At 37.1% G+C, this 144,179-nt stretch overlaps 2 protein-coding genes across 5 annotated transcripts; both read right to left on the reverse strand.

Annotated features, from left to right (window-relative positions):
* Nucleotides 1–310: 310 nt before the first annotated feature.
* On the reverse strand, nt 311–81,479 carry PPP2R5C (protein phosphatase 2 regulatory subunit B'gamma). Of its 4 annotated transcripts, none has more exons than XM_082761834.1 (16): nt 81,349–81,479; nt 80,023–80,088; nt 64,550–64,709; nt 31,799–31,998; nt 24,193–24,303; nt 23,453–23,545; nt 23,210–23,340; nt 21,207–21,266; nt 19,058–19,166; nt 16,658–16,711; nt 13,553–13,723; nt 12,340–12,467; nt 10,702–10,803; nt 8,566–8,638; nt 6,108–6,224; nt 311–3,237 (listed from the first exon to the last, which is right to left on the reverse strand). In XM_082761834.1, exons 1-16 carry the CDS (start codon nt 81,373–81,375, stop codon nt 3,106–3,108), a joined length of 1,734 nt encoding a protein of 577 aa, XP_082617960.1. In that variant the 5' UTR covers nt 81,376–81,479; the 3' UTR covers nt 311–3,105. The 4 variants fall into 4 exon arrangements, with proteins under 4 accessions (XP_082617960.1, XP_082617959.1, XP_082617962.1 ...); XM_082761833.1 differs by lacking the exon at nt 81,349–81,479 and adding an exon at nt 80,322–80,530; XM_082761835.1 differs by lacking the exons at nt 311–3,237; nt 6,108–6,224; nt 81,349–81,479 and adding exons at nt 6,247–8,320; nt 80,322–80,529.
* Nucleotides 81,480–141,996: 60,517 nt separating this feature from the next.
* On the reverse strand, nt 141,997–143,884 carry DIO3 (iodothyronine deiodinase 3). Its single transcript, XM_082762248.1, has one exon. It carries the CDS (start codon nt 143,369–143,371, stop codon nt 142,547–142,549), a length of 825 nt encoding a protein of 274 aa, XP_082618374.1. The 5' UTR covers nt 143,372–143,884; the 3' UTR covers nt 141,997–142,546.
* Nucleotides 143,885–144,179: the final 295 nt, after the last annotated feature.

Here is a 144,179-nt window from a genome sequence, read left to right on the forward strand (position 1 = left end):
AAATGTTTTTGTATGTGTGGACTGGAAATTTATCAAATTCTTTTCAGTACCGATACCTATTCTAGAAGCTAAGTTTGCTTTTTCTGTTGAACATATATTAGCCCCTATACCTTTATTAATAATATTCCCACAAAATTCCTGTTTTTTTTTTTTTTTTTTTTTTTTTTTTTTTTTTTTTTAGGATTAGGGTGTTTTGTGAAACTTATGAAATTATTTTGTTCTTTAATTCACACAGCTAATTCTGCAAACTATGATAATCTGAACACACCCCCAAAGGCCCTGAGCTAAATTTAGTTTCATGATGAGCAAGTAAAATTCACATGTTCTTTATTTGTCCATATAATACACCATTTTTTTGTTGTTTTGTTTTAAAATTAGATAAAAGCATATTAAATGGCAGGTGTATGAAGTTCTTCAGAAACAATGCCAGAACAAAAAATTGAATTACAAAATGTTAAAAAATATGTAGGTACATTTGAACTTAACATTCCACTAACAGTGTTACAGAAATTGTCTAATGAAAAATAATTGTTCCACTTACCTATTTTTGCTGTTTCTAGGAACTTTTTATTCTGTACATAGGACGATTCTGTACAAAATATGAAGTCTACATTTTTATTACTTATTACCATAAAACAAGGTACAATGTATGTACAATATTAAAATGAAGCCATACTAAAGCCACACTAAAAAGACACTTGTAATATTACTTTTGACATTCCTGATGTACAGGTGTAATTTTGGAGAACAGGAAAAGGTGTCAAACATAGAACTTTATGAAGAACAACAGTCACCAAAATTCTACTTTTTTTTTTTAATTTTTATTTTGGATATATTAGTTTTAGAATGGTTTAATAAAGGGTTATAAGTATATAAATATTGATAATAAACATCCTAAACCATTAGTGGTAATAGATTTGGAATGTGCCTAAACAAATGTCCAGTGGCCCAAACTTCAAATACGAATTTATGGTGAAATTTAAGTCTCTAAACATTTCCCTTTTTGGTGAGTGTTTATCTTCAATAAAGAACAGAAATTAAATCTAGACAGTGAAAGATGTTCTTATACGTTGAGCATCACACAATCAATCAAACATTGATATACATTTTTTTTTCCCTTGGGTAACATAAGAATAATTCCTTTCAGCAACCTCTTGCACAAACATACTGAACACCCAAAATCAAAGGTAACTGATAATCTACCAGCTAAAGATGGAAGTTCAAACAATGGTATATCAAAATACATAGACATTGCTTTACACAATTAAAAAAGCACCCTTTTTCCCTCAAAAGGAGAAGGCATCTTTAAACTTCTTTTAATATAGTTTATCCTAATGGTAAAGCATATTCTTTTTCAAGTTTTACAGGAAATGTTTTCAGACGCAGTGGACGTTCCACTTAAAGGTTGGGTTGGTCTTTAAATTTAGTTGTTGTAAGCCAATGTTTACCACCAACAATTTTCTTCCAATAGACAATGTAACAAATATTGGAAATTGTATGTTAAATGCAACCAACAAACAGCAGGCACTACATCTGCACAAGGTTACTATGAATGTCTGCTTTGCGCAATATTTTCATGGATGCAGGAGACGTTATACTTCCTTAAAAAATAAAACAAAACTATTTTTAAAGAAGCCACGTTTTTATCTCTTTATGCATCAAGACATTAAACATAGTTATATCATGTTACTGCCAGAGACAAAAGAAACTAACCACCCACTTAGAATAGCAGAACACATTTCAAACAGCTTGTAAGCAGGATAAGTAAGTCAAAATACTGGCCACCCTGAGAGAAATCAAATATTGAAGACAAAGCACTATATTTTAAAAGAGATTTTCCTCCCGTGCTTTTCCATCTACAACAAAAAGCTCATTACATGCAAGTAATCTTGTGGAATATATAGCAGCATTTGAAGATCATCAGCAATTCAGATGCATTTTCAGTTCACTTGTGAGGTGTATTTGCAGCAAATATGCTCTTTACAACTACAACAAAAAATATTTTCACGGTAAAATTATGGTCACTATCCCCTCAGCTCTTAGACTCTTAAAAAAGAAGCAGAATGGAATTCAAGGGTCTGTTCTTTTTCTCATTTTACTTAATTACACAAGCTTGTAATGTTTTGTTTCCTGAAAGGCTACGTTCATCTTTCAGATAAAAACTGATGCAGCTGAAATGACACACAATATCTGCCATGGAATACTGAACTCCTAGAGCCCAAGAAAAATGCTGAGTATTAAAAGCTCAGATAAGGGAGAAAACAGTGAAAGAGTATTTTATTGACTTGGAAAAAAAAATTAAAATGAAATTTTATATTCAATCTATTCCCAGTCATCGTAAACAAATTTTCATTTTAGGAAAAATTCTTCTACCAGTTCATATCTCAAATACTGGTGCCGTATTATATACTAGAGACTGGAAAATATGGCTTTAAATATACATAAAGTATTAGGACATGGAATATATAGATCTATATCTTTATCCTAAGTAAAGGAGAAAAAAATTTACATAATTCTTAGAAAGAAATCATGATTGAGGATTGTCGTGAAAGTTATCAGTTTGTAAGCCATGTTTTTATAGTATGAAAGAACAATTGTGTATTTTCAAAACTGCTGGTATATTACAAGACAGCAATAACGTGGAAACAACTATAAAGTTGAGAAATCCTACAAAAAGTTTATTAATTAAATCTGAAATAATTTTGCTTTTGAAAATACACGTTTATCATCAGTACCAACGATTGGTCATTCATTTCTTTAGGTGGAAATAGTTCATAGAATGCTCTTCTCAAATATGAAGATAAAAAACTATGTTATCAGCTAGCTGGTACTATGATAACACCTCCAGGAAATTGTGTCCACTTGATTATAGTCAACCCGACATTCTGCATTTGGAATTGGGTCATTTACCATTGTTTGAACTACTAATCTTGAGCTGCATACTCTATTAAGTTATTGCCTACAGAACTGGGTTGAAGAAAGCTTTGACTTTGTGTGTAACTGATTGGTATGGCACAAAAAAGTAAGTTCTACTGTAGAACTGAGTCCAGAAAAAAAAAAACAAAAACAACTTTTCCTTCAAAATAATATTTCACTGTAAATAGTTTAATGCCCATCATGTGATATTAATTCATCAGCTCTGCAATGTGATTCCAAGGCTTTCATGGTATAGATATCCTGAGGCAGTTCTGACTTGCGTCGCACGAGAGGACGATCTTTTTTCTGGTCTTTCTGTGCCTGAAATCAAAATGGAACAAAGTTAACCAAAAATATTAATTATTGAACAATTATTTTAAAGTATTTCTTTCATATCAGTATGTTCACTTTCCTTTCAGGGACTGAAACAAAAAAGGATAAGGAAAAAGTTTTTTTTACTGTTTCCTGTTTATTCCACCAGCTATCCAGTCTCAAGTCTTGAAACAATTTCTTTTTACTAAGAAGAAAATACAATTAAAAAAAAAAAAAAAAGAAACAAGAGCTGCTAGCATTTATGTTACTACCATGATTGTCCCTTGATTATAACCATCCTTAAAATAAAAAAAGTCCTCTCCTTGTATCATTTTTCCATTTTTAATTTTGTGTTTCTCTACATCCTAGATAAATGATCTTAGTTTCTTCCATGCTTGTTTACTCGCACCATTCACGTATCTGAAAATTTAAGGTTCTCCTGTGTTAGAGTACTGATGCTCTGTCAAAACCAAACAATATTCCTGTCAAAGTATCATAAAACTAACTAATGATGCCTTCATACAGTCCTCATGTCCTTCTCATCTACCCTAATTCAGCTGTTAGATCACTGATGTTAATTCATGTTCTTTAACAAATTATCCTCGAAGTCTGAGTTGTCTGCATGAACACAGACCTAACAAGATGACTGAGAAAGGCGACTGATTTTCTGCAGATATTCTCATCCCCCCCCACGCCCCTCCCTTCCCCATCTGTTATGCTGCCCCATACATCTGAGCTCAGTTAGGTCTGCACTTTCTCACCCCATACAATTTCATTTAACCCGTACAACTGCAATCTGCAAGTGGTGTCACCTCACATTTCTCACCCTCTTTTTCAGGTACAGTGAACATTACATGATAAATCTGGCATGCTGCCGTTTGGTTCTTCTCACACAGGAAAGCAACCATTTATTCTCTCTTTTTTCTTCCTTTGTTCCCCAACAGCCCTATAAAAGGACTCAAAAACCAAAAAGGCCCATATAAAAACTGAGCAGCTTTTACTTTGCCTTTGTTTCACTAGCATGTTCACAAAGTTAGTAGTACGTGGTGGTCAAATTCAGCTTTACCAGAGTCCAGTATAGAAGCTGTAGTCCAGTACAGAAGAAAAGCTGTTCTACTTTCCTCAGCCATTCTAGCAGCACCTCTTCAATACTGACACTCTGCTACATTCCAAACCTCCGACAAAGCCTTATTTTCCCTGAAACTGGGTAAATCTTGACATAGTTCTCACTTCTCAAGTTTGATTTTAAAAACACTAGATTTTGCTTTTGACTTTAAACTGGTAACTCTTGTGAATCGTTTTAACATCAATTTTTGATAGTACTTAGCAAGGTATATGTAGTTCTCTACAGTGTCTGCTCATAAATTTAAGAATCCTACCTGCATTTAGCCTGCTATCTACAGTGCCCTAAACCTTAATCATTCTTTTTTCCTCTCTAGCGAGCCACTTACCAATCCTCTTGCTTTATACTTCTCAGAGTTATCTCTAAGTTTCTGTTAATAATAACTCCTGCTTCAAAACATCCCATTAGCTCTGCTAAGACAGGATCTTTGAAAAATCTCATTTACCTCTTGCACACTTTCTGAACACAGAAAAGCAGGAAAGCATGCACTTGGAGTGATGGTTAAAGAACGCTTCAACAGCTCTAAACTAAGTTTTGGAATTTTATTTATTTTTATAGTTTGTTTCTTTTCCATTAGCTTCACTGCAATCCACTCCAGAAGTGGTTGTTTAAAAGTCAGCTGTCACAGAGCATAACTTTGAGGCATATATATGTGTGTGTATATATATAGATATATATGTATAATACACATATACATATATATGTATTTTTCAACTTCAACCTACTGGATGCAAAATGCCATATTTATTATAATACATAAAATACGATAATGCATAAATATAATTTTAATTGTTTAATTAATGAATTCTACAAAATTAATGTGGAATGTTACGCTCACCATATGCTTATTTGTATTAAATTCCTTGTCTGATACTTTTGTTAAACAGAATTTATCTCCTATCTCAGCCACTCATTGAGATCACTTCTCTGGTCTCAAAAATTGCTGGATATAGATTTATTCATACTACTGACGTTCTACCAGACATCTTAGCGATACTGTAGTACTCCCTGTTACTTTACCATCTTCCATTAGCTCCTAGTTCAAATAGCTCTCCAAATGTCTAGTTTTGATGTCAGGACTCTTGTTCCACTTAATTGAATATAAAAAAATCCTGAAGATCACTAACCATAAGCTAATGACAATTGGAATGGCCTTCAGACTCTGCCTTTTACTAGGTAATGGAACATGACAGATGGTGGATTGAGGAAAACAGCCTACGTGTAGGCAAGGCAAGTTTTATGGTGGACACTTCATAAATTTTGTCAGAACATAGTAGCTTTAGCCAAAAAGAAGGCTCTGAATAACAGACAAAAGAAGTGTCATTGTTAGAATCTGACTATTTTAAACTTTTTTTTTTTTTAAATAAACAAAACTGGTATATAGAGAACACTGGATTTTAGCCATATTTTTAATTATCCTTAAAGCATAGCCTTTGTTTCTGCCATGACTCAGACAGCTATTTCTAAGTTGAAAGGAATCAAAATATTTGCAGAACTATCTAAAGAGACCCATACAGCAGATCCACAGGCATAACTGTATATAATAACAATCTATTCCTTGCTGCTACAGTATCACTTTAAAGTAGCAGCTCTAATGAAGTTTATTACTTTAGGAGACAACAGTAAGAGATGAAAATGTAACTCAAATTCATTTATAGGATTAACCAAGTAAATAAAATTAAGAATAAATTATAAATCTGGCAGAGTTGCTAATTCAATTTGTAACGAGTGCTTTATTATTTTCACATAGCTTTACCTGACAAGCCTCTTCTTTCACTGTCTTTTTCAGCATCTGCAAATCTTCAATTAAAGGCCCATCTGTTTCCATTGCAACAGGACTGTTCATCAAACTCGTGTCACTATATGTTGGGTACTAATAAAATGCAAAGTGTTAAAATAATCATTTTTAGTAGTAATACCTAAAAACTAAGAGTGATTTAGAGCACTTGAATGTTATAATTGAGATTAACTTCAATATCTTATGCTTCTAGTTACCAAGTAATAAATTTCCTCCCAAGTGCACATGAAAGATGGAGAAAAATGGAACTCCAATACTTTCATTTTGGCAGAAATGTCCTGTTGAAAAACAGTCAGAGTATGAAAAATATGTTTTATCTGAGACTGAATTTGAAAATATATTCAGGTTTTGCCAGTATCGATGTTCTATTCTGGTAACTGAAACCCTATTAATACATTCTCTAGTGATTTATGAACAGTGTAGCAACCTAAACACAATGATTTAACTTGCTGGTGCAATTTTGTATTTGTAAAGAAAATATACTGTTAAAAACACAATTTGGCTAATACAGATGTAAAATAATTTCAAAATCAAATACTTGCTTAAGACAAAAAAGTTTAATAAAGCAGCCATTCAAGTATTTTGTGGATTAAAAAAAGCTATGAAAACAGCTGTATAGTATCTAAAGTTTGCTGTAAACTAAATCAAAATACTGCAATCTCAATGGTTTATCAATAGCTTAAGTTCTATTTTAATTCAGATGAGATGTGGTCTTTAAACCAAAACTCATTTATGAACACACACGCACTTTCTCAACCATTTTTCTTCAAAAATATTTTAGTATCTAAGTGTACCCATAACATAATGCATGTGAGATGACACTGACAGCAATGTTTTAACAAATTAATTATCAAGATCTAAAAACCTTAAAATGTATTCTTGTGCCATGTAGAGTAAGGAATAGCTCTGAACGAGAATTGTCAGTAAACAGACAAAGTAAACATTAATAGAAATTCAGGGTGGGAAGTGGAACTGCTAAAATCCATTACAGAGTATGCTAGAAGCACCTATACACTTATGTCAATTCTTTATGCAGTGGAGTACTCAGTGTTCAAATTAATCATATTTTAATTGCTTGCAATTATCAGCTCTCTTCAAAACTACTATTCGGAATATACTGTATACAGGTTGTGCTTACCAGTTTTCAGAAAATGTACTGAGTTACCAAGTTAATTGGGAAGAAAAGCAATTTTACTCTGCAGTACTGTACATTTTACTACCACAAGCCTACCCACTTCTTTAGTCAGACATGCCACCGTTTGTGCTAGCAAGTGACCGTGTATATCAAACACTCTTCAACCAGGGCTTTCGTATGGACTATCTGATTAGAGAATGTTCTGTCACTGAAAAACAAGTGCTACTTTCATTACACATAGTTCTTTTTAAATTCATTTAACTGATCTGTTGTCAATAGTGGTACCAAATGATTGGAACATTTTTTTTTATTTGAGCACACTAATAGTAGTTCCCTGAGAAATGCCACAAGAGGAAATAAACATTTTTGAAATTCCTTCTCCTTTGAAAAAAAGATGACCCCATAATTTGTTTTAAAATAGCACTGAGATGATAAAGTGTCCTGCTGCCATTCATAGAGTACCATTACTCAATCTTCCACCACTTAAACTCTGAGTTGCAAAGACACAGTACAGTAAGTTTCTTGCTGCGAAGTAATTGAAACATTTTTTTCCTCATAGCAACAAATCAGCATGGTTAAAGAAAAATGATCCTTCAGAAAAAAATAAATATAGCAGCATTCCCCAAGCAATGGGAGGGTGGGTAAGTGGGGGGAAAACCAGGTTGAACCATCCCATGATCTCAAAATAAGTAGTCTAAAGGAACCTTTCTTTATCAAAATTTCAATAATGTTAAGTTACTTCGACAAATGCCTGACAGGATGCTTTCCCTTTTAGCAAGAACCTGACGTGCAGGTCCATCAGAAGACCAGCCCATTGCAAACATGAAAACAAATGCAGCAGACAAGAATGTACAATATTACTTTAATCCATTTGACACAGAGGAAAACTGATCAGTCATAACTCACAGTTTGCAGAAAGATCTCTTTTGTAATATATTGTTTGCAAAACAGCTTTTCAAGAGAAACCACTTATGGCATCTCTATATTTTCCATAATTTTGCACAATAACTTTTCAAACCGCAATACAGTATATTTCCTATTGTAAGAAAAGGAAAAAGTACTTCACATCATATTTTTCAGAAACTTTTTTTTCTTTTTAAATAATTACTTGCACAAGAGAAAGGTTACAAATTTTAAAAGTACTTTTATTGTATATCTTTCATAATACAATTAGTGAAATTGCTTTATTTCCATGATCAGTCAGACCTGTTTCCCCCACTGATATTTAACAAAACTAAAGTGTTTAAACATGAACATGTTATGTTAATCTTTTCTAAATACCTGGGGATTTGATTTGGCTAGATTTTCTATTTTAACCCATGCTTCTTCCCGTTCCTTCAATTTTAGCTTCTCTCTGAAAAAAAAAGTTTAAAAGCAAAAATAGCAAAAGAAGCTTGGTGAATCTTGTATCACAACTTGCATACATTTTCTTAAATATGAAAAATTTCACCAGAACAAATTATTTGTCTATGCTTGTTTCAGCTTACCACTCAAAACACCACTTACTGTTGACAGGACAATTTGCATTATAGCAATACCCCATGATCTAAAAACAACATTAAAAGGAAACAAAAACAAGAACACCAATGCTCTCATGAAAGCAACAAACTGACTGACACCAGTTAGTCTTTAACTGTGTTAAAATGGTTACAACTCAAAAGTTTTGGTCTACATGGAAGCATTTTAACTTTTTAATATATAAAAAGCAGAGATTCTTATTGTCAGCCCAACTGCTTTAGATGATAATTTGAAAAAAAACACCCAGGGATATTTTGTATTGAACACTAAAAAGAAGATAAAACGTTTGATTCTTTATTCAGGAGTTGGACTTGATGATCCAAAGGGGTCCCTTCCAACTCGGGATATTCTCTGGGTCTCTGATTTATGCCCGATGTAATTTAAATACTAAAAATTGTTTTTCCCCATTCTAATAGATAATCAACTTCATGCAGAGCTGAGAACAAACATGTTTGCAAGGTGGCAGAGTTTAAAAGGGCTTTTAGCTAAAGAATGCTTGAAAAAGGCTTTCAGACTTCAAAATACTGAGCAGATGATCCATACTTAAAAACAAGTCTACACACAATTTGTCTCCAACTTTTCATTAAGCTAAGTTTGGAGTGGGGTAGAAAAATGCCCATCCCATCTAAACTGTGGTGCAGTGAGGGATTTTATTTTGCTTTGATGTAACCCTTAATACTCTGCTTGCCTTTGCTCACATTCAAATGAAATGCCACAAAAACCAACAACAACAAAAACAAACAAACAAAAAACAAAACAAAACAAAAAAACACAACACAAGCAATCAACCACCAACCAAACAGCAACAACAAAAAAAACACCCCCCAAAACAACCAAAAAAAGCCAACAGGCCTAAAACAAAGAAGAAAGGAGAAAAGACTGCCTTCTGATTTAAAATTGATTCTACTTATTTGCTATAATGGAAGAGAGAAATGTATAGTCTTTGTTCTTTTAAAAACAAAAAAGTAGTGTTCACATTTTGATATGTATTTTAAAAAAAATTATACTATACTACAAGCTTATTTCTACTGAAATCGTAATAAACACCCTCAAAATCTGGGCAAGTTCATCCACATTAGAAATGTATATTACTTCCAGTATATTGTTTTAATATAGGTTTATAATTGGAAACGTTACTTAAGGGAATCCTTGCTCACTTTGAAATTAAAAATGCAATTCAAATTTTCAATACTGTCTTTCTAACTATGCTCCCCAATTTCTAAAATAAGCACCAAGTGATTAATACATTTGACTTCTGGGTCTCAAAATTATGTCCAGTGGGAAAAAGAGGAACAGAAGATAAGTGACATTATGATCATAAGATTTAGCCACGTTTTTGGGCATAAACCAGAAAAGTTCTAGCTTCCAATTCCCTGCCGTTTCACTGGCCTATGCAGGAATGCACTAAACTCATCAGGATTCTTCTGGCAAATAATGTATTACAAAAAAAGTGACAACTTTCTCTTGGAGAATTTCTAGGAAAACATGCACATGTGCACACAATGCAATGCTGAAAATACACAAAAAGTGTTTTGGGAAGAACCGAGTGGTAACATGAGAGAAAACAACACTGGGTAAATAAAGCATGCTAAAGTAAACATAGGATGTAAACTAAGCTGTTCAAGAGATCTTTTACACTGGGCTCCAGGATTAGCAGCATCTTTCTCCAAAAAATTACTTTTCATCAGGAAGATGGTGATCTGCAGCAAAGACTACACGAAGCACCCTATTCTGAAGATTTTAAAGAGTTCATATATGAGAAATTTCACGAAGTGAATTTTGAGACTTATACTGTAATCAAATGGGCACAACTTCCCAGTAGAGAGACAGTTTTTCAGAGCTAAAGCACTCTGAACAAATTATTCAAGAACAGACAGACACACTGACATGAAAACTTACTTCAGTTTTTCTGCTTTAAATTGCTGTGTGCAGTCATCGAACAGTTTTTGGTTCATCTCCATGAAGAGTTTCAGAGCATTGTATATCAAGCCATGTATTGTCCTATAAGTAAAACTTCTGGTTGAAACTCAGAGTACTTTAAACTTTGAAATCTATTTTTTTTTTTTCTGGTCAACAGAAGCCAATAGCCTACATAACTGGAAGATTACATCATTTCAGGAAAAAAAAATGGAAACAACACCAGTTAATGGAAGTTTCAGTTCACTCTCAGAAGGGCTAACATGAATGCTAAAATTACCAGTTTACTTACTCTATAGTACTAGTCACATATACTTTTGAAGCTTGAACTTCATTTTTAATACTATGTGTTATCAGAACAGAGGACTAGGTTTGAAATTTAGTAGCTGACACTAACCAAGCTAGAGTTATTAGAGAAAAATGCAAAATTGTATTAAAGTTATTGATACAAGTAACATACTGGCAACTGACAAATCAAAGGGACTACAAGGAGCCTAGAAAAGACACCATTCATTTTGAAAACTGCCACACAGCAACAGCACTTCAACATTTATGCCAGGGCTCTTTGGAAAAGCATTAGAAACGTGATATGGAAAACAACAGAAAAAAATAATCAAAAAACCCCATGTGCCTTATGAAGCACTTAATTCTACAGAGTAATTTGCAATTCTAGTCTAATCTCTTACTGATTATTACAACCAAAGAAAGAAGCAATCAGTTAAGTGATTACTTTGTATCATGCATGTGAGTTGCAAGCGAGAGTGCAGCTGTACTGGGTAGCATGACTTTGCTCAGAACAAAATGACTGCACGGCCTTGAAAGCCAGAAAAATAACTGAAAATCTATATTGACTATGTATAATTGCATCACTGAATCACAGTTATTAATAAGTACATTATTTGTTACTGCTTACAATCAGTGATAGTAATCAATCACTTTAACATCACTTTATCTTCCATTTCTTTTCCTATGTTTAGTGGCAGATTTATTAGGTATTTTTGGCCGAACCCCCATTAGTCCTCAGTTCATGGCCAGCACTAGACTGTGATACTTTTACCATCCCAGCAGTTGCACAACAGCTCAAACAAAGAGGCCCTTCACAATGGAACAGCTGCAGAAAGGAGCTGACCAGGACTGTTTTCATGCGTAAGTACTATGTTATTGTGGGAAAAAAAGTTAAAATAGTCAATGGAGAAAGAAAACAGAAAAAGGGGAAGAAAAACAAGAACAGTAAAAGAAAATAAAAGGCCTGATCTACAACATATTCCACTAGAATTTAGAAGAAATGCAAATGAGCAAAGAGGTTAGATATCAGAAATCATAGCTTGTCTTTAGAAATATCTAAACTATGGATTAGTGCCAAGTTTATATTAATACAGTGTCATGGATTTGACGTACTAAAACAGTTTTTGTTTAATGAAAAGAGGAAAAAACTATCCTCTTCTTCATTTCTTAATATTTAATATTTTGACTACAGCGATCTCCTTATCCAGTAACTTTATCATCATAGAATAAACAGCTCAGCACATTTAAAACTATCAATTCAAAGGTAAGGTCTGAACCACTTTCAAGCCTAAACTAGACATAAAAGAAGGCAGAATCTGTACAAATGTTTCTTACTTGTTCCAATGTGTCTTTGAATTCCGGTACAAGGATGGAAACATGATGGGTAAAATCTTTGCTGCATTATCACTAATTAAACTCATAATATACTCATTATTCCAGTAGTATAATGCTCGCTCTGCCACCTAAGACAACATGGAAAAAAGGGATACTTCTTTAGACAACCCCTTAAAGAGCATGTAATAGAAACATTTGGCAAAAATAATTGAAAGGTAAGAAGAATTTCAACTGAGATTTGGATTTTTATATCATTGTCCTGGTTTTAGTTAGGACAGAGTTAGTTTTCCTCCTAGTAGCTGGTGGGGTGCTATGTTTTGGATTAGGATGAGAAGAGTGCTGATACCATGCTGATGTTTTAATTGGTGTGGAGCAGTGTTTATACCAAGCCAAGGACATTGCAGCTTCTCACTCTGTCCTGCCAGCGGGCAGGCTGGGGGTGCAGCAAGAGCTGGGAGGGGACAGACCCAGGACAGCTGACCCAAACTGGCCAAAGGGGTATTCCATACCATCTGGAGTCATGCTAAACAATATATAGGGGTGGCTGGCCGGGGTGGGGGGGTCGACTGCTTGGGGTTAGGCTGGGTGGTGAGCAGTTGCATTGTGCATCACTTGTTTCGTACACATTATTATTAGTAATACTATTATCATCATTATTGTTATTATTATTTTCCTGTCTTAATAAACTGTCTTTATCTCAACTCACAGGCTTCACTTTCCCATTTCTCTCCCCCATCCCAGAGAGGGAGGGGGGAAGGTGAGCAAACGGCTGTGTTGTATTTAGCTGCCGGCCAGGTTAAACCACAACAATCATGAACTGGAAGCTACTCATGGAAGGACAGAAAACCTGCTTTTTCTTTAACAGAAAATCCAAGCAGAGACATGTTTGCCCCCAGAAAAAGAGTATCCATAGAACTCTATTATAATCAGTGAAATGCAAATAGTATCTGCTGAAAATGTTCAGGCACTTCTGAAAACACCAAGCTTTTAAAAGTGGTATGCTTAATGTAAGAGCTTAAGTGAATTAGCCAATATGAACTCATGTATTATGCTATTGAAAAGAAATAACGCTGGCATTTGGATACCCCATTTTTGCCAAAGTTGACGATTTTTTGCAAGAAATAAAGTTAAGTATGGTGAACAGCAGCAGCAAATAATACCAAGTTCACTCTATAAAAATTCTCATCGGATTGTACATTCAGGAAATACAGACCTGAAAGTGTGGACTGGACACACACTTGGCTAGCTGTCTGAAGAGAGGCTCCATTACTTTTACAAATTCAGATGGTTCAATAACATCTAAAATTTCTTCTAGTTCATTTAAAAACATGACTTCTTTTGGACTGTGAGTCTTTGGCCAGTATTTCAGCAGTGCCATTACAACCTGCAGAAGCAAAGTGAACACAGTTTTCATAAAAGTTGTGTAATCACATGTCATTAAGAAGTTCAATGTTTTAAACAGAACAAAACCCTCAAATTTCTTGTCCCACATGACAGTAGCAATATGGTTCAGTCACAGAAATAATAGCTGATAAGGCTAAAAACAATTTCTCAGAAGAGTTATACTGTTAAAAAACTTGCTCAAAAATTATCCGAAGACTACAGAAAGTAACCTGATAACTACCTTAACGTGAATGTCAAAGTGCAAATTTGCTGATATATGATGGGGAAAAATTATCTGCCACTTAAGTGACAGCAGTTTTTAATCTCTTTTTTCTTGGAGGAGTACTTCAAGGCTCAAGAAATTAAGCTCTATCACTGTATTTTAAGGAAAGACTTACCATAAATACCCAGACTGACAGGTGACTGACTACTCCAGGCAGATTACTGTTACACATTAAGTTTTATTTAATCGACTACATTACTATAATCACAGTCTTAAGGGGATCCATAAAATGTGATAGAAAAGGAAGCAATCTCTCAGAGGGCTCACAAGTATTCAGAAAGAATCTATACATCTGTGGGCAAGGCCTCTGAATTGAAAACCAAAAAATCTTTAATCTATTGAATATTTAGGTTGAAGAACTTAAGTCTGAAGAGTGATACCAGATTAGAAGTTAACATATTTAGCAATTGTACTTATTAATGGAGTTTCCAATTACATCATCACTTAAGTAACAAAAACATGCAAAATTATATTGAAGACATAATGAATACTATGCTATTAATAATATTCAAATAAGACTTTTCTTTAAATAATATTTCAAAACACATTAAATATTTCAAAATGACTGGCATATCACTCCATTTTAGATATTTTTATAAGAAATTAGTATGTTCTTGAAAGCACATGTTTGTAAATGCTTTTGTTCTGTGGTTAAAGATTAAAAACAGAAGGCTTAGGACTCTAGTCACTAAAGGGACAGGATATTTGCATTCCCATGTCAGACAGTAATTTTAACTAGTGATGTTTTGATAAACTAAACCAATACAAACTGATGAAAAACTTGTGAATTGAAAAGTTGCAATTCACATGTAAGCATATCTAACAATAAATGAACTGGTATGTCAACAAGAGATACCTTTAATCTTTCCTTCTCTTGTTCTGCATTCTGACTTACTTTCCAGGAGCATGCAGGAAACTTTGTATTTCAGTATCTTTCTCTATGAAATTTAACTTTCATCTGGCAACTGTACCATTAAAATCTTCTATTATACCTCTTTTTAAATCAATACAATTTAACTATTTCAACAGATTCTTTGAGAAGTGTGCAACTTATGATTGCTTTTAGCTTGTCTGATTAATACTTACTAAATCGTCCCGTATTTTAAATATGATACTCTGGGAGTAAAACTCAATGGAAGCACTTTCATCTGCATGATGCAATGTACTTTTGTGGAGACAAAACCATAGCACATACTTTTTGAAATTAAATTGTTAGTCGCTGTACATACAGCGACCTAAAAAGCCGCATAAAGAACAAAAATATGACAGTGTTTGCCTAGTTCTAGATGTAGAACTGGAGAAAAAAGGCACAGAATTCTTGGAAAAAAAACACACAAGCAAAACCCCCAACAACCCTCTCCTAAAAAACTTCTATACAGCTTTGATGTAGTTTAAGTTACAACAATCTATTAGCCTTTGTTTTAAGACACCAAACTTTCTCTCTTATTTAGGAAAAAAGAGCATTCTTTATTTTCTGAAATGGATGATACTTTTATAAAAGTCCAGATTTTTTTAAGCTTAAAAACTACATGTGAAATGCAACACAATCAATGAAATACTACCTCAATGAGAAATCAGTGTATGTTTATTGTATGTATCCATTTAATTGTCAGAGTAGATACTATGTCATTAATGAAGCCTTGGGAAATTTATGCATATTTTATTTAATAAGATGTAAAAATGTCTTATTTGACAATTATGAAGGAAAACAAAGGGTTTTATTTTGTAATGACTGGAATTTTGGAAGGGGAACTTAGCATATGCATTACTCACCATGATTAAAAAATGTAAGCATTATGTACCAGTTTGGGATAAAAAAAGGAAAATGAACTTGGATTTGTATTAGTTCAAATTTGTACTAGGAAATATGTAACATCCCAGTTGATATTTGGAAGAAAGCTAAGATTTCAAGATCTCATATGGCACAAATGTCAGAATGTACAAGACGTGGTATTTTAAAGACTAGAAGCTCCAAGTAGAAGAGAATTCTTGCTCAGTTGTGCACTGCTTTAAGATTCAGTTTCCATTTTACAATGGAAACAGTTATAATCTAATTCTATATCACTTTCATTATCAGCAATCGTTTACAGATTGCAACTTAGTGATTAAATGTGTTGGCTTAGTGATGCAAAACCCTATATACTATTTAGGACAGTGAGTATTCATCTCTTCAGCTATGTGCAGCCAGACCAAAGTCTGTTTTTGTTTATGTTCCAAGTTGGTATTTGATTCAAAAGGAGTCAGGATCTGACTCAAAAGCCTTGCATCAGTACGTAGCTGTGTGCCAGAAATCTGTGCTCTAGCATATCATCAGCTTCTCAACACAACACAGTTCAGGCAAGTAAGCATCTGACTAAACTGCTTCTGCATCAACCGTCTCAGATATAATCAGCTAGAACAAAATAAGCACAATAAAATATCTTTTAACAAACAGAACAGATAATTTTCAAGTTGCATTAATTCATTTTGAGCATTCCAAATGGTTGCTGGGAAAAAAGAAATCCACTTGATAGATCGAAATGATTAAATATTTGACTCTTCTGATTAAAAACAATTACCTATCAATACTTTATTCCCCAAACCTCCTTAAGCAGTCAACAGATGAAAGAGATATTAATGTTCCAAAAACATATTATAGCAAGATAAACTTACTGGTTCTGTAAGCGTGCTGTCCTTTTCTAAAAACTGAACTACACAGTACGCCAGCTAAAATAAAAGAAAATATTTTATTAACACTTGTGAAATTGAACACACTTTGAAATCAGCAGTATAACTGGAGAACACTACTGAATCCAGATAAAAACAACAGTTTTTCTGTAATTTTACAAGGTTATTTGGCAGACAATTTAAAAAAAGAAACAACAAAAGAGATAGCTGGGGAAAAATTGTTAAAGCATATGTACTCAAGTCTGTACTCATCTTTTAGATTATAATAGGAACATAAACTTTCAACTGTTTAAAGACTTGTATACTGTCTCTTGAGAAAGTCAGAATTCACAGGAGGGGGAGAAAGGCTTGAACAGAAAACCATATTTATTCTTCTCTCATTATACAGTGGATCAGTGATCAGGATTGATAAATTGTTACCAGAAAACAAGGAGATACAAAAAGATAGGGTTAGTCAGACCAATTCTTTCTAATATGAATTAGGATACTGAAATGATTCTTAATATACAAAGAGAAGATAGCAAAAACAGAGAAGAGACTACGAACAAGCAGTTACAAATCTGGGGAAGAAGCCTCACTGTTAAATGATTCTATCCTCTGATAAAGATACACTATTAAACGGTATGAAATCAACATGAAAACAGACTTTTGGACACAGGAACACACTGTTTACTCACATCTACTAGATCTTTGCTCAAATGCCCTGCTTGTTTTTACATAGTTTTTGCTTTGCTGGTTTTAATTAAAGAAACTAAATTCTAAAACAAATGAGAAATCCATGTCCTAGAAGTTCTCCTTTATATAAACGTAATTGCTTACTTTAATACAACTCCAGAGCTTCCCTGAGGCAAATAGGCAGAAGCCAGCACTGCAAAGGCTGAATCAGCTCCTGTTGGAGAGGTAATAACCTGCATATCTGCTGGTTTCTCCTTTGGTTTGCCAAGAAGGAAGGTTAAAAACCTCTCCTCTTGTTATCAATAGGGAAACAGTCACTTTCCAAATCATCTCCAAATGAGATTCTTGTAAGGGAATGGGAATTTGCACCTATTTTTGGTGATGAAATCAATCCGCAAACTACTGTTATATTTGAGATTTCATCTTTTTGTTATGAATAAAAAGCTTACAGATCTCCTGGAAATGAACATGAAGGAACAGACTATGAAGCTGAGAAAGTAAATCTATCTTCATAAAGTCCACACATATGTAGAATAGCAAAAATTATCTCCTAGTTGGCCTTATCTAGGCTGCTAGTGAAAAGCTAGAGTGCCAATATCTGATTTAGCTACAAAAAGCTACAAAAAGATGAAAATTTGAAGCGTCTTTACTGAAGATGTCTTTTTTTTTTTTAAATGTAATAGTACATTAAATAATTTGGATTTAATTTTACATTAATTGGCAATTTATTCCCCTTTCCATATTTGTGAATTAGATTTTTTTTTTTCCTATCTTGTACTTCATATTTCAACTCATTTCCTCTTTTCAATCACAGAAAACAAAATTGTGATTTTAAACTCTGAAGTGCTTTCCAGTTGCTAATATTTTGGTGTCTCACATTTGTTTAAAAATATTTTCAACTTCATCACCTAAGTTAGTCAAAAAAGCACAGCACCTAAGTTAGTCAAAAAAGCAAAGAACAGTTTTAAATCATAAGATTTGCTACAATATGAGAAAGTGAACTAGTAATAACTACGTGTATCAATTTAAAGCAGATGCAAGATTAGATTGAATTAGTGTTTACCAACTTCACTTCTAAGCACGATACTTTGTGCCTAGACAGTCAACTATTACATCTTTAGCACTCGCCAATAATCCTAAAGTAAAATTTTTAAATGGGAGTATCACTGCACACCTCATAAACAGCTTAAACATTTTTTCTAATGTTTTTTCATTTATGGAAGTTCAGCTGGTTAGCCCAATTCCTTTCTTGTTTTTGATGACTGCTATCAAGAATCCACCCAGGTAATATGAGGAATGTACAAAGGCTACTATAGCTAGTGTTCTCCATTCTTCTAAAGTAAATTTAAAATTGATTATAGAAATTAGCTCTCATCACGTATATCTGGATTTGTCAGTGAAATCTTTCTGAATATCTGCTGCTGTTTCAGTGTGAATTTGTGACTTTACTTTGGTATTTCACACAATTCACTTGAAGTGTCTTGCCATTTCATTCAGTAAGACATGTCAGAGAGAGAAGACAGGCAACCCTATAGGCAACCCTTCTTGCTGATATGAATGCAAGTCACTAGAAGGCGTAGAAGAATTAGTTTATGAAGTAAGGGGAACAGAAAGACCAATCCAGCTCAGACAGGTTAGAACAGAAGGTGTCAATCATAGTAGACTTTTGCAACTGTTATGTTATTAAGAAAAGTGCCAAACAAAACTTACCTGTGGATGGTAAACACTGAGTGATTTCACTTTGTGCAGTGGTAACAAAACCTTCAATAAGAATATTTTGTGCTCTTCTTTTAATGGTAAGGCAAATCCATTAATTATGCTGTCAGGGAAAGAAATTAAAAAATAAAAGTCAGCAATTACTCAAAAACTGCACTACTGTACTGCATGTACCAAACTCTTGTTTTCATAGCACATTTGAGAACTTTTGGTAAACACAGTGTAGCAGAAAAATGTAGATTCCACATGCACCAGAGACCACTTCATTTTTGATCCAGCTCTTTAAATAAATAGAACAGTCAAATCAACATCTGCCCACACCTCACCCAAATCTTTCACAGGTCCTAAATTCTTCTTCCAAGCAACATACATGATTATGTTTGCACTTCAGATTCTAATTTTTGTTATGAACTACTCACTACAAACAAAGCTTTGAATACATATTTTTATCAGCATCGTCACTGAATTAAAGAAGGAACCTGAGACTGAATATTGGAGAGAGACTGACCCAGGACAGCAGACAAGGGAAAAAAAAATAAACACATGGACTGCTAAAATACTTGCAGAACCCATCCCCATCAGTATCAGCCCATCAGTATAGCATGTTTACAGCAAAGAATCCTTACTTAGATGATAGAAATACTGACTTGGAAACCTGAGGGGAAAAAAACACTTAATTTTTACGACGTTAACACTTAAAGCCAACCTAAAAAAACTAAAGTGAAAGAGTCAGTGACGTAACTTTTGTAGATTTAGCTCCATCTTCTTGTATTTCAGCTTTAGACAGTCTTCAGTATATCTTGAGCAGTATTACTTGATTACTTTTATAGCATGTAGATGTAATGATAGGTTTGTAACTTCTGTTAATCATTGAATATTTAGTTGAAGATTAAATAATTATTCCAGGCAGACATGTAGATATGGAGAATTTACAAAACATCTTTTCAATTTAAACAGCATCCTGAGCTGCATTAGGAACAGAGTTGTTGGCAGGTTGAGGGAAGTGATCCATCCCCTCTGCTCAACACTAGTGAGACACATCTGGAGTGGTGGGTTCAGTTCTAAGCTCCCCAGGACTGGAAAGATATGGACATAATGGAGAGAGTCCAGCAAAGTGCCATGAAGGTGATTAAGGACTGGAGCACCTCACATACTAGGAAATGCTGAGAGAGCTGGGACCATTTAGGCTAGAGAAGAAGAAAAAGCTCAGGGGTCTTATCAATGTGTAACAGTATCAGATGAGACAGCACGTAGACAGAGTTGCTCTTCTTAATAATGCACAATGAAAAGGCAAGAGGCAACGGGCACAAACTGAAACAGGAAGCTTCACTCAGAAGAAAAATCCCTTTTTAATCTCAGGGTTGTCCAATGCAGAAAAGGTTGCCCAGAGATCTTGTGGAGCTTCCAGCCCACTCTCACTGACTATGCCCAGAGCAGAGTGGTAGGACTAGATGATCTCCATAGGTCCCTGCCAATTTGACTCATTATTTGATCCTGTGAAATTTACATATTTCTAAAATTAAGCGACATTACATTGTTATTTTTATGTGCAAAGATGTGAAAAAAACTGTAAAGTAAAATAAACTATGCTTTTGAAGTGTATTATGTATATAAAATAAAAGCTTGCACATGGATGAGAGAAAGCAGTTGATAAAAACCACACCAGTTTTGACTGGGCTATCAGCTTTATGTTGTACAATTCTTGTTTCAAGGGCTTTCAGATGTATCACTGCAGTTTACTATAAGATTAACAGAAGATTTCTGAGAACTTACAACCTATCTGTCCTGTCTGTTTACCTGCTACACATTTAGTAAAGTTGGAAGAATTTTTAAACAAATTGCAATTAGTTACACATTAATCACAGCTGCATTACAACTAATCTTAATCACAGGGTTCCTAAGCTAGAAAATAAGACTTAAAATGTGATATAAAAAATTGTCGCACCCCAAAAATGTTGCTGTTACACTCAAGCTCTTGCCACATTTCTGCGCTCTTATAAAAAATTTATCCTCAGCTACAGCTTTGCCACATGCCAGGAAGCTATTTTCATCTTGTCTCATAACAATGTGCAATTCCCAACTCAATCTTTAAAGCCTCCTCTGAGGACAAAGCAAGTCTAATTAGACAAAACCTACAACTTACCTTCCCAGTATTTCCAGTAATTCTGCTATGCCATTGTGATGTTCTGTTTCATAAATAAACCTAAATAAATGAAAAGTTTTACTCAGTTACTGCCAAATAGAGATGCAAGGTGACCAACAAGATTACCATCTAACATTACAGGTAGCCTTCACCTCCCCAGTTTTAGTCACTCAGAAGAAAACAAGCACACAGTGGAAAAGAAACTTTGCAGAGTTCACCAGAACAATTTAGCAGTCTTACAAACTCTTCTAAAGACAGTGACACTGTGTGTACTTGACGGCCCTGTTCTATAGCAGACATGCACGTTCCATATAGAAACAAATCAAGAGCACATCAAGCTGCTCTCAACCTTCACGCTTGCTCCTTCCCTCCACATTTAATAATAGTACACTCATTTGAGCCTTTTCCAATCATACTCCATGCCATTTCAATAATGCGAAATGGAACACAGCAAACAATGCTTTAAATATTAAAATAACACAGAGCATCTGGCATAATCAAATGCTGTGACTCAACCTTCTATAGCACACGCAAGCACAAGGTGTTCAAACAGTTACTACTTATGGATCTAAAGAGCTATTTGGCATTACAGATTCCTATGCACACAAAAGGCTCTGTAATAAACTGAGGAAGTCAAATTTTCCTGAATTCTTGTTTGACAGAACACTGTAATTTCCCATGCAATCACCTTTCCTGCATTTTTCCCAATTGCCTGAGTGTAAGTTTATTGAAAAACTTCTATGCACAACTTCAGGTATTTTACAATTATCAAAAATTTTACTTATTAGAAGATAATATTAATTTATTAGAAAATTGTTATCTATTTGAAAATTTGTCGTAGACCAACATACTAAAAACTACTTTTAATCCAGAGTATTTGATATGACTTTTTTCTCCTTAAAATGCTCTCCATGTAATTCAGGACGATTTCAAGCAAAACTAAAGACAATGATATTAAAACCTTAAGAGCAAATAAGCAGGAACATACTGGTTTAATAATTTAAGAAAATATATATATTTCACACTAGAAAAAAAAGTAAGATTAGCATACCATGGGGACAGAACTTATGCAATCCTGATTAGTGACTAAAAGACAAAGACCACACTTCTGTTTCTTACTAGGCTTATGTAAGAAGATTTGCTGGAAAAAGTATATGAAAATGAAGCATTTTGAAAAATTCTGCACATACTTTGAGTTTGTCACATACAAACCCTTAATTCAAGACAGAAATTGACACAGCTTTCCTCCCTGGTGTTCATATTCACGAGTTTACAATCAAATGCAAAAAGTTTCAACTTACAGCTCAAAAGTATTACAGAAATAAGAAACTTTTTCTGTTTGATTTTCTCCCTTACAACTTGGTATGGAAAGGTTATTTCTGCAGTGCAAATGACATCATCTCTCATAAATTTCAGAGTGAAAAATATGGAAAACTGTAATAGTTTGCATTCTTTGTAATGAAGTCAATTTAATGACTGTAACATTTCTCAGTCTTCCAAAAGCCACACACCAGAACCATCTGTGTTTGAAGACTTTGCTTCTGTATCTCATTGAGGTAAAGCACAAGAAGTAGCAAGTAAAAAAAAAAAGTTCAGAAATGAATTATATATGTGTATTTTTATCTAATGACATACTGGCTCTAGATACGGCCAGTCAGGAGCTCTTGTCTGCAGGAGAGTGAAGGCTTCCCAATTATTTTAAAGCAACTCCTCTCTATCTCTTCTAAAGGCTCACTTGTTACCACATACAGAGAAGATAAGCAGCTGGTACTGCTCGTGCCATTCATGGAATGGTACCCAGTATGTGTCAGCTTTTTTGCTAGTTTCTTAAATGGGAAGTTTCATACATTCATTGTGGGTAGAAAACAGAGACATGCTGGAAGGACTGTAAAACATTCACAGTATAATGACTTGTGGAGAAGTGTACCAAAGCTGGAAGCACCACCCTCCCCCTCAAAAAAAAAAAAAAAAAAAAAAAGGAAAAAAGCTATAAAATGTATTACCTATAAAATATATTATTAATTTGTTTCCGAATGTAAGCTCTCAGGCCTAAGAATTTCCCGTATATTCTGTGAAGAGTTGTTTTGAGAAAATCTCTTTCACGAGGATCTTCACTGTCGAAAAGCTCTAAAAGCTGCAAAGAGGAAAAAAGAAAGGATGCACTTTACCTGAACCTAATGCATTGTAAGATAATATGGATTTGGAGCTCTAAGTTAAATATGTTTTGTTTTTAAAAAAAACCTTACCTGTAATACAAATTTCTGATCAATATATTTCTTAGCTATATTAGGTTGGAAATCTGGAGATTCTAAAAACCTTAAGAAAAATTCATAAACAAGCTGAAAAAAAAGTCCGACAAAAAACAGTATTAGTTTTTTAAACAATAAACCATTTTATAAGCAGTACATTACCAAAGTTACTGATTAGTTGCTCAGAACAGGACTGTTTTTATTTATATTTGTATAGCACACTTTTTAAAAAAATTTATATTGCACACAGTGAAAGATTTGCTCCTGCCCTCTCAATGCAGTATGTTTTTATCTAGAGCAAGAACTCTGGGTTCTTTAAATCACATTCAAATTCTGCTGAGCTCCATTGCTAGATTTTACTCATGGGACCCAGAATAATCTAATATTCATCATGCTCAGAAGTATGTGTCTTGAAAATTCTCTGTTCTCCTCTCTTTGTCATAGTACCTCTCAAAGCCAGAACTGTGCCAGAGTCAGATCAAAGCAGTTAGTGACAACCTGAAGCTCATTTAAGTCACAGCAATTGCATCTGCACCGCAAGAAACAGCAAGCCTTTAACCTCCAATACACTAGTGATTTTTTTTAATATTATGTGTAAATTCAAAAGTATTTTAGGTATAGCAGAGAAAAGCAACTTACAGATATAAACACCTTACCTAAGTCATTTTGAGTCAATAAGCAATGATTTAAATGTTAAAATTCTATTAAATTACAACTTCCTAATCTTCACTAAGTACCTGTAGATGAGGCCACGCAGCTTCTAAAGTTGGTTCATCTTCCTCTGGATCAAATTCTGCTCCCGTTGGATTGGAAGATGGTGGTAATGTTCGAAACATATTAACTGCAAACTGAAATCACACGTGTCTTTAAGAACTCTGAAACAAGTGAATGACTATAAAAGATTTCAAAGATAATTTTTTACTCAGAATTCTTAACATGACCTATTTAGTTAACATCTGCAAAAATGCAAGATATGTAAGCTAGCAATTTAAACAAAAATGAGGTAAATTTATTTGTCTTTAAAAATTTTTAACTTGGAGAACAGTTTTCCATGTAGTACTCTTGAAAGCACAAACTTACTGACAGGATGTTTTCTCTCTTTAAATCCATTTTGAAAGTTCAAGCAAATATATTTATAAGTGGTTAGACAATATTTTTACATATACACTTTAGAGGACCTCACAACAACCTTAGAGGACCTCACAACAACCTTCAACAGCAGAGGTCAGAACCAGAGATGGAAAACAAAGATTACCTGCAACTATTCTATAAATTATTATTGCTTTCAAATCATACTCTGGGTGTACCTATATGGAAACACTTTAAAATCAAAGTTCTCTGTTCCCCTCATAGTGATACTTCTCTTAAACCATGCACAGTTTGGCATCCTCATGGATGTGGAGCAGACTACCTTTTCAAGGTTCATATACACAACCACACACACACACAGGTACAAAGATAAGTATATTTTGTGCTGTCAAGTGTTTGTCTAGATGCAGATTTGTAATGTGAGTGAATTGAAGTAGTATTTGCCACAAAGCCCTTTAAAAATTATTAGGGATTTTGAAACTGTTTTCAAGACAAAAAAAAAGTTTTGAGAAGTCTTAAAAGGCAAAAAGCATCAAAGTAAAGGTAAAATTTAAGGAACCTCTGCATATCTCAAAGTCAGAAAGGTTCTAGGGAATATGGGTGCTGACTGTGCTCCTGCACATTACATTGTGCATTGATTATCACAGGTACTGTCAAGAGTGATGATTTTGCAACAAATTTTGACACAAAACACTTTCCTAAGAGGTCCTCTTCTAGGTAAAACCACTTCATCACTGAATGCACATTGCTTGGATTATTTTTTTTTAAATGTAAATAAAAATACACATAATCAGGTATGATCACAATGACATCTATATATACAATACATATAATCATAAAAGAATGTACACAACATTTGTTGGCTGAAAAAAACCTTACATGATTTTTGGATAAATTTAGCACACGTTCTCAAGAGTAATCTTACCTACAATGGCTTAATGCAGACTTAAAGTCTGCAGTAACCTCAGTTCTCCATCTGAAATGACAGCTGGCTTCTTCATGGACAAGAAAGGACCGACTAGCTAGTGACTCAAATGGTTGTTCTGTCACCCCTGACAAGTTAATGATTAAACCTTTTACTGAGCAAGTTGCAGGGAACAGGCTTCTGTGCAAGCCAGTAAGAAAACTGGAAAAATCCCTTATCTGTAAATGTAAAGACAGCTACAGCTGTCAATACCGAGAGAGACTAATTCCTCAATTCCACTTGTAATCCAGAGTATTAGATAGGGCAGATGTTGGTAGTGGACAACATTGATGAGCAAATAAAAAAATACAATGTATTTAGCCATGTAAGTGCATCCAAGAGAGACTTTTTGTTCTGTTTTGTTGCTTGCTTATTCGTTATCAAACCAGTACCAAGCAGCCTAAACTTATTTTTGAACAGAATGAAAAATACAGATCAATCCAAGTTATGGTCCTGAACTGTCTCCTCTACTTGAAAAAGATTATTTGATACAAATGCTTCAGATTGAACACAATGCAGAAATGGAAAGATTGCCAAAATAAAAACAGTGGTTTACTATTCTAAATTTCCATAATGATCAAGTATATTAGGCTATATACAGAAACTCTTTAAGGCTTTTCTTACTTATTCGAGCAGTGTAACAGATCGGGGAGTCTTTTTGCAAGAATTTAGGGGAAATCTGAAAAATACATTTCTTAAGTCTGGCCAAGTCAGATACAACTGATTTCCCAGGAAAAAGAAAATTCTTTGCAAAAGGCTACATCACCAGGAGCAGCAGAACCATTTACAGAGCGTTTTCACGAAAGCCAATACTTGGCTCAGCAAACGTGCCAGTACAGGGCATTTGCACAACTAGCTAGAAAAAAAAAAGATTACTCCATTGGAATTTGCATCAAACTGAATGTTTTATTTGAATATGCAAAAAAACCCCACATTTTATTCATCAGCTGAGACACTCCTAAGCTCTCAACAATTAAAGGAAAAATCCTAAACCCTACAGGATGGATGGAGTTCACTTATAATGTAGCTGTAGGGCTACTTTAATCACACTTAAAAGCCTATTCTTTATGCCATAGTATCAGTCTTTCTAATTTTCAATTGTTTTATGATACACATCCCATACACACATTTTTGTTCTTTTCTCACAGTTTTATTTATTTATATTTACGTATATGTATATATATTTTAAAAAATAGCATCAGAACTTAGCTGCTTGTAATTTGAAGATAACCCAGAAGCTCTGAAAGATTGAGCTGTCTAAAGATGTTGTTTTGCAGAGGAATCCACTCCACCCCTCTTCAGTGGGATTCTGGGAAGAGCAACAGAAGGCCATGTTTCCCTGCTCACATTCTGACTGCTTATCATTAACACCTCCATTCACAGTTTAAAATAATGCTGTACATTACTTATTAACTAGCAGGCTATGGAGCATATGTATGTGCTGTCCTGCCATCTCACGTCTGACAGATGGCAGAGCAGACAGTGGGAGGCAGTATCAAACTGCATCAGCTAAATCTGCAAGAATTACATCATATTCCCATGAAGGAAAAGTCATCCTGATGCTCTGTTTTGCTTCATAATATTCCTTTATTTCAGCTGAGCCGTAGGGCTGATACTGATTAGGAATGCTGTATCAGAGTAATTACAGTTTCACAGAATTAAAGGTAAAGCTAAAAAGGGACATATAAATATAAAGATATTTTAACAGCATGGACTTCAAGAAACTAATAACCTGGAAGTTTTCTTTTAAAAAGGTGAAAAATTACAATAAATCAATGGTCTTCCAAGAAAAACTTAGGAAGACCAGACGTGATTCCCACTTGCTAAGATTGCTATGCAAATCAAAGAATAATCAGCCTTTTCTAGATGAGAAAGGAAAGTCTCAGGCTAGAGAGAGAGCAAGAAGAAAAGCTGGGTTGTATAAGGTGTTAGTAACAGTTTTTTTTTTTTTTTTTTTTAAGAATATCAAATGGGAAGAGTATCAAACCCAAAACAGAATAACTTGTTCCATGAGCGATGGAGCCTGATTTGATTTCCATTTTGTGTTTTGTATCTGACCAAAAGAACATACAATTGCTCAAATCAAGGTGCAGCATTTCTCAATGAAGACAGCTCTGAAACTCTTGTCTATTAAGCCACTAAAGTTTATGAAAATTTATAATGAGTTAGCATAATTGAGACCTTTGCCTTTTTGTCAACTGGCTGCTTTTTTCCCTAACTACTGTCTTTTTACCAAATAGACAAGATGCAAGCTGCAAAGCGCAATTTCCTCTAAGTTCAAATTCCCAGAGAAGAACTAAGCAAACGCAGCATAAAGGATTAATTTATACTCCCCAAAATCCAACAAAACCCCACAAGCACCCCCCGATCTATCAGATTTGAATTGTAACTGGGCTCGTGTGCCAGGATTCTCTCTGCGCTTTTAGCATGGGCATGTTTGACTCCGAAGTATGTAATTCATTCAGGGGGATGGGAGAACAGCAAAAGAAAAGGCCAACAAGCTGCATTTTTACAGCTTCACAGACAGGTTTGCTTGTCGTGGTTGTTACATACCCTGCTCTTCTGGTGGCCCATTTTGTGTAACACTAGAGAAAATTTTCAAGCAAGTAGGTATCACAGAGATAACATTACACACATTTTCTCCTCCCTTCTGCTGAGCAGCCCAAGTGAAGCTTGACAAGAACAGCTCTGAATGATGAGCTTTATAATTTGACAGTCTGCACCCTCCATATTTTAATGAATAAAGCCATCCTAACAGCTGAATAGAGCCACATATAGTACACTTCTACTCACTATATCAACTCTTATTCCATATCAAAGGTCAGAGTAAACAAGACATACCCACGTAACACCAAAATAACACTTAAAATAATATATATCCCCATGTGCATGAGTATGTCATTTCACTTTCATAATACATGAAGAGTAGCAGTGAAAACTGCTTTAGCTGCTGAAATGACCTAGTTATAAAGTAAGATCTTAATTCCTTTATATTACCAACTTAAAAAGTCATATCGGTCTTTGTGCTTCACAAAAACATTGATTTCTTATACACAAGTACTATATCATCATCAAGGAAATTATTCTGGTGGCTACAGAAATAAGTCTTACTCACACAAGCTTTGGATCTACTTGTTTTTCAGAACACTACAACCCCGGATCTCAAAATTCAGCATTTCCTCAGCTTCCTCTCAGCTCTCCTCAATATCCTCTGACTGGTTAGCTGGGGAAGTGAATATTCATACCACTGTTCACTTTCATAGTCCCTCTTAAAATAGATACAATACAGATATTGCCCATCCCTTCCTGAGATGGAAAGCAGCATTCCTATGGGTCCATATTCTACATAGCTAACAATTCTCAGAAGTTTTCTACCAAACTAATAGCCTTAAATATTTATGTTTCTGACAAATTAGTGCACAACAGAACAATCTCAAAGTCTTGTTTTCTTCAAAACCTAAGCTAAAATGAAGCATACATCCCTTTACTAAACAAGAATCCGCAACAGATGCTTTTCATCCAAACTATTAAGTTATCATTTACATTTACAACGTGTATTTAGACATTTGTCCACATGTCTTTAAGCTTCGAGATGTAAGTTCCTGCTTCGGGGATAGTCAATCCAATCTTACTATGATATACATGAGAAACGGAACTTGTAAAACAAGTCTGTATTAAAAACATTTCCCTTCCCATCACATTTTTGCTTACAAAGGTAAAGAGAATCCGAAGGACATCAGCGGGGTCCTTGAGGAAGAAGGGGAAGAAACTTACGTCCCCCTCTGGAGAATAACATTACATCAATTTAAGAAACTTGTTTCTCTCGTATTGTTGGAAAAGACTCATGGTTAATGTTAAATAATTATTAAGCAACCAAATCAAAACATAGCTTAAAGACAAGATCTAACTATACATTTGCCAAAGATACTTGAAACACGAAGCAGAGGGTTGGGATGAGGGGCATGAACATGACGTGATCACTTGAATTATAAAGACTGCTCTCATCAGAGCAAAAGAACAAATAAAGATACCGTAAAGGACAAATAATTTATTATTATTAAATGGGTAACTTGTGAAATTTATTGCCCTAAGCTTTTGGCCTAAACAGTACAGTAACTAAAGCAAACAAAAATCTCTCTCGCTCTTACACGCACTTATGCGTGTATGTAGTCATCTATAGATGAGTAACCCCCAAGCTGTGAAGATAAAAAGAATGGCACAGTAAAGTCCTAACTCCTATACCAACTACCAGCTCAGATAAAGAAAAATAAGATTTAATCTTTTCCAGCAGCCTCTACACTCATCCCTGACAAGACTAGGATGCTGAGCTAGATGGATTATTATCCCAAGTTTGGTGTAATGAGTCCAAACGTAGACAGGTCCCTTAAAGTACAAAGAAGATAGCCATTTTACCTTAAAATTCACATTAATCTACTAGTAGAATTTACCAAAAAGTACACCTCTTTATGTGCACGCCTGAAAGAGGCATAATACTGCAAGAGGAATATAGTTGTTTCATTATAGACAACTGAAAGAAAACTTTTCAATATTAGCAGCCTTAAAAAAAATTGCTATTTGAATTTAACCTAAAAATCCTAGTCCAGGTCTGACAACGGCCACTGAAAGTGTCTGCCACAATGCTGTACAAGTCTTATACAAGGAAATCCCATATCCTTTAGATTCTTACATGTAAAAAGCACTTTAAATTCACTGAAAGAATTGTTAAACAGATGCTCTGAGCCCATAGCAGAATGCTGGTAGTTAAGATGAGACAAATTCTGCACCAAGATTTATTAGACTGACAGAATTGCAAACTGTATTACCATTAGTTGCATCTGAAAGCAAAGGAAGTATGTATTTTCCTTGGTTAAATGTATCCTTGCCATTGGTTTTTGATGGAGGAAGATAATGTGGGCTCATAATGCAGAAGTTATGAATTTATGGACAGTTAAGACTCCTCACAGAGCAAACACTAATGTCTTAAACTGATATTCAAGCCATCACCATGAATTCAATTTTTTTTCTCTAAATCAAATCTCAGCAAGCTTATTTTTTCATAATTATTTTTCCATGAGTATCAAATATTCTCAAATGAATAATCAATTAGCAAAAAACACATACAAATAGGCTATCAAAACATATGAAAAGACATGATCCCATGATATCATTAACCATCCTCAATGTTTTGTATACATTTGACTTAAAGTTGTACAGAATCCTCATATACTCAGAAGTTCTCATAAAAAAAATCTGTATTAGTGAACACTTACGGTGCAAGCAATCTTTAGAGTCGCACCTTTAATGCTATAAATCTTTAGAATCTACTCTGAAGTTGCTTCACAGTCTCTGATTTGGAGCAGGACCTCAATATCTGACTGAATTCACACTAATGTTAAAGAAGTACAATTTTCTTATCCCCCTGAAAGCTCGACCCAATTGAGTATTTTTTTTTTTTTTTTTTTGGGGGTGGGGGTGGGGTGTTAGAGGGAATAACTATCACGTCACGTGGTTAACATTTTTTTGGGAAGCTTAGTAGTTAGCTACTTGGAAAGATGCTTTTCTGTCCTCAGCCCAATTGCTACCCCAGGCAACTGGCATACAGTCACCACAATGAGAGAAGAAAGACTCTCCTGCAGTTTCATGGCTTCCTCCTCTGGACTGAACTTAAACAGGACAGAAAAAATGAAGTGGGTCTAATTGGCTTGGATTTCAACAGTGAAAGGGAAGAAACAACACAGGTCTAAATAGTACATATAACTTGTTCCAGCAAAATCCTCATCAGTGTAATAAAGTCTGACTCTCATTCTCAGCTCCAAATGCAGAAAAAAAAAAAAAAATTCAGCCATGGGCACTGAATGTGATTACTTGAGATTAAGTGTCAAGATTGAACAAGTGATCTTAATTCTAACAAACACTCAAACTTTCAGTTTTGCAATCTACTCGTTCTTTAAAAAACTAGATTATTTATACCCTTCACCCTCACCCTGTTTTTATAAATGCCTATTATAAAAAAGATTGGGGGGAGGGGATGGATGGTCTTTTTTATTTAAAGATTTCATTTTTATCAACTTAAATCATAATTTATTTCTGCTGCAAATATGCATCCAATTTCTCTTACATAGAAGAGTCAACACTTGCAAGAGGATTAAAAACCTATTATATTACCATTTTGCCAGTGTGCAAACATAGTTGATCTTTTTGAAGATTTCAGTAGTATTTCTTAAGACAGATTGACAGAGCTGAAGAAGTAATTATGAATTTTAAAAGTTCAGAATGGTTCCACCACTTACCATATGTACTACTTCAGGGTAAATAGGTTCTGTAATCACATTGCGATTGTGTGTGATATATTCTACCATTTCACTTAAAGCTGCTCGTTTTACTTCCTTCCACTTTAGGTCACTTAGTGGATCAGAAACAAAGTCAAAAAGTACACAACATTGTCGTAACTTCTGGATAAAAAGCTTTTCTTGATCAGCAGGAGGAACATCTGAAAAGTAAAAATAATGGGTTATAATTTACATTGTAGCAGATTTTACTTTTTCCTCATTTTTATTTCCCCGAGACACAGGTACTGCAGTGTTTAAGACTAAAAGCAAACTTCCCAAATCTTCAAAGAAATTGAGGAATATAATGGTCCAAAGCATGAACCCCAGTAAAATACACTGTATGTGACAGGATGAATTAACAGAACTCCAAAAGTGCTGCATGATTGCCTTCACTACAAATAGCTGCTGCACAGAAAAAAACAACACATACTTGAAAAAATGCCTCAAGAATTCCCCAAAGAGCTCAGTTTACATACAAAATATTTTATCTGTAGAAATACTCTTTTTGAGTATTAAGAGATAAATCTTCGGTTTCATCAATATATTTAAGCCAGAGTCACTTTTTAAACTTGGGATCTACCACTTCACAAATTCAATTTTTTCCCGTCACGCATGGAAATAAACAGCAGTAACCACATCTAGCTAGGCACAGAACAATTATTTATTTTTAAAACTTCATTGACACAAAAAAAATACTTAAAGAAATTTGAGTAGATGCAGATCTTCAACTATTTGCTCAATTTATAGCATCACTTTGAATGTTTTGCACATGCAAGAGATAGACTTGCATTATGAATCTTCTGAAGATTTTTATTTTTATTTATTTATTTTTTTAGGAGTTTGTTCAGTTAATTGTGGCCAGCACCGCAAAATTAAACACTGGTCTTCTAGAAAAGATCACAATTACTAAATATAAATCATGAGTTTATATATACATGTGTGGGAAAGGATTTTGCAGGTGGCTCCGTGATGTTTCACACCTCCCCGAATTAGAGATAATGAGGAAACAAGCAATAGAAACAAAAATTTGAGAAAGATTGAAATAAAGTAAATGGGCTACAGTGTTAAAAGATGAGCTCTGGGCAGTGGCCAATTGCTGATTGGCTTGAGGTGTGTGTCTGAGGGTCTCTACCCCATTGTATGACAGATTCAGGCACATGGACAGTGCGTGGGGCTATGGGAAAAGTATATGTAGTAGTGAAAAAGGGCAATAAACGCCTTCTGTTCAAGAGCCGTCAGGAGTCCATGTCTTGAATCCCTTCAAACACGTATACGTATGTATTTATATACATACAAGTAAAGTACAAATAACATACAAGAAAATAACGTTGTCAGCTCTCACCAAGGTGAATATAAGAAAAAAAAAAAAGGAAAAAAAAGGCCAGTAAATTTTGAATCAAAATGAGTAAATAGTTGGTTTGATATTTACTGATTGTTTAATCATCACTCAAGTATAGCTGGTTAAGAATAGACAGTAATAGGAACACTAACATTGCTGCCCATCTTCCTTTCAAGTCTCCCAGTGCCCCCCTTCTGCCCATTTTTACCCCTCCCCTTTCCTCTTTTCTAGAGGATCTTTGACCTGTGAAGCTAGTCTATCTATTCATAACGTTTCTGAGCAAGCTTGCTGGTGCTTTGTTTTACTGCTCCTCACATTTAAAGTGCCTCAAGTGTGTACAAATCTACTTAATTGAATTTCTTTCTTCTGTGGTACCTTTTCAAAATACTTCTTTTGGTAACTCTAATTCTGCCTGTAACACTTCTATCAATTTACACGTGCCTTTCCTTTATACAGTGCTTTGTGCAGTGGCATTTTTGCTGTTTGACAAGGATACCTAGGTTCTCTTAAAACTCTGAAGTCTAATTCCTGGGCTTTTTACACCTTAATCCACCCTGATGATCCTCAAAAATTAATTTAATGCTTGTATATGAAGTAAAATTAGATTGTACAGTTCAGACGTACAGAGAACTGATGAGAAAGAAAGCCAGCACTACTTTTGCCATCAGTACTTTCCAAAATAACGAACCTTCAAAAATGTAAAAATACACTCATATCAACACAAACCCACCAGTTATAATCTGAAGCAAGCCTAAATCACTGTGTCCAAATTTAGATGTAGAAGTTTAAATTTAGGTTACTGTTAAGAAAGAACTAACACTAGACTGCTATTTATAAATATTCATATGGTGACAACTTAAAATATCTCTTACATCTAACGTTTCAACAGTTATGAAACAAAAAGTAATGCCTCTGAAATTCTACAAGGTTTAGCTGTGATGCCACAAAATTCCCCATGTGCTTTGCTTTTTGCCTAAGCAACCCCATGAGCAATTAAGATGATCAATGTATGAGACATTATAGTTTATTATACACAGCAAACGCTTTCAGGATCAGCACCTTAACTTCCAGTAAATTGGGAATATTTAAGTAACTGGCCAGATGTAAAGAAAACAGTACCATATTTTGGCAGCAGCAAAAAAATATCTATGCCAATTAAAACGGCCACATAACCACAGCATTAAGTTCCAGACAAGAAATGAGAATATACCACAGAAAGCCTGCATAAATTAGCACCATAATACGTTTAATATTTTTGCATGACAATTTTTTTTATTGTTAGCTATGAACAACTAAGCCATTAATAGCCTGATAAAAGTCTAGATTGCCTTCGTAAAAATGCCTGCAGTTTGCTTTGACTTCCTCCAGCTGATGGCTTGTCTTTTTCCTTAGCGCACCATAAAATGCAAAAACTTTCTTAAACACAAGCAGTAAGAACCATCACCAGACAAAGCATTTCAAGTGGTACTACTGAATATAAACACACACAGCCTAACAGATGAACACGTAATGTAATAAACTGCCTGACATACCAGCCCAGCTGATTAGTTAATATAGCGAGTAGCTCTTCTTTAAATGCTTGACAGATGTATTGTCAAGATAGCAAACTGGAGTGGTTCTTTCCTCTCCAAAAGAAGTTGCTCTCAAAAGTACTTTTGCTTTAATAAACCTGCATGACATATTTGTTCTAAAAATAAATAAATAAATAAAAAAGCTACAGACACTAAATTGCTCCACTAATCAACCGCAGAAGAAAAAAACATAGCGGAAGAGCTCCAAAGAAGATACAGAACAACAAAAAACTGTACACAAAAGAAGCCGTTATTGGTTAGACTTCAGTGTCATTAAGGCACCTTGGATAATGAAGAGTTCAAGAATTAGGAAGAAGGTGCTAAATGACAAATGCCAACAAATTTCCCAGCAAATTAAAAATCCTGTCCAGTGTTGTGAACAATTTGTAAGTACTTTAAGCCACACAAATTGCATCTGAATACATATGCTTTTGTCTATTTATATTAAAAACTATAACTAATGAATAATTTCTCCTGGAAAGAGTATTTAATGGAGTTGTTTGCATGCTGGAAGCCAGGTAAATTTACGACCTAAATGTAAAAAGTCTTGTTTGTACAAAGTGGTTAGAGTGGTTACCTTTTCCCAATTAACTGTAAAATGGAAAGTGGTTCCGCCTGAAGCATAACAACATGATCTCACTTAGGGATACTGTGCTGGACACGTATACTACACAAAATCCACAGACCTTAATCACACAAGTAATGGACATACAATTACAATGATTTCCAGTATACCAACCTGGAAGAAGAGGAGGCATTATAGCTATAATTAGTACTAAGATCTGAAATTAAAGGCTGACAACTAAGAAGGTCCAGGAACACCCTCACAAAGCAAGCCACCTGCATCACCACTTATGAATTGGTTTAAATATTTTAAGTTTAATAATTATCGCTCAGTGAAGTGAGAGATGGTCTTTCTACAGACTGAGAACTTCACATATTTATAAGGAATTGTTTGTCATGTCCCTTCCCACCCTTCTAAGTGTTCATCAACAGGTTTAAAATGTCTGGACCTCAATTCTCTCATGGTGCTTGCCTGGAGTACTTGCCATCAAGTCAAGATCATTCCTACAATTAAGGTTTGAAAGGATGATTTCAGGATGACAGAGATTAGTGAAGGTGGCCAAGCAGCTGACTGGATAGACCAGAATTTTTGTACAGAGAATGTACGTGCACCTGTTTAATTATGAGATGCCCCAACAAGTCATTTATCCTTAGACACATGCCAGGGACTATCTGGCTGCATGCTTTCTGTTCACTGCGTGACAACTTCTACATCATCTTCCACTACAATTAATTGTAATCTCTGACTTCTAATTGCTTAAGCTAACTGACATACTTGAAGACCATGTTACTAGGTATGAATTTTTTTTTTTTTTTTTTTTTTTTTGTAATTGAGCAGCTCTGGTGCTCCATCCCTCAATGACTGAGAAGGCTGTGGTTATTTAAAGGTACTCCTTATCCCCAAATTGACTTTTGGTGCTATTCACTGAGTAATGCTTAAAAACTCTCCCTTTGCTATTTATATCACATATTCAATACTTACAGAATTTGCTTAAGTATCTTAGCAGAACACAGATGATTTCCTTGCTTTCACAATAGAACAAAATTTTTGCCTCACTTAAGAAAAATAGAAATAGAAAAAGAAACAAAACCAGAAAACATTACAGTTCAATTTCTAAGTGCCCAGACATATCAGCAATACTACATCACATGTTTGCATTGTAGGACTTTAGAGAACGTACCATTCTCTGGGTAACTTTTTCAGTCAAATATAAAAGTCACCTTTCAAGTTTTGTATTTTGTGTTATCACCTGGTGCCCATGACTGACTCACTCTCTACCTTTTCCAGAGAAAAAAATATTTTTTCTATGACAACAGTGTTTACCAGCTTCTGAGGGCAGGACAAAGGCAGGCAGGGTAAGCAGACGACTCAGCAATGTCATACAAAACAGCTGTTTTCACGTACAGATTGCCACTGCAATAAAGCTACAAGTTAAAAATGTTCAGGTCATGGTCTGACAGGAAGAACAATACAGTTGCTACCACAAAATATAATTTGTGGTCAGTAAGACTCACTACATCATTTTAAAAGCAAAAAAACGAATCATAGCTGAGAACTTGCAGAAAATACATAGAAGAGATACCATTCGTTGTAGCTGTGTGAGCACTTGCTTGTTTGTGAAGGCTCAGCAGAGGTATCAGTTTTGCTTCCTTAGGTTACAGAACTTAATTTTTCTTGCATTTCTATTATTTGACCAACTCATCACAGTTGCTGATTTTCTTCAGCAGATTTTAATGAAATTATTTTATTGAAAATATAACAAAAATAATTAACAGTACTTAGAGACAAAACTCTCCCAGATAACAGTATTCTACCCTAATAGAAGATAGTGGAAATAAGGGGGTGGGGAGAAAATCTTCCAGTTCACACATGGAAAGTTTAATTAGTGCTATTACATCTAGCAGTACTTTAAAATACACTTAAGGAATACAAGAAATTACTATAATTACATACAGTACGCAATACACTTTATACAATAACTAGCAACCCTGGGAGTGGGAGTATGGCTGCAGATTACTTGAAACAAGGTATTGTTATGCATACATTGGATAGAAAAAATACATAAAATATTGCTGTTTGTATTGTTTTATCTGGAACACTATTGATCCTGTAGCTTTTTTCCCCCTCCAAAAGAAATGCTTAAAACAAGAAAAATGCCCACTGTGATCAAAGCCACAGGAACTCCCATGGGAAGACACACAGTGCTTGTATTAGACTCTGTATTTTTATATATCGTGCTCTCTTAAGTGGCACAGAAAAGCAAATTCTACTCTGTCTCACTACTGAAGATAATGGGATTCACATGTAAGTGAAGTAGTGTCATAAAAGAATGCAGACTTTTTCCAAAAGAACTGCAGCTGAGTCTTTATCACAGCTCCTTCTCCTTCTTTCAAGTTTGAGGTCCTTCTCCATTTACCATTTATTATACTATTATTACTCAAATACATTCCAACTGAGAAGTTCTCAGCCTTTTTTTTTTTTCTCCTTTCTCTTGAAACAATGCATTTCCTGTCAGAAACAGGATGCTGCAGGTTAGATGAACTTTCAGCCTGGCCTAGAACAAAGCCTATGATTCTCCAAAAATTCCTGGTCAATAATTAAAAATGCTCTAAAGATACTTACAGCTTCTGCAGGACAGACAATTAAATGTTTTAATTGCCCAAACACCTAATATCATAGCAAAATTGTGTTGTTCAAAGCCAATTCGATGGTGAGCTGAGACTAGCACCCAGCCTCTATTAGTACTCGTACAGCAAACTGCAACTTTAAAGCATGACCCTCTTTTGGATCAGCTGCCTTTATGCAGCACCACTGTTCTCAGCAGCAATCCCAGAGAGAAAGGAGAATCAGCTGTAAATACTGGCTATGCCCACTCCTTTTTGCCTTCAAGGAACTGAACTGCTGCCAGCCGTACCTTTTGGCTGTGCTCCAGGTAACAGGCATTTGTAATTGGAAATAAGAGCTTTTGGTTTGGATTTGCAGTTTTTGGAGAAACTACACTGCTCCTACTTACTGTTTCACATTCTGTAATGTGCCTGAATGAGACAAAAGCACACAAAACATGATAAATATTTCCCTACATATTGATAGTAAATAAAGTTTAAAAACGATGCTTGAAATCCTATGTGGCATATTTTCTATCTAAAATGGAAAAGCAAGCTGCATTTGATTTCACTTTCAAGTAGTTCAAATTTCTGCACATTCAAGTGGTTTTACTTAAGTTTTGTTTTCAGAAAACAAAGGTTCTAGCTAGTATTGGAAATTCAGCTTTATTTTTTCAGCAAAGCAATAGAGCTGACTTTGCTTCTCTGCTGATCTGCGGTCTGGGTTTAACTGCTACTCTATTTAAGTGAAAGAAGTTATTCCACCTCTGACAGCTCGTGTATGAAACTAGTCTTAAACTCACAACAGGGAAATGGGGTGGGGGGAGGCAGGAGGAACAAGATGTTAGAAATCATTACATAGAAATGTACACAGCATTTTAAATATTGTTTCTAAATAAACAAATCTCTTCATTCAAAATAAAGACTTTTCATCGGATTTAGATTTTTTTTTTTTTTAAAAACAATACAGTTTGGCATATATTAGAAAAAATAAACTAAAGGCTGCTAGAATTAAATGAACTACTGTAAGACTGATTAAACAGCAACAGCAAAAATAACCCACAGCTGAAGAGAGGCAGAAAGTCCTGAGCACACGTTTTGTCAGTCCTGGAGTGAAGCTCAAGAGAGGTGCTTCACAACAGTAATCCACTAGGAAAGCTGCAGTCTTGGGGGAATCCCATGCAGAAGGCTATTGGTGGTGGCAGCTATCCCCTAGCTACAAGATTAAATTGTGGGTTTGATGATAGAGAAGCTTTATGTAATGACATTTAACTGTCAAAAATAAAAATGGGAGATTAAGGACTTCAACCAGCAAGGAAGTAAAAAAAAAATAAAATTGTTATCATTCTCCACTGTATGGCACTATTTTTTTAATTTTCTTTTTTATTTTTTAAAGTATTTAAACAAGCTGAGATACAAATGACTTCCACTAACATCTTTTCCAGGTGTACATCATAACTAATGATGGGAAAAGTGGATCAGAGGCACACAATGACTTACTACATTATGTAATAATTCTTCAAAAGTGAACCAAAACCACCCTATATCTAAGCTTTTCTTTTAAAAAGAATGTTACCAGAAATCAGCTACTTTCTTAGACCCCCCCAAAAAAAGTAAAAAAAAAAAATAAAAAAATAAAAAAACATGATCATATATATATTTAAATCTAACTCAACTAAGAATTTTTAGACTAGATTAAAACATGTTGAAATAGAGTGTAGAAGTCATAACTGCATAAATACTTGAAAGGCAATGTGCCATAAAGAGGAAAACAGGAATGCTCATACAGGAAATGACAAGTGAAATGAGCAGAAATGGGCTTGACCTAATGAAGTAAAAATTCCACCTGAAAATTAGGGAGAAAAGTGACAGCGAGTAAAATCAAAAAGACAATGGAAGAAAAAACTGTCTTAACAAGGGAAGCAGGAACCAAGCAGATACAGATCTCTGAGCTTTTTGGCACACACACAGTTAACATGACAGGAAAAGCCATTTTTGAACACAAAGTACCTACTAGCAACCAAAAATGAAAAATCCTCTATTTCCCAGTTTTACTATGTGCTTCAAAAGGTACAAGTAACTTTGCATCCATTTTCAATGGCACAATAATCTGGAGTTTTACATAAAAGAATATGCAACATCAATTGCATTTGAGCTTTCTACAAATATTTTTAATATATATAACTGTCTCTCAGAAAACGAAGAACTGCTGTCAAGGCTACTGCTGAGACCAGACTTAAGTTACATTACAGAACATAATTCCAGTGCGTGGTGTAATTTATATGCTTTATATTAAGAAAATTGAAGAAAACATTGAACAACTGAATCAAACTCTGCCACTTCCGATGCTTGCTTGAAATAAATCTAAGCTAATCATGCCTACCCATATACTACAAGCAGAACAGCTTCCTGAAGCACACCAAAGCTCCATATACCAACCTCTAGCCAGATACCACTCACGAGTGAGTAATTTGCCAATGGTATTAGCTGTCACACATCTGTGTGAAACGTAATTCAATGCAAAACCAACCACCAAAATGTGTATAAAGTACCTTGGTTACTTCCTGAAGAGCCTATCAGCATGGTTGTTCCTCTCCTTGCTCTGTTACATGTCCTAAACCCTGTGGGTTACCCCTTGTTTTCTATTAGATACTTCTGAATTATAAAACACATAAACTTAATGGTATTTAGAATAATTATTAACAGATATCACAAGATTTCACTGAAGAACACTGGGTCAAGTGTTGACTTGGGAAGAGATGACATAATAGATTAGAAAGCATGAAGAAAAGAGAACCACGGTTTTCTATGGTTAAACCATAGAAAGAAACCCTCAGTGTTTCACATCCTAACGCAACCTAAACTGAATGCACAACCCCTCAGGCAAGAGTTCTTTAAGCTGTACCACAGGCACAGCTGCATGCACTCACTGAAGCTAACATTTATTTTTAAATTAATCAAACACTTCTGTAATTTTTCCTTGATGACAACACTAAATCAGCTGAATTCTCCATTATTTTCAAAATTAGAAATAGGATTTGGAATAAGTGTTTTCCTATTCAGAGGAAAGGCTCTACCAGTGAAGGTAACCGAGCCTGCATGCAAACTGAGGTTCTGACTGACCTTTCAACAGACAGCAATTACCACCCCACGTATATTCCTGAAAAATCCTACTTTTCAATTCAGTATGTAGCCTTCCTCACTGGTGGCATAAGCAACACTTCAATAGTTCCATATGCCTATGAAATTTGGGAACCTTGTGTGATGCAACTCGGGTAAAAGAAGTGGTTGGCATGATAGCAATGATGCCTGGGAGAGGAAAAGTAACCTTAGAGCTAGGTCAGTAACCTGCTTAGCAGCCAATGCTTGCCACGTCAAGCGCTGACAACCATTACTTCAAATACTAACAACAATTACTAGCAGTGCCCTGCTGGGAAATAAAATTCATGTTTCAGTAAGGGAAGTTTTGACTCACATAACAAGACCATAGTATTGACTTGTATTGAAATGCATGCTTTCAATATTATTATGCATTAAGATTGAAGATCAAAACCAGATAGAGATTAAAACCAAAATATATACAGGCATATTACGTCAGGAATGAAGTACTTCAGAATTTTCCATTTAACTCAATTCACAAATCATCACTGCATATGATAATGCATATTCCAATGCTATTTTCCCTTGTGTACGTGTTTTCAGACAAATACAGCATTTACTTCAAACAGATGTCTTTAGGCTCTGGTTGGACTAGTCTTCAGTCTCGCAAAGGGATTCTGGTCAGAACAGAGCTCGTACCTATTAGCAACAGCATCCCAAAAGGAGTACATTGCTTTGCTGCCAGAAAGGCTGACGTTCTGCTGATAACATGTACCACATTTCTACCACTCTCCCACAGCAGAAAGAGTGGACCATTTCTTTAGGTAACACACTCAAATCAGAGCCTCCAACAAAAGGCAAAAATAGTTTGGCTTTCTTAGCTATGAATCCTAGGCTGACCCACTACTCCATGTCCAAAAATCCTGGTCATATTTATGAACATCACCTAACTCCCAGCAGATTTCCCAAACTAAGTATTAAGGCTATTTTTAGTTACTATCTTCTTTTTAAACAGAAGATTTAATGAACAATGAAAGCAGTTGATTTTAATTTCTTCTATTTAAAATAAGCTTTAGCATTCATTATCCCTTAAGCTACATTAATGAATACTCACTTTTCAATCAGAGGGAGTGAGAAGAATTAAGCAGTAAAGTCCATGCTCAAAATTTTACTTTGGAGAGCACATGTTTACTCTGATTCAAAGGTCAGTGAGATATTAATTTCCTACTGGGACAAGAACAAAACCAAACTTTTCATACCACACAAATAACTTCAATAGGCAGTCCTCAAAAACCAACCAAACAAAAAACCACCCACCTCTGCATCAGATTTGGGATTTTGAGATACCTTCTGTAGAAGGTTATATGCTAACAGAAGCAAAGGCTAAAATAGTGTGCTGGGAAGAGGTTGGAAGAAACATACTAGTCTAATTAAAGTTCATTTGGAGTATATCTTTGAAGAAGAACTTATTATACCTCAAAGAACAGATAACAGTTTTTCCTTAACCTGGTTATGAGATTTCAAGCTTTGATCCTTTTGGTCAAGTTTTCTTTTCAATATGTGAATGAAAACAGGACACCTTTGAAACAGCGCTGACATTATTATGTTTTCACTTCAAATACAAAAGCAATATGAAAATTTGGCTCTAAAGGTTTTGTAAAGAAAAACAAACCACACAGTTGGCAAATCCAAAAATGCAAATTAAAGAACTTCCATAAAACCGTTCCTAAGAGAGGAGTTTTCAAGTAGCAGACTGCTACAAATAACTGGAGAAGTTCAAAATTTACATCTTTTGGTTTCATATTTCATCTTTTCTTTAAAGAACTTATGAGGAAAATGTTTACTTCATAAAATTCAGACACGTATCAGTCACAAGAGCAATTAAGAAAATTGAGGCCTGACATAAAACTGTCACTTCCACCATTACTGGTAACAGTTCATAGGCAGCCCCCCGCCCCTAATTTAAGTGCCTTTGAAAAAGGAAACTTAACTGGCAAATTATAGCAGAAATGGTGTTGCACAACCTGTATGCACATTAAGCGGAATTCAATAAAACACGTGCAGATTTGACTTTAAAATATCATGCATTCATTTGCATTCAGAGCATCATTTAACTCAGCTGTGTCATTTTTAAAACACAAGCACATGGACAGAAGCCAAGCACAGGCTCTGTTTCCTGAGAAGACGGCACTTTCAGTCATATAGGTGGTTTAGGTCAGGCATAAAGGTTAGAACATAAAAGCCATTACCAGCAGAGGAACATCTCATTTGCATAGATGTAAATATTCCTGTACCTATAAATGAAAAATATTGCTGGTACCCACTTAATCTACATGCTTTACGGTGGTTTCAGTAACTAGCAGTATTTGATAGAGAATTAGTTGACTCTACAGAAGTTACGATTTATTATTAAAAGCCTTTAACAGAAACGGGGATAAAACCATTTCTTGAAAACCATGTTGAGTTTTAAATTTAAGTGTATGTCATAGCAAAAAATCACCAAACAAGAATTTTGATTAACTTCTTTACCGAAAGGGTTGTTAGCCATTGGAACAGGCTGCCCAGGGAAGTGGTGGAGTCACCATCCCTGGAAGTCTTCAAAAAGACGTTTAGATGTAGAGCTGAGTGATATGGTTTAGTGGAGGACTTGTTAGTGTTAGGTCAGAGGTTGGACTCGATGATCTTGAGGTCTCTTCCAACCTAGAAATTCTGTGATTCTGTGATTGATGTATAAATAAGGACTGAGGACAATATGCATTTTATGTTGATACAATTTTGCTTCCTTCAAAAGGGAATACAAACTACAATGTGACTCAAGAAATGCAGCTTAAAAATTCCAGATGACTACCTTCCTCTAATTTAATGGAATTTTTAGCTCAACAAAAAGTCCCCTCCAAAGACTTTTTATAGTTGAACCCTTCAAGATTTTAAAGGCAGTACAAACACTTGATATCCTCGTTGTTTTCAGGAGCCAAATTTATACATACATGCTTTGTTTGGCTAGAAGATTTAGACAAAGATTTAAAAATACAGAAAGAATGGCAGAAGTACAGAATACAGAGTAAAAGCAGTAACACATTAAACTCAGCAGGTGTGATAAAAACCTCCTTTAAATGTGCTCTTGGTCAAGTATTACAAATGCTACCCATGAGTTGCTTCAGGAAACAGCAGTTAAAAAAAACACAAACACATCAGTCTGTGTCTGGCTATGTACTATGGCTATATCCGAATGTCCTTTAAATATCCAGCAAAACCATCACAAGAGGCAATAATACTCTAACAGTCATTTGTATGAAATATCAGCACTCTGATAATTTAGATAATTATCTAATATTAATTGATGAAATTCTTACATATACATTTCACAGTTTAGATCTCATAGATAGAACAGAACTGCAGCTCATTCCTGGGGAAGATGGTCTTGTTGCTCCTTTTCGAAGCACCAGGTTCAGAAAGAATGGTAGAGGTTGTTTTCAAAGCTAACAATTCCATGTACAAGTGGTTAAGTAAGGCTATAGAGCAGCACTGGCCAAGTACTTACTGCAAGGATACAGGTAAGTTTTGGAAACAAGAGTCAGGCTGAACATTAACAGTCTGGGTGGCTCAGTAAGAAGGCACAGGTAAAAACCTTCAAACAAGCAGCCAGTGCTCATACCTTCAGATTATCAAATTTCATTTTGCTCTAATGGAGAAGAACAAGTACTTTCATCTCTTTTATACCTCAGCTAAGATTCATCCATGATGCAAAACCAACTGCAACCCACAAACAGAACAGAAAATGTGTGCTGATCACAGGAAATTCCCATTAACTGGATTAGCAGTTGAAAGAAAGTTTTGAAGGCTTCTTGCACAGGAGTATTTCCACAAACTAAAAGCATGCCTGCAATTTCAGAAGTAGCTGTCAATTTATAATTTAAATTAACTGAAAAGGAATTAGTATGGTTCATTAATGTGATGGGAACATCTCTGAAGAAAGTGATTATGGGGTTTACTCTCTGCAACTTCCTTCTCAGGAAGATACTACTCACCACTGACAGACTCACCGTACCTTAAATGTTTACTACATTTAACTGTGTTGAAAGATTAAAGGAAATTAACGGTCAAGCAAACATGCATGCTCAAACCAGTTAAGTTCATTTATCATCCTTAAAAATACCTACTTGTATGGAAAATGCAAGACTTGTATAGAGGTAAAAATTACCATTGTGCAGGAAATCACTGGGAATAAAACACTTTAATTTCCCACAGCAGGATACACTAACACCAGAAAAAAATAGCATGAAAGGTGACATGGAGATTTCTACATATGACTTCATAATCAATACAGCCCAGTATCAGACTAATAAAGCATTAATAAAAAAGTGATCACATGTAAAGGAAATTACGCTTAAGATTTATCAAGTTGTTGGAAAGGATTGTAAAGTAGGTGATGGTTATCTCGGGAATTAAAAAAAAACAACAAAAAACACCACACACTTTTTAACAACGTTTTTCTAATGCAGGAAGATTACCAAAAACATGTTGTTAGGATCTATGGTAGATGTTACCCTGTTCAACATTTTCATAAACAACACAGAATATTAATAGTGAGGTCACACAGTTTGTTAATGGAATATTCATTGTCACTTTTAAGCCTGTTAAAGAGAGCTACAGAAAAATTTCACAGTACTGAGCAAATGAATTCCATTTATTACATATTTCCAAAAGTGGATAAATGTGAAGAAATGTGGGTGAACCAGCTGACTGCATACATTTATGAGTTCTAGCTTACTCAAAAGATATTTTAGTTATGGATGTTCTCTAAAAACACATACCTGCCAAACAATTTTTGACTACTGCTGAGCTGCTAAAAGAGCATTAAGAAAGTAACAAAACATTGTTTTTGTGTGCCAATATTTTTAATACTGCATGCAGCTCCATTTACCCTATCTTTAACAGTTCACAAAAACAGTGAGAATCATTTAAAACACCGTAACAGTTTTCATGAAAGTAGTACACAAACTTCAGGGTTACCACAGACGTAAAAGTACGAATAGGCATTTTGGCACTACATGCATTAAAAAGTCTACTTGAGTAACCAAAGGGGAAAAAACAGCAACCAGAAGCATAGAATATTGCTCCTTGAATTTTAAGAAGTAGATTAAAATTTATTCTTATTGTTATTTTTTAAAGTGACAGAAAGGGCAGTCATTTTTTGCCTTCCATGCAACAAAGAACTGCAGGATCATAGTATAATTTATCAAAAGACCAGCAGAAGTGAGACGGTCGCTAATTCCTCGCTCAAAGCAAGGTGAACTACGTAAGCAAAGCTGCTCATGTTGCCCACTCAAGTTTTCATCGTCTCCAAGCAGAGATTTCACAGCCCCTTTTGGAATCCTGTTCCCATGTTTGAATACTTTCACAGTGAAAATTTTTTCTCCTTGCATTCAGTTGCAATTTCTTGCATTGCATCTTGTATCAGTCATCTCTCTTCAGGCACTGTGCACCTCTGAGAAGCGTCTGTCTCTGTTCTCCATACCCTGCCATCAGCTGAAACATCTCCCCTTAGCCTTTCCTTTCTCGGGCCAGCAAACCCAGTTCTCAGCCTCCTTTTGTGCATTGTCAGATTAATGGCTGCTGCTCTGCATGCTGAATTTGGTCTGCATTATTGCTGAAGTGTGAGCTTTGGCCTCCACTTCCATTTAATTAATTACAAAATTGATTTTTTTTTTTTTTAAGCTCAGAAAAAAATCCCGTGAAGTAAAAGCCTTCGTGATTTTCAGCAAGTACTATTAAACAGAAATATCTACAAGACAATTATTTTTCAAGAAAAAGAAACATGCTGGGTTCTTTGGGTTCTTTTAAAATGAAAGCACCGAGTGAGCTTTTCTCCTTTAAGAAAAATCACGTACTTAGGTTTAAATGCATCATGTAGCTCTCTTAAAAGCTGCTCCCTCTGTTTACTCATTGTCAAAGGGACTTGACCTTTCATAATCAAGAATGAAAACACAAAGTGGAAATGCACCTTACAATAGCTGGAGAGCACTTGGTTTCTTTAAGAACCTGGCATTAGTTTTGATTTGATCTGGAGCTGAAAGGTTATCTAAGGTGGCCCAAGCTCAGAGAAACCAGCATTACTGGGAGGTGCTTGATGCTGTGTTGGTACCCAACCCAACAGAACCATCAGCTTTTACCAAGCTTTTCTAAGAATGCAAAATTTCTATCCAGATCCTCAGATATATACATGACAAGAATGTTACCGCTGCCATTTTTAGTCATACCCTGCAGAAGAGCACTACATGGATATGGAATATAAACTAGCTTCCACGGTCCCTTGCTGAGGATTACAGGAAGCACATGACAAGAACAGGCAGTTACCACTACAAAAAAACAACCCCACAAACTTTCATAAAATCCAAATTAAGTTAAATAATTACAAAGTTGAGCATCAAAAATTTTTGCTACTCTGGAAGGCAGAGGACAGCAGACAACGAGGTATTTCAAACAGGTCACAGCCTACAGGAAGCACCGGTGGGAGCTGACACAGGGTCAGGGCGTTCTCATCCTCCTTCCCACACAACTTTTACCACATCTTGCAAAGTACCGTGCAAATCATTTTGGAAAAGCATGAACAGGCAATATTACCAATTCCACTAAGCAACTAGACTGCCAAACTAACTTCTATACTCTGTTAATTCTGGCAATGCAGACCAGAGCAGAGTTCTACCAATATTTTGTTCAAATATCTGAATATCTGTCTTGACTACATGAAAACACTGGTTTTCAGGCTAAGAGCAGTCAACTGCATTCCTAATGAAAAGTGTACCCTCTCCAAACGAATACATGTAGCCCTTTATAATCTGCCTACACAAAGGATCAAGATCATTTTCTAACTGCACTCTGTCCTACAGCTACAGCTTCCTGCAAGACAACTCACCACAGTAAACACGAACTGGTAACTGAAGCCTAGTGACAAATGTTAACAGTTTGTTGTAATCCATGCTGCTTTTACAGCAGCTTTCTTTGCTGGAAGCACTGAGATGGAAATCAGAAGGTCCTGATTCCTTCCCCCAGGCCTCATCTCAGTTACTTGGATCAGGGCCCTGAGTGCACTCCCGTCACCCTAGGGGTTTCGCTGCCAGAAGGGCTCCATAAGGAGAAAGAAGCATCTTGAAAAACCATCCTGCTCTGCTTCCCTCTTTGCTGTAAAAATCTTACGTTTGCAATACTCAATAACCCTCTTCTCTGCTATCCTTACGTTCATAGCTAGTGACCTCCACACAAGGATCCTACAGGAACTCTCCATGCAGATACCCCACAACCAGTTGCTTCACCTACTCCATCTTCGCTTGTTTCACAGCCAACTGCACACACACACACAAGCCTCTACTGAGGACCACAAACCACAACAGCTATTTCGTAGCCATAACAGCTGCTCAAATTGAAACCGATTCTCTTTAAGCTTGCAAGGTAAGCTTTCGGTTCACTGCGATCACTAAAGCCAAGCAGTCGAGCCGACCATTATGTGCTCTGTACTCTAGGATGATCAATGCAGCCGCAGCAGCATGACTTGGGCCTCCTGGAAAGCCTGGTGTGGGTGGAATGACCAAGGGCTCACTACCCCAGTAGCCAAACACTCTTCCTGAGCCAGCGCTGTCAGCACAAGCAGATAACACACTAATGGCTGTGTGCCACTTGCCTTCACCGTGGACTGGGCTCTTCTGGTGCTTGGTGTTTTCCAGCAATGGGTCCAAAGTCATCTTCCGCAGACCTGATTTCTACACATTGGTCTTGGACAACTGCCAGCAGTCTATAATTGTGACAAAGGGCAGAGTCTCACTGTACCCAAACCAGAAAAGGAGAGCAGATCTAGTGACAGTGATCAGGGTCAGCCAACAGTCCAGTGGTTGTGGAACATGTCCACAGTGAAGAGGCAAGCCAAACAAGGTGGTTAAAACATCAGGACCCTGAAAGGCAAGGCACACAGCCCAAGACATGGCTGCAGCCTGGATGAGGCGGTGACCAAGGCCAAGGGCCTGAACCTAAAGACAGCTCCTGAGCAAAGGGGGAACCCCAACAAGGCTTCTCACAGCCCTCTCCATGACAGCCTTATTGAAGAGCTGATCTTGAGCACCAGCTGGGGTATTCAGGGCCCTGACACCTCCTATCCTACAAATCCCCATTGTTCCTCCAGAGACAGCAGCAGTAGACAGTAAGATGTTGACACCCTTATTTCCTATTCACAAGCTTCTAAACATCACTTTTTAAAAACACCTGCATCTATTTTCCCAACTGTGGTGCTTTGGCAAAGCTACAAATAATCCAGACAATAAAGCTGTCTGCAGTTCAGGAGGGGGAGGAAGAAGAGGAGCAAGCTTCCACCTCTTGCCAGACCAGACTTTTTAATTCTGCAAACTTTACATACTCCTTGTAATCCAGGTATAGAAAGTGTATTAGAATTAATTTTAAAAGCAAGATTGCAATTTTTATTTTCAAGTAATTCCTGATAGTCTGCTCTACAAAAATCCCCATCCTTTTTCCCCACTCACCCCAAATAAGATTAAGACCATATAGAGTATTTTACCCTCCAATGTAAGGGTAAAATAAAATACAATACACAATCTCAAACTTTTCCTTTAAACACTGTATGAAATTTGTCCTAAAGCAGATTTAATTTTTAGTGGGGAAGCCTTTCTGTAAGCTAAAATTCTAGCACTTACAGCTGCAAAGAAAAGCACTTCTACTAGAAAATTCAACCCATGCTTCAACAGATGATGTAAGAGGACAACTGTAAAAGCTGCATGGATTAGAACAAACAGTAAACCTACGTCATTAGGCTTTAGAGCTATCAGCTCACTTTAGCTCCTATTCATTTTGAATATATAGTTCTGTTAGGATTCATTTTGGGCCCAAATCAGTACTGGTTAAATTGGAGCAGCTTGTGAGACGAGGTGCATACAAAAGAATTAACTTGGATGGATGGATGGATGAGATGCATTCTCTTCCCTGCCTCCCCTCACCTCTGAAGAGACTCCTCTGGGCTATAATACCAGACACCCATCTAACTGCCTACCATCTGAAAAATGCAAAATAATCCCCCCAGATCTTCCTTAATTGCTTACAAGAAAGTTGACTCTTTTCATTAATAAAAAACAAAACAACAAGAAACACAAACCTAACGACACAACCCTTAACCTCAACCTTATTAGCATATTATCCTGTGCACCAAAAATTTAGTATTTACAAAAGTAAATTTCAGAAGTTTCTTAAAATGCACTTCCACAATTGCTTCCACAATTACGTATTTGATTTGGACAACAACAGGGATAAAAGAATCACTGACGTGAACCCTTTTATCATATTAAGACAAAGGATTATTGCGGTTCATCGTTATTATACTTCATAGCTCTACCTCCAACCTTTGTTTTTCTCTAAAATTCACTTGTGCCTTTAAAAGATGGGGCTTCTACCCTTCCAAAACGAAGCACAAATCAGGAAATTAAGGTGATTTGCACAGACGGAAGAGTGAAGGCCTGTCTACAGTTCAGGCAGTCGCATTTATATTCCCTTGACAACAAGCAAAGCCCTTATTCTAACTCAAGGGAATTTTACCACATTTCCCCCCCCACTCACAGACCAAAATTAGAGTCTTCTAGAATACATCTAGTCTCACTTCAGACAAAGAAGGGTAAGGCTCTTGTAGAGATAAAGAGAAATCATGATCTCTTCATATATGAAGACAACTGCTGCTGCTCAGAGGAGCAGGCTTCTGAGCATTTTGTTTATTTCAAAAAATAAATAAATAAATAAAATCACCAAACTTCCAAAGCAAAATATTTATAGTGATGGGAATATTCATTAAAAAAAAAAAAATATCTTTTCAGTACTAACAGCTAGCCTATGCCAGGGAAAGCCGAGAAGGAAAAGGTAATCAAGAACAGTATCAGCTGTGTTTCTTGCATATAAGTGCCATTGTTCAAGCTGTGCTGATCCCATCTAATAAATGCTCTGCTTTCCTAAAAAGTTCTAAAACAAAGCCAGCTTGAGGAAGACATTAAAAAAAATAAATGCTTTGATTGGTTACGAAGGTTGTTTATGGGCACGTAAAAACACAAAGAAACACAGAGTGATGCAAAATTCTGCTAACCGCAAGAATACGGAGCGAGACACACACCTCAATATTATCTAAAAAAAAAGAAGTCGGGAGAAAATGCATTTTCCTAAGGGACTACGTAATGTGTAGGCTTGCAGTGCAGCAATTCCGTAGCTCCAGGAGCACACGTTTCTGTGCAGAAGGCTAGCAGCGAGGGCTGCGCAAGCTAGCAGGCAGATCAGAGCTCGCTTCGTAGCGCTGAGCCGCATCTCCTGGGCTGCAGCACGGCTCTGCGCCCCCCGAGGGGCACCGCTCCCCCTCCCCGGCCACCAGGCCCGGGGCTCCTCTCCCCGGCTCGGCTCTCCCCCTGCCCCTCGCGGCACCTTCGCATCCCTCGGCACCAAGCCGAGGGCGCAGACCCGGCGGCGGCGAACCCCTCGCGGCTCACCTCGGATGTGCAGCAGGGCCAGGGGCTGGAAGGGCCCGTTGGGACCGGCCGCGTCCACCACCACCATCCTGCCGCCGGCCCGGTTACATGTCAACATCGGGGCTGCGCCGGGGGGAGGCAGCCCGCTGCTTACGGCGAGAAACCAGCCTCCATTTTAGGTCGTTTTTATTATTTTTTTTTTATTTATAAAAAAAAAAAAAAGGCAGAAACTGAGGCGCTGTGCAGCTGGAGGGAACTGGCTGCCGGGTGATGTCAGCGGGCGGCAGCGGCCCCATTGGCTGAGGGCCGCAACTTAAAATGACACCGGGCGAGACGCGAATGGGAGGCGGCCGCGCCGGGCCCGCGCCTCAGGCACCGGGCCTGGGGGGGGCCCCTCGCAGCCCGGCTGGGCCGCCGCGCTCTGCTCTTCTTCCCCGCCCGCTAACAGGGGTTAAACGCCTGTTAAAACGGCGTATGGGGTATTTTGCCCCTCCTCCTTCCCCCCTTTTAGGGGAAAAAAGTTGAGAGTTTCTGCCAAGAACTGCCACACTGGAGGTCAGCTCCACAGTGGAAAAATACTGCGTCGAGGGCAGCGTCTCCAACGGCTTTGGCTTCCCCAAGCCATCTTGGAAGGTGGTTCCCAGGAAGATAAATGCCTTTCACTCGTTATTAGTATTTTTTTTTTTTTTTTTTTAAATATCAGACTGCACAAGCTTTCCCAAGAAGTGCTCCACAAATGGCTCCTAGTATGAGTCTGTTACAGACCAATGTCACCCAATTGTTCAGCTCCTGAATGCAATCGCTCATTGCATGCTCATTTCAATGTCTCTTTCATTCCAGAGACTGACCTATCTAAAGTCAAACCTAACACTGTCAAACTTCAATATTGCAAGATCCATGCAAGTTCAATTATTATAAGTAACTCAAAAAATATTTAAAACTGAAGTATCACATCAATAAGAACCAGAGCATGGTCACACAAAAAACATTTCACTGCACAATCCTGGTAACACAAGAAAGTACTATAAATGTTTAATTTTTTTCCTTAAATTACTTGAGGTATTTGCAACAAAACACTGTAAGCGCCATTTTCTTTATCACCGAGGATTTGAACATGTATTTTCACAAAGTGTTATTTGAAGGACTGTTTTGTCTCCTAGATACCGCACCTCTGGGAGTGATGCTCAGAGACGTAAGCAATATTGTATTTGTACCATCTCCAGATTGGTGCTTCTCCACAAATACTATTTGCACCAGTACACCACCTTTCAGTATTTAAATTACCTATCTACAACATTTTCCTATCTGATACCAGCTCAAAAGAGAAGTACATCCAAAAGAAGAGACTTTTCAGTTACATAATTTGCTTACGAAAATTTGGAACAAAAATGTTCAGGCATATGCTTACCTAGCTGCAAAAATTGTATTGCCCTATACACCAAAGGTAAGTTAGAGCTGTACTGAGCATTATTAAATTAGATGAAGGAAAAATACTAATTGGGATATATAAGAGGAATATTACCCATTTGATACACGGAGAAATCAATTGGATTTACTGACTGATGACTGGGCCTGATTTAAAGTAGTAACTCATGGATGTATCAGTTTAAGAACAATGCAAGCCTGGTCTCCTTTAGGCTCTTTCATCAATCTAGAAACAGACAATTAAAATATATATCCAGGTGCTCTTTTTTTTTTTTTTTTGAGGGGGGGGGAAAGTTGGTGATGAAGAGGTCTAGACAGAGTATCCAAGTGTTTTAAGAAGTAATTATGGAGATGGAGAGAATTAGTTTTTCTACAGTCACTGTAGTTAAGTAATCTTCCTTGATGTAGGAGGAATCTAAGTTAGACATTAAATGAAAGCCTCTCACAATAAGCATAGTGAAACACAGTAAGACTGCAAACTTTCTCTCCAATTTAAAAATGGACAAACATAATGAGTGATACAAATGCTCTTGATCCTGCTTTTGAGTACAGGAAAGTGGAATACATGAACTTCTGATACAATCTTAAACCTTTCTCTAATGCTGCAGGGATTCAGATCACTTGTCCTTCTAGTCTAGGCAAAACCAAGGGAGGTGTATTCTCAAAAGAGTCAGCTTTTGTATTTCTATATCCCTTGGGTATACCCTAGATATGAAGCTTTAATCTTATAAAACAAAGGCTACCACAGAGATATGTCGTTAACAGAACTGGATTTAAAATAAAGTCAAGACTGATCTCAAAGTGTTCTGCAAGATCTTGATGGATAAGCGAAGAAAAAAAGCTCAATATTTTCACACACAATTTTATGAGCAAATTCTGTTTTTCTTCCACATCTAAAGTACAATTAGGCTGTTCTACAATGATAAGCCTCAGTATGATGAAGCAAAAAATTGTGTTTAAAATTCCAGTTTATCTGGTAACCACATCTTTAAAAGAGCAGCTGTATCTCCTCCTCTCTACTCACATCTTTGCTTTAATGGTAGCTGCTGCTTCTGTTTGAAACTCCCTGCAAATACAGAAGTGGATATGAAGACTGCTGGTACAATGGTACACAATTTATCTACTGTACTGGAACACAACAGAATAAAAAGGGAACATTACCTTAGTTACAGTGTCATTTCCTACTTTATCCATAAGCATGGCTTGAATAGTTGAAGGCTCATTTGCAAAAATTTCTGTAACAGTTCAGTAAATCAACCCCCCTACATTGTTCTAAAGAGAGTAAGTGATAAATGTGCAGTGCTAGCAGTAGTACTGGCAGAGCACTAGATCACGTTCAAGTAAGTTTTCTCTTGTGAAATACCCATATCCTGTTCACATTTCTTCCTCTTTGCAGGACTCTTCCATCTAAGGCCAGTACTTACTAAATTATCATGAAACTTGCTCAAACAGCCACAATGGAGTATGTGCTGATGTGCTTCTTGCAGGGTGCTAGGGGAGCTGGAGAACTTCAATCTTTACAAGACCTTTTGCTCGTTATCAAAATCTGCTATCTGTTCACCAGTTATGCAGACTACACACTCTGCTCAGGAGGTTTGTATAGCTGTTCTTCGCTTCAGCCTTACAACATTTGATTTGCCACCAAAAGAAAATATCTATTTAATTTGAATTAATTTGAGCAACTTCATGGGTAAAAAAAATTGCAAAGAAAACTGAATTAGGAATTGATTTTCTAATGGGAAGGGAAAGAAGGTTAGGACAAATAGAACACCGTTAATGATTATCAATAGGAGGAAGAGGTTATTTGAACAAATTTATGGAGACACTTTCATTGCAAAAAGAATCAAAAAAACATTAATTCTAAAAATGGCAGCTGAAGTTAACAAATTAATGAAAAAATATATTGACAGCATAGCAAAAATGTAGCTATTACACATTTCCTCTGAACCTGCTTCTCACTCCAAACTTCCTGACAATAGGAATGAAGAAAAATCCTATCAAGTTCTCAGGATTTAATTGTTACATTTAGGATCCAGCAGGACAGCTGGTGAATTCTCTTTATACCGAGAGGCTATGTGGCATTTCCTTCAAAACAAACAGTCCATTTAGGTTGTGATGTAAAAACAAACAGAAAATACCAGAAAAAAAAAAACAAAGTCACCTGTGCAAAGCTTGCCTTTATTTCTGTTCTGAACTAGTTACTGTTTTAACTACTAGTGACATAACCAACAACACAAAAGACAAAAATTCACCTGATTTTAGTTATTTCCATCAAAACACCTTAAACAAAGCTGTTTACCACTCAGAATAAGTGAGGAGTCTGAACTTTTATAATGAGGAGAGGGAAACGTTATTTAGCCTGAACTCCAAGGTAACTGAAGGCATAACTCCATGAATATTGAAGTTGCAATTCCTCAGCAACCTAAGCCAGTCTAGTTGCAGACAGCTTCAATCCTCTTCCCACATGCCCTTCCACTTCAGTCCCACAGTTGTGAAGGCTGAGTCCACTAACCCAACAGAAAGCCACTTACATTACTGTCAGGTTGCTTTTCTGTTAGGTTAGACTTCCACAGGAGTCTAAACTGAACTAAGTCTTCCAGAGCTGCTGCTGCAACCCTGCCTCTCCTGAGGCACATGCGCCTAACTGTCTGCAGCCCTGTACCTTTGTGCTCGTGCAGCTGCATGGTTGAACCAGATTAGGAAACAGAGCAGAGTTGAAATGAGAAGGAAAGAGGTTGGGATGAGCCAGGTCAGTACCATTATCTGGCTCACCAGACAGCCATGCAGAAAGGAGAATAAACACGTGGGAATAAACACGTCCAGGTTTTATTGGTAGACCCAACTTAATTCTCCCCCACACACACACTCCACCAGCAATTTTCTTCCCTTTAAACAACAACAAAAAAAATTACCACTCACAAATGACAGATATAGAAAAGCGTCTTGTTACTGCCATGAACAGTGAGTTCAGAATGTTACTCCAGGACAATAAAACTGTTTTAGGGGAGGCGAACACATTAGGTACTACACAGTCTGGAAGAGAAGCCACAGCAATAGGAAGGATACTGGACTCATACAAGGCTCTGACTAGATTCCAAAGGACAGGCAAGAGGAAATGTTCTTGTCACGGGAACAGAGGCAATGAAAACCATCTTAATACCCAGCTATCAGGAAAAAAAAAAAAAAAAAAAAAATTAAAAAAACACTTGGATAAATAAAACAAGTGTGAATTATCATTTGGCTTCCTTAAAGAGCTCCTAAGACTGAAGCATGGAGAAATACAGTACTGTACCTTTAATGTTGAAAATCTAAAAATATTTGCTTACTAGAGTACAGGAAAAAATTGATTAAAAGTGAAATTGGCAAACATCTGCCCATGGCTGAATTTGTCTCTGTCTGGATCTCCCTGTATTTGCATGGTCACTGTAGTGCACACAGACTCAGTGCCAAGTTTTACTTCAGCCAATACCGTATACTCAAAAGACTTTTTAGGAGGGAAAAAAAATACTAGATAACTGAGTTCGGAAAGCTGTACAACATGAATTCATTAGTTACCTTAAAAGAACTGTGTTTTAAAAATACAATCTAGTGCAAAAACATACTTCCCAGGGTAGATAACAGAGACACTTTTCAAGTACTGACACTATTTTAACCAAGCCTTGTATAAAACCTAATGTACCAAACTCATTCCTGTATGGGGTCTTAATTACATAGATCACGAGTCATTCTCTAGAAGCAAATGACGCTTAAAAAACACATTTAAGAGTAAAACCTTGAAAGCATGCTAGTCATTCAGCAGATGCATTTAAACGTATAAATATTGAATACAACATTTGATTAGTACAGGTCTTAAGAAATTAGAACTTCAGTGCAGTGAAAAAAAGTTTAGGTATCATTACAATGAAAACCTGTGCAACAAAAATATGTTCTTTTTGTAAACACAGGCATAATAAAAGACATTTTAAGAAATCTAAACTCTGAACATACAGGTTAAAATCCAGGATTTAAAATATGGTATTGTCTTATTTTCCATTTTTATGGATGCTATCCAGGCTTCGGTGGAAACAAGTTTGGTAGGAAAAGCTGCCAGTGACAGATGTAGAGCATTCTTCTAACACTTTCAGCTGCTGACTAATGAGTAGGTGTTTGATAGGGCAGTTGAAATGAAAAATGGCTCATTAATCCAAGCCTGTGATTTCATGTAAAGCTAGCTAAAGAAAAAAAACACTCAAGCAAAGTATTTCTCTCTCTTTATAACCCCTTTTTGGGGTGTATTTATTCACTCACAAGGTATCATATTTCTTTATCTTTAAAATGTTACAAAATAATTAATACTGGATAATTGCTAAATACTTTAATGCTTTCATAATCATTAAATATTAAAATATTTACTGATTTGACAGCATACTTTCCTGTATGAACACTAAACAACTGCCAGCTTTTGCTGTACAAGATTTCTGTGTTTACCACTCAGATTTGTTTCAATAATTCTTCCAGACATACAAAGTTACTAGATGAAGGTGGCGAAGAAAGCCTCCACAGTTCTTTCACATGATACAATACACACATTCACTGACAACTAAACACACTGATGTAGGACCTTCTGTAGTACTTTCCTTTACAGGCTTTTTGTTTCAGTAAATTCAATAGAAAATTAGGCTGCCAAAAATACTATAATAGCACGAACATAGCCAGGACCAGAAGAATAGCACTTAGCATACCGAGTTAGCCCAATGTAGTTCATGTACAACAGAGAAAAGCATCATCTGTTTCACAGAACTGTATTCATCGATGTTTTGCATGAGAATGAATTTGTTTGGCCTCACTGTTTTGCCTTTTACATGCATTACGTCTCAGGGCAAATTATCTTTTATAGTAGCATTATCTTGTTAAATCTACCACCTCACTTTGCATAACATACTTTTAGCTAAACAGCGATGCTACCACCTTGCAGCTGGACAAAATTCTTTATTCACTATGAATACACACAAGAAGTGCAATTAAGCTGGAATGGCTGAAATACTGCACCTCCATTCTGGTTTACAACTGGGAGGAGGTTTTTGTGACAGAAGCAGCATTAAACATTGAGACTTCCAGTCTCAACAGCTTATAAGAAAAACACTCCTCAAAGCCTTAAAAAGGTCCTTTATCTCTATGGTTCCTATAAATTAGGTAAATTATGGATACCCAGCTTCTTCTGTATCAGAGAAATAGATGGCAGTTTTAAACAAGAAATTAACACACTGAGCATGGACTTATCCTGATGAGAGTTTGGGGAAGTTACCAACGTACGTGGCTGTATTTCCCCGTAGCACAGAGGTCAATACTTCATTTGCTTTTTAATTTACCTTGATCTCAGTTTTGCTTAGCTATCTGTTCTCTGTGTTGACAGATACACGTAGTGGTCTTCCATTTCTGACCACTTCAGAAACTCTCACTTCTTCCTTCCTCATGGGTACAACGGTTTGATCAATGAATATTAGGCCCAATTTTTATTTATTTATTTATTTATTTTAAAGTATTTCAAGTCTTAGAATCTTAAAATTCAATCACTTCTTCTGCAATCTTGATTCATCAGATTTTAATATTGTATAGAGAATGAAAACAGAGCTATCTCCTAGACATCCACTTATGACTTAAAAGCATTAGGAAAGTTTTAATAACACTTGTCTCTCTATCAGAGTCCTGTATCACAGACAGACAAGTTGAGACACTATCCTCAAGTTTTCTCCTTGCACAAAACAGGCTCAGAATTTGGCATACCTCTAGAAATCTCTGGTTGGAAAAATTAAAAAAAAATAAAGAAACCACACACTTGATGTGAAACGTGCTCAGAAAAAAATGTTGCCCTTCTGACCTGTCATGGTCATTGCTCCTCACCCTGCTTTTTTTTTTTTTTAAAAAAAAAAAAAAGTTTTGACTTATAGCCTGATTTCACCAAACCACTGAATCAGAAACACATCTTCACCAAAATGTCAAAAACAGCATTAAATCAACACACAGCACGACATTCAACAATAAATACCAAAAATCTGTTAATCATATCATGTAGTTATGCTACACCAAAGCAGCACAATGTTGCATATTCTACACTGCTCAGCACTCAAGAGTTAGTCTAAACATCCACATCTGTCAACACAGCTCATTTCTTCCTACCTTGATATATATATACATACACACACCTTTATAAGAAGATTGTATCCCCGTTTTCCAAGATCAGAAATCCAACCCCAAGAGGGAAGTAGTAATTCTGTAAACAAATTAGGATCTGCATTTGAAAATAAAAGCTGAATTGCAACTGCCATCTATTAGATTATATGAAACAATGTTCACCTTTATGTAAAAAATGAAAACAACCCCCAAACAAAACTACGACACTGGTGTCATGGGAGTCCTCTATGAGGCTATAAAGCAAATTTCCATCCAGCTTTAAAAAAAACACAGAGACATGCTACAAAAATAGCATATTTTTGATTTTTTTCCAAATTTGCATATGCATGACTAACACATACTCATGGGGAAATTCTTCAACACTTTGGAGTATCCAGGAGCACTAATTTAAAAAAAATATATATATTTTAGAAGTGACAGAGAACATCATCTTTTAATGAATACTCCTTGCAGGTTAAAGCTGGATTTGTGACACAACTGTATTCGACAGTGTACAAGATGCCCTGACTGGGGTAAAACACTTTGAATATTGTATTCACGAATTCTCTTGCAACATTCTTCTGTGTATTGTAGGATTCAAACCAAACATAATTACAAAAAAACCCTCTCACCATTTTATACAAGTTTTCTAAACACTGCACGTTTACAGTTTGCTAAAATCAGCACATCCTTACAAAAGTAACGTACAAATACAAGTATGCTCACCTGTCCATGCTGTCAAAATCCCTTGTAGCATATAAACTAAATGTACATTATGTACAAGGGAACATCTTAGAAATAATTAAGTAACAAGACTAGAATGGTGAAAAGCCTGTCCACCTGTAATGCAAGTATTTCTAAAACTATGAATTTTATGAGTACTTAATATTGTACATTTTTGAATCATTAGCCTTACAATTTACTTTTCTGTATTAATAACTTTGCACAGCAGTGCGAATATAGTAACATGTAGGTTTCCTATTAACTGTTTATGAAATGCCACATAGCTGGCAGGCCTGTTTTTTGTTATTTTTTGTTCTTTACCAATTACTCAGCAAGTCCATCAGAGCAGCACCTCGATGATGCAGTCCTGCAGATGTTAACAGTGGCACACTACTCATTTAGCAAGGGCCAAATATGATCTCAGTAAAATCAGAGAAGAAAAACACTTTAATTGTAAAAATATGCTTGCAAAAAGCTTTGAGTAGAAAATTCAGACAAGATTAAGTCTGATCATCTCCTAATAATTTAGATAGTAAGCTAAGCCTTACAAACATTCATCTGAGAATATTTTCCTAAAGAAAACACTTGGGAGGAAAAACGCTGGATTTGGAAGTAAATTCAATTACATGTACTTCAAGCCAAAGGTGTAAAACAAACAACAAAAACAACAACAACAAAAAAACATAGAGTAAAAAGTTATCTTTCCCTTCCCTCAGCATTAAGCCAGATTACTGTTTAAGAGTTTACAAAGACATCTGAATACTGGTCTTTGGATACTAAAAATTCCCTGTAAGAACTGAAGTGAAAATGTGTTATTGCAGACACTGAACATGTAAGCAACAAGTATGCGATTTATAACATCTCTAGATTCTATTCAAAAGTTTCTTTAATGTCAATTATTGTTTCCTCTCAAAACTAGATTAATATAGCTAGTTTTTATAGTATAAAAACTAGATTAATATAGGTGATTAGCACATATGTATCACACACAAGCTCTAGAGCTTTATCTAGTATAATGTAATAGGGTGTCAGAAGTTCATAGAGGTAACCTACATTACAGAGCTGAAGCGAAGATGACCCACTGACCCATCAACTTCACCAGATATAAGCACTGTAAATGCCAGCACATGGCAAACTAAATCACAGACACCATAGAATTATTTGGCAATTAACCACGAGGAAATTATCCATAGCATAACAACGAATTCCAGTCCCTTCCTTCAAGTTTAAAGGGGCACTTGCAAAGAACACAAACTACTTCAGTGTCAGTGGTCAGATACGTGTAAATATTGTTTTATACATTTATTAAACATTCATACTGAACACTTAGACTGTTTGTCTCTCTCAGAGAACATTCTATATTTGTTAACTTCAATACATCCTGAATTACAGAAAGCTGTTTTGTTAAGAGAGCTAAAATAATGGAACCGGTAAGTTTCTGAAAGCTGAAACACCCTTAATTATTTATACTTGATATAACCAAAGCATTAATCAGGAAGTTTTCAAATCATAACACCACAAAAACATCTTTAGACCAACAAATATATATATTTTTTCCAATGAATAGCTAAAAGCAAAGTCAACTTTCTGTAACATGTACCTATACTGCAAATCTTAGCTAATAAGGAAAAACAAATGAGCTTGAAGTAATGTAACACCAGGTCATTGGCACAGTTTTTCCATTTTGGTGAAAATTGGCAAGATCTTCTCACAACATTTGACCCTTAGATCCCAGTCCTGGGGGCAGCTCATCAGGGGTACTTCTGGGGTATCAGGCATACAAGCTGCCAGTTCTACCTGAACCCAGTCAGGCTGTGTTGCACTGTGCTGCAGAGAGCTTTGATAGCTTGCAACTCTGCTAATACATAGATCCCTGTGCTCTGCAATGCAATAGCATCATACTCTACTCAGAATTCCTATGTTTATCTCTATTCTTAGAGCCTCTTAACTCACAATTTATTTCCTATTCTTTTTGCGTTATCGAAGCTATCCAGCTCCTCCATTTCCTGAATAAACCGAGGTTCACAATGTTAATCGTGATCTGCTCCAATGAATACAAATCACGCTGCACTAATAGCAGTTAGCAGGGCAAGCAGGCTGGTATTTCCAGAAGCACTTTCACGCAACACCCAACACAAAGTTAGCAGCACAACTGAAGCCCAAGAATTGAGACTATTTCAGATTAACAGGCAAAGTGTTTCCCACATAAGAAATGTTGACTAAAAGCCATTTTGGCACAGAAGAAAGTGGCTACCTCTGGGATACCACAGGCCATTTAGAGCCTACCACTTACCGGCTTTCACAAGCCTAACATAGAATTTTGAATCCGTGAAGATGGCTCCATACCCAGTGTTTAAAATACATCTTGCATGTAGTGTCTCACACCACACAGTACTCAACTCACCAGCCATGACAATGTACATCTTTTGGCCTACTACACATGAAAAAAAAGGTTTCCCGGTTTCTGTAGCCACAGGAATAGAGCTACTCCTTAGGAATAACTAGAATTTGAAAGCTGGTTAAACACAGCTAAGCCAAAACAATGCTACATTCTTCCCAGCTCATCACTCAAGTCAAACCCACCTTAATCCTCTCAGTCTCTTTAAATTACAGCCTGCCAGCCTGCTTTAACTCCCATCCAGACACAAGCATTAAACACAGAGCTGTCCAAAAAGAAACTTTAGGAATCCCAGTCATGAATGAGTACATGTAGTGGGAACAGCAATTATACAGGCACCTGCTGTGATCCAAGAGACCGGACACAGCTTTATTAGTAAAGGTAGTAATTATTATCTATCACTAAATCAGTAATTGCACTAGTGTTTCATAACAAAGTTTGACTCTCGACAGCCTGGGGACACACACGCAGCATCATGAGACATCCACCAGAGATAAGCTCTTTTCTTTCCTTTCACCTGAGAGTACAGGGAAGTGATCACAGTCTGAAGGACAAATAATATTTCTATCATTTCTTGACATCTAGGTATGTTGCTTCAAAAACATTAGAACACACCTTAGTACTAATCTTAGGAACTGTCTATTACTGAATTCCAAGCAGGCAGTCTTCTGCCATACATTTATTAGTTTAAACTGCAACAGAGCCAAGGTGGAAACAAATCTAAAACTCCACTACCAAATCTCCCTGGTTCTTGGTGATAATACCAGTGATGGGACATTCCACCAAGTTCTCTCCATTCACCCTACCCTCAGTAACACGGACTACGTTACCCCTCACCCATCTGCACTCATTTTTCTTGTTCCAACTCACGACTCACTCCACTTTTAACTGAATGCTCACTTCTAGTCTCCCTGAACTGGCAGTCCCAGGCACTACCAGAAACACAATGCTTAAAAATGAACAGAATGAAGGTTCTAGAACAAGTAATGAGTATTTTTCTTTGCAGCTGAGTCTTTGTTCAAAGGGGTATGCTACTCAATAAGGCTGTACAGGTAACTTATGAAAGCATCATTTGCTCATGTCACACCCTGGATGTGACATCCACGTATGTGCAACCTACTACATTAGTTTAAGAGATGACATACTATTCATGACCTGTCACATATATTATTAATATTCTTATTTAAAAACATTTAGTAAATATAAATGCTATTTCTTAAAATAGATTAACGTCTTGAAGAATTTAAAGCCTCACATACAGACTACCATGATGAACAGACGATATTTCATATTCTTTTTGTAAAAACAGCATCTGTATGATGCGAATGTTGCAGCCTAATTTTGTCTGTGTGAAGAGCAGTACAGTTCACAGGGGCTGGGAAACTGGGTTCTTTATTTTCCATGAACAGTAATGCATGACAAGCAAGAGAGTAATGACGGGAGGAAAAAAGTCTTATCCCTTGACATTTTCACATTGCCTACAACTGTACTATTCAACATTTCAGAAATTTATTAGGGTTTCACTGCCAACTTTGAACACTGGAAAGCAATATGCATCACGCATCGAATCAGCATTAAATAAATTTTCAGGGCAAATCAATTGTTCATCCTTGATAGATCGGTACATCTACCAGACCTGGAAAATTCTGCCCTGACACTGCAGGGTACCATAAACACAATATGCTAACATGTAATAACATAACACAACATGGACAACAACTAAAACAAAGATGATAAATGCCACACTAGTGAAAGAAGAGATCAATCGTTGTCTTTTCTCCACAAACAGCCATAAATATCATTCTACATGATCACTAAGCCTTAAAACTGGAAAATAAAAAATCTTGATTTCACCAAAAAGACATGACTTCACTTAACTCTGGAGTTAAGTCTAACTCTATGCTCTGGAGAATCAAACCAATGAACAGTAACAGACGAGATCTTCTCTCAATGCTAAGAGCTATCTTAGTACAAGCAAACAAAGTAGGGCTTGAGAATGCCACGCTAAGGACAGATGACTAATGTTTTGCAAAAAGCCCAAATATTCTGCTTTTATGCAAGATGATTGAATTTACTTTCACATAAACCTTCCTGGGTTAAAAAGACTTGGATATTTCCTATATTGACTGCCAAGAAGACAACAGACTGGATGTCCTCATATAAGGAACGAAATGAAAAAAGACCGTGTGTTTGCATATGCAAGTGTGTGCAAGTTTGCATATGTTAATATTTAATATATAACATATGTTTTTCAGATAAAAGAAGTATGATAGTTGAGATGCTTCTCTGTCTCATGCTCAAGATCCCCCACAAGAGTCATTCAAATTTAGAAAGACATACCTTTTAAAGCTGGCAGTTTTTGAAGCTCCCTGTTATTGCTAACATTAAACCTTGAAGAACTCTGCCGCTTTTCCTTTTTCAGTACTGTCTGTGGTGCTGGTACTTTGATTTTAGATAGCTGTGCTGGGGGAGGAGCGCTGTTCGATTTTTTGTTTGACACCTGTTTGAAAAGAAATGAAAAAAGTTAATTGTAGTTGAACTTACAGAGAACCCTCTAAGACTATTTTTTTTTTTTTTTTGTTACAGGAATTAAGTTAAGCAAAATAACCTTTTAATCAAGATGTTCTATTCATCATCCTCTGAGTATATAGTTATTTATTCTTTTGTTCACTCTTTTCGATGAGTATTTCCATCTATATGAGTGTTACGGTACAGAAATAGATCATCCTGTTACATGCACTAACTAGCCCATCTATTCAAAGTTACCCACCAACCAAATAGAAGTTTGCCAACAATGCAGTTCCTCAGCTATTCCCACCATTTGCATGTGAAGCCCAAATCTTCAACGTATTTGTCTATCTGACCCGAGCTTTGAAGTGATCAGGAACTTGTTTGTTTACAGCAGGTGAACCTTACACTACCTGTTTGTACTATGCCTCACTGTCAGAGTCCTGACCTTGGCTAGGGTATTCAGGCTTTGATATAATATAAAAGTTAAAGGAATGAGCTGTCTTATTGTAGCAGATTGAGCATTTCAGAAGCTGCTGAAGCTTCTTAAACGTACATGTAGCAGTTTACTGCCTATTCACAGCAGGTTGCTTTTATTGTAATATTCCTTACCAGATTGTCACTGTACTTCTGGATGAATTAAATAACAGAATCAGAAAAATGGTCCCCAGTTCACTCTATTCCCCAGACTACACTCAACAGTGCTCTCACTCAAGCTGAATAAAATGCATCATTAACAAAAGCCTGTCAGAACTTGTGATGCTGTTATTCTCTTTTTTTTTTTTTTTTGAAGTAGGAAAAGCAGGTTTAAAGTAGGCAATAGTTAACTGTTTTTAAATATGAATGATTTCACAAGGTTTTTTTTTTTTTTTTTTTTTTTTTTTTTTTACAAGACTCATAAAACATCTAGGAGTGACCTACACCAAGAATATAAAAACAGTTGAGCGGGAAATCTTACTGCAAGCATTGCAATTCTTTTTACAGGATCTGAAATTGCTGTAGAAGCTTTTCAAATTTGCAAGCTATTTTACACTGAAGCATACATCTGAAAATATACCTTGACACTTTTCTCTTACAGGAAGAGACCATTGCCTCCTTTTCAGTAAGTGCCCATATGATAAGAAATAGGAAAAAGAAATTGGATGGAAATGGGATTCAGGATGGAAATCAGGATGTAATGCTACTATTTCTGCAGTTGAATGGATTTAATTAGAGTTTTGTTACATATAATAGATATGAAAGCAAAAGTTCATTCCTGCATGAGCTAACACCAAAAACATTTTCATAGAGATACAGCTAAAAGAACAGAAATGACTTTTCTTCGTGTTCTAAAGAGGATTTCCAGAATAGCTTATTCAATTAGCAATTTCCATATGGCCTGTGAGTGTACACATTCAGTGCACAAGAAAATGTTACCCTACATAACCATTTAGAGCCTCTAAAGGTAGATAAATTTAAGACAGTCATTTTATGCAAAGCTTGTTCTAGCAGCAAATGCTCTAACTGGCAGAGAAGTGTACATACTTCAAGAATAGATTAACAATTCTATTTAATTATACACACAGTACTTAATGTACTGAAAATATGACTGAAAGCAACAGTTAGATTTCATTAAACACATTTAAGATTCCCATTCTGCAAATTTACCATTAAAAGAGCAAAAATGCTTACAGCCTTACAGAACAAATAAAGGAAGAGACAATACATTGATCCCTACACATTTTAAGTTACCAAAAATATACTAAATTTTCAGTAAAAGTAGCATGCAATGGAGAGTTAAAAGCATTTACATCCAAGTGATGTCTGTTACTTTGCATTTTTGAGTATTTCTCTTTTTAATCTCAAACACAACGCTTAAACTTTTTGCTGAAATACAAGTGATCTGTGAGGTAGGTTCTACCCATTAACTCGGTTAAAAAACAAACCAAAATTGTGAAGCAACTAAGCAGAAAGAAACATAGCACTACAAAATTAGGAAACAATGATTTATCATGTGAGAAAAACTGATTTTGGTGTATTATAAACACTAATAGTGGATAAGTTCCTATACTTTCAATATGGTGCTGGAGCTTGGTGTTGTTTTTCTGAACTGGCTGTCTTCCACTACCACCTGTTTTTTGTTCATTACTTGAAACAGGAAAAGTCACCTTCCTGTTTCCTCTCTTCCCAAACAAATTCTCAATTTGGAATTAGCAAGTGCTCGTGTGCCTGCACACATGCACATACTCTGGTATGCCAAGGTAACACACACCTCGGGGAAACAAGTACTCTGAATTGCAGATACAATCTAAAATTAGCCGAAAGTCGTTATTTAAGAGGATTGGTAACCCTTCTAAATAGAAACGTTGAAAGAAAGCATTTTTTGTTCCTATGGCAACTTCCCACCTAACAGTGACAACTCAGCACAACTCTAGCCCTGAATCCCTGGCCAGTTCATCCAGGAGCTGCCCTTTCTGCCACCAGCCCCAACCATCCCTGATTTCAGTCACAGTCCGGTCACCTGGCCAGCATGTCCCAGAGAGCTGCCAAAACAGCTTACAGCTCTTGGTTCTTGAACACCACACTGCACAGCTGTAGCTGACAACTTCTGTGAGTGGCATGATGATGCTGTCAGGACAGACCTGGTCCCCAGAAATGGCACGTAGCCAGAGAGAAGGGCACCTGAAGAAGTTAAGTCAGCTTAAACAATCTTAGACACAGCATCTTTGATCATCTTGTACTTGAAAAGCTGCAGTCTAACGAGAAAAACTCAGACTAACAGCTGTGTATTCATTTACTAAAGACTTCAGTCTTTAGGTAACATGCTTCACTTTTTTTTTTTTTTTTTTTTTTTACAAAGATACAACCCTTGTAAGCTCAGAGTGAAGAGCCAAGTTCTGATAAACTACTTTAGAAAACCACTGTTCCTGAGACAAACTGATTGACATCATGCTACATCACAGAACTCAGCTTATTTGACAGCAGAATGGTCAAACTACTGATACGCTTTTATCAGTTCTCTTCCAGTGACTAGAATAGGAAATACCTATTCTTACCCTTGTTCTGACAAACAGCTCCTCCTACCCAAACGTTTAGATAGTCATAGACACATTCAGTTCTAGAAGTGGCTGAAAAAATTAAAAACGTGTACAAAATACTCCAAAAATATCAGACTGTGGATGCTGCTTTAATCAAAAACAACCTCCAGACTTTCTGATGAATTTAGTTTTTAGTTTTTACCTATTCTGATGAACATTAAGGCTACCAGGATCAGCGTGATTCTGACTTTTACATCCTGCTTTTAACAATTGAAAATACAGAGCTTATGTATATTTCCTTAACGTGAATCCAAGAGATGCAGATGGAAGGTGACGAGAAGGAAATTTCTTGCCAGTAATGAGAGTTCACGATAGATTGTCCTTGCATCCCTTCTTCCCTTCAGTCACAGGGTCTCAGAATGGATGAACTAAACTCTCCAAGGAGGGAGACTGCACCACCCCTTTGTGCCACTGCTCCGTCACCCACACAGCACAGAAGTGCTTCCCTGTGTTCAGACAGAGCCTCTTGTGCTCCAGTTTGTGCTTACTGGCTCTTGTCCTGACACTGGGCACCACCTGATTCCATCCTCTTTGCAGCATTTATAGCATTTATAGACATGGATGAAATCCCCCTTGAGCCTCCTCTTCTCCCTCAGCCTCCCTTCACAGCAGAGGTGCTCCAGGCCCTCCAGCACCTTGGCAGCCTCCTGTTTCACTCTGCAGTGTGCCCAGGTCCCTTGTACCAGAGGCCCAGAACTGGGCACAGCACCCCAGGTGCAGCCTGACCAGTGCTGAGCAGACAGAAGGGTCACCTCTCTTAGCCTCCTGGTGATACTTTGCCTAATGGAGCCAAGCTTGTGATGGGCAAAGACAGCAACAAGTAGAACCTACCCAGTTACAGCCAATTTTGCTCTTTAACCGATCATCATTGAACAGCTCATACAGCAACATTTACTTTGGACAGTCACCTAAGATGAGAAGAGGGAGAGTAGTGGGATTTGGAACATGTATGAGCCCTGTGTCCCATGTTAACAAGTCTCTTCATTAGACTCAAGAAGCGTTCCCTTTCTGATAGTCCCTCAAACCATCAGTATTTGACCTACCTTGATGAAGCGCAAGCAACCAGAAAAACTGTCTGACTTTTCAAAGCACACTCACTAATAACCAAATTAGACCAGAGCATACAAAGCCTTCTGGCTCCACAGAATCAAAGGGTTTCCAAGCCAAGCTTGGAATAAAGCAGTGAGCTTTCATACTTAGTTTTAAGATAAACTAGTTGGCACGTGGTAAGAATTTGAAGATGACAATAAGCACCTGGATGCATCTGCCATTCAAGATTTTTTTAAAAAAATGGATGATTTCTATACTAGTTACAAAAAGAGATAACCTCCTAAGGGCAGGACAAGAGAGATGCTGTCTCTCTGCCTGAAGATAACACTCTGCCAGGAAGCAACCTGTATGGTATTTCTTGATGAAGATCAGGCTAACTTTATCCTGCGAGTTTCTTCTCTGTCTCAAGCATCACAACTGAATTCAAGTTTAAATCAGTATGTACACCAACCCAAGATGGAAGCAGCAAGCCGCATACCAACAAGATCCCTGATGAAAATTCTGGACTACAAAAATCTGGGTAGGTGAACCTCGTATCGGTTAATAAGTTATTAAGACTCGTGAAATGCAGGTATAGGAAGTAAAAAAAAGAGCAGAATGCTTTTAATGAGAATCATTATTTTGAACCTGAGAATAGAAGAACGCTTAATGCAGAATTAATCCCTTCCTTCTTTTTATTTTGGTACAGCAAGTAGCCTCCGTGGATTTATTCTTCATTAAGATAAACAGATGCCTGATCTATAGCACCCAGAAGAGCTTGTTTCTTGCCAAGCAAGCCTCAGAAGGGGCTTTAAAAGCATTCTGGATTATATCTGAAATATACTTACACTGGAAGCGAAACACAATTTGCTAGAACTAAGCAAAGGATAGGAGAACACATAAAAGGGGCATTTACAACTTCATTTTCAAAAACATATAAGGGTCCAATATGTAATCAAAATAATTTGGCCAAGAGGTAGAGGTCCAATATATACTCAATGTAATTAAGCTGAGAGTCTAAATTCAATTTAATCTCTTGAGATGAGAACTAAAATCAAAGATAAAGGTGTCAAAATGGGTGGAAAGCAGTTAAAAAATTAAATACCATTCAGTTTTTCCACTCTGAATAACTTCAAAGCAGTGTGAAAATCTCTTAAGACTCCAATCATCTCAAACTCTGCCTCAGAGCTGTCTCTTTCGCAGCTCTTCATTTACTGCTCTGCTTTGAGGCTGGGCACATGGTCAGGCCATACCTGACATATGGCCCAGAAGCAATCAACATGGTAATTAACCCATGGCACACTTTCAAGAAGTGGGCTAGTGGTATTAAATTAGCAGTTGGGACTGAGAAGAGAGTACTGAAATCAGCCCTGTAGTCAAAGTTCCAGATGTTCAAAAATGACCATCCTACAGTCAGGTCTTGCTTGAGCTAGGAGATCTGAAATCTCCGCATGTTAATTCACCAGCCTTGAAGAAAAGCAACAACACATCTTGAAACACTTCCTAATGACTAGAGCAAAACTTCCAGGTAAAAGTTCAACATGCAGGACAATGTCAGAACAAACTTTTATTATTACGGTATTAAAGATACCGCACAACAGAGCCATTAAGACTATCTACAATAATTCACATTCATGCTGCACAGTAATGTCCAATCACTGGTAAGGAGTTTGGTGTGGACCGACCTGGTATGATCTTTATCTTCAGCACTTTCGATCTGTAGAGACATTGCAAACTATATGAAACTCAATATGGATTCTTAACCATCTAGACCCATAAGAAGGTGCACTGCTCCATTAACAAAACTGTTAAAGGAAAAGCAGAGAAAAAAAATGCTTGCTGTGTACCATTTTTGATGGCAAATAGTTCTGAGGTTTTCACTTTGTTGACGATTCTTACCACTGTTGCTGACTAGCTTCACAGCCACAGGACTGATAGACAACTTATAGTGAAGCTTCCAAAAATCCTGCTTATGGCACTGACAGCTTCAGTCAGTTTCACACAGGTTGCATTTAGGTTTCTGTTGTTTTTCCCCCAAAAGATCATTTACCAGAATGATACTTAGACTCGCCTGCTAAAACAGTATTTGCAGCTGCCTTTCTACCAAGTACAGTCATCATCGTTGACAGTTCTCTCACTGGTAGAGATGCACAGGATAGTGGTAGTCTCAGCTAACATATGTTTTTATTTGGCAAAAGCTGTATCTGAAAGCTTTGAGGATTCCTGTTATTATAATAAAAAGAATGGCTTTTCAGCTCAGTTGATAACGTTTATATATTTTAGCACACTAAGTGCACACTGAGCTACACTGTGGTACTCGTTTAGCAACTGTGATTTTGCATTTACATATAGCAGTGTTGCTGCCAGCTATTTTTGATGTATACCTATGGAGTTCCATCACAAGATGGAGTCTGTTGAACTGCAGCTGTGACTGGGAAGTTCCCCGAGAGCAGTGGAGGTCAACTGCCCTTCTTTGCTCTCAAGCAGTGCACCACAGCAGGTTTTACGGCCACAAACTATTTTAGAAGACTGGCCTACAACTTGCTGAAACTCTTCTGCCTTTCTTGCTAGCACTTACTTATAACAGAAAGCATTGCTTGTACTTCCTGTCAGGTGCTTGCACACGCAGCTCAAATTTGATCTTCTAAAGACTTGTACCAACCCAGCCTTGTTGCAATACTCTTGCCTTGCAACATATCAAACCAACCCTGATAATTGCCAAACATCTCAGCTCTGTGTACTGCAGCCTAAAGATTCTTGCACTGCAACTTGACAACATTCACAGTCACAGTTTTCGAGGAGCAAATGGAAACCAACCCTTTTTCTACTTATATTTATTTCTTTAAACTACCTTCCTCCGTGTACAAACTGACATTTGATTCTTTTCAGCCAGCGATCAGATCCGGCAGCCTGAGGTTGCAGAGGAAGTGAGCACTGGCAATCAGGTGCCCGGGCTCAGACTCGGTGCAGTCACAATGCTGTGTTTGCTGGAACACCACCATCAGCGGGCACCTGGTACTTCACAATCACGGGCAGCAAGGCAGCATTTGTTCCTTAATGCGTTTTCTATAATGAGACTTCAAAGAAACAAATGCCCTCAGAAGAGTCTATTTTGTTACCTGCAACCATCAGTTAAATAATAGGATTAAAACCAGATAAGGTCCTCAGTATTATTTCAAAACATTTATATAAATACAGAGATAAAGAATCTAAATAAATGATGGCCTGGCTTAAATTACATTAATTCTTGGTTTTCAATTTTAGTTTTTCTCTGAACTGCCTTTTACTTTCAAAAAAAAAAAAAAAAAAAATCCAACAAGAAGTACCTTTATGTCTCTTTGCTATCCTTCAAATGTGGGAACAATACACACACACTTTACATGCTTTAAGGCCCAACCCCTATAGTCTGCTGTAAATTCTAATTAAATAAAGCTACCGATGAGCTTAAGCTAGTATATACATCGCTTTACCAGTGATGTTTGTATTCCTGTGCTCCTGAATCTATTCCTAACAGTTTCTCACCTCACATGCTTGCACTGAAATTGTTTTGCTCCCCCAGACCACCCACCAATTGGTTTTTGTATTGGGTGCCATACAAGAGAGTTACAGTGCATGACAAGGTTCCCAGACCTTTTAGTGGTATAGCAGTAACCTTGGCCACTTCTAAAGAACACTTACACCAAATAATTTGATCTTTAATTTTACAGGTCTCTAGAAAAGTTTACTTTTCAGTACTTCAGACTGCTAAACTGGGCAGCGAAAAGAAACCTGCTTAAGTTATAATTGCTATAATGGCAATAATGGAGCAAACAATAATATTTGACAGTCATATTTTAAGTTTTATATTCAAGAAAGAGGCAGGGTTTTGTTTCCCAGCTTTACTATTATTGGCTCCCAAAGCCTGTTAGCAGGGGAAAAAAGCCACACTCAAAATGCCCCTACCATCCCACTTGTATAACTATAAATGTATTCCAATTTCATTTGAAGTTGAGAGAAAACAAAACAAAATTTACTATTTTTAAACATATATTTAAAGTAGATTCAAAATGTATCTGTTATTTGTTACTGTTTGTATTCTACATGGGATAGCTACATTGCTAATTCTGTTACACATACACATTATTGAACAATTGATTCCTCTCAAAATTTAAGGAACAGTACATCTTTAAAAAGAAAAGAGAAACCAATTGAAACAAAGGGTGAAAAGGATGTTTTCAATTTCCGAATTACTAACACTCATTTTCAAAGAGCATTTTGTCCCTTTTAACGAGAACAGCCTTTGCTGCTCTGTTTTCATTCAGGAGGGATCCAGAGAGCTTAAGAGCATGCTTAGGGAAAGCATAGCAGGTACTAAAACAAACTGCACACTGAAGACCTCACACATCATGTGTGAGGCAAGTAGTTGCCATCCTTGTGTAAGAACTTGAAGGCCATAGGATCATGTTTTCAGAAATGACTCATTTTAGGTAACAATACTCTTATAGCAGTATTTAGTACAAAATACTGAGCATTTATTAAATCAATTCATTTAGAAAGTATAATATAAAAACTGCATAAGCTTTGTTAAACTATTTCAGCATTCAGTATTAAGGTATATTTGCTTTGGATACAGAAGGGTATTCCAATTCCCCAAAACAAAAAGATGAGATATCAATAAAAATTGGAAATAAGAAATGAGAGAAGTTAAAAAATAAAAAAAAACAACTTGCATGTCTGCTTTAACAGTAACACATAATGCATCTTTCTAATCAGTAAATAGCACCTCATTTAATGCTAAGACTGTATTTACTTGCTACACTGAAATATTTTTCAACTGTTAGATTAACCCATTTAAAAATTCTCTACCAAAGAAAATTAGAACTGCAAGCCATGATCAAAAGTCAGTTTTTAAATTAATATATATTTTTTAAAGTAGTTGACATACCAGCTTAAAAAGAAACAAGCAAACAACAAAAAACCCAAAGCCTATAGACTTCATTTACATAGCTGATACATGACAAAAATCCATCCTCATTTTACATGCAGTTTTGGTTTAAAGCCCTATTTTTGCTGCATTAGAAGTAAAATCCCAAGCACAGTAGAAAAGCTTTGAAAAACAGGCCTAATACTGTCTGTTTATAGCTGCTCTGCGATTCCAGCTTGAAAGGTCTGGTTGTTAAAAAAAAAATATTTCATAATATGAAAACCTTTCTTCTTCCAAATCAAGGAAGACCAGTTGCCAAATATATTTTAACTGCTGCATGGGACTGACTCCTCAAAACACGGGATTTTCAGCATACGAGTCCAACTGGGACACACTGCTGAATACATGCTGAAAAAACAGCGAGGGTACAGCCAGGTTTCCTACGTGCTGTACTCATGATACAACCACAGCTTATTCGTTTGGCCCACTGAACACTGGAGGGCTGGGGGATGCTTTATCACAGGCTGCCAGGCATACCTGACTTTCATGGCTCTATGACTCGAATCCAACTGACAGCATGGTAGGAAGCTCTTACCAAAACCCTTAAAACAATTTTATATTGGAAATAAATCAATACATAACGTCAGGCATTAATTGAATAATACAGACCTGATCTATGCCAAATATCTCTGTGTAAAAGACATCTGCTTTTATGAAGAACAACAAGTACAGAAGAATCTTATTATACCTCAAATATCCTGATCCAAATGTATCCAAAAACGCTGTGCCACTGAGTAAGAGGCTGCTCATCTGACAAGAGCAAGGAAGGGAGCTTAAGAGACAGCCACCTTATACGTGACAACAAATACATACACACTGAATTACATACCAGTGTAACTTACTGTACTAAACAATTAAAACAGGATAGTCTCAGCTGATTGAAAGAATGATCTGTCACAAGAAGTTATTTCCAGAAGTCTTTTAGGATCAGTCCAACTACACATGAGCAATGGGAGAAAATTTGTTGAGAATTATTCTCCATCCAACCTCCAAACCTCATGCTCCTCTGCTGTAGTCCCCAACAGGTTGCCTAATAAACACTCTCGTGCTAAGAATTTCAAATATAACTCTAAAAACTCTGAAGTAGAAAAACCTCCTGAGAAGCTAGATACTGTGTAAGAGCCTCTATATACCATCTTTATTTTGTTGCTCAGGGTTACTAATAACTGGTACAACCTCTTAAATAACATTGCAATGAAAATCACAAACAGAAAACACGAGAAAAATAAGGAATAGTATACAGAAAATGTGGAGTCAATTGTCTAAACTACTCTTGATGCAACAGGTCATAGGAGCCTGTTAACAAAAAGTGCTGGATTTCATTGCTTGTTTATTCCTAGTTCTTGTTTTAACATCACGCTACTTCTTCACGTGATGTCTGATTGTTAAGAAATCCTCACAGAACTATGTCATTTCTATTTCTCTCCCTTTTTTAATACTATTTTTAAGGAAACTGGCAATGGTATGTGTGCATGTAACCAGGTATCAGTAAAAACGGTACCGAGAATATTGATAGCCTTCCCCCACTATATCCTGACTACTATAGGAAAGACAGACACTTGTCAAGGTTCTTGCAGAGACAAATCTTTACTTTTGCTAAAGCGTTTCAAAGATGCAATGATTTCTGCATTTTCACTATCAATCCTGAAAAATATTGCCACTTATTGCTTAAGAAAATAATTTAAAAAAACCAACAACTTTACAAAACAAGACCCCTAAAAACAAAGCTTAAAATTGCTGCACTGAAGTTATTACCTGTGTTTAATAAACTTACTGAAAAGAGACGGCTGATGGTGGTAGGACAGAGGCATGGATCAGTACTTAGCAAAGCTTTTTCTTAATATTTGAAAATTGGTTTCAACACTGTTTATCATCTGACATTTGCAACACATGTTGTCAATAAATCAAACAGTTTCTTGCACAGCAAGGAAACTGGCCACTGCAGTTTGCATTTTAGTACGTTTTGTATCGAAAAAAGAAAACTTTTAAAGCAGAAAACACCCAAGTAGGGCAGTACATGGAAACAATGAGATAATACACACACACTACTTAAACCACATCAGCCTTCCGTTTGCTGTTCTGCATGGCAGAAGAACTTGAAGGAAGAGCTATGATTTCTGTTCGTTAGTTGGAAGTCACCAAGCCAATACTTTGTTAAACAACGGCTGTCTTCCCCCACTACAGCTGCCCAGCATCTATATTCAAAATTAATGAAGTTGCGAGTTTCATGCCTTAAAGCAGCCCTGCTAGATCTAGAAGAGGCATCACCCTGTCACCTGTGCCTGTAAAGGTCACCAGCTACCTCTGCCCCTTCTACCTCCCAGATGAACCTGAGCTGCCAATTGTACATGTGTTCCCAGGCCGTTTTGGTGCAAAGACTTTAATTTCAACATCAATACCAAAGCAGGGAGCAAAAATATGAAGCAGTTAGGGATTCACCTGCAGGTTCAACAGAGTCTAGCTCTGGGATGTTAAGTTTGAGCGATTCTAGGTGCCTGTGCAGCAATAGGTGTCACCAGTGAAAAGCGCAAGTTTTAGCACATGCATTCCTACAATCAAAGCACACAGAAATAAGAGTCTGTGGGGTTAAAGTCAACTTCCTTCCCCTGTGGTTGTACCTAAAGACTATTATTAAAGTATTGTAAGAAACACTTTAATTTTAAAAAAACGAGGTTTTTCCTAGACAACACTCCTCTAATAGTGAAAAAACAGAGAGGGAAGACCTCATTTTTCTCCCCTTGTATATACCTGACCATGAATTACTACTGTTTTAACCCAAAAGGAGACCTCTGAACCACTGAGAGAAAACAGAACCCTACAATGAAGCTTATCCACAAGGAAAGTATTTTCTGCAAAGGCCAGTTCAGTCACAGGGAACGTCCACCAGTTCTTAAGTGCTGGCATAAAACCCCCCACACCTGGGCATTTTTCTTCAATCTGTGTTTAAGTTCTGATCATAGGTTTTGGTCACTGGTAAACAAATCCCCAAGTGTTTTACCAGAGGAAGGCACTATCCCCACACAGAAGAAAACAATACACAACAGACTATGTCTTTGTGCACAACCTGAAGACAAGAATACCCTGGACTAATTACTGAAGTATAAGGCTATACCTAAAGGAATAGATTCAACTGTTCTGGCAATTATTTACTTTAATTCATTAGTGTTTACTAACAGGCTACAAGCTAAAGTTAGATGTGAACTTAATCCTATTAGCTCTTTTGTGAAGTGTTCAATAACTGGAAGCTGGAACGCAGTTATTACAGCACAGACACAAGGTGCTCTCACCCCATGCACCGTGTACAGCTCTAGGAGCTCCATCACTAAAAGTGTAACAGAACAGAAGGATCACAGGAACAGGACAGCCAAAGAAATGAAATCCTCTTACCTAGCAGATATTAAACAGGGAGGTTGGAAAAAAAATAATATACAGACGACTATACAGAAAAGTCTGTTAAATCACTAATAATATGAAAACAACTTTATACAATACCTCAGCTAGAAAGCAACCTTCTAAGCCACACACTGGCTGAAAGAAAGGCATGCCTGAATGGAAAACCATACATTCACTCTGTTACTCAAACCCTTTTCTTTAGTATCAGCTACTAACCACATAGAGAATACCAAACAATACAGATCTCTGGTCTTCTCTAGCCTGGCTCTTTTTGTAATACATCAAGTAACCAAGGCACAGGCAATGCAAGAAGAACCATCTTGTATTTTTTCCTCCTATACATCTGTACGTTGGGAACACTGGAGATGCGAAAATAGGCAAGATGGACCTTGTTTTCAAACACAACTACAGTTATATCTCTTTGAGATATAAGCAGAGAGGTATTTACTTCAGCAGGTCACTTGCACACTGCAGCTACACTCTAGAACTTCCATACATACTTACCTACACATTTATGTGCTTCTGTTGAAATTTACGAAGTGACCCAAGTACCAGCTCAAGTCCCTCTCATCCTCGTTCAGCATGCGCACACTCACCAGGCATATCAGGTATCATTTCAATCCCTCAGACAAACTTACTGTATAGCTTCACTCAACCAAAATCTCATTTCCCTGACCACAAGACAGGAAACACACTTCTTTCTGCAAATTATTAAGAACTGTTTATATTTTCATCTATGGAAGTCCAAGGCATCATGATTTTAGGTAAGTGTTATAAATGCATCTATAAATACAGTATTTGTGGGATGCTGCTGCTTGTGTTGTCCCTGCTCTTTGAATAGCAGTTTCTAGTCTTTAAAATCTGCCATCTGCATTACATTCATTTACATTAGATGTATACCCATTAAATTCAGTTTGATGAAAAAATTACATGAACCAGTATATTTCTAAACCTACTCACAGTCTAGATGAGGATCTTTAAAAAGCCACGTTAAAACACAGGAACAAGGAAATAAGAAGACAACCTTCTTATAAGAAAAAAAAATCTAAAAAAAGTGTATTAATAGCATGTTCCAAAGCATTTCTATATTTACTAGTCTTCGCTATGCTAACAAATAGCTTCTCTTCTGCATCTATAAGCACCAGCTAACATACATCTTTGTTACAGCCAGCCACATTAGAATGCAAACTCCATATTACTATTTGCGTGCAATTACTCTATTAATTAAGTTAATGAGTCAAGCACTGAGGTGTTCAAAATTGTCTGGAGACTAAACAATGCCCACTGGGAATGGCAATCACAGTATACGTGCCAGTCACATTCTCATCAGTTTGCCAGTCCCTTTCCCGTTCTGTCCTTGCTCACACATGACAAAGTATCATCAATAATCTAAGAGAACTGTACTTTGCATTGGGAATTCAACTTGGAAAGACAACAAAAAATGCATGAATACTACAACGTACTCTTCTACTGAGATTAATCTCTCACACATTTCAAATACCAAAAAAGAAAGAGCTTTCTTTATCTGCAAATGCGGAAAGAAAGGAATCTACATTTTCAGTTAACATTTAAAGCACTTCACTAGTTTACTGTGGGAGCTTTACACACTATCCTGAAGGACCAAAAAAATTAGTTCTGGTCTCAACAGCTTTTTGTTCAGAAGCATGAGAAAATAAGCAGTCAACCAACATATAGCAAAGATACTGATAATGGCAAGCCTTACAACTGCGCAGGAACTAGTCAAGAAGTAATTCTCTTTCAACACTATAGCAATACTGAAAAAATAGAATGCATCACAATGAAATATGCTCACTATATGTTGGCACTGTTAGAAACATCTATGCTGATACTGTTCTGATTTCATTCTAAGGGCTTTTTTCCTAGTAGCTAGGATATGAGTTCCCTCTGCTGAAATTCAGAATTCTTTTATCTGAATTTGCAAAAATATTTAAATTTAATTCATAAAGTCATTAAATCTTGTAGTGACAGTAGCACACATCCTTCTGCACAAGAAAACAATGAAAACTCATTGATATGCATCAGAAAGAGTACACGCTCTGCAGGAAAAACATTCTCTCCCTTCCCCCCCCATAATCATTTGAGAGAGAGAAAAAGTGGTAAAGCTGGATGAGTATTTTGTTTTACTAAAACTTTTAAGTAAATAAACAGTGGACTTCCAGATGAAGCAGAGCTATTAATTCTGTGTTTCCAGACGAATGTGAGAAAGGCAGCATGTAAGTATTTAACCGACCCCTTTCAAGTCACTGCACCTTGCTCTTGGGCAAAACACACAGCAATGCAGAAAAAAAAACATGCCACAGTAACAACACAATAATCAGTCAAAAATGGAACACCCCATTGTATACCTACACACAGAAATTAGACAACAACAAAAAAAATGGCAGCCTTTGATTAAGCCTAAGGTCTCCTGATAATACAACAGGCTACTTACACTTAACTGACTTGCTAACATCAAAAGTTTCCAAGAAGAGAGCTTTGGGAATTACAGAGAATGATTAAAAACTGCAATAAGCAGCTAAAAGACAAGCCCCAAACCTCACAATAAAACCAGAAAATAAGATAGATGTACTCTTCACAACCAAATAGGAAACAGATGAGTGTTTAAGACTGTAGCAAGCAAGCTAGATCTCTAAAGTTACTCTACATAAGAATAACTTCTTCAAAAGCATTTTCTTTTGAGTCTTAAAAGACTTTATATCAAATACCAGGTCAGTAGTTCCAGAAACTCCACCTGTCACTTCAAAATTGTAATAGTCCAGAAGGACTTCTGAAAAGTCATCATAAATTTGCCTAGAAAGACTACATATTCTAGTAGTTTTTACCTCATGTTCTTGGTTTTCTTGTCCATCTTTGCCACTTTTCCCACTTTTGCCTGATTTTGCAGGTTCCTGAAAAAAAAGTTCACAGTCTAAGTTACTTGGAAAAGGAGATTTAGAGAGATTTTCAAGTCAAGAAATTAGTATTTCAGACGCCTTCTGAGAATATTAAAATCGATAGGACAAAAATGATATCGTTTAACTGGAAGACCTTAGTCCAGAACCATCAGTCTCTACAAAGTTGCATTAAACATTTTCCACCTTCAAGGACAGCTTTGGAATTGTATTAATGCCTCAAAACTCACCCATACAGCATATAGAGCTGAGATTTTACATAGGTAAGAATGCAAGCGACTTGAACCATGTCTAAAAACTTGGCCTTGCTGCCTGGCTTTTGGCCTCAGGAGCATTTACACTTAGTTTAAGTTTGAAACAAGCATCATCGCAGGAGGCATTGTGCACGTCATTATCTTGTCTGCTCCTGGTGTTCTACGCACTAGAAAGTCCAGTTTTAGGCGCAGGCCCACGACTCCGGTATCTCCCTCGCTGCGCTCTACTCGGATCTTTCACCCACTGCTTATTTGCGAGATTTGCTAATTCTAAGAAAAGCAATGAGAAGTTTGAACGTTTTTAGTGTCACGGGGGGCTCGGATACTGTGAAAAACATTAAAAATGAAACCAAAAGAACACCACAAATCACAACACCCATCCGAATTTCAAAGCAACTTGGAAAAACTGGCAGGCGGGCAGAAGCCAACCAAACCACACAGCGAAGGTCCAGCAGGACAGCGGCTGGATGAGCCGGGCTACTTCGCTGCTCCCAGTTCCCCCTGGCTCCCTGATTATTCCTAATTACCTGCCACACGAATAAAGCGCAACACGTGAAGCCGCCTGGGCTGGATTTGGAACTTTTCCTCCAACTTGTGCATGAACCCCCTTGGGCGGCTGACACCCAGCCCTGCCCGGCAGCAGCAGGAGGAGGAGGAGGAGGAGAGGGACAGGGGCAGGGGCAGGGGCAGGGCGAGAGGGGCAGCCCCGAGCCCCCCCCCCGGCGCTCACAGAGCCCTGGGGGCGCCCCCCCGCCCTCCCCCTCTCTCCTCTCCCCCCTTCCCCTCCCCCAGCCCCTCCGGGCCGGGCCTCCCCATGCCGAGGCTCCCCGGGGACCCCCCCCAAACCTCCCCAAACCCCCTCACACCCCGGGCTAGGCCCTGCGGGGCCCGCCCCTTCCTCAGCTCCCCCCCCCCCCCCCCCCATGGCGGCGGGGGGCTCCCCGCCTTCCTCCTCCTCCTCCTCCCCCCCCCCGCGGGGCCTGCCTGCCCCCCCCCGACTCACTTTCTCCTTCTTGTTTTTATTCGGCATGGCCGCCCCGCGGCCACCCAGGCGCACAGCCCCCGCTCGGCCCCGCGCCTCCTCCGCCTCCTCCTCCGCCGCCGCTGCGCCCCCCAGGCTCCGGCCCCGGCTCCGGCTCCAGCGGCGGCGGCCTCAGCCCCTCCCCCCGCCCCCTTCCTCCCTCCCTCCTCCGCCACCGCCCCCCGCCCGCGGAGAGCGCGGCCGCTGCCCGCCCATTGGCTGCCTGCGTCACGTGAGCGGCGCCTCCAGTGGCGTCACCTCGGAGGCGGGGCTCGCCGCCCCCCCCCGTTCTCTTCCCCCCTTCCTCTTCCCTCCTGTCACACTCCGCTGGCGGCCGCTGACAGGGCCCGGGCCCGGGGCGCGGGGCTCGGGGCTCCCCCGGCTCCGCCCCGGTTGAGGGGAGGGTCCCGCGCCCCCAGCCCCGCCTCGAGGTGGGCAGCGAGGGCCGGGCTGTGGCGCCTCAGCCCCGCTGCTCGCCCTCCGTGTGCCGCCCTCCGGAGCCCGCCCTTCGCTGAGGGGCAGCGGCCCCGGGTGCGGGTGCAGCCGGTGGTGTGAGGAAGGAAAAAAAAATAATAATAAAAACAAAGCCAAAATAAAAAACATTTGGCCTCATACAAGTCTTGTGGTCGTCATTAATTGGGGGACCTCACTGCCTGCCTGCAGGAGGTGGATGAGGAAGAGGCGAACTTTGCGTAGTTCCAGCCTGTCTTTACAGATGGCAGCTTTCGAAGTTGCTCTTTAATCTTTCAAAGTCAGAATGAGAAAATCAACGATATTCTTAGACAAAAGAAGAAAAGTGTATATGCTTCTACTGGAAAAGTTACACATTGCGTTTGTCACGTGGCCTGACTAAGCTCCAAACTACCATTAGCTGAGGAAAAAGGAGATGTTAATCCTCATAATAATGCCAAGATATAAAACATTTAAAATTTAGATTGGGCATGCTTATTAAATACTAATTGTGCTGTGCTGATAACGGATAGAAAAATTACAGCCTAACAAACACCAGCATGAAAGAGAAATTGACCTCCTTCCTTACTCAGCCTGTGAGTATCAAAGGCAGCACTAGCTAGCAGCCATGCTCTCGTTTTTAGGAACTGGGATTTCTAATACGTACTCGTATCTGATGTGATGATATCTAACATCAGTTTATATCCACTATATTTGAACACTCTGCTGTGGTCAAAGGACAAAGAAATTTCCTCTTTTTGAGGCACAACAAGGAATACTACTGGGTACAGAGTGTTGCTTCCTCTTGCTTCAGGCCCCTTCCTTCCCTGCTTCTTAAGTGCTAGAAAAAAATTATGTCTGCTTCTTATCCTTTCCCTAATCTTCTCTGGTCTGAGGATTTAGAATTGAGGTGCTGTTATCACTGTTGTGCTTCTGTTAGGAGCCAGTCACAAAGAAGTTACTACTAAATAGGACTTCTGACCAACAAAACAACATGGATTTTGGACATAGATAGCAAGAGAAAGAAATCTGTTTCCATCTGTAGTCTGCAGTTTGATCGGTGTATGAAAGGGTTTGTACAGCTGAGGATAAACTCCAGTGCTTCCAGTTCTTTGTTAAGTTCCAGTTTCACAGAAGCTTAAACTACTCTTAATTCCCAGCTGCTGTATTCCTGTCTTACTCCTCTGCACTGATGCTGGTACTGTGCAGCCCCTTAAACCAGCTCATGGAATTGATCAGGTGGAAAACTCTACCCCTAAAATGATGTGGGTTTTTGTGTTTTTGTTTATTTTATTTTTTTTTTCTTCCCTTGAACTGGCACACCACCACCTGTTTCTGTAAACACTAGCGTTGGCCGAAGGAAGGGGGTGGAAATATGTGGCGGGGGCGGGATGTGACCTCAACAGCCTAGATTTAGATCAGTTTAAGCAGCTTAATGAGTTTCTCATTGGCTCTTGGCCTCCTTTGTGCTTGCTAGTACTCATGGTTTTTCCAAATAGTGAAAAAACTCAGTCAACATCATTGTTACCCACCTACTCATGAATAGCAGCAGCAAAAATTGTGCTTATTTTGCTGTTAGCTGGGAAAACCGTGAATCAATACATCAGACTGAGTACAGGTTCAAAAGATGGCACCGACTCAGTTTACATTTGGGAGGTTTTCTTTGTGACCACGTGTAGAAAGCCTTGTGAAAACTTGACTCCCCCTCACCTCACTTGCTGAGGAAAGAGTCTCATTCACCAGTAACAGAAAGCAATTGTATTTTTCAAGGCCTACGAAATAATCAGTGGGTGGAGGTGGTTTACAAGAAAAATAGTTCCATGTGTATGCTCTAGTATCTTCATAAAATATGAGAATAAGATAAGTGACTTACATTTTCACACAGCATTGAGTTGAAATCTTATTTTTACTATGGTGTTGTATCACTGTAGGCCTAATTACTTTGTTACTCAGTAGGATAAACTATGTAAATAAAGTAATGTAATATGAGTGTGAGTATGACTATATTAATATCTGCATTAACTTCTGAACATGTTTCATGCAAACTAGATATTTTCAAAAACCAGAACGGATTCAGACTGATTAGGCTATCTCTGTAAATAAAACAGTAAAAAAAAAAAAAAAAAAAGCATGTATCACAGCTACTATTTTCTTTTCTTACTGTATTGACTGAATTATCTAAACTTGCAAAAGTTAAAACACCAAATAGTTTTATGCCTTGTATAAAATAGCTGTATAATATTTAATAGCTTGAAACTGGGCCATGTGTCCAGCATGCCAATGAAGGGGGAATATTTACATGGTTAGTCCATTCCAACTATGTTGGTTATTATTTTTTATAAAGGTTAAGCATTCATGCTCTGTCCTGAGTTTATTGAACAGATTGCTGCCACTGTGATGGGGATAACATTGTCCATTCCCAGTTGTACAGTGTTACTGCTTTCCACGCCCCATCTCTTGTTTAATTGGGTGGTATGCCAATTCAACTTGCTAAAATAGCAGAAAACTAACTGAGCAGGGAAGACAGGAGACAATGAGACATTTTGCCAGTGAGCTGTTAATTTGGCTCAGCTGAAGCTATGCAGCCGCACTTGTGGACAAGGTTTGAGAAGCCAGTGAACTGTCATCATTATACATAATTGTCAAACACTGGCAGGCTGTTTCTCAAAATTCTTTATTGACTGAAGCAGATTTATTCTGCTTTCTGGCACCCTGTGTGAGACGTAAAGAGAAAAATGAAAACTCAAGCACCACTGGCAGTGAAGAGGCTGGAATAGATGGGTTGAAATGTAAACATTTTTTCTAATCTTGTGTTCAGGCTCAACTACTAGGTAAGATAACTTTCTTGTCAGGAACAGTGAAACTACCAAATTATGTCTGGGGGAATAAACTACTTCTTCAGCCCTGAGCACCTGCAATAGACTTCTCTTCTGTACAGCCTAACATCAAAAGCTGCAAAGGCAGTATATTCAACTCCACCAAAAAGATGAAGCGTCTTTCAGAAACATTCACTAGCATGTACTTATTTTGCCTACGCTGAATTACATTAAGTAATTCTTGGGCTGTTCTCAAAAGGTTTTAATTCTCCTCAATTCTCAATTGCTAGCATTGGATGCCTAGCAGTCATGTTCTTGTAAAAGTTACAAAATAATTTATTCAAAACATATAGAAGTCAGGCTCTTTTGAGATGATGAGTAAGCCAATTTTTAGTCAACTTCATACATGTTTACAACATGATATTTCAGCCTCATTTGTGACCACATAGATACAAATGGCAATTACTGGATAGATAGAACCAGACTTTCACTTTCAGAACCATAATTCATTGATGTATGTATAATTCATATATGTATGTATAGTAATGTCAGTACTGGACACCTTCTAGTTGTAATATTACTTTGTATTTTTGTAAAATTTGGATTGGTCAAAAATGAAAAACATGTTCTTATATGGATAATTACACTGTCTAAATCACAAGAATTTTCAGTGACTGTGTATTTCCATTGAAATACAAATTTCTTTGAGTCGCCTGTTCTTAAAACTTTTAATCTTCTTTCTCTCATTCATTTCTCTTAATTTATTTTCTTTTTTAAATGACAAGATTTCATTTTGAATCTAGTGAATAGGATTATAAATTATTTAGACAATTACAACATTGCAGAAGATGTCTGCTAGGATATTTTCCACTTTTGTTAAAAATCCAGGACTCTTTCAACTAAGGAGTGAAAGCTGAGGTTAAGACCCCTTTTCACTAAGCTTCCAGAAGCTTATTGGCAAAACCAGAAGTCATCATGCTTGTGACGGGAATAAGGCAAGGCGAGCTAATGAGTCAGGGGCATATCCAAGAGATCCACTGAGGAACACCACGAGACAGGGCCAAAGAGAAGGATGGAGACAAGACTCAATAATGCTGATCCAAGCTTACAGGAGACAGACCCAGAGAGAGAACTACTTATAGTATTTGTCTAAAGTACATCCAAATGGGGGCCAGAGACAAGACTAGCTACAAGGCATGCTTGAGGTCCACCTAGGAAGCCCTGTTGATAAATCATGCTGGAAGTAGAGGGCTGGGTGCCAGTACAAGAAAGCAGGCCAGGTTTGGCTGCCCAGGCCAGAGCTTAAGTGGAGCTTCTGGACCAGTTGGCAATATTGTCACGTTTGGCTGGCAACTGGCCTGATACCAAACAATGTCAGTAGTAAATTACATCCATATTCATACATACATTGATTCTGTATTTTTGCTAGGGCCAACTTAATTTTAAAATGAAAATGAAAAACCATAAATAAAGAGCACAGAGAACTCACTTATGCAGCATGTTACTGAGACCTCATTACTGCTATCCTAATCACAAGCTGTGGACAAGGAAGTAGATAACAAAAATATCTAGCAATATCTAATAGTTAAACTAAGCAGATTTTCCTGTTTGTGACCACAGTTTGCAATGTTTATGCCCATCATTGGTTATTAAGTATTAAAATGAATTTCATCTGGAAAGTTGGATGATGATCACAGTAATTAAGGTGGACGAACTGTTCGTCTTATCCAGAATGGCAATTCCACTTGTGTGCTGGTACCCAGATTCCATAGAGATGGGAACTACAAATATAGTAACATTATAACACTTCAGTCAAATTATTTGATGTGCTTCTGCCTCAGTGAAGCAATCAAAAGATCCTAAGAGCAAGACTTTGCTGCATGTCATGTAATTGAATCTTTCCAGGAAAAAAAAAAAAGAAGCGCAAGAAGTACAACACTGCTGGTAACATAGATGTTGTTAGGAGGTCTGCTTTCATGTTTCTACTGTCTTTAGTGGTTTCATTTTCAGTATTTACAGTGAACTAGGAGATATGTTTACATATCATATATAATCTGTTTAAAATTTAATGGATGGGCCTAGCATTCAGAATGTATAAGGGATAAATTTATTTTTGTTAGTTCATCTCATTTTCATGTCAGAATTCAGCATCACTGTGGTGTGTTTTGGTGCAATTTTTAGCAATGTCTTTGTTGATTTCAGGTTTTTAGCTGCAATTAGTGTAATGTTCCTAATCACGTAGTACTGTTCCCTCTTCCCACATGATGTCAAAAGAGAGATTAATTTTGTATCAGATGAGTGAGACTAGTAACATAAAGGTGACTGCAGCTAAAACTCCTACATTTTCTTTTTTATTATGTGTAAGTTGGTATTTATGGAATGAATGAAGAGTTCCAATTAATTGTACCTCCCGTTGATGGCATACAAGATTTTCTCTTTCAACACTTCATACTTTTTTTCTGCCTTTTTTGGGATTCGACATAGCTAATATAGCTATATATTTTTATCTCAGTGTGGGAAGAGTTGAAAGACATACTCAGAAGGCATACTCAGGACTTAACCCTGTAACTACCGTAAATCTGTAGATGCTTGAAGGTCTACTTTTGAGTATGCCCCGAAGCTTCCAATTTCTCAAAAGACGCATATGCTGGAATTGTGATCTGCTTCAGGAGCAATACGTGTTTCCTGGTCAGCAAGCAAAGAACAGCTTCCATCAACACAGCTTTTGGCTTGCTCCACCTAGAGCAGGCTGCATGCATCTGCACTGTGCAGCATCCAGAGGGATCCTGTAATCTTTTTGTAGACCTTTCCTCAGCCTTTTTAAAATGCGAAGCACGGAACAAATATCACTTTTCCAATGCACTCATATCCTGTGATTATGCTAGTTCATACTGTGTAACATGGATATAGTTTATTTTCAGGGATTACTGCCTGGGGCAATGCTGAGATCCATCAGCATTCTTCAGTGCTAAACTGCCCTGTCATCTCTCTTTTGGTAGTTGGGGTGACTCCTGCAGTCAAGATTCCCGTGTCTTCAATGGCTGTCATAGCCTACAGTATTCTGCCACTCAGACCTTCTCATGGCACCTTGCAGCCTATCTTTGCATATGAGACATTTGAAAAAAAATTAAAAGTTCTTTAATAATTAATTCCCTTTTTTGTTTGTCCAAGATAATGTGCGAAATGCTCACACCAAACCATGTATCTACTATTCTTGCATGTATCCAAAGAGCTATAATATGGATGCATATGAGGCAAAAGGCTTGCAAGGCTGATATTGGAGAGTTAGTCCAAGTGGAAGGAGACTTTAGAGTCCATTTCCTAGAGGTATCTACCTGATGACTGGCTCCTAGGTTTTGTCTTTGAAGAAGCCTTGTAATTTTTTTCTAAAGGGCAGATGCCAACAGGACTTTGGAACAAAACAGGTAATGATTCAAACTACTAGTATAAGGTGCACTCAAAATCCCCTATGTGTTACATTGGGAGCCTTGGCCTGTGATTCAGGGCTGTAGATTCTACTGGCTGACAGAATACCTAAGTCCTTTCATCCTTCTAGGTAGTTTTTCAACATTACAGTTATAAGAATTCATGAACATTGGCAAAACGGAATTTTTGCTTAGCCACATTTTAGGATGTGGCAGCTCCATTTTTAAGAAAGTGTAAACCAAATCAGATACTCTGAAAAAAAATAATCAGACTGAGCAATTAAACATTGGCAAAGTTTACAAGCATCTCAAACTCAAACCTTATAACAGGAAGGTTAGGCAAACTTAACTACAGATTTCTCTTCCATCTGTATTTATATGATGCTGTGTACTGCCTGTCTGGCATGCCTGTACAGACTATGCCCCTAAGTTACCTTTGTATGCATTTCATGTGTTCAGTACTTATCTTAAAAATTCTATACAGATGTGAGTTGTATTTACATTTATATCGTTTCTTATGCATATTAGGATTTCTTTTGAACATTGGACAAGTGAAAAAAGTACTGAGAGACAATAATGTGGGAGGACATTGTACTGGGTCTCGCTGGGATGTTAACTTCCCCTGCAGCAGCCCATACAGTGCTGTGCTCTGCACTTGTAGCTGGAACAGCAGTGTTATCACATCAGTGTTGTGTCTGCTGCTGAGCAGTGCTGGCACAGCATCAGGACTCTCTCTAACCGTCGTAGAGATGTAGAGGGGGTGGGCAAAATGTGAGAAAAGAAACATCACCAGGGCAGCTGACCTAAACAAACCAAAGGGATATTCCATACCATGTGATGTCACAGCAATAAAAGGTGGAAAAAGGAAGAAGAGGGGAAGAGTGGGCTCTCATTGGGAAAACATCTGTCATCCCGAACACTGGCTACATGCTTTGAGGCCCTTACTTCAAGGACGTGGTCAAGCATTGCTCGTTTGTGGGAAGTATAGAATAATTTCTTTCCTCTGCACTTCCACATAGCCTTTACCTTTTTTTTTTTTTTTTTTTTTTTTTTTCCCCCTCCCTTTTCCCCTTTCCCTTTTTTCCTTTTAGTTAAGTTGTTTAACTAATAATAATAATATTTCCTTAATAGTTATTTTTGTTTCCCTTTAATTAAATTATCCTTATCTCAACCTGTGAGTTGTTCTTTCCTTTACTTCTTCACCTCCTCTTCTAATCATGGGGAGTGAGAGAGCAGTTGTGGAGTTCAGCTGCCTAGCACGGTAAAACCATCACAGTCATTTACTAAGAAGTGAAAAAACAAGGCCTTTGACACAGTTTTTTTTTTTTTGCCTGTATGCCTTCCTCAAAGTATGGAAATTTGTATTTATACTTAATACATTCCCTTCACAATTACTTTTTTTATTTTTAATTTAAACATTTTTTTTCTGCCCACAGCTTTTTCCTGTCCCTGAAAATAGCATTTATGTGATCAGAGCTGATGAATTGCAACTATTCTTACAGATGATAATTTCCTTAAAGCAGCTCATTTCTCCAGTGTGCTGCATATCTCTGCTTTTGTTTTTATTGTTATATTTTATTGCTATGTGTTTCATTCCAATTTTATCAGAAGACTCCCTGTTCATACTGTTCTTGGCTGTTTAGAGAAGTGATCCATATACATGTAATATTGATTCAAGAATCAATTGTTAGAGCTGTTTTCCCCTTCCTTTTACCAGGGCTGCCAAGATAAAAGGTAGGTTGACATTGATACCTTCATGGGCAGCCCTTTCCTTATTTTGTGTTTTTAAATTTCTAGAATAGATGCCAACATTACTTCATGGATGCCTTTGTTTTTGTCTTGGAGAAAGAACTAGCAGATAAGTGAGCTAAAGTTCACTGCTATTCAATATAAATTGAACAGGAAAATCCATGTTATTAGAATATAAAAGAAGCAGATAAGTAACTACCTGTCCATAATTCCCATAGCACTTTAAATTTAAAGTTTCTTTCATATATGTAAAGAGGATAAAAGTAATAAAGTAAATGAAGTGTAAATAAATGTAAGATATATAAAAAAAAATTCTTTATTTACATTTATGTATGAATCCTACTCCACATTAACTGAATTTTTGCAACGTACTTTACTAAGCTGTTTTTGAAGTTTAGTTCTGCTAAAGATGTTAATACATAGCAGTAGCTAATCTTCTAAGATTTAAAAAAATTATTTGCATTATTGAACCAACCAGCGGTTCTCCCTCAATGCTGAAGTACCGTGCTAGTAAGCAAATGTCCTTTTCACAGAAAGATTTGGTTTTGTTATGACATATGCACTTCCCTAAAGGTAAGCTTAATATATAGTGTTACCCAATTAAATGCTAAATTAAATATAAGTCTTTGTGTGCTTGAAGCTAGAATAAAAGGAATATGATCAAAAGCTGCACAATTCCAAAGAAATTACAATGTATGTATTACCTGTACAACGTCACAGAGCCAAAGGCTCAGTAGGCACTCAGATGTGTGAGTTTGACCTTTGACTGTATATTTCCACCTGTATACAGGTCCTATGTCATTTGTTCTGAAGAGATAATGTCGATCATTTATGATGTTGACCATTTTATATCCTTGCATGCTGCTGGCTGCAGAAGCTGGTACACTATACCCAGCTAGCCCAGCTTGCTGTTGCAGGCTTGAGTGAACCCTGAATATGTAGAGCAGGTAGACTCAAGAGTCTCTTATCCAGATTTTGGATAATTCCATAAATGTTAGAGAGGAACTGGTTTTTTGAGAGGTTGTAAGTTCAGTTCCTTTGTGTTTAAAAGGTCTCTTTATGATCTAGCATTAATTGCTACTGGTAAACACTTTGATGACAAACAAAAATGTCTTAGAAAAAGCCAAGGGGAATACTCTGTGAGCTCAGAAAAGGACTGGGGCTTGGAAGACATGGAATCTATGCTTAATTTGGCCATTGCTTTGCTGTACAATTTTCGTCAATTTAATCTCTCTCTTTTTTTTTTTTTTTCCCCCACACATCTTTATCGCTTGTTTATCGTTACTGCAGTTTGTCTCTATAGTGCCTAGAATAAGGAGAGAGGCTTTCTTGACTGATTCTAGTAAGTGATAGCAAATAGTATTAAATACAAAGTATTTTTCAGTTATTGTATTGAACAATGATTGTAATGGGTTTTTTATAGGTATAAAACAATACAGATTTAAGTTACTTTTTCAGCCATCTTTAACCTAAAGGATTAAATCCTGTCAGAGAGCTGCCTATGGCATCCATCTTCATGTTTTGTATTGTGTAGAGAATAGTTAGACTTAAAGATAATGTCCTCAGATGTCAAAAAGGTAATATGGTTGTATTTTTTTACAGCTTTAACAACTCAAACCCATAGCTAAATTTCCACAGCTTTTTTATACATATAGTTCTCTTTCATGACTGATACAATTTCAAAAATATTCTTATTAAAAACATTTTCATATGATACCAACCTTACTTATGTTTGAATACAATTCATTAAATATTTCTCAAATATCTATTGCTAAACTTACTCCAAACATACCCTAACAGTATATATATATATATATATATATATATATTTAAAGAAAAGTGCTTCTAAATTATGTCCAATTTTGCTATCAGGTGCCAGCTGCCCAAAGGCAGCCTTTGGGTTTAGCTTGAAACCCTACCAATTTCAGTAGGATTCCATGAAAACAGAAGTTCAGTTCTGTTTACTAAATTTGAAAAAGAAACTTAATCAATTAAAAGCTCATGGAGATCAATGAACATGGCAAATTTTATTGAGATCTGTAGCTACTAGCCCTCCCCAATATTCCAGCAAAAGGGACTTACAATCTCTTGATTTTTACGAAGTTGTTAATGCACTTTTTTTTTTTTTTTGACAATACAGATATATTGCATCCATGCTGTGTATTTATATCACTTTTGAAAATTCTTCTGCCTTGAGCATACAAAAGAACACTTCATGTCCTTCATGCCAAGCTTTGTTAAAACAGTGGTCAGTCTCATAAAAATATTTTCATGAGTTTATTCTTAGGTTGATTTTCCTGTCCATGCCTTTTTTTTTTTTTTTTTCCTATTTAAAAATTAATCTAGTCATTGAGAAAAATTCTGATTAGACATGGGTGGAAAATGACAACTGAAGAGTAATGTGCTAAGTTTGCTGTCCCACTTGCAATTGGGTCTGAAACTTACTTTGAGGGGCTAAACCTTTAGAGATAAAAGGGTAACCAAGTCTTCTGACCTACTCGATACTGAGTTTGAAAACAGCATGCCAACTTTGTTAACCAGATTGTACAGAAAAACTAGACGAGTTATTACGTATTGGTTACTGAATACCTGTCAAATAGTAACTTTCAGTTAAAATTAATGCCAGGTTTATCTGAAGTAGTTACCTTGAGATGAAAAGCTGTGTATCCCGTTACCAGTCCCTTGAGCAACTCAGTGTCCATCTGCTGATTTGAGAAGAAAATATCATTAATAATGTATTCGCAGCTTGTGCTCTAGCTTTTACGTTGCTATTAATTCTTCCAGCATGAGCTGTCTCAGCATTATTTAGCTTCCTACCTCTAACATCTACTTACTAGCCATGGCAAGTTGTTTGGTATTTTCTATTTTAGTGGATAAATGGAATTAAAACACAAGATGTGACTTAAAAATTGATCCATGAATATAAGGTTGCTTAGTTTTTGCATAAGACTCTGTATTACATTAGTATGCTCTATTACTGCTTCAAAATACTTTTGCAAAAGAGGGAGTTTGAACAGAAAAAGAGAACATATGACTTATTACAACTAACACCATCCAGTTTTTTAAAAAATACTTGTCTTAATGCTATGAAGTGAGTAAGGTAATATTTTGGACTTAAGTAGTTGAATGATGATAAAATTGGTGCAGCTCCACTGAAGTCAATGGAGATGTCAATGCCAGAATAATGGCCAAAATATTTGGAGGGTTTTGTTTGTTTTGGACAATATTTTAAGATTTTTAATTAACAGTTCCACCAGGAACAATGAAGTTACTGCATTAGAATTTAAGCCACTCACACCCATGATTTATAGTCTTATTTGGAGTAGTTGTTTTGTTTTTAAATTGCTAAACAATATGATTTGAAAATTTGTCAGAATTAAAGCCTGCAGCCAAACCAAGACAGTATTAACTTTCAGCTTCCTAAGGCCTCCAAAAAGCTTGCTCTTTTGAGTTATTATCTTTTTTATTTTATATTTTATATTTTTATTTTTATTTTACTTTTCCTTAGAGGGGGCAGTTTGTTTACATTAGGAAAGTAATTATTTGCCTGGGAGAAAATGACATGCAAATATAGTCCTTGATCCAAGATATTTGCAAAATAAAAGTTCTTTATAATCTCTCTCTCTCTCTTTTTTTTTTTTTTTCTTTTTTTTTCTTTTTTTTTTTTCTTAAATCGGATGCCAAATAAATATCACTGGACAAAATACCCAAAGGCTTGGCTGTTTATCTCTGACACAGATCTCAGCACTTTTCATGCCTTTGTAGCTTCAAGATTGCATTTCTGCTGTAGGTAGGTACTGACAAGCTGTGTGGTTTGATGTCCTGACTGACAACAGAAACTACAGAAGATTGCTGCAAATTGCTCTCCCTGCTGGTCTGGCTGCTCAGGACCAGGCTCAAGGCCTTTTCTGTTCTGTGTTCATCCTTTTCTAATAAACTAAAGGGTTTGTACAAATAAACTGGTTACAGTTGGATCTTAATTTTTTTTTTTTTTCCCAGTCAAGGCTTACTGTAATTCTCCAAATGAGGCAAAGTCCCTTTTATTTTTTATTTTTTTCCCAATAATTTTTATTTTTCCCAGTATCTAGTGTAGTGCTTTTACCAATAGAACTGTCTCATTTAGAGGGGTATGATTTTGGAACCCGGACTGACTTAGTAAGTCAATAAATCCTAAAGTTAAACTCAACCTCAGATAGAGTATTTTTGTTAAAGATGAACTGTGGAATAAGGTGGGTTAATAAATGTTCTTGGTTTTATTCCTTAGGTTATGCAAAGAATGTCTGAATTAAGAAAATAAATTGGAGCTCTGGGATTAAAAATCCAGGTCCTCCATAGTCATTGGCAATTGGAGTATATGTTTCATAGCAGTAGTGCAGAAGCCAAGAGATTGAAAGACAAAACATAGTAAAAAATAATCGTGGTTCTTGATTTTCTTAATACATCTGCAACTTCCTAATTCAATTATAAGAAAAATTCAGCTCAGACCCCTGCTTAACATGTGAGAGGTTAAACTGAGTTTAACAGAAACTTGGTTTCTGGTCTTTTTACTCAAGCTGAATCTAAAACAATACTTTTAAGTGGTTAAAAGTATTTCATAGATCAGATTTTAATATCTCTGTTGACAATGTATTTGGGCTTCTTTTCATGTATGCTGTTGGTCATTTCTGTAAAGATCATCTGCCAGTAGTTATCAACACACAGTTGCTTAATAATGTACTTTTAAAAACAAAACTAGATGTGCCAGGACACTTGTGCCTTCAGCCAAGTGTCTAGTTAGTGCAGATATAATAATATTATGCAATAATAGTAATTACTTAATTGAGCAATCCAAGACACATGTTCTGGCATTGTAACAACTATTTAATTGCATACAAAGGTTTCAGAGAAATTATATTCATTTGTAAGAAAATCAGAACTACAACTCAAAACAAGTTTCAGCAGTCAGAGGGAAAAAAGAAAAACTTATCTGAATGAAGCACTTCATAGCATAGAAGGTATGATAGATTGTTTAGTATGTGGAGATCACATGCAGGATTTTATTGCTTAAATATCATCAGCAGTAAACTGTACTGTTAGTATATTAGTATGCATTGCAACAAGAATCTATTAAAATGGGAGTAAAATACCTTAACAAAAACACACATATTAAGTGTTTTTATTTCTATAACTGTAGGGCATAAAGAAACAGCTCACAAGGAAAAACCCCCTGTAAAATATTATTGGAGTTTGTCGGATTCAAAATTACTCAGACTTGCTTCATTAAAAAAATAACTTTGTAATTATTTTAAATTAAGATGATGTAATGAAATAAAAAAAGACATAATTCTAACTAAATTTAAATCACTCTATTTGGAAGACTTAGGTAATGCTTCAGTTGAGGAACAGGAAAGCTGAGGAAGTTGCTTTTCTTTTTTATAGAAACTACTGTTTGCTTTTTCTAGTGCCTACTTACAGTACTGAGAAAAAGCGCTTTAGGAATAGTTTTAGGAGAGTCCTAAAATTCAGTGTTGTGTGATGCTAGTGATGAACTGACAGCTGAGAAGAGATAAGAGTTATTTCATTGTGATTTTTGCAGAAGAATGTAGAGAAAGTGTGTTAAGTATATGTGTTTATAAGAAAAAAATACAAAAAACCCTCTTTTCCTAAAACTGTTCTATTACTATTACTAATAACATGACTGGAGTAGTATGATGCAACACCACTTTCCCAGTTTGTGTTGATTTTAGTGAGATTGTAAAACAATAGCAATGTTGTCTCACAAATCCAGTATTACTCTTATCAAGTTTTTTTTTTTTTTTCTTTTTTTTTTTTTTTTAAACAATCCAGGACAAACAAGCTTTCACTATCTTCTTATGTGGGCCTGTTGCTTGGCTTCACATCCATTACAGTTTGAATTTTCATAATATATATTCTAATTCTTTTCAATGTAAGATTTAATTATTTTTTTCTTGTGCTTCCTTTTCAGTCAGGAAGGATGGCACCCATGAGAGGGACCCCTTGTATTTTCTTCCCCTTTCCCTTTGAGGAGGGGCAGTGCGAGAGCGGTTGTGGTTGTGGCTCAGCTGCCCAGCTGGGTAAAACCACCACATTCCTCCAGTTTTCCTTCTAGTGGATACACTGAGCAGTAGATGATCATCTTTTTATAACCAGCTTTCATGTATCAAGAGGATTATGAAACCTGCACTTTTTCAGATCCTTCACCTCTTTTAGGTCTCATTTTCTAAGCCACTTTTACTGTTTTATTTTCTTCTCTGTATGGAACTCTTCTGTAAATACTACTAACAATTGCTAGACCTACTGACTTTTTAAATTAAGGCTGTACCAAAATAATTGAGTAAATACATACATTACAATATTGTGGTATTATTAATATGAATATTGTGAACATAGATGTTAAGGAAAAATATTGTCTCATTCCGAACAGTATAATGTTCATTGACAGGCATAGACTCAAATGAATTGACTGTGTTCCACTCTAGATTTCAGTTACTGAAAACAAGTGTCTAAAATATGTTCTGCCCTTCTGTTGAAGAAAGACCTTGTCATTACCAGAGTAAATTTAGGTTTTGCCAAGCCCTAACCCAGATGTTAATATGTTAATTCTAAACATGGAGAAACTTCCATCTGTACTGCATCAGGTAGAGCTCCCAGGGACATTTCTCCCCTTTTCTTTTCTTTTTCTTTCTTTTCTTTTTTTTTTTTTTTTTTTTTTTTTTTTTTTTTTTTGGGGGGGGGGGACATTTTTTGGCTTTTTATTTGATACAGCATGTTCCTCAGGCCTGTGCAAGTCTTCTTCTAAGTTGTGTGTATTTGATGTGAGGTTTGCAGCTGATTTGCCTCTGCTTTGCATAAGCAAAGGTGTAAGTATGCTTACATGAGTGTGTTTGTTATTCCCTGTTATTCCCATAAGCGAATATACCTGAGCTTGGTCCAAGCTGGCTCCTAGTGCTCAGCAGACTGTCAGTCACTTTTAGGTAAGTGAGTCTGATACCTGTAACTCTCAATAGCTTCATTTTTAATCAAGCAGATACAGAATCACAGAATCACACAGAATCACAGAATTGAAGGGGCTGGAAGGGACCTCGAAAGATCATCAGGTCCAACCCCCCTGCCAAAGCAGGTTCCTTAGAGCAGGAATTATTTTTTATTTAACATAATATATAAACAATTATTTTATTGCTACAATGAAACAGGAACATTCAAAAATAATAAGAACAAAGACACTTTGATAACTAAGTAAAAGAAAAATGCTTTGAATAGTAAGTATTTTAGCAAGATGTACATTGAACCTTCTGGGGAGGTAGGCTTCTTCATGAGCAGTTTGTTATTGAATATGACACCTATGAAAAGGATCTATACCTGCATCTGGACACAGTATTTCTGAAATTAATTCTTAAATTTAATAAAAAAAAATTACTTTCATCTGATTACTAGTTACAGCAGGACTGTATGGATTTTTAAATGTAGAAGTGTTTTTCTCAAGTCTGATTACAAAACACTTTAGTTTAATTTGAGGCAGCTTTGGTGCCGCATATTCCAGGGCAGTGTATTCCTGCACTTTGTGCTGAGAGCACAGCTTGATTGTGGTGACCATTTAGGGAGCAAAAGAGGCAGAAAACTTACCAAAACATGTGTTCAAAAGGATGGGTACAGAGCAACAGAGAAAGCAGAATATGAGAGTTGGGATGTGGCAGCAAGTAGACCTGCTTAGGCTGCCATGATCTATGTTACATTTCACAGGCACCTCAGAAGCGAGTTGTGTATTTCCAGCACCACTACAATAAAATTCAATTTTCTGCCATGTATCAGACCACTGCACAATGGATATATCCTTCCATGAGTTTTCCATATAGCACATTTAGCCTGAGGTAAATTCATTTCACCTAATGGAAACAAATAGTGTGTTAAATATTCTTGCTAAGTGCAAACTAATAACAAGCCAAGTGTTTTTTCTGTGACTTTTAATTTAAAGAGAGGTTTTAAGCTTTTTCAGGATAAAAAAAAAATCTTTAACTGCAATAGAAATGATATCTTTTGTTGGTTTTAGAAAATAAGTGAACTTTACAGGAATTTTATGTATTTAATGTGAGTGCATAGTAATATGACAACACTATCCTCTAGTGGCAGAATGTGTTAACACGTCTCAATTTACATCAGTGTGAATTAGTTTACATGTGTTGAAAAGATTGGAATGTTACCCACATTAGTATTTATAAATTCAGAGTTTAATTTTCCTTAACATAAAAGGAATAATTAAACAAATGCTGCATACAATGGGATGATAATATATGCATCAACCACCAGCATCAGTTGCACTATGTATATTTTATACAACTATAAAACAGAGTATATGATTTCTTGTAATTTGCCAGACCATCAAACTTTTGTAATTCCTTTCAGATGTAGCAGCTTTTTCAAAGGTATATTTTTTTACATGGTAGGATCACTAGTTAGTTTTTAGTCTACTCTTGAACTCTGCCATTAAAATCATGGTTAGAGTGCATCTAGACATTGGTATCCATGAGCATATAAAGCATCCTTCATTTCTAAGTTTCAAATTTCAAACTTCTAGAGTATAGCTTAAGGGAAAGAAATGAAAGGGAAAAAAAAAAACACCTGTGTAAAAGAATAAACTCAGAGATTTCAAAGCATCAGTTTTTCAAAACTACCCACTGAAAGGGCCAGCCAGTCTAGACTGAAAGTGTATTTATTTACAGTGAAGATAGATGTTACAAAAAATAAATGATCTCTCGCACATCCTCTTGAAGTTTGGAAATGTGTCTATGTTAAAATCCTACAACTCAGAGTATTTTTTTTTTTAATATTTCACACATACTGGAGAATTTTTATCTAATAATGTACTTTGGGAATGAAGAAGTTATGCTTCCTACTCGTGTATGCCCCGTGTAAAGCCAAAGCAAAAAGAAAGCAGGAAACAAAGAAGACATGGTTAGACACATCTCGAGCTTTTCATATGGAGTGATCCCTGGAAGCAAAAATCAGGACAGGTTGGAACTCATGTGTTGATGTTTTTACTGATCTGATTTTACTTTCAAAGACCACTTGGCTTACAGCCAGCTCCCTTGTGTAGCAATTCCAGGTACCTTAACAGTGCTTTCATTTCTCTTATCCTTAACAAGACTGTTATCAAACAGTCTGTTTTAGACTGTTTTAGGGTGTGGCATTGTACCTTTTAAATGTCACTGCTATATATGTAACATGTAACATGTAACATGTAACACATAACATATAACATATAATATAAAATAGCAGATACTGATGGTAGGTTATACTGATGTTGGTATGTATTACACAGTTTCTATAAGCTGCTTGAACTTTATACATATATTTTAATTCATATGAATATTTACTCATATTGTGTCAAGTTGTTTTTCTGTTAGTCTGTATGAAGAATATGTAGTAAATATTTTTCTTAATTTTATGTGATTTGCCTTTAAAAAACAAAAGCAAAAATAAAAACATAAAAATGCAGTGTTTATTTTCTTAGCTTTCAACTTGGAATGTGAAATGTCAGTTTTTTCTTTTTCTTTTTTTTTTTCTTTTTTCTTTTTTCTTTTTTTTTTCCCTGATGTCTGCACTTGGAGCAAAGGAGATACTTGATCTGTACAGCCCATGTGCACAGAGAGAAGTTATTGTCTTGTCATCTTTGTTCCACAATTCCCTCAAGCAGTGTTTGCTGTAATGGTATAAACTGCAGTGGTTTCCAATGTGAAAGCATAAAATTTGCAACAACATAAATGTAGCTACAGAACAATAATTAACTGACAAATGATCCTTTTGGATGATACAACAGCTATTCTTCAAGTGTCAATAAAACTACTAGTAGAATAAGTAGTGGTCCACTAAGGGTCAGATGTAACCACGCAATGAAGAGTATTACTTTAAAATGTTGTGTGAAGAGCTCTTATGTTATTAGGCTTGAAAGATATTATTCAGCAGCTAGTGGTGAGTTATAAAGCATTCTGCTTCTGATTCATTGGTTTACTTTTGGATCACATTGCTAGTGACTAAATATTATATGATGGTGGATCGCAGCACTGTATTTAATGAATTGTATGTGTCCAGTCCCCCCACAATATAGCTAACTATTGAAAACAACAACCAGTAATTTTGTTGGCAGTGTTTTTCACCAGTGCTTGAATGGCCATGGAGATTATGTTTTTCCTCTAGAAATTTTTCTTTGAAAGTTGAACATCATCAATGGAAGATACAGAATAGTCTCAGACTTTCAGCCTATGCTTTGTGTGTTCTGTGGATAAATAAAGAAATGAAAAACAATATCAGGAAAAAATAATAACCATATGTCATGGCAGAAATGGTTATGTGCATCTTTGAAAAGGAACTGTGCTGGAGGAAATGCTTATGTACATCTGTGAAAATTAACTGTATGTTAGTAACAAGTTGCAATCTATTTGGATGAAGACAGGCCAGGCAGTTGATTAAAATGATGTTCTTTCTCTCTTATACTACAAGTAAGCTTGTGATGTTGAAAGTGAAAAGTAACTTGGATCTTATCTCCCCATTCTCTTCAACAAGTCAGCATCACCAAGTGAATCTGTCTCTTGTTTCTACTTCTACTTGCCTGATCCTCTTGAATTCTGCGTTTCTGGTTTCTGTGAATGCTGAACTTATAAACTAAAGTCATAAGAAAGTAGGCTTTACTGTTATTTGGGTTATTTTATGTTTTAGCATTCTTGTTGACTAAAAATAAATGAACTTGATATTGTGTTACTGAAAAATGGATGCTCATTTGATGACTCAATATTCTTTGGAAAATGTTATGTTTTCTTTGTAGATATCCTGCCTTGAAAAGGGACCTCTTCATGGGAAAAACACTTTATTTACATAGCACTACAATAAAACAAATATTAGTTATAATGTGTAGTTTCACATGTTCATAATTGTAAGAAGATTGCCTTAAATACAAACACAGGATTTTAAGAATTATTTTGAAGCATTTGAAAACATTGTGTTTGGCTATGAGGTATTAGAGCGTAATGGCTTATTATTTAGGATTGCAGTGCAATTTTTTTTCAGTGTTTCTCTGAAATATAGAATAGGTATTAGAAGAGCTCTGTAATAAATATAAAATACTTATCTGTTATCATGTTAGCAAATTAAGCTTGACTGCTAATTGCATTGCAGAAATTACTTAGGAGGAGAAATAACGCATGAAAAATTGCCAAAGCTCCTTTGATGGTTTCCTTCTATGCTGACCTACAACACAGTTCATTTTATGTACTCCTTTAATATCTGGGCTGTCTGTGGAGAAGAAAGAAAAGTACAGTAAAGGCAGTGTGTTCCAGTAGAAATCTGTGAAGAAATGCTGGAAATAAAATCATCACACATTTTACACAGGTTACTGAAGAGCTACATTGTTGCATACAAATGGTCTCGAGAATGTGAACTTCAACTTGACTTGAACGTCAAGCAGAGGCATACTCTATTTCCATTAATAACAACATGAAGCAGCCCCTGATACTGGGAGTGTAACTGCAGGTTATATGCAATGATTGAAACATTAGATCTTTCATAGATAGTAAATATGGCACTTCACAAATGGCTTCACTGAATTCAGTTCATCAGTGCAGGTGCTCTTCAGTGTGAATAAGGTTGTCATCTTGCCCTGAATAAGGCAAAGAGAAACAGTCATATTGCATTGGCAGGGAGACCATGCAGGCAGTGTTTCTGTTTTTCTGGTGGTTGACTAAAAACATAAGAAAGAAATTCAATATGTAACAGAGAAAAGAAGAAACAAATACATTGGAGAGATTGATTTTGATTTGTGGAGGCTGCCTTTTCACTGCAATTTCAATTATGCCAGTGGGAAGCATGCATTCTCTTTCTTTCTGTGCACTGGCACTATCCTGTACATCTGGAAACAATTGGTCTTAAGAAAAGGCCCTGACATCTTCAGTTAGAGAAAGCAGACCAGCAGTATGTGGCAGAACTATGACAACAAATCTGAAAGTCTGTCTTCACTTATTTCAGTTGCTGTCATGTTAGCTTTAATGCAAATTTTCAGTATCAATTCACTCCTATGTGTATTACTGCCAGAGCTAAATACCTGGAAAGCATTAAGCATTACTTTTTAATATAAATTGAATAGACAGACCATACAAGCATCTGCTGAGAATTGATTTGAATAGAAGAGGACGCATAATAGCCTTATTATAAATTTTTATTTAAAAAGTAAAATAGAATAAAATATACAATCTTTATAAGGTAGCTCTAGAGAAAGCAGAATCCACTGCCAAGTTAGATTCCTAGTTAACTGATAAACCTTTCTGGAGTAAACATGCCTGCCTTGTGATTTCCTGCAATATGAACAGAAGAATATGTGTTACTAAGAAAAGGTAGAGAGAAAAAAATGATAGCTAAATGCCGTATTTTATATGATGGCATATTTTTATACCAATTTGTTTACATTCATTTTTGAAAACTAAACTGTTTTCAATGTAGAACTTCATGTAATTTGTGAGAAAAAGTACCACTCGGTTCTTTGCTCTCTTAAAGAGGTGTCTCTTGGTATAAATCAGAATTTGCATTGTGAAAGGGATAGCTCTTCCTTGGATTCAACACAGACATAGGATACCATCTGATGTATTCCGATGAAAATGTTCTCTTTTTGATGAAAAGTCTTGAATGAGAAAAAGGGAATTTTGACTGGTGATATTGAAAAAGAAGCTATATCACTACTTCTCTCTTTTATTCTTTTTTTTTATTTTATTTTTTATTAAAAAAAAATATATTGCACATTATCAGTAGTAGGAAATGAGAAAACTACAAGTTTATTACCAAGTGGGACTGAAGGCCAGAACTTGGCTCCTTATTCCATAAAAAATCAATAGTCCTATTCTCTGAATTGGGAGTGTATGGGAATATATGTAAGTGCTCAACATTGTGAAAAAGGAAAATCATTCATAATTGGTCTCTGGGAGTCATTTGCTATTAAATTTCATGCCTTGTGTTTTAAACTCAGAACTCTGAAAGCAAGGAGGGAGTTGTTTCTTCAACTTGCAAATGACACATTTTCTGGGTGCATATTTCTTTACTGGCTTTTTCTGAAGCATGAGTTGCCAGCTACAGCTGGAAGGACTTTGTACTGAAGTGATCATTAGATTGGTTTGGCGTGGCATTGGTTTGGCATCCTGTTTTTATGTTTTAATGTTACCAAATCAAACAGATGTAAAATTAAAAAACAAAAAAATCCTAAATAAAGAAAGAGTTATAAAAGTTTTGCTCAAAACAACCTGTAACCAAAGTACTCACAGATAGAGGAGCCAAAGAGCTTTTCCAGGAAGTGCTTTTTTCTGTATTTGTGCAGCTCTCTACTGGGAAACAGTTCTACAGGACTAATCGTTTTAAGCATAATAAGCAATTCACCTAAACAAAATAGTGGTACAGTGTTATAATAGCCTAAAATAATGCTAATTCTTAATTTTTCTGGCTAGTTGTGCCAGTCCCTGTTCTCTTCAGGACAGAATACCTATTTTTCATTGGCATACCTTCAAAAACAGTTATTAAATTCTACCTCCTTCTTTGCCATTTGTGAATACAATCTTGTGTATAGAGTAATTAGCAACATTCGTCAAATGTTGTATTTACAAAAATATTTTACTACTAATAATCTCATTATATAGTTTTTGTGTGTTTCCTTGTTCAATTATGTTCTAAAGCAAATTCACTTCTACATTTTTTTTAAAAACTAGATTAAAAAACAAACCAACCCAAGATTTTAAAGTCTAACCATTTTTACTAAATGTCTGTTGATCATAATATCACTATGTTAAATAATTTTCTATTCAAAAGACATTTTAAGTAAGTAGATAGTTTCAGAAACACACAATGCTGTGAGTTTGTTATAGATCACATTTCTTTTGATAAATGAAAACATGACTCTATAATCTCTTTCTGTCTATTAATCACAGCAATTGTCATTTTCTCTGTTACCTCACAAAATAATTCTCATACCTGGACTCAAGTACTGTGACATTTTTTCACCCTCAAGAAGTGTCTCAGTCCATTTTCCTGCCAAATAAATGTTTTTAGCACCTTACATTCTGTTCTTTAAAAATGCCAAAGAAGGTGAACTACCAAGCCAAATTCCCCTCAGGATTTGAAAATGTGACTCTGTAATCTTGTGTAAAGAGGCATTAACAATGTTAGTCACAGTACTCTACTTTTTGCCATATTCCTGACCAGTCCCTGATGTGGCAGTCCTAACATAAGCGGAAGTCTCACAGACAGTAAGAAATTTAGTAACTCATTCTAGGAAATGGTTGAGATTTGTAGAACAGTGCTAGTTACTTATAGAAGTAGCATCTTTTTTGTTTGCTTGTTTGTTTTGTTTACTAATGCATGGAATAGTTATTAAACAAAGAAACACAGACACATGAAAAACACCCCCCAAAAAAGAAACATTGCTATTGTGAAACAGCAATGTTTTATAATACGGGATGCCTGGGTAGGAAAAAGGGGTAGAATTTGGGGCATTTGAGCTTTATGACTGTAAAAAAAAAAACAAACATAATTTATTTGTAAGCACTGCCTTGTAATTGTAAGAATCATAAGATAAAACCATTGAAGCAATGATTCACAACACTTAATGATAATGGACTGTTTTTCTTGGCAAAGGACCAGCAGGTCCTAAATGAACTTTTACATCTGCCCTTGCACTGTTACAGAAAGGGGACCACTCAAAGCTCCTTACCTGAGTTATGAGCCAAGGAGAGAGTCATCCAGCTGCAATAGTTTTGCCCATTTTATGTTTGCTTCCCAGTTACTAACTTGGATTCTAGGAACTGGTTAAACTGGGTTCTTGCCAGCATGGAGTGATTTTGTGATAAGGAATTCTAGAGATACATATCCAGTCTCTGAGTCTTTTTTTTTATTTATGTTCAGGTAAATGTAGTAAAAGCAGACTGAAAACATGACCCCAAAGGTATCTTAGAGTAGCTGACTTATTAAAGGAAATATTTAATAAAACCTTTATTCCATTCTCTGTTATCATCAGAAGACAGTCATCTGAATAAGAAGTCCAAGACCTCATCCTTACTGTGCTTTCTTTACCATTCATTTTTTTGTTTTGTTATCTTTGTGAACTTTAAGCACATAAAACTAGTCAGCAAATGAAGAATTAGGTGCTTTGCAAACTATTAGTTGCAACATCTATTTTTCTTTTTGTAGATACTGATGTTTTCACTTCCCTTAATGTTATTTTTTTTTTTGTGTGCTCAAAATATTTATTTCTTTCAATGTTTAATATAATTTGAAGATTATGTAAATACAATAGGATTTTTTTTTTTCAATTGCCTCTTTCTTGCTTAAGTTCTTTACTGATTTCTTTGAATCACAAAAATTTATTTCATATTACTAGAAGAATTCTGAAAACTGAGTGGTATCAGGAATGATGGAAACTATAGATTAAAGATTTGAAAGATTTAAAGTATTTAAATATTTATTTAATTTAATATTTAAAGCATATATAAACTAACTGCCTAATAACCTTACATAATCAGGATACATGTGCCTATGACTTATGTAACACTGCATATTTTTTGTTCCAGATTTAAGTATTTGTATTTTGATTTTTTTTCCTTGTAATTGCTTTGAGATAGATTGGTTTGTTCTTCAGCTAAATATTATTATAACCCTTTGTTCCATTACTTTTATCCCCAAATGTGTTAGGGAAACTGTGGCACACTGCCTGAGATTCTGATACTCAAGATATTTCGCCACATTAATGGTCAATTTCTTATTATTCTGAAGACAAACGATTGCCCTTGCAGAGGAGTTACAAACCATTGAGACAGTTTCATGAGAAATAATTGTTAAAGAGAAAAATCTTTTAGAAAGCCCAAGCCTCTGTATGACACTGCAGTCATTAGAGCAATCCTGAGTGTTAAAACAGTCTCAGTTTTCTGTTGGAAACTGATTATATTAAAATGCTGTAAAATTAGAGACCAATATGTGATTCATCAATAATATTTCACTCTGTAAAAAGTTTAAAAAAAAGTCCCAAAAAAGGTTAAAAAATACATTTGTATCAAGGTGGATCAGTTGCTTGTTTTGAAATCAGCAGTAGTACAACAATGTCAAATAGAAAAGGAAGGAATGAGCTATGGAGTTTGTTTAAATGCAGATCCTACATAGAATAAGGATGTTAACATTAATTACAAAGAATAGTTATAATATTCAGGTTTACTATTTAGTTCCAAAGTACTATTTAGTTCCAAAAGTCTATAATGAGCATTGTTATTGTCTGTTAAGTCTCTTAAGCCAGATAGTAGAATTTTAGCTCTTAAAATGTACTCAGAAAAGAACATATTGTAATATAAAAGATAGACTTTAGGAATGTAGTATTTATGCACAACACTGCAAGCCATCTTTTTATTCTAGTTCCTATTCTAAAGCGTATTCTATACTGTGTACTGGAATACCGTGATATGATCCCACTTTTGTAATATATATTTTGGTGTGCACAGTATAACACTTTTTTTTTTTTTTTTTTCTGGCAAGCACACAGGATTAATCTGATAAATCTTACCAATATAAAAATACATCCTGATTTATGTTAATCAGGATGTATTATATTTATCTTAATACTAAAGAAACAGCAAATACAGGTTATAGTTACCAGTGGTGGATGCAGCTGCTGAACAATTGTTGGTAACAATAAATATGTGAAAAAAAAAAAAGGAAAAAAAAGGAGGCATCGAAATGATCATTTTGTGTATTAGTGTGGGTAATGTACTCATTTTCTCATTGAGAATCTATTTTCTAAGAAACTGTCTCAAGAGACTTGTTAAATAAGGAGTCTGTGTGTTTTATTTTTGACTTATTTCATTCCTGTAATCTAAGAAAGTGCCAGTGCTTAACAAATATTAAGAAAGTAAACATTTAGTTGTTCTGATGAGATCAACATTTCATCTGTTTTATGTATGACTAAAATGAAGTCTGGAAAGGAGACTGGTCAAATACTACACAAATCTATTAAAGAAGTTGGGATGTGTTGACGTGAATGGCATATAATAATACAGTAGGTGTGCTCCTATCTCTCTTGTTAACTGCTTCCTTCCCATAGCTACTAATTAACTTGTGGAAAGACAAAAAAAAAAGTCAATTCACTTTCATTTACTTGGAAACAAAACATAAAGTTCAGATACTTAAGTAGAGATCAGGAAAAAATAAAACACACAACACAAAAAACCAAAATCTCTGTCAAATGGAGGAAGACTATTTCCTCCTTTTACTTGGAACCTTGAAGTTATGAATTTTCTGGTTAACGAGACGGTAATGAAAAATCCTTCTGTACTGCTGTTCAGATTTCAATTGTACAGTCTTCCACCCTGATTCCTCTAAAATTTTGTGGGAAATTTATTGATCAGTTCTTTCATAACGGGAGTTTTAAGGAAATAATAAGCAAAATATTTATGTAATTACATGCCATATGACCTCTAAGAGTGAAGGTCAAAACATTTAAGCTAATATTTTCAAAATTAGGTGCTAAAATGGGGTTCCTTGACTTTATAGGTTCATAAACAATCACATTGCTGACTATCTTCCAAAAAGTTTGAGTTGCTTTTATTTCAGAATCTCAACATGCATTTGGGAATGCTCCTCGATATAGACATACATCATCAGTGACTATCAGAACAAGATTTAGATGTGTATCATTCCTGTTTCCCCACCCACACAATGCTTTCATTTGCATTGAAAGGAATCCTAAAGACACAGGCAGCAGGTCTTCAGTTGGGACAGTTTTCCAATCTGAACAGTCAGGGCAGCTGGATAACATGGTACACTACACTCCACTTTTCAGCATCACAAGACATAAGAATTCAGTCCTATTGTGTTTTTAAAATAAACAGATATCTCCCTACAGAATACAGTAGATTAATATCTCAGGGAAAAAATATGACTATATTTACTGATGAATTTTCCAATACTGCAAACTTTAGTGAAAATTATAGAATTACCTCATTTTCCCCTTATTTTTCAGAATTATCTTAGCTTCTCAAATTAATGAGACATAATGTAGTGAATGCATTTAGTAAGTCGGAGATATAGATTGTAAAGTACTTTGAGCAAAGATGATAGTAGACTGCAACATGTGCTTATCAGATTAATATTGTGCAGTTTTAAAGTAATTCTTTGTGCTTGAGCATCTTTGGATCTCTTTTTAGAACAACATAAGTGAATGGATGTTTTCAGGAGTTTAGTTTTAAAATGAAGCTGATTGTACTTTTTTTGTTTCCCCCCTTCCCCCTGCCCCAAGGAACATTAACAGTAGAACTGGCAAGTTCAAGGGGAGCAAATAAAGATAAAGGGCCCCATACTGCAGAGTGTGGAATATTTTTTGAGGCCTTGACTGCCTTTAACTACAGTTGACTCCTGTTCTTCATGCAAGGAGGATGAACTGAAAGAATGTATATATGTGCATGGTCATGGAATAAAAGAACCTCATTTGAACTTTGGGTAATAGCCAAGTGCTTTAAGTCAAGACAACATTCAGATGCTTGGGGTATGAAAGGTGCTTAACACAAAAGAAAAGAAGGAATATAGCTGATTTGGTTTTGATCTTGCTCATGTGATAAAAGTTCCAATGGCTTAAAATCCTTCTGGCAGGTCCTAATTGCATTTATATAAAGTTTACTAAATATTTCAGTATTATTAATGATGGCAAGATCTGAACTCATTAAAGGTGGGAAATTTGTGGGATTAATTTTCCTCCAACTTTTATTTGCCAAGAGAGCATTTTCCCAGCATTATTCTTTCTCCATATATTTTAACTTTGTAATTGTGGATCAAAGCATACTGAGCTTTAGTTGTATTAAGTGAATCTTACTGAAATAGAAATTCAGAAAGGCATTTTCTGCCAAAAATGTAACTGGAGAAGTCATGATTGAGTTCAGCTTATTAAATCTGTTTACTCAGTGTGCCTAAGTCCTTTTGGAATTTAAAAAAACAAAACACACATGGATATGTTTGGGCAGTGGGATATGACAAGTAATACATTTTAAAAGAACTATTCCTGGGACATAGGTTTGAGAAACATTGTCAATACAAGACAATAAACAAGACCTCCTATATATGTTGCCTGGAATAATGTGTGGCTTTATCAAATGAAAGTTATTCAAAAATTGTGATAAATCAGAACTGCAAAGATTTGCACTTCATGTTCATCTGAATATAAGAATTCCATCTGGCTCTGTATCCTGTCTCTGTAAATTACTGATATATTTGTGCTTTCAAAAAAAGTTGAAGAATTTTACAGGAAACTGCTTTGGGCTGGCCTTGGTCTTTTCCTGAATTGTTAAACAGGTTTGTTTTCATATTGCTTTCCACAAAATGGGTATAACTAACTCTTATAATTGTGAACATTCACTGTACTTATTGTACTATCCATATGAATATTTGAATGTAAGTTCTGGACTTCATTTACTTAGATTTAGAATCTAAGATCAGTCATATGAAAAAAGACCAAAGGTCTATCTATCTTAATACTGCTTCTCACCTGCTATGTGAGAATTCTGTGGTGAGTCTTATTATTTGCAAAGTAACAAATAACATTCTCCTACGTTAACCTTCTTAAAATTGTTAATGACATTAGTAATAGCAATATTAATATTAGTAAATAATTTGCATAATTTGTAGATCTGGGAACATAGTAGGTTTATATTGTCTCAAAGTTATTTTCTCTCTTTCTTAACGGTTTATGTTTTTACTCCAAGACCACCTTTCAGTATGAAAATAGTTGAGATCATCTTTTTACATGTTTTTTGCCTTATGTATGATGCAGTCTTAATTGATTTTATGCATCTATTATCCATTTTAAAAACATTGGAATGATTATATTGGGTTAGACATAAGGTCATTCTAACCCAGTTTCCTGTCTCCAACACTGGCAAAAATAAAATGCTGTGAGAAAAACAAACAAACAAACAAACATTAGAACAGGAGATTCATGTATTTTTACTTTGTCAGAATATTCTTTCCAGCTCCAGCATTTTGTAGTTCAGGAAATTCCAGAGTCAAAGATACTGTCTTTGTAGTTAATGAATTTTATTTCCTGTTGCTCAGTATGCTATGACTCTTCTGCAAATCTTAGCAGTAAGTTTTAGATTTGACTGTCTTGACTAATTTTTATCACAAATAATACTTCTTCCTATTCTATCCATATGCTGTTAGTCTTGACTGAAATAATTATGCCAATTAGTGTTAATCAAACACTTAAGTTCATGTACACACTCAGTTAATTGATCGTTCCATTTTATCCCAAACTGTTTAATTTTCTATTTTGTCTTTTTTTTTTTTTTTTTTTTTTTTTTTTTTCATACAAGGTAGCAAGAACTTATTTGGGGAAGAGATGAATGGATTTTGAGCCTTCCTTTGACTTTTTAAGCCAAAGCATGCTGCTGACAAAGCTGTAGAAATTCATGGTTATTCCAAATGCATTCTGTACCAGCTGCAACTGTTTAAGTAATTCACAATTTTTTGAGGAGATATGATATGAAAAGGGATAAAAGCAGGAAGAACTGGTAAGTGTTTTAATTTATTTATTTTTTTCTGTGTAACTCTTTATTACCTTCACATTGGATTTTTGCAAAAACACTGTCCTTAAGAAAGTAGTGTTTGATTGAAGAACTGCCCCAAACTATAACAATCTTCTGTTTAGTGTTACATGCAGGATTAGATCCTACAGCATTGAAAATAATGGAAGTTCCTGCTTTGACCTTGCTTACATGGAGCAGGACCTAGGACACCAGTGTGTAGGTGGATGCATGGAAATATAAAAAAATATTTGGAGTGGTTTTGTGTATGATTAAGTACAGAAACAAGAAATCTAGCACTATGTATGTTTTCAGCACTATATATTGAAGTGCTGAATTCCTAATGTGCATTACACATTTTTAAAGGTGATATTTGCAACCAGAAATAAATGTGTGTTGTTTTTGTTTTGAACAATTTAATATTTTAGGCATGGTGTGTATGGCTGTGGCTTATGGAAAGAACAGACCTGAAGTTACCTTGTGGGAAATGGAACAAACTGCAGTAATTTAAACATTTCTCTTTATATTTCCCTATTTTCTAGTAATCTCTTCGGTGAGGAACAGTTCCCAGTTTTCCATTCTCCCCTCTAAGCATGCACCTGCCCTAACTACTTATTTATTTGGAGACTGCCTCCTTTGGAGACTGCAATCCTTTAGATTGTTAAGACTACAAAGGATACCATTAGCACAATACACCTTGTCTTGCTGCATTATTTTGTTTCATGAAACAAAAGTATCTCCTTGATACTTAAAATCGCTTCAGCTATCCCTGATAACAGGTTTTTTTTTTTTTTTTTTTTTTCCTCTACTCAGGGTTCTACACCATTTTTTACTCCAAGGGTATTTGCTTCCAAAGGTTGCTTAGGTGGAGCAGCCTCCTTTCTCATTAGTCTGAGTGGATTTGCTTATTTCTCAATGTCATTCCAGTGCTGTTTGCTAAATTATTTGGCTTTGTTTTCTCAACACAGAATCAAATTTCTTGACAAATTTCTTCTCTGCATTCTTGGATCTTAAGACATTCTTTCCTCTTTTAGTGGAGGCCAGATAGCCTTTCACATATCACATCACTCCAGATTGTTCTTGATATGGCCGACAAGTTCCCATTCTAATGCACTGCCTGTGTAACAATGGTGATTTTCATGGCAACAGAGCACTGGATCCTTTAAAACTTGCTGTACTCTTTGAGAATTAGCTGTTGTATCATTCCTTCACTTTCATTTCCACAATTATACTCCACTCCACTATCTTAAGAATTCTTAGGCTGGTTCTGTTTGCTGTTCTGTTGTCTTCTGCTGCAATGAGAACAATGTTTTACTGATTACTAGTATTAGATGGTCTGTGCCTTCACAGTCTTCGAAAAGTGTAAGCCTTGGTAGTGTGTTATTGATTTTAAGTCTGATTTATGTTTCTTTACAAACAGGAAACATGCAATAGATCTAGGATCTCCCTATTTTCTATGTTTTGCATTCAGTTTTTGAGTGGAGTATCTGGTTACCAAAGACAATTATTGAAATAACTGGAGAGTTAGGCATTCTGGCTTGGAAATGTTGAGCAATTCAAGTACTCAAGAGAGGACATCAATAGTATTTCAGAATTAATCAACTGTCTGTTATCAGTGCTAATTAATTACTGAAAAGGTTAGATGTTAGTGCCTGAAGTTAACATTCTATATGATGATGTTAGTGTTAATTCTTTGGAAACAGTAAGTTCTTCAGGGCACACCTTGATCATTTTGTCTTGTAAACACAATGGCAATTCTGTTTAATGTCTCCAGTCTAGGCAGTGCTAAGTCACGCACATAAGTATCCCAACTAAGTTTCCTTAACTGTAGTGCACAACAACTGATTACATTTTAATTTCATGATAAAGTCTGGCTTTATGCAAACCTTAAGGTAACTAGTTTTGATATGTTTTGGAGATCTAAACATTTTAAGGACATTTTTTTCCAGACAATCCTTGTTTATGGAACACTGAAACTGTGGTCTTGATCCAGAGTATTTAGCTAGGATTTAGTAAGGTGTCAGTATGAATTACAGAAGGAGCTTCTATACAAAGCTTTTCTAGTAGCATAATCCTCAGAAGAATTAAAGATTCCAGACTGCTTTGCCAAAGAAGTTATAATACGTGTGTGTCTGAAAAAGCGGATCCTTTACCCGGTGTGCAATAAGCCAGTTCTCATACACTCAGGAGAGATAACACTTTTATTCAGGCCTGGGTGCTTGGTGTATTTTCCACCAATCAAGCACACCCAATACCAGCTTCTTTGTTACTTTATACATTAAATTCATGCATATTCTATCCATCATACATGTTCATTCTAATCTACACAAGTTCCATACTTATGTGGTGTCATTCTTCTTGGCTCCTTTTCAGACCCTTCTGTGCATGCCTTCCTTTCTTTGGGGGTCCTTGCTGGTCTTTGGTGGCCTTCCCTGATGAAGTACCCTAACCCCTTTTATCCCTATATGGTCACAGGTCACCTAAAGACAACTTAAGGCTTCTTGCCAACTTTCTTTTGTTTCTTCCAGAAGGAGCATTTGTCCTTGATCAAAGGGAACCTAGGTTAACTGTTAAACTTATTTTTTGTCATGTACTACATAAATTATACTTGATTAAAGGGATGCTCAATTAAACACAGACAATACCTCTTCTCTTCCAAAGGAGAGTTTGTTCCGTTACAATTATCTTCCCCCTTTCTTGAGGCTTAATGTGTTTTAACACCTTTAAGTCTCAAATCATTCCTTTATATCTCCTTGGGATACAAAGAGAAACACATTGAATCAGACAACAAGTGACTAATCAGTGAAATGATCAACAAAATAATTATAAATAGCTGTTTAAGCCACTCTGAATTAGGGAGCCTCTAGGTTAACCAAGAAATATCCAGTCCTTCCTTTTCATAAATTTCAGAGACTAACTTCTTTAGTTGTTGAATGTTTAATTCTAGTAGCTGTGAATTATTGGAGGGATTGAAACAACACATCCCTTTGAATTCTTTTTTACCCATGATTGTGCCTTACTAGCAAGTAATCAACAGCTGCCCAGTTCTCCAAAGTAGCTTCCTGAATTTGCATTTTTCCAATTTCCAGCTATTTCCAATAGCTGTCCAAGCCTGTGAGGTAAAATTTATATCCTTCAAAGTGCACAGGCAATACATTTTAAGGTATGATAATTCATGGCTATTCCCACTCCAGGAGTTAAAACCATTGCACAATTCATCAGGATTTCTTATCGTAATTTTCTAATCTGTTGCTTAATTGTTTGAGTCATCCTTTCTATTTTCCCACTAGACCGTGGTCTACACAGAGTGTGTAAATCCCATTTAATCTGTAAAAATTTTGAAACTTCTCAAATAATTTCTACTACAAAATGGGGTCCCCTATCTGATGAGAATCCCTCAGGGACTCAGAATCTAGGTATTTCTTTTAATAATACTATTACTACTTCCTTAGCTTTGTTGGTGTGACATGGGAAAGCTTCTGGCTAGTCTGAAAAGACATCAGCAATCACCAATAAATATTTATACCACTCACTCTTGGGTAATTCTGAAAATTAAATTTGCCAATAGTCTGTTCTTGAGAAAATTGTTTATAATAGGTTCCAGTCCAATAAGAGCCCCCAATTTCATAGGATACTCTTTTCGTCTTACTGATTTGACTCCCAGCTTTAACACTATTTTTATCAGTTCAGCAGATTTAGCTCTTCCAGGTTTCTAAGTTGCGCATATGAAAGGGGTTACAACTTCCTCTATCTCAGAGGAAGTATTCCTTGATGTGTTCTTATTCTTGCTTTCCAGTTTCTTAAGGAATTCGTAAACCATATACATTTGTGCCTTCCAGGCACATTATTTTGTGGGATGTGAATTCTTACTTTGTTTTCATCAAAAACTATTTGTGCCCCAAGTTTATTTAACAAGTCTTTTATTGTCAGAGGCACCGGGCATTCTGGCATGTATAGAAACTCATGTAAAAACATCTTGTTACCAAATTTACACTTAATTGGTTGGAAGAAGGGTCTAACTTCCTGCTTTCCTTTTGCACCAACTACAGTTGTAAGGGACCCTAAATGGGTCCCTTACAGCTGCTCAATACAAAGCTGTTCCTATATCAACTAGAAATTTGAAATTTCCTCAGTTCAGCTGAGGAAATCATTTTCTCAACCCCCAGTTGAGAAAATTTGAGTCCTCCTCCACAATCCCAATCAGTTCCCCAGGTACCTAGATTGTAGTGGGGATAAGAACCCAATTAGATTGTCCTTTTGGACATTTATTTTTTCAGTGTCCCTTTTTCCTTACAAAGGGCATTCTGGTCCTTTGCCAATGTAATCCTAATGCTGGATCCTATTGTTGTTCCTTGACCTCTTCCTCACCCTGGTCATCCTTTAAAACCTCGTCCCCTAGATGGAGCCTCAGCCTTGCAAAGGTGGCTGCTAATATTGCCAAAATTTGTTTCCTGACCTTGAGTTTTTCTTATTCATTTTTCCTTTTTTTTTTTTTTTTTTTTTTTCCAACCTCTTTCCTATTATTAAACACCTTATATACAATTTCAATCAGCTGGGATAGTAATTCCCAATATCCCATCCACTTTCTGCAACTTTCTTTTAATATCAGGTGCTGAGTTCCCTACGAACAGGGTAGTAAAGGTCATTTTTATTAGCCTTGTCTTCTGGGTTCAGATCCGTGCATTTTTGAGCTACCTCACACAGCTGCTTATCAAGGGCACATGGATCCTCTGTCTTACCTTGTAGCAATTTCTACAATTTAGCAAGATTCTTTGGTGGGGTTATCCTATTCTTAATTCCATGAGGAATTCACTGTTGAATTTGTTTAATCATCAGCTTCCCTGTACCTGTATTCAGATCCCAATCAGGTTCCTTAGTCATCATATATTGATCAGGACTATCTCTAGCATTCTGCCTTTAATTCTCTTTACTTACCTTTTCTATAAACGTTCTTGTTTCTTCTGGCATAAAAAAATTATTTAGCAGCACTTGAATATCCTACCAACCTGAGTTATGATCCTTGACAATCATCTTAGAAGACTGGTACGTTCTGTCAGGATCATCCCGATAGGATCTCACAGATTCCTTCCAATTCATTAAGTCTGGTGTTGTAAATGGTACTTTTACATATACCAGTGAACCATCTGGACCTACTGCCTGATGAAGGGAGGGGGCTTGTATTATGGGGTGTTGCTGTGCTCAGCTTCTTCCTGCTACTGGACTAAAAGTCTTACTACTCTGTTCTCTACCTCTTATTCCACTCATAACATCTTTCCCATTAGAATATCTGAATATCTTCCTCCTTGTCCTCTAGTTTCTAACATCTTTTTCCTATGCTGAAAGCAGAACAACGTATTCTGATTCAACTTAACAGGTTCTTCATATCTCCATAATCATCATTGCATTAGAATCTAATGTTAATAGTTTACACTTCTTTTGAGTCTCATGATCATTTCTTAAAGGAAAGAATATATCCACATAAGGCACCTCGTCCCATTTACATCTAATCTTCTGCAAAACAACATTAAATGTAAAATGGTATTATAATTCAAAGTCCCATTCTCTGACCATTTCTCCTTTCTATCTGTTTTATTCATTGGCCACTGATAATTACAATATTCAATCATTTTTCTTTTTGTCAGGGGATCCCCTCCAAACTTGTCCCAGTAACTTAAAACACAACACAAGGGGGTACGAGGAGGTATTGTAGATCCCTGTGTGCCCATGTTTACTCAAAAAGAAAGTTTTCAACCAAAACTTCATATATGCCAGTCACTGCTGTCAAATGTACATGTATATGACCAATTTCCAATATACACCTTATGCATGAGTATACCATCAAATTGTATGCTCCAGTTGCCATTGTCAAGTGCATACAATTACCAGTCAACCAAAACAGGCAATATCTCTTTTAACAAATGTTGCACTATTGTGTTGCTTACTCACTCCTGCTAGGGAGAATATCTGCAGAGTCCCCGATCAAAAGGCTGGTGTGCACCAAAATCCAGAGAGCAGTGTCTCCTCACTGGCAGTCGGTAAGTTGATCCAGGCAAGGTGTCACAGCCATGTCACCTGGGTTGCCAAAAACTGTTGTCTGAAAAGTCAGATCCTTTACCTGGAGTGCAATAAGCCATTTCTCACACACTCAGGAGAGATAATGCTTTTATTCAGACCTGGGTGCTTGGTGAATTTTCCACAAATCAAGCAAGCCCAGCGCTGTCCTCTTTGTTATACTTTTACAATAAATTAATGCATATTCTATATATCTTATTGTGGTGGTTTTACCCTGCTGGGCAGCTAAACTCCACAACCACTTTCTCACTCCCACCCTTCAAAAGAACAAAGTATGCTGAACAGAAATAAATACTGGGGGTCCTTGATGGTGTTTGGTGGCCTTCCCTGATGAAGTACCCTGACCTCTTTTATCCTTGTATGGTCACATGCCACCTAAGGATAACTTAAGGCTCCTTTCTCTTGCCAACTTTCCTTTGTTTCTTCCAGAAGGAGCATTTGTCCTTGATCAAAGGGAGCCTAGGTTAAATGTTAAATGTAGCTTTTGTCATGTACAGCATAAATGATTAAAGGGATGCTCAATTAAACACAGTCAATACCTCTTATTTTCCAAAGGACAGTTTGTTCCACTAAATGTGTGTCTTGTAAACAAAAAAGACAATAATTGTGTGTTTGAGTGCATTATATTTTTCTTTTACTGAATTACAGAATAGCCCTATCTCTTTGTCACTGCACAAGCCTGTGAGTCCTAGTGATAAAGACTTAATGTATTCCAGAATATTTATCAGACCATTGACTATTAGAGATAAACATTGTTCCAAGAGGGAAACAGTGTAGATAATGAAAGGTGATAGTTTAATGACTAATTGGGAATATGAAATTTAGGAGGTAAAAAGACCTTCAAGACATGTTGATACTCAATTTAAAAATGTGGAATGAAAATCATAATTATCAGTTTTAAGAATTAGTCTCTGATCATGTGCAGAATATCATGTGCAGAATGATCATGTGCTGGGTATATCAAATTGCTAACCATTAAGTATATTCACATTTGCAAAATACATCAGTATTCACCTCACTGTTTTCCTGAAAAAAAGTTTCAGTTTCTCTTTATCCATTCAAGGCTTTATAAGTACTTTTCTATATATAATTTATATTGTTTAGACATTTGGTAGAAAAATAATCTAAAGTTCATTAATACAGTTTTGTTTGCAGAGTCAGCATTTTCCCGGGGGGGGGGGGGGGGGGGGGAGGTAGGGAAGGGAAGGGGAAGGTAAACTTTAGTTGATATCTAGTTTCAATTAAAAATTTGCTATATATATATTTTTTTTTTTCATTGGAAATGTTAGTTCATTTGCATTCCAGCTGCAGGCTGACATCCATGCTTGGGGATAAATAGCAGTGAAACTTCTCATAGTCTCTCAGAAGCCTTTTAAATAAACAAACTAGAAATTGTCTATAGTAAACAGCATCAACAAGACTGTTGACTTTTTTTTTTTTTTTTTTTTAAGAAGCATTTGGTCTCTACTTCATGGATCGATAACTCTTTTCCAGATAATGTTTGACAATCACTAAAATATGTCTGTTAGTGTCACAGTATGAAGCTCTATGACAATGAGCTATACAAAGTGATGTTAGAAGTTGCACAGTGTGTCTGTTAGTGTGTAGCTACATAGTACTAGGATTCTGCCTCTGATATTGTAGACTGGAAAAAAGCCTGTAGCTTAGGAAACATCATCTGAGTAAACAAAGAGGTAGATCCTGAGCTGCAACTGGGTTATATCATGGGGTTGCCTAAGGGAAAGGGAAGACAGTTCTGTTTAAGTTCTCTGATCATGAGAGCACTCTGTGTTGGTCTAAGTCCTAAGTATGCTAACTCTCAATGGCCCCATTAAGCTGATTCAACAGCCACTGGAAAACCTTATTTTATGCCTCACCATTTTGGTTATGCCCACTGCCCCATTTGTGGTGGCTAAATGAAATAGAGGGCACTGTGCTGGGAAGAAAATTTCTCCACAGGACGAAAATTTCTCTTTGTGTTTTTCTTAGAGAACTGCAGGTGTCACTAAAAATCATGAAGACAGTTCCATTCTCTGGAATTCTGGAAACTGAGAAAATCTGGGCAAATGGTGAAGAAGATGAATCCTTTCCAGTTGTCGAGTGTGATAAATCAATGTAAAATAAAACAGGATTTATTTATTTGTGCATGTATTTATTTGGTATTAAATCTATCTCATTACTTTGTGCAAGTATGTCCTTAAAAAGTGCTAATTGTGGCTATAATTGGAGTTAGCAAGTTTTCCAAGTAGTTGTTATGGTAAGAACAGTCTAAGAGGTTCAATTTCCATCTGTTACCAGAACCGTGGTTTGAATTGAGAACTGTTTTTTTTTTTTTTTTCTTTTATTTTTTTTCTCCCTTTCTGAATATTGCATTACACTTACACTTTATCATTGTGATCAGTATGTGGAAGATAAACACATTGCACCATAAAATACTTCTAAAAATTATTTGGAATTCTTCTTCCAGAATAATTGTAGTACTTCTGATGCTCACTTTTTCTGGTTCTCTCTAGATTCTCTGGTGGTGATCACTGCTTATTTAAGTTTTTTCTTTCTATGACCCTTTCAGCTTGGCTTTACTTATTATTTAGTGGTCAGCTCCTGCTTTCTGAAGTAATCTCATACGAATGTATCTATTTTGTGAAAAGAAAGAGAAAATATCTTGATAAGCGTGTTTTAACTGTTATGATACTGAGCACTCTGGAGAATGTAAGACAATCTTGCAATAGCTTTTCATTCACTTTGTATCTTTTAGTTTTCTACCTTTCAATTCTGACAAGAAGCAATGTATTAAGTTTCATTCTTGTCTAGGAGACAAAAAAATCTGAAAGTATTTGCAGTCAGTGATCTGTCACATTGTCAAAAAATCAAGAATTTATTAAGACAATTACCTATGGACAGTATTTTTTTCTTAAACAATGGGAAATGATTGCTGCAAGCTTTATCTAACAATCAGTAACTTCCCTCCCACCTCTACCTTCTTAAGGGACATTAAAGAAATCATTAAATACCTATTCAGTGGGAAAAAAACAGTAAGGAAAGAAAGAGATGGGCAAGGTGAACCAGAAAGGCTGGTGTGTCTTTCCTCTTATATAATGTAGTCTAGTCTTGTTGGGCTAGGAACTGTTGACTCCTGTCTCCAAGTTACAATTAAATGTTGGATTGTTTTAGAAAAGCTGTCTTTCCAGAATCAAGTTACTGTTGGTTGCCTAAACTTCTAAATTCAGAACAAATATAATTTGCATGCAGTTATAAGTGTTCCATTTCCAGAGCAGGAGGAAGCAATGATCATCTATGCATGAACAGAAACAGAGTGAGTTACTCACTTTGGAACTGAACCGAGGAAGGTATATGATGGCCATGGTGCAAAGTGCAATTATGTTTGTCAAAGATCTGTGGCAAATATGAATTAACACACCATGAAATGTGTTAAAAAGGTTTTGCAAAATTTATTGCTTTGCAGTTCTATATCCTGCTGTTGGCAGACCAAGTACAAGGAGTTAATTCCAGAAATATTTCTTATCTCTGTCTTGCTAACTTTTTCTCATGCAGCAACAGTCTCCAGCAGCCTATTCTTAAAAAGCCTATCCTAACTTGTCTAGTATTGAATTTGGAAGGCTAATCCTGTGCTGAATTCAGCTTCAGCAGGGAACAGCAGTGAAAACAATAAAACAATAAGTGCATTTTTCCAGTTGAATTTCCACTTTTCCAAAGTTCTCTTTACCTTATTCATCTCCAGCAGGTGTATGAAGGACTAATACTTTCTCATTTTGTATTTTTTTCAAAAAGATTTCAATTTTCTCCAATCAAATGACTCCAAACAAAAGACCTCAATTTTCTTCAATCATCTGTATTGTTCCAAAGCAATCTACAAAGTATCATACATGAGTCTCTTTCCACCAGGAAAAGCTCTACTCAGAGCTTTACCACTTTCATTTTTCACTTCGTCTTTGTTGGCTGAAAACCAAACTCCTTCTTGTTTAATTTGGCAGGCTGTTGAAGGTTATGACTGAGTACCTCCCTCCCCACCCTTGTCTTCCTTTATTATATTTACAGTAGTGATCAGAAACATGAGGCTTCCTTTATGTGTTTCTTTGCTGAGAATTCTTATCAAAAACCACTGTGGCCAAAACCATTCTTGGTGTGTGTTGATAAAATTTCATTAACTGATGCCTTTGTCAGATTATCACATACCCGTTTCAGTCTCTTCTTATAATAAGTTTATACTGTGTCTTTAACCACATTTTCATTGCCTATCTTTGACACTTTTCTCTTTAAGCTAAACATCTTTGCAAGATGAGTTGAACATGGTATTCAAAGATTCACTGCATCATCAGTAAACTTTACACAGTTTATATTATTCTTTACCTTTTTTGTCTGCTGTACTAGATGCTTACCTTCGGGGTAAGTTGTGAGACTAATTTATTTTCCAAAAGATATCAGTGAGTTTTGCATCACATTCTAACTGGAATATAATTTATATTTCAATATTTTTATGATATTTATTCATTTATTTATTTTAATATACTTTGCCCTGATAATGAAACTGGACTGTGAGGGTTTCTGTATCTGGTTCATTCCACTATTTGGTTCTCTAAGATGTTTGCAGTATTGGGTATTCAGCACAGCAAAAGAATGATCAGATTTCATATAGATAGATTTGATGAAATTACTATGTCTTAAGGAAATCACATATGAATGTTTTTCACTGATTGACAACTATATTTTGTTCTGTTCATGTAATAGTATTTACAAGTACCACCTTGTTTAAGAATTTGTTGTGTTGACTGAAATATTGGAAAACATGCATGTACTCTTTGTAGTAGTAGTATATGCATGATATACACAAGTGCTTGTTACATTATATTATATTAATATTATATATTATTATGTTATATGAGAAGTATCTATGCATATAATATCTACATCTAAGTAACTGAGAAGAAATAAAGACTTTGAAAGTACCTCTCTGGACACAATGTACTGCTGTATGTAGAAATACCAGCTAGTGTTACCTTTCACAAAACTGGATGGGTGGTAAAAAGATTTTTCTGTTGCATGTGCATTAAAAAAGCTGGCAACCGCTTCTCTCCATACAACACTACAAGACTGGCTGTTTGCCTTAAGGGAATACAAAGGAACAAGCAAAGGGGAAAGTCACTAAATAATAGAATCTGAACAAGCACAAAATTTTTTAAAAAGATAAAAATGAAAATAATTTAATAATTTCATAATAGGCTGAAAATCATGTGGAAAATAAACCAAAGAAGTTAATAAAACAGAAATGAAAGCACATAAGAATGTATGCATGTGCACTACAATATATTCAAAAACAGAAATAGTGTAAATAGCAATCAAAACTTGTAGATTTCTGCCACAGACTCTTATCTGAGATTTTGGCCATCTTCCTATGAGAGGCATCCTTGTAGAAAGCATGGAATTCTCCCAGATGAAGAGACTTTAATGTTGGCACAGAGATGTTTCATTGGCTTCTTAAGCTGTTGATCTAGAAACGTGTCTTATTCCACTAAAAGAATATATACGGTAGAGCTATGGGCTGTGGAGCATCTCGACTTTCTCCTGCAAGAGAGAAGGCTTCAGGAGACTGAATTTTCTTGGGAGAGGATTATTCTCATTAAGAATATCAGAAAGATGAAGAAGAAAATGGTCATTTAATTGCAAATTCAGTGACTCTAGTTTAGTACAGAGGATGGCAAGGATGTTTTCTTCATATTGCCTTTCAGTTATAAAAAGCAGAGACTTGGTTCTATTCCTAAATATATATTTTTGTGTCCTTAAGTAATCTTAAAGAGATACAGGATTTGTGATCAGAAGTGATTCTGGAATACTGAACACTAAGCACTCTGCCTTGCCTACATTCCGCTTTGCTGTCCAGCTTCATTTTGTGCCCTATCTCTGTTAAACAGTCTCATCCCAGAAATGGTTGCATTCTGTTGAGATAGGGTGAGCTTTGAATACAACATCTAGTCCTGAGATATATTATGTACCTGCAAATCCTGTTGACTTCACTGGAAATTAGGAATTCTTTGTAGGAGAACATTGGAAGACAGTAAGTTCACTTTTATAAACTCATTGCCATGTTTTCCTTTGAGGTTCACTCCTGAAGTAGTCTGCAACACTGCTAATTGTCTAGAATTTTCCTTAGCATTCATGTTTTAGCTTACCCCAGAGCCAACATCTGTGTTCCTCCTTTAAATCCTCATTTGAGGGAAACTGGCTCACTTGGTGGGCAGAGTTACCGGGACAAATATAACTGGACCTCAATGTAATTCCCTCATGGGCAGATGTAGGATGACATTTTCTCTGCTGTTTGTTGTTCAGTGGAAGATAATCTCTTACAAGGCCAGGTTGAGTATTGGTTATATTATGAAGTTTATGTGCTGGGGAAAACAATAGAAATAAATGGAGCCTGAGAAATGAAGAATCCATCATGTTTATGCATTTGTGATTTTCCATTGGTTTGGGACATAACCATTTGATTTTGGCATTGTACTCATGTTCGTGTCAATAAATAAGATAGCTAAACCTCTGGGGAATTACTGTCTCATAATCAAGCCCATCATTAAAGTGTGTACACAGAAATGGGCCTAGAGTTCGGAGTTCTTGCCAAAACCCCAGAAGCCAAAAAAGAACATCAAGATTTTAAAAAACATTCCTGTAAGACATTTACCAATGTTTATGCAATTCTTTGTCCATCACTTCCACTGCTGCTTTCTGCTGATTGAGAGCATAAGGTGATGTAAGTCCTGTAAGTCAAGAGAACCTTCTGGAGAAGCAGATAGGAGCAATACCTTTTTTAACCCTGATGTCATTATAATCTTAATTTTCATCAAAGTATTCTCTTGGGTTTTCCCCTGGGCTTCAGCAGTCTGCAAAGCCCTGATTAAGCAAGGCTCCCATTTGTTTTTAATATTCTCAGATTTTATTCTCTGAGTGCCACAGCATGCTAGAAGGGTCTGTGGACATTAAGATTTTAATTCATTTTCTGAAATGTGTTTATTAGATGCTCCATAGAACACGCATGATTATATAAATATTTAATACTAATGTTGTACATTAATATTATTTTATATTTTTGCATTTACTTGTTGCTAAGAACTGTTCAGTCTAGCTTTAGGGATATGGTAAGAATACACACAGAAATCCATGGAAATTGCACCTAATGGGAGCATCCACATCAAGGTCTGGAAATGCCAGGTATTTACTAATTGTTTCAAACAGACTGTGCATGTATTACATGCACATAGAAATATGTTGTCAGCTGCAAGGATCTAACATTGAAAATCAGACCTCAAATCTTATCTATTTTGTATTTTCATGTTTGTTCCACTTCCTTCAGTAGTGTGAACACAGGTCTTCTTTTCAGATAAAATAAATTGCAGAAATTGTTTATTAGGTATGAATTTTCTTTTTAACTTTTACAAGAAATTTGAACCTATGATTAACATTGATGAGGGCAAAAAGAATAGCGCAAAAGCTAAATTGACCTGAAATACATTCTTTTTACTGACTTCTATATCTTTCTCAAATGAAAAAACAAACAAACAAAGCTCAACAGACAATTCACACAATTGGTGCACAGATGGTACAGAGCAGAACCAGATTCCTGTGCAGAACTGCAGAGCTTTCATCCTATGCAGTTTCTACAGCGATACAGATTTTACCCATCCATCTGAGCTGTTAAGTTTCGTGCATTGAGTGTGAGACTCATAGATTTGGCTCTTGCATCAGTGCACCCCCACAGATAGGGGTATGTCTTACATACTTTCCTAGCACAGTGCCAGAAGCTTTCTCCTACTCTGTGACCTGACATACCAGCTGCATTGGCTGGCAGCTCCTTTCATCTCCTGCCTCCTGGTGCACTGGTCTGTCGAGTGGAATGATCTGCTGGGCTACATGTCAACCAGTTCTTACTGAGGTGTTGGGCTCCAAGGAACCTCTGCTTGCTGGTATGTTTCCTGGCTGCAGCACAGAAATGCTGGCTTCTTCCCCACCATAAGCCCCATCATCCAGATGTGTCTCCTGCACAGGACCAGTCCACAGTTCTGTCTTATTCATTGCAAAAGAAGAAACATGAGAGGACTGAGCCATTTGTAAACTAAGTTATGCAAAGTTACAGTCAATTTTGTTTGCCAAAACATGACGATTTGAAAAATTTGTTTGCATATTTCTTTCAGCCTGTATCAAATATTCTGGAAAGTCATCTGTTCCTTCAAACATCTTTCTGGTTCGCTGTTGTATCTAGATAAATGAATCTGAGGACTCCCATCCTACTGGATTTGCGAGATATTGTTGCCTGTGGTTTTATACTGATAATTCACTGAATTTTCATTATTTTTCAAATACCAAAAATATTTCATTTATTGTTTCAAAGCTCATTCCACTGGCATGGCTTGTTATATTTTTGCCTATTTCAGGCCTGGCTCGGCCATATTTCATTAGGCAAAACTGCCACTAAAGCTTGATGGGAAATTTGTCCAAGTAAAGGCTCTAGGATTTGACATGTATTATTTTGCTGTCTTTGTGCTGCTACTGTCTTTCATTTGGATTGGAACATAGATAATTATATTCTAGATTTAAAACAACAAGTTTGTATTTTTATAAATAAAATATTTGTTTTACTATGCAAAGCCTGGAAACACCTTCAAAGAGGTGATTTTAGTATCTTATAATTTTCTGTACACCATAAATGGTTACTTGGAATGTGTTTCTAGTTGTCTGCCCTAAAAGGAAAAAAATACTGACCAAAAGAATTTAAAGTGCTTAAGAGTTTTAACCACAAAGGATACACAGAGAGGCTAGAATGGCACATGGTGCTGAGCCTGTCAGATTCTTAAAATACCAACAATTTGGTGGTCTATAATCCTGTCACTCTCTTCATGTATCTGAAAAAAAAAAATCCTTAACATCCTTATTAATTGAAACTTGAACTTTCAGGCAAGAGATTTGATTATTCCAATATCAATGTTTTAAAATCAAAGGGCATTTAGGTGATGAGCATAGGGGTCTACTTTCTAAACAAACTTGCTGAAGCTTTATTAAAAAGATTTTGCAAAGTGGTCTACTCAGAAATGTTCTCTTGTGTATCATGTTATTCACAATCTCTCTTTTAACATTGTTATTGTTGAGGAATTTTCTTTACAAGCTTCATGTTTTAAAACCATGTGGATTAATCCATTATTTGTGACTTGATTCCGCTGAAATTTTTGTGATGTCACAGAAGATCAGTTCCAAATAAAACCTAGGAATGGGTCAGTCAGGATTTCACGCTATTGGGCCTTCTTGAAAGAGATATAGTCATGTTGAGCCATGATTTACTAGCAAAAGCACATAAACTTTAAATGTGAAGTGGTCTGAAAAATATATGAAGCATAAGCATGAATATTTAAAAATAAAATGTTTTCCAACATTTTTATGTGAAGGGTCAGCCATACAATTGAAAACATATTCTGGTTTTAAAACCTGAGAAAATAAAAAATTTAAACCAGAAATTATGGTAGTAAATAGTACATAATCTCCAGTGTAAAAACCTAAAGACATTCTAGAATGAAATGGAGCTTTATCATCTTTATCATAATTATCATACAATGATATATTCCAATGTATTTACTCACGAATATCTAGCCTCTTTTCTTATGTATGTTCTACAAGCAAAAAAACATGTAGAGATTGCCTAGATGGATGAAACAGGAAATGACAAAGCCTGATGAATCTATGAATCTTGTTTACTGAACCACACGTCTTTTTCTGTGTGTAAGAAGAGTTTTCTTCTCCTCATCTGCAGCAGAGAAAGGACCAAGCCACTCTAAACTGCAGTAAGTGGGTTAGTTGGGTTGCCATAGCTTTTCAATACAATCCAGTTGTTCGTTATGCAAACCATTCTTAGCTTCTTTCACTGAATAAATGGAGACAGGGTAGGTGCTTCTGTGGGCAGAAGACTAAATGTAAATAAATTACTTTTATGGTTGTTTTATAGCAATTTTCTGCTACATAGGATGCGCTCACAGATGTCCTGATATCCAGCTCTCAGCAAGGACAGTGTAGGAAAATAATTGTTGATAATTTGTAGTGCATGTTGTGTACCTTTGATCTTGAGAGAAAGGCCATTTTGCTGATTTATCTTTATATCCTTGGAAATTTTCTTCATCTGACAGGAGGGAGACATACAGAAGAATGAAAGTGAGCATCCTTCCACCACAGAGGAAAAAAGGACATCCTTAATTTGGCACAAGATATTCATGTATCATGGGAATGATGGAACCTTAAGAGGTTCTGTTGACCTTAATCATTAAAAGGAGAGGGGAACCAGATAAAAAATATCTCGTATTGAAGTCTAACCATAAATTCCTATATGTAAACTATTTTTATATTTCATCTTTGTAAATACTACCAGACTTTTATCTGGGAGGAGAGCTGAGAAATTAGTGGTTTCTCACACATCCTTTATTGCTGTGTTTTTATTTTATGGTTGATGTATTGTAAATTGCATACAAAATGACCTGCCTGCACTGAAAAGTGATACCCTGTAACTTCTGCTCTCTAACTGGACTAATGAGTTGCTTTCTTCTCTATTTTATATTCCATCTTCATTTCTAGATTATTAAGCTTTTAGAAAAGCTATGATCTTGTAACAGTGTTCATAAGCTCATATCACTTATCATATGTTACACAAAGTCTCCTACGTATTCTTTGATTTCCAGGTTTTCCAAACATCTCTCTCCTAGATACTTTTTGAATGATTATTTCCTTTAGCTTGCGTTTTTTCCAGAATGAATCTAATTTTGGGTGATATCCAAAGCCCATTGAGGTCAGAAGAATGTCTCCTATTGACTTTAGTGGGCTTTGGATTTGATTCTTTATTTCCTATATCCAGGAGCCAAATTCTGCACACCTTATTGTTTTAATGGGAATTTTGCATAAGCAAAGCAAGCAGCATTGGGTTCCGAAGTCTGATATTTTAGGACTCCATTGCATTGTATTTCACTCTTTTCACTAGCATTCATAATGATACAATATCATTTACAAATGTAAGTGCTGTTTATCTGTCACCATGGATAGCTAATGGAAATCTTAAGTAATACTGAGTGAACTCTGCTGTGTCCTGCTACTGCCTCTTTCCAGACTTGATATATGTTCTTCCATTACCTTTTGTTTCAGTCTTTTAATTACTTTGCAGTTCATAAGGTTTTATCAGTGCTTGGGAAAGTGTGAATCATTTGTGGGTAAAGTTTTGAAAAACACTGTAATCAGACATGAAGTCCAGTTACTGGTTATATTCTACATATTATAACCATTGCCCAGATATGGAAAAGCACTTTAATATGTACTCAAGTCTCTCCTTATTAAGAAGAAGCAAATAGATCTTTTGAATGCAATTGCCTAAGTGGGATTTGGGTCTCAGTAAAAGCTAAGCAAAAGTTTATATTAATTCCTGAATAAGTATATTTTTTCCCAACTGCACCTTTTATGTGTTGGTTCTCTAAGATGAAGGATTCCAAACTATTCTGCAGCTTAGGTACCTGCAGAGACTACTGTATTGGGCTTATGTGACAAGAGTTTGGTAGCCAGGGGGATTTAGGGGTGGCATCTGTGAGGAACAGCCCAGTGTTTGCTCCATTTCAGATCAGAGCCAGCCCAAGCTGCTCCAAAAGAGACCCACTGCTGGCCAGAGCTGATCCATGAGTGACGCTGCTTGGGCCTCTGGGAGAGCAGATTGAAGAAAGGGAAAAATTTGCTGTGCAACTGCAGCTGGGAGAGAGGAGTGAGAAAATGTGAGAGAACCAGCACTGCAAACAGCCAGGTCAGTGCAGAAGGAGGGCAGGGGGTGCTCCAGGCATGCAGCAGCAGTTCACCTGCGGTCTGTGGAGACGCCCCTGGTGGAGCAGGCTGTCCCCCTGCAGCCCATGGGTCCCACATGGAGCAGATCTCCATGCTGCAATGTTAATCCATATTCTTCTCTTTTGAAATTTTCAATTTCTCAGTACCTGCTTCTCTTGCCACAACAGTATAATTGTCAGTATCATAAATTAACTCACTAATTCCTTTATGATCTGGGGATACATATGTCCTCCTTCTGGTTTATAGTTTTTTTCTAGCTGTTTTATTAAGTACTTGTTATAAATAACTGTACCAGCAAGATTCTGCTGCTGTAGTTGCTCAGGCATATTATCCTTAGTTTCCTTGTTGGAGAATAATTTTTAAAAATTATTCTTATATTCTTTCTTTTTCCTCTTTATTTTTTTTTTTTAAATCAAAATATGAATAATATTTCACAGAATCACAGAATGGTTGAGCTTGGCAGGGACTTCTTGATGCCACCTGGTCCACCCCCCTGCTCAAGCAGGGATACCCAGAGCAGGATTCACAGGACCGTGTCCAGCTGGCTTTTGAAGATCTCCAAGGAGGGAACTCTTCAGGGAATGTAAATCAACAGGGACCTACTTTGCACACAGAAAATGTAGTCTATGATTTTTAGACAGATATTGTTTCTACACAGAAGATGTTAAGAATTTCTCAGAGGTAGTTCTTAACAGTGTACCAAATCATGGCATGTAATGAAGAAACAAATCTGCTCAGGGAATGACTAAGACTTTGTAAAAGAACGCCATCCCAAGCAGGAACAAAAAGACAAATTTTGAACATCCTTGGGGAAAAAAAAGATTCAAATTAATATTATTTTGGGTAATTTAAATGGTGGTGTTTGGCTAAAACAGAGATGTTCAGTTTAAATATTTGTAATTTTTTAATATAAAATATAATGTGAAAATTTGAACATTTCCTTTCAAAAAATGTCTGAATGAAATACATCTACATTTTAGAAGTGTTTTCCACTAAGTCAATAAAAGATTAAATGAAATTTAATTTATTTTAAGAAGAGATTCAATGCAAATTTTCTAGTTGAGAGTTGTCTGACACATTTTTAGTCCTTTGTACAAATCATTTAACTGCACTACCTTGGTTTTGTTCCCATGTGAGAGAATATATAGTTTATTGACCTCACAGACTGTTACAATAAACAATTTGTATTTAAGCACTGTAAAGACAGAGTAGCTTAATTCCCAAAAGAAAATTTCAGAAATACTTTGGTAGTCTAACTTTCAATAAAACTAAAAAGCACCATACTCTGAATCACTAATATGAATTCATTAAAAGAAATAGTTTTTAAAGATTATTAAAAAGTCTCTAGACTTTGTTGTCCAGGGTTACATCAGACAGCCATTACATGCAAAGAGCTGGACATACCTTTTGTTTCCCCAGCTTTGAAATGGCATTCAATCTCATCCATCAATTTACCAGCTAGTCATTTGGTACTGTGAGATTCTTTCTTACTTTGCCCCAAGCAATGTCATATTTGACTGTTGTAATTTCATATCATCAACAGAATACGTAAACTTTCTATTTATTCCATATTTGAGATTACTCATGACTCATACTCACAATACATGCTGAACAGCAGAGATTCCAGCAGCCACCTTGTAACTCCTTGTTAGTAACCTTCCTCCCTGCAGAAAATCAGCCATTAGATCTTTTCTTTCTGTCCTTATTTGGAAAAAGCCGATAATGCAGAAGAGGATTGTTCCTCTTGCCGATGATACCTTTGCTCTGTTAAGGGTCTGTGAAGCTTTACGGAAAACCAAATCATATGCCCCCAAGTACCCAAGCACAGAATTCTAACACCGCAGTAACCAGCTCATCTTATCCACATGTTCCTAAAAATGCCTTTTGTCTCAAAAATACATTTCTGAGACATGACTTCCATCTGCAAATCTGCATTTATTCTTCCCAAGTTAAATCTCTGTCACAGCTGTAACTCCTATCATATTGCTGTGTGTGGATAATCTTGTTAAAATATGCAGTCTTTGTCTTTTAAATTTTTTGGATGCTTACCCTTTGATTACTCTAAGTATTATTTTAGCTTTATTCATAAATGGTATTGAGGGTATTTTATTGTAGAAAAAGAAGAAAAGAGTGAACAAAATAATAATTTCATGACTAAATGATTGTCATTAGGGAGTTCATTAAATAACACTCATAAAGAAAACTGAATTTTGGATGTATATTTTGTGCATCAAAACAAAACAAAAAATCGTTCAAGGTAAGTCTGTTCCTTAACCTGCACATATTTATAGCTAACTAATTAGATGATATTTTATTTATGAGCTCTCTAATATTGTTTTCTGTGTTGTGTTTTTCAGATATATACACAGGCAACTTTTATAGAAAGTGGATTAATCTAGGCTTTGGCTTTCACTCAGCTATGTCTGGCATATACGAATCTGGGACCAGTAATAGAAGAATCTGTTTTAGAGACATGCAAATTCACATCAGTGTCACGTTTCTAAATTTCACAACAGTCTTAATTTTCATAGCTTCATACTTTGTATTTGCTAGATTTCCATATAGTGTCAGTTGCCTTTTCTTTCAGCGAAGCACTGAAAAAAGTGTGTGCAAATTCAGACAAAAATTGCCTGTGCAGTTGACATTTTCTGTGGTTGAAAATGTAGCAACTCAATTCTGAATTTCTGCTTGCTTTAAACTTAGAGAAATGGTGCAACTGCCGCCTGTTTCTAATTATTCCTGAAAAGTCAGTAAGAGGTAGCATGAAGGCCAGTCAGGAGAATGATTCAGAGTAATCTGGAATTTTTAGCTATTGATCTTTGACTGATGGCATTCTCTTTGCTAAGCCTGATGTCTGTTGCCCAGACCAGAAGCTGTCTGTAGTGCCTGTTGCATTCTGTTCTGCTGAAGGTACTAAATTCCAGTGATGGGCATTCAGACAAAATGGAGATATTCTTTTTCTTCCAAGTAGTATAAAATAATGGAGAAGGGCCTTAAAGAGGTGGCTTTTAGGCAACAATAGCTCCAGTGAAAAATTGAAATCTCCAGAATGATCAATGACACCAGCAGTTACCAAAGATCTTAGCCTGGTACTGCTACAGTCTTAAGACTGGATACCTGTATTTAAGTAGGGTCCTGAATCTGTAATGATAATGAGCTTATAAATAGTTTGATTTTAGCTGGGTTACATCTCATGTTCATTGAGATCCATGGATGTATGTCGCTGAAGTATAAGAACTCAATTGACACAAGGGAGACTAAATATGGATTGAAAAGCTTAATGTCAGGCAACTGTGCTAATATTTTGGCCCAATCTTCTAGAAATTGATCTTTTTCTGTTTAATATTAAGAAACCACAGTGACTAAAGTAATTTTAAAATGTCTTGGCCTGGTAGCTGCAGCATCCTCCAAAAACTTAGGATCAGTACAATCAAGTGAAAAAATTGGCCAAAATTTCTTAAAGACACAGAGAGCAGGAGCAAAATCCTACTAAAAGGAAAGACAACAAAAGGACGAAGCAACAGCTTTTCCACATTTTTGGCTGTGAGGTGGCAAAACAGAAAGGACCTATCTGAGATGGATGTAAGACAAATGGTTTCAGTGTTATTCTGCTTTATTTTATATAGACAAATAAGAGAGAGAGAGAGAGAGTAAAGTTCCTCACCTAAGTTTGATTTTTGAAGGGTTAATCACTTGTAGCTTGCTGGCTTACTGCACTAATGCTACTATTTAATATGGATTCTTTTTTATTTCTCTTAACACTGTTCTCACCTTTTCTTAAGCAAATCTCACTCATCCTACCTCTATTTCTCAATGATATGTTTATTTTCACAGTTCTCTCAACCATCTCTTGCACAGGCAAATTCACTGACCATTTTTCAGTAACTTTTGAGACCTAAGAATGTACTTTCTTCATATGATCAGCTGGTAATTTGAAATCTAGGTCTCTTCTTCCTCTCATTTCCTGGCAGATTTTTAAATGGCTGTCATGGGTAGCCAGGCATCCCTGGGTGCTCCATACAAGACGCTGTTCTCCACTGAAGCTCAGATAACTATTGTCTTTGGGAATCTTCTTTATTGAACACTCATTATCCAGTGTTATGTGCTTACCTTGAGGTATATTTATTCAGTGTGTCATGTGAGCTTCTGCAGTGCAGATAACAGCAATTTACGGGACTTCCATCCTAAATTTCAAATAAGTCTGTTGTAATACCAGCTGCCTCATCCCTCATGCAGAAAAGAAAGGCAAAAGCAAAGAACATGAACTGATAATGTTACCATAGTTTAGTAATGTTTCTTTTTTCCTCATTAAAATGGAAAGCTCTTGAAGTAGAAAAATAAAAATCTATATTATCAGGAGGAGTATTTACAGCTATAGCTTTAAAATGACCAGCTCCTCCATTACAAAGATTTTTTGGAGTTCACTGCAAGGAGGAGGCAAGAATTCTTCCCTTCTTATGTACATGGTTGCACCAATGAATTCTGTGCCGACTCTGACATATCAAACACATGGCGTTTCTGGTATTCAGATATGATGAGTTATTCCTCAGATCTAGTATTTCTTTGTTAGTTTTATGGCATGTATATGTATATATTTTTAATTTAAGTATAGACCCTAAAAACCCTCTTATTTAAAGAAAGCTCTCAAATGGTCATAGGCTTAATGTCCTTCCATCCTTTTTACAGGAAAAAAAAAAATGACTAAAACTTGAAGTCAGACTCTGGCATGCTTGAATACCATATGCCTGCACTATTGAGAGACTGGAACAGAGTATCTGGAGAAAGATGAGAGAGTGTGGGTGGCAATAGAAAAAACAACCACGACTGTAAGTTAGCAAGATAATATCCTTACTTTCTTCTGTGGGTCTCAAGAGTGATTAAAAAAACATTGGTGTTTTAAAAATATTGCTGAAGACTACAGTGTGACTCATAATGCTTAAGAGAATGGAATTCTTGGAAGTTTCACTGTAATGCCAGATTTTAGAATGGAGGGCAGCAGAGCTGCAGAGAAGTAACACAAGGCTATGTTGATGAAGAAAGAACATCTCTGAGGAAATGCAGGCGGGAGAGAAAGAAAGAAAAGAAACTGAGCCTGGGGAGAGATGACAAGACAATTATTTATAATGAGAACTGTTGCTTACATTGATGGGAATGTTTCACTGCTTTTTGAGATTTTATTGGCCAGCATGCCTGCCTACACAATGCTTGGTCATATGCACAGCAGGGTAAGATATGTAAACATATTGACCAATCAGTTACATGCAAGTCCGAAAGTCCATCTTAAGGCTAGCCTGAAGCTTTTCAATGATTTTTTTTTTTTTTTTGGTGAATTCACATTTGTGGAAAGAGCTATTTTATGTGGGAATGTATTGGCTAACAGCAAATTTTCATTGGGAAGGTTTTTCAAATCACAACAGACTGTCTGGTCAGAATAAAATAAAGAAGAATGATAATAATCTGGAAATAAATAGTAGCCTCACATTACTAAAGCATGCACCTGATTTTTTGCTTGTTACTATAACATACCTGTTTTATACCCTTAATGATCACCTCTGCAATGAAAGTGAAAAATATTTCCCCAGCCATCCTTCACAAATGTTGATCAAAACATATTCCGCCAAAGTTCCAAGGAAATGGTTTGTGTTCATAGGCTATGACATGGTCAGGAATATGGAAATTCCAAGTTTAAATCCAGGAATGTGAGCTAGACTTTTACCAGAGCTTCCTCCTTTAAGAGAGTGTCCTAACTATCTGACAGTTCAGGAGTGGTTGGATTCTCACTATTACTTATGTGGAGAAAGAAATTCTACTGGAAGTCTAAATACTGGACTCTAAGCTCATTTATTCATTCGTTTGTTTGCTTGTTGTAAAAGATTCTTCTTATTGTCTAGTCTCTCCTACCAACTTATGTCTAGCTTGTGCATGCAGTTAAATAGAATATATTTGTTCACAAAACTGAAAATGAATGAATTTATACAAAATGAAAATAGCTTAAAGGTAGATAGTGCCGCTGACTTGTTAGAAACTTTGTATAACTTTTAAAGACTTAATGATTATTTGTCTGAAAATCCACATCTGAGAAATATGTGGTACTTTCAAAAAATAAAATTTATAGCCAGCAGTGGCACAAATATGACGCTGTTCACATAAATGATGGTCATATATCACGGTTAAATAAATAGCCTCAATGAACAATTAGTTGATATGTTCTTGGCTGAAATTTGTTCATGTAATTTGATTGATGAAGTGTGTGGATAAAGAATAGATTAACAGATCATAACCAGTTCATGAATGATTCATGAACAGGAAGAAAGACTAGAGAGCAGGGAATTTGAATAATATATATATTTTATTTAATTTGTGTAATAGGAAAATGTAGATTCTTGAGTTGGCCAAAATAGAAAATGAAACTTTTCATTCTTTGTTTTGTATATCTTTTCTGGAAAACTAAATCTAGGTATATTTAGAAATGAAACATCTTAAATGAAAAAAAGTGGTCTATGATGAAAATATGAGCATAGATTTAAAAAAAAATGTTAGTTTTAATATGTTTATGTTTTAATGAATTCTTGTTAGAATAATTTTGTAATTGTCAGATGGAAGACTTGTGGATTTTAGCCATGTTGAACTGGCAACTTGGGTGGATAAAACACTGAACCAAAAATTTATCCAGTTTTACTGGATTTACAATCTACCAATTCCTTAATTTCTCAAAGTACTGAGCTGAGAAATGTTTATCAAATACAGGATTAGTGCAACTAAGTTGTTCTCATCATCCTGTAGATATCATAATACATGGTGAACACAACCAGACTGTTGTGATCTCAAAGTCAGCAGTAAAATCTACAATGCATAATGATGCTAGGTTCTCAAAAATACAGGATCTTGGACAGAGTGAAGAAATGCACCAAAAATTTGAGTAAACAACACCAAGACAATCTGCATCTTCTGAGTTTGTGTAGGAGATAAGTCAAATCTGGGAAACATTTTCTGATATGTCCATTAATGGATGTACAACTCATCCAATCACTTGGGAGCTAATACTGCACTTTTCTGTTCTGTGCATAAAAAATGTCATGCCAAATGACTCTGAGTGGTATCCTTAATAATGAATTTACGACCATCAGTAAGGAGCCTTCTTCGATTGTCTGCATTAAAGCAGCAGTTGATTATAATCCCAACCAGTGATGCTTTTCTTTGGCCTTATTAAAAAGAACAGCATACAAGGCAATCATACCCTTGGGTGTCTTTTGACTTGCTCAAAAGTATGGCTTAAGTGTTGATTTCTTTTCCAACAAAAACCCACCCAAATTCCATTTTACAATGATGACACATCTTTGTCTGAAAATGAATGACATGGGAATTGCAATGAATGCCCTGATTGTTCACCTGGCATTAAAAATAGCACCAGGTTCACAGAAAATACTTAGCCAGACATATCTGTCAACCGTCATGTGCTGTGCATGGGAAATAGAAAACTGGCTACCTCATTTCATCATCCTGCAGCTTGGGCCATGTCTCATGTACTTGTAGTGCAGACTGCAGTCTCTCAGAGACCCTACCTGCTAGATGGTTTCTTCCCCATCCCCTTCCCAGATTCATGAGGCACTGTCTTATGAAAGTAGCAAAAAAACCCCTTGACAGTTCTGGAAGTCAGCGGGCGCATACAATACCTGGAAATATAAAATAAAGCCTGTTTTTCCTTTTTGTCAAGTCTTTTTCCTAAGGATTAGATTTATTAACAAACAAAAGATTCCCAAACGGGTTTATAGTAATGCAATGTATGTAGTAAAAGACGAGGGAGATCTTTCCAGCTTCCAGCAGTGTCTGCAAGAAGTGCCAATACTTATCCCTCTGGATAGCTTCTATCCAACTTTAGGAAATAGAGATGTATTTCTATAGTACACACCAGTATGTTTCAATTCTACCCGTAAATCACTTCAGAGTTTCTTCAACCCTCTCTTGTGTTTATGAGAGTGGGTCTGAAATACAGTCAATAAAAATACAGAAAGTGAGATCAATGACATTTTTTCCTTGATCTGTTCTTTTTTCTTCTGTTCTGTTCCTACTAATAGATAATTTCTGGAAATATTTTGGCTTAGTGAATAAAGTGAAGACATCTCGTGGGCATAGAAGAAGTCTTGCTGGTTAGTTCTGAGGGATGGTTCCAAGCTTTACAAATACCGTAACCACTGACTTTGTTTGATGTTATGGTAGATTATTCATTATCTGAGATACATCAATCAGCTAAACACTAAGAAAAAAATCATAGATCTATGAACATCAAAAAATCAGAGTTTAGCATAATCAGTGCAGTGGTATGCATTCTAGAGAAAGGAATATGCAGTTAAAAGAAAAAAATAAAGACAGAGGAAACAAGACTGCTGAGTTCTATCTCATACTTTGTATTTCCCCAGAACAGTTCATGATTCATTGACATACGTGCAATGGTTGTGTTCCATTTAGAGTGAAAAGAAATGGAAATTAACTTGGTAACTTGCTTAAATTTTTGTACAATTATCACTTTTTGAAATAAATATTTAATTCTATAAAATGCACAACCCCCTGCCTCTCCCTTTCCAATGTTCCAAAAACACTTTGGACTAATTTTGATCTCTGTTTGCAATTGTATGCATATGTCTGAAGCATTAGTAGCACAGTATGTTCTCTACGTCCATGTGCTACAAATCCAGTTGACAACAGCTTTACATCCTATTCTTTCCTGATTGTCCTTCATCACAAATGGTACGGGATCAAGAAACTAAACAACATTTTTTTCTTGCTTTGAATTGTGCAACTTCCAGAATTTCTTCAACCTGGTTCCACAGTTTTTATAAGGGTCACTTCCCTTATAGCAATTTTAAAATTGATAATATGTACCTCTAAATTTTCATGTAATAAAATGTCGGTTTTCATAAATGTATGTTTAAAAATGTATCCTTAGTTTACGTAATGATTTTTGTTCTTAGGAATTAATTCCACTGTTAGATCTTCAGCACTAATTTTATCTTCAGCATGATCATGTTTGTGAAGTTAAATGAGCTCTGAGAAAGCTCTGAAAGATGTTTCAATATGAAATTTTTCCACATTTAGGATACCTGAGATTCTGTGCTGTGGGAACTAGTTTAAACTCCGCAGTGTGGCACATCATTTGAATTGTGCCTGATAACTTGAAAGTGATTGAATCAGTATACTCAATTTAGAGTTTTGGCTACTGCAAGAAATTTATGTCCTGACTGACTCTTAAAAAAAAAATAAAAAAAATCTGGAGGCACCAAGGCAATAGGAATGTGACTCTAAAAATGCCTCCCAGGGTGCCTTAGAATGGATGTAATAGTCTGGTGAAAGACAGACTGCTCCAGTACTAGTTGCTCTCTAAGCCAAAGAAAGTGAGAGGCAGAAGACAAACAAAAGAGACAGAAAGCTTTGTCATGGTCCTTACCCTTATTTCTAGGAGATTTGGTAAAATTTAAATCTGTTTATAGATTAGAGTAGTGCACATTATTCTATAATTGATTAGGGGAATCCCCTTCTGCCAGTGGCCATGTGCCCAATTCATCTGTGAACGTCTCTGGTAAGAACTGCAGCAATTTGCTGTTGTCTTTGTTGGGCACTCAGGGTATACCTCTGTGCCAGGATATTTCCAGGCACTTGGAGAATGATGTGTTGGAGGCTGAGCTACCTCGCCCCATCTGGCCACATCCTAAAGGTCCTTTCAAGATGGGAGGATATTTATTACTTGAAAGGAAATAGAAGCAAATGCTTCCTGCTTGCAGGTGTAGGTTTTCATTTATAATTCCCTTTCAAGGAATAAACAAGAGAGGAAGTCAGAGAGCAGCTATTAACTTGGAAAAGAAAGAGGAAACAAAGATAGGCCTGAACTTCTCTGTCTGATGGGCTCAGGAACTCCATGGACCAGACTGTGGGGTCCTTAATCTTGTGAACATAATGTTGTACATTCTGACCCCGAGAAGTATTATATAAAACATATTAGCTGAAGTATTTTAACCTTGTCTTGGTATTCTCACATTACTGAAGTATGAAGTAATGTGAAAGTACTGAATAATGCTCACTGTTCTAGTTAGGATGTTTTTGGCCATTGATTGTTAGTGCATTTGCCACTGTAAACCACTTCCAAAATCTCTGAAGTGGCAGGTGGAAGGCCAAAGACAAGAAATACTTGGAGTAATCAATTAAGCGGAGGTCAGAAATGAACCCCTTTTCAAGAGGCATCATCAAGAATTAGTCTGAAAGGAGAAATTTGCAAAGAAGGACGCAGGTGCCAAATTCCTTTTGGCAGCTGGATGCTTAAAAGCATTTAACACTGAAAGATACCTGATTTAAATCCCAAGACACTGAGAAGATGTGCCTTAACGCATGCGAGGAGCACATATCGACGGGGTGCACAACTCTCACGCTGTAGGGAGGGTGCAGGATGGTGAGGAAACATGCTGACATTCCCAAGTGCTGGCAGGATTTAAGACACTGGCACTCTCAGTGAGGAGGAACTTGAGAATGATTTTTGAGCTCTATTTTCAAACAGCTGTCTTGTCTTCCGCAGCATGCTGTAGAAAAACAGCGGTTTTGAACCATTAGAAAAGCAAAGGAAGTGCAATAGCCCAGATTTTGATCATAATTACACCCAGGTGGTTCTGAAGTGACTACACCCGTGTCATTGAAGTTACACCAGTGCAAAACTTGCGAGAGAAATGAATCAAGCCCTTTGTTTTCTTGCATTTGTGTACCAAAAGAGCACTCTAACAGCTCTTAGTAAATAATAAATTAATAATGACATGATGATCTCCCTTGTGACTGGAAGAAGTACAGAAAAATTAGTGTCAGGGTAAGAATTTGCTTGCAAGATTCTTTGAATGTGTCATTTCTAGATTTATATCAGATATATGATGTTTTGCTGGACTGATTTTAATTTCATCCAGTTTACGTCAAACATCAGACACATCAAATTTAGTCAATTAGTGTGCGGTGAACAATACAAAACCAAGAACATACAGTTTATGGGTCAGAGGAGTAAGATCTCTGGTCTGTTCATCATTGAACACCTTTAAATCGCCAGCAAAAAAAAAAAAAAAAAGTAGTAATGAAAACAACTAATGAAAAAAAAGCCACAAAAACAAGTGCTTTTGCTGCCTGTCTGTTGTAAAGCAAATAATACTTTAGTGTTTGGTTTCACTTGTATTTCCCCATTTGTGCCTCAGAATGCACCAGACTGCAATGTTACATCACATTTCAATGACTGGAACCATGTCCTGAGATCCCCCTCCGACCACACGACGACTTCCTTCTTGCTGTTCCCCTCCCAGCTTGAGGACTGCATGCGATTATGCTGAGGACATAATTCAATTAATTATTGACAGAACACGTAATCACCACTTAGATCTCTCTCTCTGATAAATCTCTTCCCTGCTCTCTGACTTCTGTTTGTCAGGCGCTTGGGGGGGGTGGAGGGGTGGAAAGGCAATAAAAATGTGTTTTAAAGATACGATATTTCCCAATACTCTGTATCAGCTGGAGAGGCTTCTGACACCCCGGGCTTTTTAGATGTAGAGCATATTGTTCCAATCTGTGCTAAACAAGTACCCCCGAGGAAGCTCACTGGGATGGAGGCTCATGATTCATTTTAAATAGAAGGCATAATAGGAGCAGATAACTTTGATTTGTGCAGAGGAGAAGTGTGATCTCTTTCAGGGGTTTTGGGCTTTCACTGCATTTTCTTCTTCTAATGCTGATTAAAGACAAAGTGATAAATAAGAGCTCTGTGTTCGGTTTAAAGGAGGCATGTAGCTTTAGAGAGCTGACTTATTGAGAAACACGACAAACAAACAAACAAAAACCCCTGACCTCCGATACCCTTTGACCAAAATCCGCTAGTAGCAGAAAGTGAAGACGAGAGTTTCTTTCACTAGTAGAAAGAACCCAGGCAAGGACAGTGACCTCTTCTTTCCGTATGACTGGAAAATGTCCCGGGGGCTGGACCGGGTGGGGACGTACCGGGGGGTCAGCCGCAACTCGGGGTCCTACCCAAATCATGCCAAAAGCAGGCACGGAAAGGCGAGAGCGAGGTGACAAAAGCAAAGAAGGGCTTTATTATAAACCGAGGAGAAAAAGCTGTGGAGAAAAAAAGGCTGTTGCCAGCCTTGTGCCCGGACTGGAGGAGACAGCCCCGGGTTTTGCGTGGGTCCCCACGGGCACCTGCCCCAAAGGATGGCTGTGGGGTGGCGAAAGGGGACCGGGGCACGGTGGCACCGGGGGGTTGGCGGGGAGAAGCAGCGGCCCCGGGGCTGGCGGAGCTCCCCAGGACCTCCACCTGCTGCCCTGGGCTCCTCCGGTCTCCTCCGGTGCCTTTCGCATCGCCCCAACCGACTTGGGTTCCTCCCGCGGCAGGAAGCCCGTGTGAAGGCGGCGGAGCGGCTCCATCCTTATGTAAGAGGCAGCCGAGATTGTGCCGCGCCGGGCAGATGCTTGCAAAGCCGGGGCTGGCGAAAAGAGCTGGCCCGGTCCCTCGTGGGGCCGGAGGAGGGGAACTGGGGCACCCCCGCCGCAAGGTGCCGCCCGGCCCGGCCGCTGGGAGCCGCTCGGCCACCGACGCCTCCCCCCCGACCCCGGGGTGCGGAGCCCGCAGGGATGAGCCCCTGGAGGAGCGGAGCCGGGGTGCCGCTGATGCTGCCCCGCAGCTGGGGATGCTCCCGAGGCTTCCCCTAGGCTCCGGGGCACCGGAGAGGGCGCGGAGCTTGGCGTCGGGGAGGCTGAGAGGCGTGCCGTCGGGGCTCGACGGGACTCATTGTCCTAAAAGGTCCAGGGGGACTCGTGGGTCCCTTGGGGGCCTCTCGGCCCCCGCCTCTCCAACGCGGGCTGCGAGCCCCCTGCCGAAGCTCGCTGGGGAGGAAAGCCCCGCCGGGGCCGCCCCGTCGTGCCACTGCCCTAAGGCACAACGGGAGGTGCCTGGCGGCTCCCGGGCGGCCTCGGCGGGGCTCTCAGGATGCTCTCCGCGCTCGCCATCACCTGGAGGCCAGCTCCGGCTGCCCCCCGCTGCCTCTCCCTCTGGAAGCGCGGCCCCCGGGGGGCCGAGCCCCCAGCCCCTCTGCCCGAGCCCCTCAGGGCCGGTCCCGCCTGGCCGCAGGTGCGGTCGCGCCCGCTCCCAACCAGGGGGGAGGCACCGGCACCTCGGAGCCGCCTGCGCGCTCGCGACGGGGCGTCCTCGACGGGGCGGCTCACCCTGCTGGGGCGGCTTTCCCCCTCCGGAGTTTTGGCTGAGGTTCACTTGTTTTGGCCGAGGTTCACCTCTGCACCTTCGCTCTCCCTGGGCGCAACCCTGCGGGGCGGCTCAGAGGGGTGAGAGTGGGAGCGCGCAGTCCCCCGGGGGTGGGTTTTAGGGCCAGCGTCGTTCCCCCTCCCGCGGGAGCCCCGGAGGTGTGTTTTTCCCCTGGGGACCCTCATTGCTCCCCTTCTCCTTCGGGTCTTGCCGCAGCCCTGCTCGCCACCCCCAGCTGCGCATCCTCTCCCTCCTGCCGCTTCGCCTTCCCCTCCTCAGCCGCGAAGAGGACGCTACAAGGTAGGCAAAAGGGAAAGTGAATGTGGCGCTCTGGAGCAAGATAGAGAGAGACGGGCAAGGTTAGACGTGTATTTACTCAACCTTTATTATTTAAAAAAATTCATAAAAAAAAAGGTGAACGAACGTCTTACAAAACCCCCCCATAAATAGGACATTCCGTTCAGCTCTGGCTATTGGCAGTTCTAGCATTTGACAACATCAGACACGATTTCCTGGCATTAGAGAAACCCATTTCAAAATCGGTCATCACAAAGAAATACTAGAAATCCCAGTTAGCACTTGCTAGGCAGCACGGAGCACTTGTACACAACTTTTCAGACACACACCCGCGCACACACGCAGCTGGGAACAGATCCCGAAGGAAGAGAGCCTCCTTAAAAATTAGTAAACGCTTCTCCAAATAAAAGAAAAAAAAAAAAGAAGAGTTATTTACAAAACGCACATGGAAATACAGTATCGACAGAGCGTGGCTGGCAAATCAACATGATTTGAATAGAGAAAGGACTATGGCACATCTTGCTCGAAAGCTCGCACGGCAGCCTCCTTCGAGTGTCCCCGGGGAGGAGGGCTCCTGCCATCCGCGTCGCGGTGCCTTCTCCCTCGCCACCTCTCCTCCCGCCCTCCCCTCCCCTCTCCGCCTCTGCGCCTTTTGCCAGGTCCTTTTTACACTTGGATGACCACCGTGCTGGGGCTCTGGAGCCGGGTTTTGTATTGGTCTAGCCAGCTCCTCAGCTCCGAGATCTTGTAGCCCTCTGGTCCTCTGCCTCCCTGGTACATCACCTTCTCCTCCTGGATGATGTAGAGCCTCTCGAAGTAGGCACCGTAGGCGGCGCTGGAAGCATTGTCCATGGTGTCCACGGCCAGGGGGCAATCGGGCGCCCCTTCCCTCATCAGCTGAGCTGCCCGCAGCCTGTCCTGGAGGCACTGGTGCTTGGGGATGTTGTAGGCTGCGTCCGAGCTGACCCAGCCGTCGGAGGGGTGTGCTTCTTCGATGTACACCAGCAGGAAGTCGGCAATGTCCACGAAGTGCGCGGCCAGGCGCTGGAAGGACCGGAGGCGGGCCATGAACGGGGGTCAGGTGCAGCTGCCGAAGTTGAGGATGAGGGGTCTCTTGCCGCGGGCGAAGTCCAGGATGCGGAGCCTCTTCTGCCCGTCCAGCTGGATCACCTCGGGGTTGGGGGCCAAGGAGCCCACGTGCGCCGACTTGAAGAAGTCCAGCTTCTGCCCGTGCCACACGGCTTTCAGCGACTCCAGCGTGAACATGCGGTTGGAGTCGGACACGCAGACTGGGGGGTCGTCGGGGGGCGGCCCCTCGCTGGCTCTGGCCACCTCCTCCGCCGTGGGCATCAGCAGCATCTTCTTCCTAATGCACAGAAAATCCAGGAGCCAGAGCATCACGGCGGTGAGCAGGAAGCGGGGGAAGAGGAGGATGCAGGCGGCCGCCTGGGTGAGCAGCTGCAAGGTGTGAACGCCGAGGGAGTGGAGCATCGCCGCGGCTGGTGTTGCGGGGCGCCGGCTGCCCGGGGGCCCCCACGTACCCTGCTTGCCGGGGTCTGCGCGGCACGGCTGAGATCCCGCTTCTCTTTAAGCCCATTTTATAGTCAGGGATTTAAATGAAAAGTGACTCCACCTCCGGCCAGAACCCGCCCCTCTGGAACTTGAGCCTGGGGATTACCTACCCCTCCACTCTAATGACCTAAAAATACACAGACAAAGGGGGAGAGAGCCCCGGCGGGAGCTGCGAGGGGACGTGCAGCCGAGCAGGGAGCAGCCGCTATCAGGCCCCAGCAGAGAGTCCGCGATAGGGCACGGCCGGGGTTCCCGGCCGCAGATAGCGGCGGCCGCTCGCTGCCAGCCCCGCCAGGGACAATGCAACAGGCGCAGCCCGGGCCATCCCCCCGCCCCGACAGCGGGACCGGGGCCGCTCAGGAGCGGGGCCGAGGCAGCGCCGTCCCGGCGGCGCCCGCAGGTGACAGGGACGGGCCGCCCGCTCCGCGCCGCGTCCCTCCCCGCTCCTCAGCCCCTGGCCCGGGCACAGTCGTAACCGGGCACAGCCACACGCGGGCACGGCCACAAGCGGGCACAACCACAACCGGGCACCGGGGACACCGGGGCTCGAACCCGCGTCCCCGCCCGCGTCCTCCCGCGGCGGGGCGGGACGGGACGGGACGGGACGGACGGGGCGCACGGGACGGGACGGGACGGGACGGGGCGGGCGGCGGCCGCTGCCCCGGCCCCGCGGCGGGGCTCGGGGGGTGCCAGGTGGGCTCCGGCCGGCGGGCGCTGCCCCGCGGCG

The sequence above is a fragment of the Aythya marila genome, assembly GCF_965140915.1.
Source record: "Aythya marila genome assembly, chromosome: 5".
Lineage (NCBI taxonomy): Eukaryota > Metazoa > Chordata > Aves > Anseriformes > Anatidae > Aythya > Aythya marila.

Coding starts and splice junctions, on each gene's coding strand:
- PPP2R5C (XM_082761833.1), bottom strand. CDS start 80,426: ATGCTCCTGAGGCCAAAAGCCAGGCAGCAAGGCCAAGTTTTTAGACAT. Junction 64,710..80,022: donor AAGAAAACCAAGAACATGAG/GTAAAAACTACT, acceptor CTTTTCAAACAG/GTGTCAAACAAAAAATCGAA. Junction 19,167..21,206: donor TTACTGGAAATACTGGGAAG/GTAAGTTGTAGG, acceptor TTTCCCTGACAG/CATAATTAATGGATTTGCCT.